This window comes from Mustela nigripes, chromosome 18 (genome assembly GCF_022355385.1).
Source record: "Mustela nigripes isolate SB6536 chromosome 18, MUSNIG.SB6536, whole genome shotgun sequence".
Classification (NCBI taxonomy): Eukaryota; Metazoa; Chordata; class Mammalia; order Carnivora; family Mustelidae; genus Mustela; species Mustela nigripes.
In genome coordinates, this window is record NC_081574.1 from 8098892 (window position 1) to 8243070 (window position 144179).

Genomic DNA, 144179 nt, shown 5'->3' on the forward strand with positions numbered 1-144179 from the left:
CTCTAGAGAGCGTGTTTCATGTATTTCTTCCTTTTTACCCAGAATGTCATTGAGCCTCAGTGGTGAGAACAGTGGCGCTGTGGGAAGCGGGTTTGTTCAGTTTTCATTGGAATTTGAGCAGTCTCGATAAGCAGTTTGTCTAAAAGCTGTTCATATAAAAACACACAACTCCGCAGTAGCTATTTTTCCATGGCTGTGAGACATGGCGGCAGACTGACTATCAAAAACCAATGCGTAGACTACTAACAAATGTTCTCCCAAGAGATTGTCTTTCTGAGATTTCCCCACACCTGCCTTTATATTAGAGCATCAGGAAAACAAAACAAAACAAAACACGGACAGTGAGTCAATTATCAATGCTTGAAATTAAAAAAAAAAAAAAAACACTTGGGTCTATGATGTAGAAAAATCAGGTAAAATGTAGAGCAGGATGATACTTGGATTTGAGTTGGCAGGAAAACCCCGAGGTCATTACTGATCAGTCATTGATACGGAGTCCTGGAGGGCTGGGGCTGTGCCTGGCTTCCCATCTGTCATTCTCAGTCCTTGATATTAGAAACGGGGGAATCAGATTTGACTCTTGTCACTTTCTCTCTACATCCTCAATCATCAATTCTAACTTCACCTTCCAACTATTTCTCACTTGTGATCCCCCCGCCCCCCCGGATCTCTGAATGCTATATTTGCTCAGGCACCATCATCAGGTAACTGAACTACTGCAACGGTCTTGTACCCCTCTTTCTGTCTAGAATCTTGTTCCTCTCAATTTCATCTTCCAAACAGGCACTACATGACAAATAAAATGCAAATGTCACACTATCAGCGTATCCTTGGCTGAGACTCTTGCTTAAGGGCACATACGCTGGTCTCTGTCTTTGTCTCTTGCTACTCTGCCTCCCAAACATCAACCAAGCCCAAGTCAAAATCTTGTCTGGTTACTGTAACTGCTTCTTCACTCTTCTTGCATCACTCACCTCTCACCCAGTTCCCACCTGCTATGACCAGAAGGATCTTTCATTTTATTTTATTTATTTTTTAAAGATTTTATTTATTTATCTGACAGAGCAAGAGATCACAAGTAGGCAGAGAGGCAGGCAGAGAGAGGGGGGGAAACAGACTCCCCACTGAGCAGAGAGCCTGTTGCGGGGCTCAATCCCAGGACCCTGAGATTATGACCTGAGCCAAAGGCAGAGACTTAACCCACTGAGCCACCCAGGTGCCCCCAGAAGGATCTTTTAAAACTGCAAATCTAATCATGTCATTCCCAAAATCTAGAATTTAGCACAAGTTTCTGAGCAAATCTAGGGTGAAGGGAAAACTCCTGACCTGGCTCTTGAGACACTGTGGCAGTCTGTCCCCTTCTCCCTCTCTGCATTCCCACCCTGCAGAATATTCTGTTTGCCCCCTGGCCGGCCCCTACTTCCTCTCTGTTGTTAAATGCTCCTTATCCCTCAGGGCTCGACTTCAACATCGATTTCTTAGAGTGGCAGTCCCTGACCCTCATAACTAGGTGAGATTATTTCCCCTGCATGACCGTAGCATCGCTCCTAGCACACATCTCACTTGTAATTACTTGTTTAATGTCTGTGACTTCCTCAGAAAAGCTCTCCCTAATGCCCTGAACAAGGGGAAGTGTCGGTATTCAACGTTCTCTCAGGCCCTCGCACTTCTCCTTAGCATGCAACACAGTTCAGTAATTATTTGTCGAGTTGAATGAAAAACACATCTCTAGTCCTCAAGGAACAATAAGGTTTGGCTCCAGCAGTACCTACATCCTCCTAGAGAACGTGCTCTCGTGTTTGGAGTCCCAGCTCACCCGTGAGCAACTCTTGGAGCCTTTGCTGACCAAACTGTACACCGCTCCCCAGCTAGATTAGAGCCCTGTTCTCTGTCCTCACACAGTACCTAGTGAGCATTTCTGTCACTGTACTCACTAGGAACGTGGTACAGTTTCACACAGTAGTTTCTCTGAAATGAGGGATGATGCCTTATTCCTGGTGTGTGTTTCAGGGGTATTGGGGCCCACACACATGCTCACTCCATGAATATTTATCAAGTGACTGGATGGACAGTTACATGGGACATAGGAATTAGATGACCGCTTGTTTTTACGGAGCGTAGGAATGAGCAGGAATCAGAGGCATCTCAGCAGCAAACGTGTGTGGACTAAAGGGTGAGGGCCGTCTTGGGTGCCCCCCCGCAATTTCCACCCTGGGCTTTGACATTTTATGGGCACAACCCTGACTTGACAGAAACTGTTCTGGAGATCCTTATAAAATCAATGATCAAAAGATAAATTAAACTGATTTATTAAAAAAATCAGCAACATTATATCTCTTTTAGTCCCAAATTTGTACACTGAGAATTATAGCCACAAGACACATATACTTGTGTGGGAGTGACATAGAATCATGGTCCCCCAAGGATGTCGTGCTGTATCTCCTGTGCCTCCCTTGCTGGATGAGCAAAAGGGACTTTGCAAATGTGATTACGGTGAGGATCTTGAGATGGGGAGATTATCCTGGATTATCTGGGCAGGCCTAGTGTAATCACGAGGATTCTTGTGAAGGGGAGGTAGGAGTGTGAGAGTCAGAGAGAGATTGGAAGGCTCAGTGCTGCTGGCTTTGAATATGGAGGAGGGGGCCTGGCTCCCAGAAAGGCGAGTGACTTCTTTGTTCTTGAAGAGAGAAGGAAATGAATTCTCCCTGCAAACTTCCGGAAAGAACACAGCCTTGCTAATTCTTTAATTATAGCCCAGAGAGACTTCTGACTTATAGGAATGTAAGTGTGCGTTGTTTTACGCAGGTAAATCAGTGGTCATTTGTTACAGCAGCAATAAGAAACGTGTGTGTGAGTCATATGTGTTTGTGTATACCTGTTGTCCAGAGCTCCAACGCTGTTGCTTTTGCCTCGCTTAAGAGTCTAAATGGGGTGGGTGCGCCTGGGTGGCTCGGCGGGTCGGCGGGTGAAGCATCTGCCTTCAGCTCAGGTCAGGATCCCAGGATTCTGGGATCAAACCCCGCATCGGGCTCTCTGCTCGGTCTGCTTCTCCCTCTCCCCCTGCAGCGCCCCCTGTACATGCGCGCGTGCACGCTCTCTCCCTCTCGCTCGCTCTCTCTCTCTCAAATAAGTAAATACAACCTTTAAGTAAAAAAAAAGTCTAAAGGAAGACACAGATAATAATGAACTATACACAGATGATTACATACTCACAACAACGGGGGATTAAGGAGAAGGGCGTCCACTTAACCCTTAACACCCATGTTTTCCTTGTCAAGGATGAAGGACTTGACCTACACACACGCCCTTTTTCCAGTGGGTCCAGAATTATACAGACATAGTGATCTGCCTGTATTTCAGGAGATTTGATTCTGTATCATGTATATAAATTCAAAAAATAACTCTCTGGAAGAGAAGTAAGATCCTGGGAGTTTCTAAACACCCCCTGATTTCTGACTACATCTTCCTTACGTCTATATTAGCAGCGCGCAAGTGGAGAGGATTCAGACATGTTTTATTAAAGCAAAAAAAGTTACTGATAGAGATGTCAAAATTAAACTTCTAAACCTAGCAAAATCTTAGGAGATTTTAGTAATTTGGACTATTTCAGTCTCAAAGATAGAACAGCACCCGAATCCCTACATCTTTTCCCCCTATTTTAGAATCCTGTGCTGATGGATACAATTAATCTCCTTTCAGTCCAAGATGTTTTACTTTTAAGTAGTCAAAATGTTTGCGCTTATGTCTTTTACAAGACTTTGAAAATACACTCCTTCCCTCCTTTACTCATTTCAACCGAACTGTTTCAAAAACAATAATTACATTGGTTAAGCGTTTCCCCATTATATCTAAATCATCATGATTGCTTTTGTTGTCAAAAATAAAACCACCTCCCTCACTGCCAACCAGTATATTCTTCCAGGAAAAGATCACCCCCAAATTCTGCTAATAAGATAGTGCATATTAAAGATAACAAAACAATATTGATATAGCCATCAGTTGGCATACTCAAAAAAAATTGAAATTATACATAAAATCACAACCAATCTGTACTACTTAATCACGGGTTGTAGGTTGTTGTTGTTTTTCCTGGCACAATTGATTCTTTGTTGCATAACAAGAAATGTGCGGAAAATTCATTTGAACCATTTATCATAGCTTCCCTCAAGTATTATTTTTTAATATGCTCTTCCAGGAGAATATGTGGTGAAGACCACAGAAGACAAATATTCAAAGTGGGGTTTTTAAAATAGTTTTCTTGAAAAAGGGATTAGCATTGGAAATATGCATCTTTTAAAAATATGTTGATATTTTAGGTCAGAAAGTCTGAGGTTAATCTTATTTTACCCCAAGAGTTTATGATAAAAAGATAACTATCTTGATAATTTTTCTGGTTTGACAAGAATTGGATTTACATTCCAAAATTATGTTAAGGAAGAAATGCCCTTTAAAGAATTTAATCTAGAGAAATAAATGAAAAAATTGAAACTCAAACAGTTGATTTAGTTCAAGATAGGTACATATAATCTTCCTTCTCTTAAGGATAGGACCACTTAATAGATCTCAGATGTCTTATAATACCCATTTATAATGACTATATTCAGTAGTAGTATTAAGATTTCAGTTATGCCCATGGTATTCTAAAGAAAGTCTAAAAATTTTAACATTTCATAGATGAAGAATATTTCAGCATTCCCTAAAGGTTTTAAATGCATTCTGTACCAAATATACCTGAGAAATTCTTAATATAAAATAGCGATTAGATATTTTTACTACAGGACTTATCAGAGCCTTAAAAATGTTAATGAGTATAGTACACTTCCCAGAAAAGTTAAGATGTAGCATGCAGTGTGCTTCCTCATCTAGGACAATCAGTCCTGGTTCTCTTCACCCTATAATCCTGACCTCTTGCTGCACGTAAGGGGTCTAAGTTGAAATGAAGTGACTCCTAAGTATACCCAAATTCTCTAGGAGAAACTGTTAGTTTTGTTCTCTCTTCTTACCAAGAACCCTAGAAGCTGAGGATATTCATTGAATTGAATTTTGGATTTAACTGAAATTAACTTTGATGATTTATGGACTTACCAGGATTCATTCATCCTTATGAGGATTGAATCCCTATTTTTAGAGGTACACTTCTGCTCTAATCACCTTATTCACCCTACCAGGGAGAGAGGATTCCCACCCTTGGGTTATGGAGATGGCTGAAGACATGACACACAACACTGGACAGAGGAGCTTGGCATTTCTTTTTTTTTTTTTTTAAGATTTATTTATTTGACAGAGAGAAATCACAAGTAGACAGAGAGGCAGCCAGAGAGAGAGAGAGAGGGAAGCAGGCTCCCTGCTGAGCAGAGAGCCCGATGCGGGACTCGATCCCAAGACCCTGAGATCATGACCTGAGCCAAAGGCAGCGGCTTAATCCACTGAGCCACCCAGGCGCCCCAGCTTGGCATTTCTTAGTCACATATCGTCACAGCCGTCTGGAGAAGGACATGGCCAGCCACATAGGGCCACATGGAGGTTGCACAGAAACCAAGTGCCCAGAGACAAGAGGAGGCAGGCTTTGTAGCCTCAAGGGAGTAGTGTGCCCTTTCATTTCTTGCAGGGGGATGTGATTAGTTCATTTGAATAATTCCACAGGCTGGTAGGGATCTAAAATCCACCCCGGGGGATAAGCAAGAACTGTGTTCGGTCCCCTTGAAAAGAAGTGTTGATTGGCTGGGGGCCTTCCCTACACAAGACCCCAGGGAAGGGGTCTTGTGGGGTCAGCTATTCCAGGCCCACCCGGTTTCAGACGTCAGGGCGCACATCGTATCACATGCTATTTTAGACTTTGCACCCCTCCCTCTTTCACCCCCACTGGGTGCATGTGGTTTAGGTAAGTCCTATCCAAGCCCTAGTAGCAGACCTAGGTTTGCGTTTACATGGCCCCATCCACAGAGATTAATGAGGATTGAGTCTATTGCCCAACTCATGCCAATGTAAGCCAAGTAAGGAGTTTTGAATGGGGAGGAAAGAAATGTGCTGTCTTCTATGCAGCCGCTAGCAGTGAGAGTGATGGGAGCGGGTTGCTCTCAGGGGCCACGGTGCAGGGTCTGATAAGCAAGCCAACAGGGACAGAACAGGGCCGAGAAATGGCAACAGATAGTCTTTCCACCTCACCTGATCTGGATCCAGTCATGCCTGATGCCTTTCTTTCTCTGGTCTTTCTCGGTATGTGAAACATCCCTTCTCCATTTTATGATTGAGGTGATTTGAGTTGAATTTTGTCACTTACATTTTTAATAGCTCTGATTGATACATGAACTATATTGAATAATGCCTGTCAGCCATGCTGAATGATTTTGGTAAGGACCACTTCTGTGAAGTTACCTCAGGCAGTATTCTGGAACTTGGCAATTTCTTCCTTCATGACCTAAACGAAATCACGGCTCTCTTTCAAAGTCACTTCAGTGGATAACTCTTCATGTACTGTTATTGTTATCCAAGATGGATCAGCGTTTCTGCTACTATATGGTAAGCGATCTTTGATGGCCATGTGCACAAAAATAAGAACACAATGAAAAAGAAATGAAGGATAATTATCATCATGGCATGAGTCTATTTTAGAAGACAGAAATTGATTTGGTCAATTCAAAGTCAATCTATCTCAATCTATTTATAATTTGAATAAATATTACAAAACCTTTTAAAGAACCCTCATCTCAATGATAGGAAATTAGAAATTAATTTTTAAACTCAGAGCAAGCAGTCGGCACGTTTTGTTAATAAAGAAGAAAGACATGCTCTAAGAGAGGAGGGCAAATAAATGTGATGATTATGGCTCAATGAGTATCTTTGAAACATAAGGAAATCAAATGGTAGAACTTGTGCCTCTTAACTTTTAATATTTTCTTAAGGAAAACGTTAGGGGAAATATCAATAGAATTTACACACTCTTTGATATTTTCATCCAGATAAATCCTGCAGCCCGTCGCCACTCAGCAGTGATTTGCAGCAGCCAAGCTGCTGTTAACATTTACACTTGCTTGATGAGAAAATGCTGAAATACTCAGAAGTACACTTATTAAGTAAGAGAAATGACAGTGCACACCGCCTGTCTCCAAATGTTGACAAGGGACACAGAAATAAAGGAAGCAATAGCTTTTGAAATGCTAAGTCACCCATGAAAAGAGAAGGAAGCCAGCTTTTTAATGTTTGTTGACTCATCCTCATCCATGGCTGTTGATCTGTCCCGACTGTGTTTTCTAAATATAAAAGGAAAAATATGCTATTGGAAAGCGATGGAGAGGAATTTGAATGTAGAGTCACATCATCTGTGATCTCTATGATTGGCCATTAAGACGCTTCAGCGTGTGAATTAGTCACGCATGCCCATTTGCCTCTGGTGACTGTGGGCACGGAGGCAGTCATGTAAGTAATGTATTTATCTGCTAATTTAGACACTTAGTTGATGGATATGAGAGAATTTTGCAGGAAGGCATCAAAGCTACTTGGAAATACTTTTTCAGTGCACTGGAATATTTGCAACAAATATAGCACATAAAACTTTCTACATACATTTGAAGTATCAGAAGACTAACTCGTTATAGCACTGTTAAGAGTGGGTCAAGGTGGAGAGGAGTGGGATTGCTTTCACGTGCTTCCTATGGGCACAAGTCGTACACTTCATGGGATCCCAAGAGCTGTAGTACAGGGGGAAAGACGGGAATGTTCCAAATGTGCTTTCGCTGAGCTGTGTTTGTGTTCTTTTCACTGGCTGCATTGGAGACCCAGAAGGTGGAGGTTTAACAGGCTGAAAGGGAAAAGACGCGGTGTATGGAATTCTTGCTAATGCCATGGGAAGTCCATCTCCCATCAACCAAGCTTCGAGTGGTGGTTTTGTCCCTTTACAAGCTAGAATTTCATAAAATATACTAACCCTATTTCCCATTGAGTACAGATGTTAGTCTGGTGTAGTATCCAGTAGACATATTCTTAAAAATCCTCTGGTTTCATGAGCTTTTAAGGCAGTATTTGTAAGATAATATGTGAAGATACACCTGCTGTATGAAGCATGGCTGGATTGTTTCAAGGGTAGAGCCAATGGGAAGATACCGTTTATGGGTTGGCTTGCTATGTTTTTATTACAACATACATGCAGTATAAAAAAGGCAACATTTAAGAGTAACACTGTTTTCTTCAGTCTCTCAGAAGACAATTTCATTTTATGTTTTTGTTGTGGATAAGATTGGCACATTTAATTTTTTATGTCAATATTTCTCTTGGATTAACTTTTATATTTTTCTCAAGTCAGGCTATTGTCAACTTGGAATCAGAGCCAAGAGTCTTTCCATGTTTAAGTGTAGATCAGTATTACCATGGTACAAATAGCTTCTACCAAGCTTAGTTATGTTGAAGCTGCAGATAAAGGCATATGCCAGATCTATGGATTTGCGAGGGCTCCCTCTGCCTAATCATCCGCGCGTTGCTTTTGTTTCTTAGGTCTCATAATATAGAAAACAGAGCCAAATTCTCTTCAAAATCAAAGGTAGGTAACTGAGACACGAGGCCAGTTACATGTCATACCATGATATTTCCTAACCACTCAGTACATTTGAAACGATAATAGTATTGGCAGTAGTAAATGAATTTTTAAGAAAACATCCACTGGTAGGCCACGATGAAAAAGTTATATGACAGTATTGGATATTGTGATTACAAATGAGAAAACACAGCAAAGTTACTAAACTCAAAACATGGAAAATAGCATTGGCTGTGCATTGTTCCTGCTACATTTTGGACCATCAAAGATAGAAAATGCAGGACGATACTGAAGATATTCTAAGAATCAGAAAGTCCATTAATTTCATCACCCACCAAGTGTCACCTCCAAATGGGTGACTTCTCTGAATGAATCACCCAGGAGTAAGCTCTCTGTGCACTCACTGTCAGCTTCAAAGGTGTATTTTCATTTTCATTTCTACAATCCATCCCTGGATTCTGCCTCAAGACTGCAGCATCCAGACCTGTTTAAGCTTCTAGCCTACCTCCTAACTCTGTGAGTTTCAAACTCAAGCCTGGGACATCAACCCTTGCCTTAGTTACCAGCCTATTTGGTCTGCTGGACATAATTCAGACTTGAAGGATCTCACAGTATCACATAAGCCAATTCCTAAATCAGTCCATCAACCAATCACTCACTCTCTCTCTCTCACTCAATCTGCTCTCACTATCATAACAAAATGTCTTAACTGGGTGGCTTAAACAACAGAAATTTACTTCCTACAGTTCCAGGGTCTGGGAAGTCCAAGATCAAGGTTCTAGAAAGGTTCTCCTGGGGAAGACTTTCTGGCTTGTAGATAGATGGTACCTACACTCAGTGCCCTCATTTGGAGAGAGGAAGAGAAAGCAAACTCTCAGGTGTCTCTTCTTTTAAGGGCACTAATCCCATCTTGAGGACCCTACCCTCCTGACCTCCCTAAAACCCAGTAAACTTCCCAAATCCCCATCTCCAAATATTATCATATTGGGGGTTAGGGCTTCATCATATGAATTTGGAAGGGACACAGTTCGTTCAATCCATAGTGTTTGTCAATCTCTTTATCATCTGTCAGTCTACAGATTCATACCCCATTGGTTCTGTGTCTCTGGAGAAAACTGATGGAGCATCCTGGCATCTAACGTCCAAATGGCTCCCTCTGACCAAACCCTATTTTCAGGTCCCTCACAGCTCACTGCCATTTCAGTTCTTCCTCATGTGCAGGGAGACCTCTAATCCTTGGGCCTCTTGATTCGTACAAACCAACAGGCCCCTCTTAGCTTCAGTTTCAACTCAGCTGAACACTTGATGCCACCTTTGTAATCTCCTCAGAAGCCATCTCTCCTGTAGAGGCACCTGGGAGGTGCAGTCGGTTGATCTTCCCACTCTTGGTTTCAGCTCAGGTCCTGATCTCAGGCTCCTGAGACTGAGCACCATGTTGGGCTCTGAGCTCAGTGTGGAGCCTGCTTCAGATTCCCTCTCCCTCTGTTCCTCCCACACATGCGCTCCTGCTCTCTCCTTCTCTCTCAAATAATATATAAATCTTTTTAAAAAGAAAGAAAGAACGGAAGGAAAGGAAGCCATCCCTTGTGTTACCTCAGTCTTTAATCATGGAGGTTATCAACGGCCTTCATTTGCCTTGCTGATCAATACTTTTCTCAACTAAGATCTTTGTGTCTTTTGACTCTACTAATTCGGTGGGTGACTCTGTGTACCTTGCCATCTTGTTTGCTGCACACATGAGGAATATGTCAGGATGACTTTTACCACGGGAAGGTCACAGGTCTCTCCATTTTATTTTACTTGGTATCTGGTCAGTAGTAAATTCTGACTGAACACATAAGCCCTCTCACAAAGAAAAATTCTCTGCTGGCTGATGGTGGCCATTAAATGATGGGAAGATATGGGTTATTGACATTAACATAGAAAATGGAGGACACATTGAGACAGAGGAATTGAGTTCACAGTAACAATCCTTTAATCTTCAATGAGTGGCAGCAAAAAGTTCAGTCAGCCCACAGGAATGATGGTGCAGAGATGCTGTCCCCTCCATTCTGTCCTGCAAATGAAGCAAAAGATCCGTGAGCTTTCCTGTAGAATAAATCTTGTAGTTAAAGTACCGTCTCATGGTCTTTAAAATACATTCTCAATGAACATGATGTCCAGAGACACAGGCCAGTCAGAGGAAAGCATCCCTGACAGGCACAGCAGGCCTCAGTTGGGCTTCTGATTCTAACTAATTTGCTGTGTTTTCTAAGGGAAGTTAGTTAACTTCCGTAAAATTCAATGTCATTACTTGTGAAGGGATTGGATATGATCATTTCTAAGGTCTCTGAGAGCTCTAAATTTCTATTCTAGTCTAATGAGATTTAAATTTTTAAAGGCCTTACTTCTTACTTTTTTAAAAATGTAAAATTACCAGGCAGCACTTTCCCTTGCCAAAAAGAAGCTACTTTGTCAGCATTTCAGGATGCTTAGGCATAAACCTTTATGTCCTCTACCACAAAAAATTGGTAATTTTGCAGTCATTTTACTGCTTTTAGTCTTCCTAAAGTCTATGTCATACTATTTGTTATTTTAGTGAGACTAGTAATGAACAATATAAACTAAATCTTTAGAGTTGGAATATATTTTGCCTGGTTTTTTTTTCCTCGTAAATGGGATGTTACAGTATTTTATGCCAGATTATCGTATCAAACTCAAAACAATGCAACTGCAGTTATAGGACATATACTAATATCTTGTATTTATAAAAGCAATGTAAACTTATGCTGAGAATGATGTTCATTCACTTTACCATTTTAAGATTCTCAGATGAAGATTGACATACTAGCACTGTTAATATATGGTACATTTCAGCATTTCCTGTTCAATTTATAGCATAACATACTATAAAAAATTCTCAATACAAATAAGAGTATTTCCAATCCTTAATTAACAGTTATTACAAGCAATATTTAATGTGGTCGTATTAGGCAAGTATGTTGAAATTAACATTTTGCAAACCAGTAACCAGAGCAGAATATGAAATAACACATAAAATAAACTAAATTTAATTTTTCTTTTATTTTTTTCCCACCTGTCAAATAAAGGGATTAAGTTAGTTGACTCAAGATAGAACATTTTTTTACTCCATGAGGAGTCACTATCACGCATTAATTACCCTGGGTAATTAATGCATGATAGTGGGGTTTAAGAAATTCCCTGAAAGTGTCACAGGTGAAGAAATAGACAGGAAGTACAGCTTAGATATGTCCTGATTCATGTTTTGTTTAAATTATAGAGTTAAAATGAAAATTAAAACTACATTTATAGTCCTGTGTTTTAACTACTAGCTAAAGGTGGCTATTAAAATTTAATTTTAAATAGATTTAAATTAGATAAAATTTAAAATTCATCTCCTTAGTCTCACTAAACACATTTCAAGTGCCCAATAGCCATATGTGGCTACTGCATTAAATAGTTCAGATATGGAACATTTCTATCCTAACAGAAAATTCTGTTGATCAGCAGTGAGTCTGAATAATAATAAAAATGGGGACAGAGAAATTCAATGCCCATTTGATTGTAATATGGACTGCATCTTGCTTACGATAGAAATCACTTTTGATAAAGATATAATGAAATATGTTTGCCAAAGAAATAAGAATAAGATCTGTATTCTTCTCCATGCATGCAGAGAAAAAAAGAAGGCAGTGTGGAGAATTATCACCCCAAATAAAAGTCGCAGAAGGAGAAAAATTATAGGAGAAAGGGTGTACATGTTAAAATTGGATTCTGCTACAAGAAACATGCACGCACACAAACAACACTACACATACTGATTTACATAAGGAAGGTGTTTATTTTGTGCTCATGTTAATCACATAAATGTCCAAAAAAGTCCAGAACTGGTATGGTCACACGATTCGATGCTATCCTGAGAGACTATCCAACTCCCCATTCAGCCATCTCTAGGGTATGGTCTTCATCCTCATGGTCCAAGGAGGCATCCATATACTGGGCACAGTGATGATGGAAGGGACAGAGAAGAAGAAAGGGCATCCCCAACTGTATTCTAAGGGAGACTGGATATACATTATATCCCATGGCCAAAATTTAGTCACATACTCACACTTATCTCCAGAATGACTAAGACACATAATATTTATTCCAGTCAGCCTTGTGCCCTGCAAGAAGTCCATTCACTCAGAAGAAAGGGAGAAGAGATACTTAACATTGACATGCTTAATCAACACAAAATTAATGTTTTTTATAAAGCCTAAGATATATCAGTAATTAGAATAAATATTAATGGATTAAATTTTTGTATGAAAAGATAAAAACTGTGACTATATTTTCTAATCTAACTATAAGTTCCTTGCAAGAAATATGCATAGAACAAAAACATACAGAAAAGGTGAAAATGAACAAATGGGAAAACTATACTTTGCAAATAATGATTAAAAGAAAGATAATCTAGTAATATGAAAATTAGACAAAATAATATTAAAGGCAAAAGGCATTAATGGGGATCAAAGTAACACAGAATCCTCCATGACACAGAAAAAATATGGGCTTGCCTGTCCCTAAGCACACAGCCTCAAAATCCATAAATAAAAACAAAGATTTATTAACAGAATTTATAATCCCACAGTAAGAGTGGATAATTTTCATACAACTGTAGCAGAAACTGATTAAACAAAAAAAAAAGGTTTATGTTCAAAAATAAGTCTGTTCTGTACATGTATAGACATCCTGCGTACAAGAAACATTAAATATGTCTTCTTTCATTTGACCAGTTTTCCCACCGATGTCCTTATTCTGTGTAGTGTCCAGTTCAGGAGACCACACTTAGTCATCGTTGCTCCACAGTCTTCAGTCTGTGCTGGTTTCTCAGGCTTTCCTTGTCTTTCATGAACACCACACTATGGGAGAGTGCCCGTTAGTTATTTTATAGCATATCTCTCAGTATCGTCTGATATTTTCTCATAATCAGATAGAGTTTATGCATTTTTGGCAAGAACGCCAGCTACATTGTGCCCCTTTCAGTAGTACATCCTGTCAGGGAGAACATAATGCCCATATGTCTTATTACTGTGGGTGTTAACTTCAATCACTTGCTTACTCTGCTGCCTGCTTTATCCCCCATAAAAACCATAACCAAAAAAAAAAAAAATTAGTTTTATAGAAAGCTGTTCTCAAGTCCTCAAAAAGCAAATAATCTGTACTCACTTGAAATTCAGAGTAGACAAAGACAATACAAAAACAGGGATCATTTTAGATAAAGCTCCTTTGTGAATATAGAGAAATTCTAAATAAAATATTATTAAGTTGAATTCAGTATTTTATATCTATATACATATATATTTTTTAATATCTATTTAAGTAATATCTGCATCTAGTGTGGGCTCAAACTCACTGATAACCCCAAGATCAAAAGTCACATGTTCCACCAGCCACCCAGGTACCCAGTATGTATATATTTTTAAATATGTGACAACTAATAGTCTACTTCCCATAATTTTAAGGATGTTTCAACATAAAAAATGGGTTAATTGAATAAACTATATTAATTGATTAAAGGAGAGATCTTTTTACTTCAGTAGATAATGAAATAGTATGCGCCAAAATCAATGCACATTCATGACAAAAGCAAACTCAGAATAAAAGAGTACTCTACCTGAGCTGATAAAAGTCATTATCTCAAAATCACCACAGATACGGGCAAAAAAAAATTTAGATTTCCATTGGGATAGGAACAGGGCAAAGATATTCTCTACTGTCATTTCTCCAACTGGATATGGAAAATAAACCATGCGTATGAAACTTAAAAAGAAAGAGACAAATCTGCCTTTAATTGCAGGCAATATTATTTTTCACACTGAAAAATCAAGAATCTGCATACTACTTGAATTAATGAGCTCATCAAATTTCCTAGATAAAAAAAATCAGCATATGACTCAATAATATCCTGATAACAAGCAATTAGAAATAAAAAGAAGTAAGATTACATGAGCCATGACAGCCACTATATCTATTAGATGCTGTTCAATGCTATTTCTGGTATCTTGGAAAGGTGCATCAAATGCATATTTTGGTCAAAGAGCAAGTGCCCTAATGTTAAAATCAATATATTACCACAGTGGAGACAAAGCCAAATACGACCACCGCAGATGAACTCCTAGAATACAAGAATAAATCTGAAACTTGATGAAAAATAAAAATTTTACTACAGTTTTATTATTTAAAAGGTGTGTTGTCAGAATTATTTTTTTAAATTTCATAGCGCAGGAAATATTATTTCTTGATAATTTCATCTGCTAGAATATTTGGGCATTCTAGCTAATCTGATCATAGTTGATTCAGGAGAAAAAGTCCTTAAAGTGAGTTAAATACCTAAAATTTATTCTTTGTTTCCTTCCTTCAATTTTTGGATATTGTACACTGAACAATTGCACAAAGATTAGAATTATCACATAATTTCTAACATTCTGCTTTGTGTTATTTAAATTGTATAAACCACTCAGTTCAAAAAGTATTGAATACTATTTCTTATGTAGCTAACAAACTGTTAATATTCAGATTTCATTATCAGATTCTAGTTTAATTCTCAAATTTATTGTTTTGCATATTTAACTATTCAAAAGTTTATAACAGTGTTTTCATGATATTATTATTTTAGTCATTATTAGTTGCTGCAGCATTCTACTTTTGCAATAATAAACATTTTCATTTCAAAATAACAGATTTTCACCACAAAAACAACATAAGGAGAATTTTTGCTCTGAATAGCATCTAGAATATTTACACATATTTGTAAATGAACATTCAGATATTCACAGTAAATCCAAATAACATGTCTTCTTTGTATTACTGATGTTGAAACTTTGTTTAAATATGAAAAAAACCCTGGGATCACAAAATTACTGGTCGTACTCAAGTTCAGGGATGCTAGGAATTACACTGAAGTTGGACTGCAGCTACTTAATGTTCTAAAGACCAAGGTTGAAGCCACACTAAATATCTGGTTTGGTCCAAATATCAAAGCCAAACAAAATCTCCGTACAACTCTAACAGCTAGGAATAAATCTAGCAGAAATTATAATACTGTGCTGAATAATATAAATAAAGACTTGTGTAAATGGCACTAAATCATGCTCGTGGTTGAAAGTTACAATATTATAAAAATAAAATTCTTTCAAAATAATTACTAATTTCAACTCAATTCCAGTGAAATTCCAATTTTTTTCATAAAACTTGACAGTCTTATCCTGAAATTCACATGGAAGGGCAATGAAACAGAATTAAACTTAAAAAAGAACAATGGGGGCATCTGGGTGGCTCAGTGGGTTAAAGCCTCTGCCTTCGGCTCAGGTCATGATCCCGGGTCCTTGAATGGAGCCCCACATCGGGCTCTCTGCTCAGCGGGGAGCCTGCTTCCCCCTCTCTCTTTGCCTGCCTCTCTGCCTACTTGTGATCTCCGTCTGTCAAATAAATAAATAAAATCTTTTAAAAAAATAAAAATAAAAAAGAACAATTGAGAAGACAAAACAGACCTATGTATGTTTAAAAACTTGATAACATGACTGAAGGGGTATTAAAAATAAATGAAGAGGGTGTTCATCAATAAATTTACTGTGAGAACAAATTTTGTCATACATAATTAAAATAAGAGATATACCTAACGTTTCATTCTAAATGAATCAAAGACCAACTCCAAAAAGCTTTTCAAAGAAGGCATACTAGAATACCTTTACGGCAACAAGGGTAGGAAAAGAGTTCTTAAACAGGATTCAAAAGTTTGGGGCACTTGGGTGGCTCAGTTGGTTAAGCATCTGACTATTCATTTTGGCTGAGGTCATGATCTCAGGGTTGTGAGATTGAGCCCCAAGACGGGCTCTGCACTGGGTGTGGAACATGCTTAAGATTCTCTCTCCCTCTGCCTCTCTCCCCCACCTCTCTCTCTCTAAAAATATAAAATATAAAATAAAAAAACCCGCATGATTCAGAAGTTTAAAACATAAAAGGGAATATCAATGAATTTGAATACATTAAATTTTTAACCCTTCAACTATTGAGACCATACAGGAATGAAAAAAAAAAAAAAACAGTTACCATTTGGGAAAGACTGTTGCAAGCTGTGTATGTAACTGACAGTGATGAGTTGTGAGAATATGTCAAGGGCTCCTACTAATTAATAAGAAAATAGTCGAACAGCCAAAAAAGTGAGAAAAGGATACAAATATATAATCCAGTGACAAACTAATGTCCAAAAAATGTATGAAAAGATACTGCAACTCATTTCTAAGTAGGGGAATAAAAAAACAGTAGTAAAATATTACTTCATACCCATCAGACTGACAAGTCAAATATTTGATATCAACCATTAATGAGGTAGTGAGAAAGTGGAGAACTTTTATACACTGCCCAAAGCATAGTTATACAGATAACCAGGAGGGCGGCGGGGAAGTATCCTGGTCAAGTTGTAGTTCTGCACAACAATTCAATGTTTTCTTCTAGAGAAACCTTAGCACATGTGGCAAGCAGACATATGGTGGGACATTCATGTTCATAAAAAATCAGACACGGGCCTAAATGCTCATCAAATAAAATGTGATATCTCCCTCAAAAGCATAATATACTGTCCTTAAAAATGAATGAACTAGAGATACATGTGTTAACATGGTGAAAAGTCAAAAATAGAATAGTGAAAAATAAAGGCAAGCTAAATAGTGATAGTCACTGTCTTAGACTATTTGTATAAATAACTGGAGATACACAAAACATTCCTTAGTGCTCATGCATAAATCCCTGAGCAGTGATAGTTTAAGTGTGTACATGAAGTTTACAAACATCTACTTGGGGGATATGAATGGCGGGAAAGGAAGCCATCTCGAAAGAGTAGCCAAAACACGCCAGTTCTTTCCCTAACCTTTTTTTTTAAATGTAAATCTATCAAATTGTTAAAGATTTGATAGAGCTCAGCAATATATTCTTATGGGATGATTTTATTGTTTCCATACCTTTCTATGTATCTCAAAAAATTTGCTGATAGAAATGGAGGTTGTACCATGTTCCTTGAACAAAAAAAAAATAACTGATCCAGAACTAATGTAGCTGTTATGGAAAACACAGATGCAAGACAAAATATGTAAGATAAAAAAGTAAAATAAGATAAAAGGAACTGTAGCAAGCATTGCACAGTTTCCCTTCAATACAGCTATAAAATGCCACCCTCGATTAATAAGGAAGGACACACGGGAGTGACGTACAGCTCGTTGCGTTATGATCCTATCAGCAAAGAGGAGGTAAAGTCATTTCTGTTGTATGTTCAGGAAAAAAAAAATCCTATCAAAAATAAAGGCCTCTTGCCCCAAATTAAAATAACAAGACCATGGTGTGGCTAACAGCAAAGATGAGAAAGCGATTCCTCTGAAATTTGCAAACTGCCAAAATTATGTATGATGATAGAGTCGTATGCACTTAAGACACATAGACTTTATTTTTTAAGAGTAGAAATTAGAAGTTAAAATTGATTTATTCTGCGAAGAGCATGATGTTTTAGATAAATAATCTTGAGTCATTGAAATGGCTGATCACGAAGATTTTCATTTACCAAAGTCATTTGTTTTGCAGGTAACTATGATCGTTTTCTCCAGACTTTCAATGGCGTAAGTTCCAAGATGAGCTTGTGCCAACCTCTCCTCTATTTATAAATCTCATGTACCCTTTTGCTACTTATCATCACGAATACCTATTTGTAAATAAAATGGTGATACATGATGATAGCCAAAGGGCAGAGCTTTACCTGGACAGAGATTCATCATTTTTTAATGTAGCACAGCTTGAAGCATGCAGTGCCATCAAGCACTCAGAAAGGTTCTTGCCAGAGATTGATGACCTGAACAATTACTGAAACTTAATATATAGCATCAACAGCTCAGGCAGATATCGCACACAACAGACGTACGGCTTTCGTTCCTGCTCACACTTATCTTTGCCCAGGTTATATCAATAGTTTGAGCAGAGAACATGTTAGAGAGAACTGCTGTCTTATTCTGTATTCCTAGTTACCTGCTCTTATGATTTGGTATTAGCAAATGCCGCTGCAAAAATAATTCCCTTGAACAGACACCCAGAAGCAGGATTGCTGGATCATGCGGTAGTTCTGTTTTTAATGTCTTGAGGAACCTCCATACTGTTTTCCGAAGCGCTGCGCTGTTTTACATTCCTCGCCAATAGTGTTGCAAGGGTTCCAATTTCTCCACATCGTCCAGTTGAGATCAGGTTCTCAGAGAGGTACCTGCACTGCCATGTTCATTGCAGCATTATTTGCAATAACCAAGGCAGGGAAACAACCTCAATGGCCATTGACAGATGGCTGGTAAGTAAAACGTGGCATATACATGCAATGCAGTATCAGTTAGTCTGAAACAAGGAAATCCTGCAGTATGCAACAGCATGGATGAAACTAGACGACCTGAAGCTAAATGAGATAGGCCAGTCATGGCAGGACAGACAGGGCACAATTCAACTTCTATGAGATGCTAGAATACTCAGGTTCATAGAAGCAGAAGACTGGTTGCTGGTTAAGGAGAATGTGGAGCTGTTCAGCTATTATGATGTTTATTTGTGTTGGGTACTTCAGAATTTGTGAGGAGGGTAGGTCTCGTTTTCTTATCGCAATTTCAAAAATCATTCACCTGTAAATCAACTATAAAATATTATGTAAAAAATATGTGGGTATATTGGGACGATATTTTATTGACTATATGACACTGGAACATCCCAAATGGAAATCTAGGAAGAAAATAACATGATCCTGGTCATGTATGTATTTAATGTCAAACATATCCCCCAAAACCCATGATATATTTAATTTAGGTCACCTATAATATACATCTATGCGACAAATGTGTCAAAGAACATCATTTTCTGGGTTTCCTCTGTTTTTTCCCCTCCAGAAAATTCTTTGTTTCCTAAAACTAATATTTTATTAGTTTGTTTGATGAAAATATATTTTGCCAGAACGTGCCTCTATTTGGAGTAAAAAAGATTTTTCTATGTGTACAATTTAGCCAACTTCAATAATTTCACTGAGAAGTATTAGAAGTGATGGCACGATCCTTGTGAACACAGCGTTATAAAGACACAGTTTCTGTAATACTTCGGAAGTGGCCGAGTTGTCAGTGTGAACACCATGGTTGATTCGCACTCATTTCATAACTTACTATTTACATCGTTTTTAAAGCTCCTTGACTGTACATAAAATTCAAAACTACAGTTGAATAAAGTACAAATCAGTGAGTGATTTTCTAAATTTAAGTTTTGTTGTGAACATTACCAGCCATGGCAGGCCATTAACAAGGTTCTTTCTTTATTAGTGAATTAATGATAGAAGGACAACCAGTGTAAACTATTCCGCAGGCAGGCCGATAATGAAAACATAGTTAAAGCAGTAAAGCTTGCCAACTACTGATGGGACTCAGGAGAAATTCCTTAACAGATGTTTCCCTGAGCAAATATATACTTTGCCTACTCTGATTATGATGGTCTTGAGAATTCGTGATTTGATTCAACATTCAGCAGCTCTTCAGCAGGCTCATAAAAATATGATTTTTACAAAGAGTATATTCTATTTTTTTCCCCAAGAACCAACACATAACATATTTATGGTCCTCAGTCCCATATGGTGAAGCGGTGGTCCAACAGCACTGTTTATAACCTATAATTAAGATTGTGTCAGTATTTTATTATGAAGGAAAGGAGGCAAAGCCTTTTTGTTTTGTTTTGTTTGTTTTCCTTTTATAAGCTTCTTTTAGCTGAGCACCCACTGGCTGCATTGGGGGGGTTCTTATCCACCAAGAATCTGTTCCAAGACCCCCAGGGGAAGCCTGAAATGGCAGACAGGACCCAAACCTGTATATACCCATGTTTTTTCCTGTCCATGCATACCTGTGATAAAATTGCTTATAAATAAGCACAGTAAGAGATTGACAACAATAATAATATAATAGAATGATGACAGTATACTTTAATAAAATCTATGTCAATGTGGTCTCTCTCGCTCTCTCAAAATATCTCGTACTCACCCTTCAACTTGTGATGACGCGAGATGATAAAATGCCAGGTGATGAGATGCGGTGAAGGTGAATAATGTAGGCGCTGTGACTTGACATTAGGTTTCTTTTTGACCTTCTTGATGCTAAGTCAGGAGGATGGTCTGTTTCTGGACCATGGTTGACCACAGGCAAAGGAAACTGCGGGAAACAGAGAGGAGGAGCCCTGACCAGGACCGTCATCTCTGACCTCTGTTTGCCGCCCCATAAGAATTTCTGATGTGGGGACGCCTGGGTGGCTCAGTTGATTAAGCGGCTCCCTTCAGCTCAGGTCATGATCCCAGTGTCCTGGGATCGAGTCCCACATTGAGCTCCTTGCTTGGCGGGGAGCCTGCTTCTCCCTCTGCCTCTGCCTGCCACTCTGCCTGCCTGTGCGCTCTCTCTCTCTCTCTCTCTCTGGCAAATAAATAAATAAAATCTTATAAAAAAAAAAAAAGAATTTCTGATGTGTTGCTCTTGACTGACTGATTTGTGAATGAACAGTTTTAAGAGGGTTCTTTTTTTGTTTTGGTTGTTTATTGTTGTTGTTTGGCTTTTTTTTTTGAAAACTGGGAGACTGCTCCTGACAGACAGTCCAAACTTTCAGGTGCATGCCTACCTTATAATATTCTGGAGACTTCTTTCTGGAATGAGCAATAGCAGGAGAAGGTGGTGGTTCCTAATAGCAAAAAACCCCAAAGCATACAGGGAGGGGGGGTCACAATTCTTGGATCCCATTATGATGCCTGTCACTGGCATCTCTGTGGTTTTAATAGTATCTAGTTGTGTGTATCAAAGCCCTAACTATTTTAACTTCTCCTTTTAAAATATCTTCCATTTTCTCGTTCTTCTGTAGTTGGGTGGGAAATACAAAAATCTGCACTTACTTGTTGTGTGACCTTGGGCGGTCCATTTAATTGCCCCTCAACTTTAAACCTCCTGAGTATCCTCATGTGAAAAATCTCGATTTCATCAGCCTGTGCGAGGATCCAGCTGGATTACCCACGCCAGCATTAAACACGGTGCCGGGGGCACAACAGTCACACCCTCCACCCTTCCCTTCTATGGTTCCAACTCAGTTTTTACCGTCAGCTCCCTTTTCTCTCATTGCCTGAAATAATCCTTAGGTGTCTAACTTTCTACCCCAAACTAATATTTTTTAAACATTCTACACACTTTTTTATTCAAACACAAGTGACAAATTAACCAAATCAATGATGACTGCTGTAGTGGTTTAATTGGTAGTAATAATTAATAATAAAGTAGTAGATTAATGCTAATAATAAAATATTATTAAAATACTTTAAATAAAATAAATTTAAAAAATAAAATAAAAAAGCTAATACTAATAATAAAGTAGTAGATTAATAAAATACCCTCTAGGCTCCATGAAGGGGAAAGTCCATGTCTGTTTTATTAACAGAGTGCCTTGTGCCCAGTGTAAAGATATGTGCTTCATTAAAATACTGGTCTTTAGAGCTATTAGTTATGCTATTATGTGCAGTTACACAGAGACTTAAGTGAAAGTATTTGCAAAGCTGTGAATTTGATTTCGGCTGTGGTTGGTAAGTGAAAAGGACAAACTTGCTCTGGAATTATTTTATTTTAACAGCTTTTACATAACTGATTATTAAAAGTAGCATTAACCCACAGTCTCAACATAAGGTTTTAAGCTAACACCAGAAAACATGCGTCATTGCTGTACACTAAGCAAGATGCCGGGACACAGTGAATGGAAAGGAACCAAAAACCCATAGAAATCCAGAGACAAGGAAGAGTTCAGTACACCTCTCTATACCCTCTCTCCCTGGCCTGAAAATAGTAATTACATTTAATGCCTCTTATGCACTTGTTCCCACCACCCTTAATTTATATTTGCAGAATTTCTGGTACTTGAGGAATATCTCCTATCCAGCTCCATTTAAAAGAAGTATCGTGGTTCCTCTTCCACTCAGCGGCCTGGGGTGACCTCTGAAAATGGTTCGCTATTCACTTGACCCGGAAAACCCTACGAAATCATGCAAGTCAAGAGGTTCAAATCTCCGTGTTCACTTTAAGAACACACGTGAAACTGCCCAGGCCATCAAGGGTATGCATATCCGAAAAGCCACCAAGTATCTGAAAGACGTCACTTTGCAGAAGCAGTGTGTGCCATTCTGTCGCTACAATGGTGGAGTTGGTAGGTGTGCCCAGGCCAAACAGTGGGGCTGGACACAAGGTCGGTGGCCCAAGAAGAGTGCTGAATTTTTACTGCACATGCTTTTAAAAACGCAGAGAGTAATGCTGAACTTAAGGGTTTAGATGTCGATTCTCTGGTCATTGAGCACTTTCAGGTGAACAAAGCCCCCAAGATGCGGCATAGGACTTACAGGGCTCATGGTCGCCTTAACCCATACATGAGCTCTCCCTGCCACATTGAGATGATCCTTACTGAAAAAGAGCAGATTGTTCCTAAGCCAGAAGAGGAGGTTGCACAGAAGAAAAAGATATCCCAGAAGAAACTGAAGAAACAAAAACTTATGGCCCGGGAGTAAATTTGCACAGAATAAATGCAAAAAAAAAAAAAAAAGAAGTATCGTGTCTGTGCATAATAAAAAAAAACAAAAAAACAAAAAACAAAAAACAAAACCTGGTAGCTGGTTCTAATATTAGTTCCCACTTATCTTTGAACTATTCTGTATTTTTTAGGTCACCTTAAAAAATGAATGAACTGGGGCACCTGGTGGCTCAGTTGTTAAGCATCTTCCTTGGGCTCAGGTCATGATCCCATGGTCCTGGGATCCAGCCCTGAGTCAGGGTTCCTGCTTCTCCTTCTCACATTCCCCCTGCTTGTGTTCCCTCTTGCTGTATCTCTTTCTGTCAAGTAAATAAATAAAATTTTTTTAAAAAGTGAATGAACAATCCCCTGTATAATTTGGTCAGAGCCCAGTGATCATTTGGCTGTATCAAAAATTTACCAGGGCACCTGGGTGGCTCAGTGGGTTAAAGCCTCTGCCTTCGGCTCAGGTCATGATCCCAGGGTCCTTGGGATCGAGTCCCGCATCAGGCTCTCTGCTCAGCGGGGAGCCTGCTTCCTCCTCTCTCTCTGCCTGCGTCCCTGCCTGCTTGTGATCTCTGTCTGTCAAATAAATAAATAAAATATTTGAAAAAAATTTACCAATGGTAAATTAACTAGCAAGACTGCTTTTCGATAGAATCGCTAGCACATATTCTAGACTGTATCTGTAGGGTTCTTTTCATTTGCATTCTCAAATCTGGCAGGTGGCAATTCAATAATACAGACTTTAAAAAATAATAAAAGGCACTTATGACGTGCCTTTTTTTTTTTTTTTTTTTTTAACCACAACCTAAATATTTTTGAATGTCCTGATAGGGAAGAACATTCAAATCTTTGAAGGATTTCCCTGACTTATCAAGAGGTAATTCCCAGGTGCCATCCTCCGTTACCAACTGTAACATTCTCAGCGTTTGAAAGCTGCTGGAATCATTAACTGACTCTGCATTGTGCCATTTCTCTTGCTGTCTAACCTGTCACCCCCCTACTCTTGCAGTAATTCCCTGCTTTAGCGGCTCCTTCTCAGAAATGCCTGTCAGATCTCCCTCCTGCTGCCGGACAGGCTGCTATTTCCCCATCTCCCTCCAGGGGGCGCTGGCGGACCGTGAGCCTGCCATGGATGCTAAGCGCTGAGCTCCCCTCCCGCCGGTCTCCCCACAGCCCGGGGAAGAGAAATACTCTTTGTTAGACCAAGAGCCCCTGCTTTTAACCAGTGTTACAGGCCATGGTGTTTACTCCTGTTTCGAAAAGACAACCTGTTTATACGAATGAGCTACAAACACTGAGCAACCTAAAAGTAGCTGTGTTCTTTCCCTAGGTGGTGGTTTTGCGAAGAATACGCATTATCTGGGCAAACCTGTTGGTTTCAGCAGTTCACTATACAGGTCAGTGTAAGTACTTTTTAAAATGCTAGCATTTTTGCCTTTTAATTCATTGCATTTAAAATATGGGTGAAATAGTAAGCCTTAATCTGTCTGTTAATGTATTAATGTAGTAATGTATGTATTAATACTTATAATAGTTACATTTTGTCTATCATTGCAATCAGGACTCCTTATAACAAATATCATCTAAATATCTAAGTATACTAATGTTACTTAATTCACACATAACCTCCAATGAGCACTGGATGGCTTTGGAAAAGTTACATGTGGTAACTTTTATCAACAACAGAGTGAAGCACTTAACAGTATCTCTGCCACATATCTTCTCCTTTATTTCATAATAACATGCAAAGATCTCATAAATTTGCTTTTTGTACATATTGTATTTATGTTAAAATATACTTTATTTCAAAAATGGTTGTAAATAGGTGTCCTGCATTCAGAAGCATTTTCCACATGGTGTCTGCGATACAAGTGAGCTAGCTCAAATAACGGAGAAAACATCTGTTAAATGGAATAAATAATCCTGTCAAAAAATGTGCTACTAATCATCATGGCTATTTATTGCTGTGAAAGTATAAAAAGCACAATGAGTGATATTTATAAAACATAGATAGGATCATGTCACATCCCTGCTAGAAACTTCCATTGGCTTCCTCGTGTAATGAAGATGGCATGCAAATGTTTGCACAGTCTAAGAGACCCAGCAAGATGTGCCCTCCCTGTCCAACCTCCCAGTGGAATGTTCTACTTACCTTTTCCCTGTCCTGCTCCCAGCTCCTAAGGGCACAGCACAATGCCTTTCTCTCACTTTGGTAAATAGCAGACAGTGGGCCTGCCCCGCACTGGACCTCGCACACGGCTCCCCTTAGCCTTCCTGGCTCTTAGCCTGGCTGACTGCTCAGCTGCTTTCAGAAATCAGCCTAGGTTTCATTTTCTCAGAGTCCTACCCTGGCTCTTCTTCCAGTTCACTCTTTCATACATGCCCTCTGCTGTTCTTCCACAGCACTTGTCATATTTGTAAGTGGTTTTTTTTTCCATTTTATTTTATTTTCTTTATCTTCAGTGTTCCATAATTCATTGTTGAGGCACTACATCCAGTGCTCCATCTAATATATACCCTCCATAATACCCACCACCAGGCTCACCTAACCCTCCACCTCCCTCCCCTCCAAAACCCTCAGTTTGTTTCTCAGAGTCCACAGTCTCTCATGATTTGTCTCCCCCTCCGATTTCCCCCAGCTCACTTCTCCTCTCCATCTCACAATGTCCTCCATGTTATTCCTTATGCTCCTCAAGTAAATGAAACCATATGATAATTGACTCTCTCTGCTTGACTTATTTCACTCAGCATAATCTCCTCCAGTCCTGTCCGTGTTGATACAAAAGTTGGGTATTCATCCTTTCTGATGGAGGCATCATACTCCATAGTGTATATGGACCACATCTTCCTTATCCTTTTGTCCGTTGAAGGGCATCTAGGTTCTTTCCACAGTTTAGTGACCGTGGCCATTGCTGCTATGAACATTGGGGTATAGATGGCCCTTCTTTTCACTACATCAGTATCTTTGGGGTAAATGTCTAGTAGTGCAATTGCAGGGTCATAGGGTAGCTCTTTTTTTTTAATTTCTTAAGGAATCTCCACACTGTTTTCCAAAGTGGCTGCACCAACTTGCATTCCCACCAACAGTGTGACGGTTCCCCTTTCTCCACATCCTCTCCAACACACGTTGTTTACTGTCTTGTTAATTTTGGCCATTCTAACTGGTGTAAGGTGGTATCTCAATGTGGTTTTAATTTGAATCTCCTTGATGGCTAATGATGATGAACATTTTTTCATGAGTCTGTTACCCATTTGTATGTCTTCTTTGGAGACATGTCTGTTCATGTCTCCTGCCTATTTTTTGACGTGATTATCTGTTTCATGTGTGTTGAGTTTGAGGAGTTCTTTATAGATCTTGGACATCAGCCCTTTGTCTGTAGTGTCATTTGCAAATACCTTCTCCCACTCTGTGGGTTGCTTCTTTGTTTTGTTGATTGTTTCCTTTACTGTGCAGATGATGAAGTCCCAGAAGTTCATTTTTACTTTTGTTTCCTTTGCCTTTGGAGACATGTCTTGAAAGAAGTTGCTGTGACCGATGTCAAATAGATTACTGCCTATGTTCTCCTCTAGGATTTTGATAGATTCCTGGCTCATGTTGAGGTCTTTTATCCATTTCAAGTTTATTTTGTGTACGGTAAGAAAATGGTCGAGTTTCATTCTTCTACATGTAGCCATCCAATTCATATTTGTAAATTTTGATAAGCATTGTGTGATTATGTGTCTTTCATTTCAACTAAAGTTGGAGTAAGGACCATAGCTTACGGGTTAATAACATGGCTTCTAAAGAACGTCTTTGTAGGTTCTTGATCCAAGCTGTGCCAGTTACAGCTTTGGCTTTGCAGACTTCATTTTATCATATGTAAATGTATAGAAGGTTCAGTAAGTATATGTTTGTGTGTGTGTGTGTGTGTGTGTGTGTGTGTGTGTGAAATATATGTGTATATATCAAGTACAAAAAGTGCACAGTAATTACTATGTAAGTATTACATGGTCTTTCTTTGTTATTGTGTATCTAATAGCTACCAAATAATAAGCCCTCAAAAAATATTCACTACTGGGGTGTCTGGGTAGTTCAGTTGGTTAAGTGTCCAACTCTTGGTTTGGGCTTGGGTCATGATCTCAGGGTTGTGTGATGGAGCCCCTCATTGGGCTCCCCCCACAGTTGGGAGTCTGCTTGAGATTCTCTCTCTCCCTCTGCCCCCCCCCCCCACTTGCAGGCTCTCTCTCTTTCTCAAATAAATAACTCTTTTGAAAAAATATTCACTATCTAAATTAATTAATGAAAATCTTTTCCTTGTCCTTGTAGAAAACTGTATGCCAAATGAAAGAACTGTTCTAGCTGTGTGGAGCATGGATCTTAATTTTCCTGAGCATTGTTGAGTAACAGTGAGGATGAGAGCTAAGAGGGACAGGGGACTCCTGTGATGGACATTTGACATCACTTTCCATTCTACTTTGCTGGTCTCTTCTGTACTCCAGAGTTTAGGAAAAAATCTGGTACACAGTAAAGTTATGATCTGTGGTAGTTATTTAATTCATTTATTCATCTTCTTTTGGGTACCTGCTATGGTCTAGGCATTATGCTAACTCTCGGGGATAAAGAAGAGAACAACATAAGCAAACCTTCCTGCCTTTATGGAACATGTTATTAGTTTGAATGAGAATTCAGGGGGCTTATCTTGAACTCTTGGCAGATTTCTAAAGTAAATGTGATGAGATATCTTGAACCCTATCCCTTACCCTGGAAACCTTCAAACCTGTTCATTCGAGGTCCCCTGAGCAAGTCTGCAACTTGAGAGCATCGCTGGGATCTGCAGGTACCACGTAGAGAGCCTCACCAAATCAAATGAATCATTTCCCAAAGTGTACACCATTGTAATGGTGTTATGTTAACATCCATGTTAATGGATATTATTCATAAGGCACATTCCATGAACAAATGTATATAGAGAACCACGGTTTAAGAACTTTTAAAATCATTGTTACTGTGGCTTTTCTTGCTTTGTTTCATCTTGTGTGAACTCTGGGATCTCACCAATATATCTGCCTAAATATCAGTTCACACTTTTCCTACTGTGTGCAATTTGGAAAATTACTAACCCTTTCTATGCTTTAGTTTCCACATCTGTAAAATGGTGATAACAACAGTTATTATCTCATAAAACTGTTAAGGGTTGAAATAAGTAAGTTATATAGTTGATGCCTTTGACACATGGTGAGTACTCAGTGTTAATTTTGTTATTGTTCTTCTTGTCTTATGCCTCCTGATGAACCAAGAAAGTCTTTATTCCCAGAATTGATCTCTATAGAAAACACTTGGGAGATACTGAACCTCATCAGGACATCAGGCAAAATGAAAATGCCAACTATGTTCTTCCTGGCAACTTTGAGAAACACCATCAGTCAACAGGCACAGTCAAATCAGCTTTTGTGAGACAGGCAAGTAGATGAGAACCAACCATACATGCCATAGGGGAGTGTTAAGGGCCAGTCATGAGAAAATCTTGTTGCAACCCAGGTGACCTTCATGACATTACGATGAAATGTAATTACACGTGTTCTGTGTGGCACGTGGTGGACAGACTAGCTCTATTTTAAGTTAAGAGCTCTTATATTACCAATAACATCTCTTAGGTTTTCTCAAGTAATGTAAATATAAAAATAAGAAATACAGATAGAATATTGTCACTACGAATGCCATGTAACCCAAAGCTATTCTCATGTATGACTGATAAATTTACAATGAATGCCCTACGTATAAATACTATATAAGGCAATTTATTCTATTGCCTCCATCCCAAATAAGTCATTTAAATTCTTTACCCAGAAAGTCCCATCCTCTCAACTTAAACCTTCAAATGTATCACCAAACACTGTAATATAAAAGACAATCTTCCAGTCAGAAAAGATGTAGATAGTTTAATGTCTTTAATCTTCTTACTTTCTCTTCCAAATCGCTGCACTAGGGCAATCGCCAGGAGGAGAAAAGGGTCAGGGGAATAAACAATTTTGAGAATGACAGTCAGATGAGGAATCAGGAATCCAGAAACACAGATACATTGCAAATCAGGGCAACAGATGTAAAAATTCAAAAATAGTAGAGGTGGGGGCTTGGTTATGTGTGTCCGTACAGTTTGCAAAGTGCGCACAGATGGATAATTGCACCTGGTTTAACCGCTATCCACCCTACTTCGCCTGTATGATGCAGGCCTATGAAAGTCCTTTGGTACACTTGAGCTTGGACTCTCCAGACACCAAAATACCTCACATGTATCAAGGTGCTTTGTATCCGGAGAGGAAGTACATCTTCTGTGGCTGAGGAAAGATCTTGATGGACTGTGCCTAGAGATGTGTGAGCCTTGTCATGATTCGTGATTGCCTGTGATTTCTTTCTGCTCTTCCACATCCTTTATGCTTGTTAAAGCCTTGCATGAGTGTTTCCTCTGGATACTTGTCCTTTCGAATATGCAACCCAGCAGCATCTTTGCACCACCTTAACTGAAGCATTGGTTTTCAATGCTAATATCAAGATTCAAATAATCACGTTTGGTTCTCGTGATTCTGTAGCTTCATCTTATTAGAAGCACAGGTTGTAGTTCTCTGCTCTGTAGACCTGCATTCTAGTATAACAACAATCAGATATCTCTTCTGCTTTGCTTCAGTGATATTTGTGTATGTGTCATATTCTGAACCGGTGTATAGTCGGGTCATATTCTGATTGCGGTGATATCAGAAATAGGTATTTTCAGTCAATTAGAAAAATACCATGTGAAATGACATTTAAAATTTTGTGCCATCTATCTCTTAAGGTTATCCCTTCCACCAAAGATTAATCTACATCATTCAGAGAAATGTGGAGAATGGAGTGAAACTTCTAGATTTACTTGATAAGAAGGGAACATGTTATATTGGCCCCTGAACAGAAGCTGACGACTTCAGAGCAGCCGGAGAGTTTTGCCTTGGGAAGGCGTTCTTAAGCGTCAGCTTCTCCTAAACAAAATTCCAGCTAATAATTGGAAACTTGGCTCTTACATACCGCCTTATTTTCTCTATTCCCTGATGGAGGAGATCCTTCTCATATCAAAGTTTGGAGAACACATATGCTTAGTCCAGAATTACAAAGGTTACTCTGTTAACTAGTAAAAGTTTGCAAGCATAAGTTAAAATGTGAAATGCAACAAAATAATTTACCACAAAATGGAAACCTTCAAAGAAGATCTCAAATAAAAAGAAAGGTATTTTTTAAGAAGTTCTTTTCTCTCATCTTCGTCTTTTTTCCCCTTTCATTGAATTTCAAGTAATGAGTAAGTCCTGGCCTCGAAGAGCTAAACAAGTATAAATAAAACAAACACAAGGAAAGTTGGCTTATGTATATGCACCTCTTAATCAGACAGCATCGCAAGCCGGCTGAGCTTTCTCCTGTGGTTACCGTGTGGTCAATACTTTTCATGCTGTGCACCAGCATTTGCCTTTCAGTGGACTCTTCCACAATAAAATGAATCCCCAAAGCTTCAAAGCCAATTAGCCTACAGTTATAGTTTTCATTTCTTTTTCCTATGATTTTCTACTTCAGTTAAAAACGCAGTCACGGATAACAGCAACAACATAAAAAGGTATGCTCACAACTGTATCAACAAATACACTTAACTCGACATTCTGTTAGTTAGCAGCTAAGACTATGACATACGCTTAACACACTCCATTTAACCCCGTCACCTCAGTGAGAAGGTAAGACTCTCCTTTACTCGGGGTGGGGGTGGACTGGATCTTCCATACCATTTTGTTAAAAAATCAGCTTGTTCTTGCTGCGCCCAAGCTGTGGATATGTTAATGAGTCATATGCAATTACTGTTTAATTAACTTTAATATATCAAAGCTTTATTAGGAAAGAAAAATGCATTAAATATAAGACTAAATATCAAAATCACTACAGTCAGAAGCTAGATGCTATTTATTTTCATGATTTAAGAATATTAAATAAAGGCGGAAAATAAGTGTCATAGACTTCAGCCCAAGGAAGCCAGAATCATCCATTTTATGAGTTTCGTGAAGTATGATTTATAAGTACACAGTGTGAGATCTGAGTCAAGTATTTACTGCTTACAGCTCTCATTAAAAATAGATAAATGGGGTTGATTGCACCTGAGTCTAAGTGCGGCAGTTCTCACCGGTGAACCACGCTAAATCTCGTGGGTGTCTTGTTCAAACTAGATTTCACCGTTTCATTGAGAATTGGAAAAGCTGAAAATAGCATTTACCCGTCGCAGCGCTGGTTCTGGATGCAAAGAAGGCGCCTCGGATTAAAGGCTCTGGAATGGGGTTTGCGGAGTGCAAACGAGGCAGAGGACATTTTCTCGTTCCTTTTGATGTTTTCCTGGCTAACGAGGTCATGGAAATTTGGAGATTTTCTGCCTTGTTAACTGTCCTATTTCCTATTGGATTCGTTTTGATGGGGAGTCCGATCAGAGGCAGCAGTGGCATTGACCCTTAGTACAGTACGGAAGCCCGGATCCTGCGCCGCGCTCACTTCCGGTGACGTCAGCGCAGGGCGCCCTGCGGAGCTGGTCTCCTCGGAGACGTCATTTCCGGCGCTGGACTGGCATCCATCCCTCCAGTTTTCCTTAATGGAAGCCTGTGAGTCTGTCTTTCATCTCTTCCTCTTAAAAAAAAAAAAAAATTAGACTAAATCCTGCGTTTACATTGAGTCCTTCTAGTCTACTACTAGAAGTAGCCAGGCCTGTCTGGGAGTGAAGAAGGAGAGTTCCCGAAAGCTCCCCCCAAACTGGAAACCACCGGCGCATGCGCAGTGACTTATTTAGCCTCTTGAAATAAAGTGCCTACTAAGGGGGCGTCTGGGCAGATCAGGTGATTGCTGTGATGGACGATGGTGGCGATAAGGAAGAATACAGACCTCTAGCTGTTTCTCGTGCCACTGGAGAGTTTCAAGGAGAGCGGAAAAAATAGGACCTCTGGGTTTTAAGTTCTCAGCAGGAGACATGGTTAGGAAATTAAGGAACCTCTAGCATGATCTCTTGCAGCCGCAACACTGACATGTCAAGCCAGAAAGCAGTCAGTTCCTTTAATTGTCTAAATCAAACATAAATTGAATGGAAATCTTCGTGTCTCTTGTGTCAAAGCTTGAGTGTTTATTAAGAGAAGGTAGAATTCTGAAGACAGTTTGGTGAATTCAGATGAACCCAACTACTCTATATCCCCAAAGACCAGAGACTATCTCTTTACCAGCGGAAACAGTTCTTCCTTCCGTCTGATGAGACAAACCAGAGTTGTTTGGGGACCCTGCGATACCTTCCTCTCTCAAAGGATGGCAGTACCCTTCCCCAGCCCTGCCTGTACTGGGCCTCGTAGACAGTATCCATTTGACAGGAGTTGGCTTGCAGCTTGTCCCAGGGAGACAAATACAGAGGCTAACATGGAAGGCATTATATTACATATCAAAATAGATCCAAGATTTGGCTCATATGTAAGTAGCAGAAAGCTAAGGAATTTGTATGAGAATGGTTCTAAGACAGGCTAACAAGGGAAAAAGAAATATAACAATAGATCAAGCCAACTATATCAATATGATCATTATACCAAGTATAATCATCAATGGATGCTAGAACTAGGGGGATAGATTCCGATAAGGTGCAAAATATTAGTCTGATCTTCAATTATCCTTCTAATCATTTCTTAAATGCAAAGGGCAAAATAGTTAACTACTCAATGGAGAAATGACAATACTTTGACAGGGTGATAAAGATGTGGATAGACCTTGTGTTCTAACACCTATTATCCATTTAATACCCTGAGGGGGACATCATCACAGTATCCTGTGTGTCATACTCTGGCTGGGAATACGTAACCTCAGTCTAAAAATGAGGAATCAAACAAACTGAAAGAGAGGAACACTGTATTCTGTTTTTTGAAAAGGGGGTTAGGATTGTATTCTGCGTAAAGTCTAATGTAACAAAAGACAAAAGTCTTAGAAATGTACCAGATTAAATGAGCCTAAAAAGACTTAACCACTAAGTGCCATACCGAATCCTAGAGTATTTATACTGGAGAACAAGCAAATTCAGTAAAGGGCATTATTGGGTTGGTGTGACGAGATTAGAATATGGATGGCAGATGAAACAAAATTATCGAATTAATGTTGAATTTACTAAAGGTAAGAACCATACAGCTGTTACATGAGAATACGTCTTTCTTCTTAGAAAATAAGTCATTTAGCAGTAAAGGACCAAGGGATATGCAACGTACTCCCAAATGTTGAGACCAAATCCAAATGAGAGAGCAAATAGGGCACATTGTTCACGACAAAGGAACCCGGGGAGGGGCATATTGTTGATCTCTGCAGATGCTCGCTTTTGTGCCTTTGCTGTAAATTGGAAATTATTTCCAAATGAAGTATTTTTAAATATGGATTTTTATTAAAAGGTTTTCACCGCACCTTGAAAGATGCTATAATGATGGCTGTTTCTAGTAGGAGGCTAGGCAAGAAGGTGGAAAATCTTATCGCAGAAATAAGTTCCCTGATTTCCATGTGGATGGTTGTGTCCCACACTGGGAAAGACTAAGCAGTGAACTGCAGGAAACAAGGTGCTCGTGGTTTTAAAAACAGGCAGCCGGGACAGAAAGGTCATCAGAATAAATCGCCCTAGAGGGAGCTGTAGTAGTTGTTAATTAACCATGGTATCTCTTGGACTAAAGTCAGGCTGACTATGAGAGTTTAACTTGATTGAGACAAACAAACACATGCTAGTGTTATCAGCAGAAGCCTGACTGTGACATTATAGAGCCCGCAGAAGACCACTCCATGTAATTCCTTGACATAAATCATTTCTCAAGACCAAGGGTCCCTCAAATAAGGAGTAAGAATCTCTGAAGAAAAGAGACTGAGATTGCTAATCTTTTCCAAAAAGGGCTAGGGCCACTTCGCATGAGACTGGAAAAGGAAATTCACAGACCTTTTAGGTCTGAGCATGGATGGACTTATTTCTGAGTTTGGACTGATATATGGGGTTTTAAGGTCCCCAGTGCACTGTACCTTTATCTTTCCTGCCTACACTCAGAGTCACTGGAGATTTAGACAATCAAAGGAAATTAAATATATTTGCAATACTGGTAAATATATTGGAGAAGTTTTGTCAGATACAGTCAAGTAGGTCTGATAATACCTCAATCTCCAGGTTCCTAACCATGGACCTAGCCAGGTCCCCATTTGGTGCATAACATAACCTCCACTCTAACATACACCTTATGACATCAGAGTGGCCTAATGAACAGCCTCTTTGAAGACCCTTACCTTAGTGTCTTCAAGTCTGAGACTAAACCATGTCGCCAATTTTATGACCTGCTTGGCCATTCAACCCTTCATCTGCGAGCCACTAAGAGGATAACTTGTCCCAGTTTGGCAATTTAACCATTGGAATGTGCACTGAATTAAGAAACAAGCTATAGAATCGATAGTAGGACAACAAATATGCAATATTTACCTGTGGAAGGTTTCAAATTCTATTTCATTTTCAGACCAGGGAATATGTGAGAAGTTATGAATCATGTCAAAGACATAAAGGGATTACTGATAATGCAAATTTTGTTCCAGCCTAACAGCTGTGCAGAAAATTTTTCATAATAATGATTGCATTTAATTATATAAAGAGCAGTAAAGTCTCCTCATTTTATCTCCTATTTTATCTCAATAATGAAGCCATGATTCTAAGATAATCCTGGCCTTTCTCTGCCAAGGCCAGCATGTGAGTAACAGAGAATTCAATTCCCAGTCGTAGCTGTCCTCAGAGGATAAAAAGAATAATTTTTCACATACATTGTAGAGATGAAAAATATTACCTTAAGACATATTTTTAACACATTCTAAAATATATAGATTTATCGACAAGTGTACAAAATGAATTAGCCCCTGAGACATCTCTAGAATTAACTATAACACCTTCAACAAAAATTTAATATGGACAAGTGTCTCTTTTTTTAATTAAAAACCAGTGATTTGTTATATTTTCTAGTACCCATGCCTGTTTGTGTGAGAGTCAGCCATGGTTCTAACACCTCATATCTTCTCTCTTCCTTTGTTTCTGGGCACATCAGTAGTTTTGTGAAAATAATTAGGGAGCCCAGCTCTGCCATGTAAACTGGAGTCTTGAGGTTAATTTAAAGGAATGAACGGTGCACATTTGTGGCCCACCAATAAAGGCTGATGCTATCACTGACTTTATGAGCAGAATTCTGTCATCTGGTGAGAACACAAGCCAAAGAAGATCGCATCGTAAATTGACTGGGGACCTTCACGCTCAGTCTTCAACTGACATTGACATTTGTCACGTTATACCCATGGAGTCTGTAGCTGTATGTACTACACTAACCTGATACACAGTATTCAAACATTTCCAAATTATTTCTGTTCATTCCTAATATGTGGTGAACTACTTTTCCTCTGTTTTTAAAAGAGAAATTGATAGACGCATTTTTAAATAGGCTCGCTCAGTTCACTGAGAATGTTAGATGTCAGCCAGCCTAATTAATGGGCTACCTCTGACAAAATTGCAATTTCAAAATGTAATTATTTCCAAAAGCAATTCAAAAAAATGGTGGTGATGCCAGAACTAAACAAACAAAAACCAAAAAACGGTTAGAATGGCCTCCTTCTGGGAGAGAGTAGAATTAGGAGATCTGGGTTTAGAGTCAGAATCCATTTCTTTGCAGGACAGTGACGTGAGCAAATCTCTTAAACTTTATGAGCCTCTGTTTTTTAACTATCAGATGGGCACAAAAAACAATACCTTGACTTCTTGGAGTTTTTATGAGGATACCGTAACTAATATGAGGGCACTTTATACTGTAAAGCACTATTACATTAGAATTTTATTGTAGGAAATGTACCCCTTTCTTCTTTTAGATAAGTAGGTTTTCCATTCTCAATTTGTTTTATGAAAGCAGCTTAGTGGGGAGCAACTTTGTAAAGTTGTGTCTTTACAAATTCAGAAAGTATGGACCCCTACCAGGTAGTTAGAATTTTGCAATAATGGACAGAAATAGAAATAATAATAATAGAATTTTGCAAAAATGGACAGAAATAGCATAAAATTTTATAGGTGATCTAACCAGTACCAGAAGGTAATACAAGCCAGAGATGGAATGCCCATCCAAAGTATTATTCATAGATACATACGCAGATATAATAGATAAATAAGATATGCAACAACTGAGAAAAAAATCTCAATCGAAAGTTAATTGAAAAGTTTCAGGAAACTAAATGAATGTTAGTTTGTCGCAGGATTACAGTAATTAACAGAGCTAATGCAGAGCTTCTAGAAGTCTGAAAAGCATTACTCTGTGCCTGTGATCCCCACGAGAATTCCTTCGTGGCCTCAAAATGCAGTTGCCAAGTTGGGATGTCAGAACAAAGAAATAGGGTAAGATTATTATCTTAACATTGTTATTATCATAATGTATTTTTATCCATTTTATCCATTCTTAAACAGGCATTGAGGGGAGAACTTGGGGGTTCTTAATGAAATTCAAGAGCGTGAACTTCACCTCATGGATTTGTAACATCTTTATTGAGAGGTCAATGGCTTTTCCCCTCTGAATCCCTAGTCTGTTGTCTTCTGAACCATAGCTGATAGAGTGTGGTGCATGCATTCTGTCTTCACACAGAACATGCACAAAAACACATAAACACTCACAAACTTCTTTACACACATAGCTACTTCTTAATCGGATGGGAAAATTAAATTATTTTCCACTGTTGAATCTACTCTGCTCTCCAAATGGCTACATTTCTCATACAAATCTAGGATTAAATGGTTACTTCCAAGATTATGCAATACCAGGTTACATCAGTCCTTGTCTGGATAATATCATCATTTCATTCATGACTCCAAGTCATTTGAAAAAGCTCCTCATGCCAAACAAACTTAATAACTTAATCTAGCTCATTATCATAACAGATTTAAAACTTGAAGGGGATCAGTTAGGATATTTTGGCAGCAGGAAGCAGAGTGCACAGTTAACAATGGCTAAACCATAAAGCCACGATCTTATACCATGTGAGAAGACTGAACGTAGGTGGTTCAGAGGTCAGTCCAGCAGCCCGGCGGTGATAACATCTTAGTTAGCACTGACGTCAGTGATAGCATCAGCACTCTGTTATCACTTAGCCCGTCAGTGATAACATCAGCACAGCTATCAACGGTTTGGTCTTCCCTTCGTGGTGAAAAGAAGACTGCCAAAGATCCAGAATATGTCTGCACATAACCAAGTTCCCAAGGAACAAAGTGGGAACACACTTGTATATTCCTTTCTATATGTTTCCTTTTAAAAGAGGAATAAAACCCTCCCCAGATAGCTTTCTGGACTTTCCCCTTCAGTTTCATCTTCCAAGACTTATTTATATGTCTATGCAGACAAGTCACTGGTAAAAACAAATGGAATGGCTGAGACAGGCTTCGACCTACCACATTTCATCCCTAGAGGTAGGTACAATGTAAGCCAAACAGAATAGGAGTTCTGTTAACAAGAGTAAAGGAGAATGACTTTGAATAGGCAGTTTCCAGGGTCTACCTCCCTGGGTAGCCTCACTCTACAAATTGGTCTGAGTTCTGACCAAAGAATATATATATTTTTAAAAAGTATATATTTAAAAGTAAAGATGGGTCTGCAAATAGTAAATATTTTAGGCTTTGTGGGTCATATAGTCTCTGTCACATATGCTTCATTGTTATTTTTACAAGACCTTTAAAAATGTGAAAAAGCATTCTTAGCTTGTAGGGCATACAAGAACAGGCCACAGGCCAGATTTGACTCTAGTGTGCTGACCCCTGGATGGACACATGGTGTGCATGGTTTAATTGTCTTTCATTCAGTTAGTTAACAGAATTTACCAAGGGTTTGATATTGTCAGTCATCAACTAAGTTTTGAGGATACAATTATAAATGATAGACTGTAGCCATTAATAAAGTTCCTAATCTAGTAAGATGTCCCAGATAAACAAACCTCAAATTTAAACCTATCTTCATTTCCCTAAAGTGAATATTCTTTAGAATATAAATTTTACATAGATAAAAATAATCTCAAAATCAGTTATGAACTTATTAATTAAACTGGGGAAATCGTACTTCCTAAGGAATTACCCATATTTGAAGCATTTATGTCCTACCTACAAGGAATATAGGAAAGACGCAAAGCAGGTAAAGTGTAGCAGAATATATCACCCCAAAATGTGCCACGTTGGCATATTGATTATTTTGAGCTGAAAGCAGTGAGAAGCAACAAAACAGGGAGAGGCTTTCTCTGAACTCCTTTATCTGCCTTAATACAGATCCTCCAGAGAGAACCACGTGTCATAAATCCCTCTGCTGGGAGCATCATCAACCAGGGAAGAGTGATTCTTGTCACAGGAGAGGAGCCTAGAAGTCAACCCCACACCCAGATACACTTTGTCACAAACTATCACACCCCCCATCTGTTCTTCCAAGGGCCCATTCATCTTTCCTAAAAACCATTTCCTGCCCCCTGAGAGGCCTGCTTCCGCTTCCCTTTCTCTCTTAGTATGGTGCCGAAGGCTGATTTCCAAACCACCTCAGAACATTGCTCATTTTCCTTGGCAGCTCCCGTGCGTATTTGAGGTGTACGTGTCAATCAGATGCCTATTTGTTTTACTTTTGTTAAGGCATCTTTTATGATGGGGAAGTCTCAGCTAAGAACTCTAAAGGGTAGAGGGAAAATTCTTTTTCCTCTCCTCCATGATCAAAACAGTAAACAAATGTCCAGAAATACTGATTGAGTTGCTGGTCCTGGTGCTAAATTCCTATTAATTTTCTCTCTAAAAAAATAAACACACACGCACACACACACACACGCATACTGAGGGCTGATAGCACAGATTTAGGAAGTGTGGAATCAGTAATTTTAATAATTACCTTAGTAATTACCTTTTGACAAATTAAAATAATAATTTGTCAAAAGAAAAAAGTTCATATGCTGAATGTAATAGAAGCCAAGATTGGCCACTGTAAGTAAATGTAAGCCAGTTCTTAATGTAAGATATTAACATCTTATTACTGAGATTTCAGAACTTCTAGAGGGATTTCTTAAAAATACTACAGAAAATAAACATCTCTTAGGAAAGAAAAAAAAAAGAAAAGAAAACATTTAATCTGAGTCAATCTGACTGGGGCTGCGTTTGGAGAGTTTTTTAGCCTGATTTGAAATGTCTTCACCAGTGTCACCTAGAGTACCTGTTTGTATTTGAGAGACATTCTCCATCCACTGCCTCGAGGCCACCAGAGGATCATTGGGTTGCTTGTTCTTTTCTTTCCTTTTCATGTTGACTAAAGAGGAGCATCTAAGCGGTGCTTCTAAGCAAAACGGAACAAAACAACAACAACAAAAAATCACCAAGGCATTTCTGAAAAGAATAAAATTGTCCTTTGGAAAACTGAAATTGCATTTGGGAACCGCGCTTTCTATCTTTAAATGTAGTCAACAAAATTGTTGCTTTCTTAGAAATGGTTTGTTTGGGATGAAAGAGCATGCTTTCTACCCAACAAAGCCCCCAGAGGAAGTTTCCACGACCATTTCTTTTCCTTGGACCTTAGAAATTAGAGCCTGTGGATAACATACTTGCCTAAGCAGCACAAAAATGTTGCTAACTTCTTGGAACTTCTGAACAGTTGTGGGAAATCGTAGCCCGCCAAACTCCCTGGGGAGCGCCCCAGAATGTTTACGGGGACCCTAATTCTCTACAGATGCACAGTAAAAGTTTGTGGCAAGTTTCTCAGTTGGCCTTCCTGGTGTTTTTGTGCTGAGGAAGTTTATGGCTGTTTTACGATCCTAAACATCATAAAACTGCTAGAGACAGTGTATGAAGTATTCATAATACAATCTTCTGAAAGAAACGTGACAAGACAGGTCAGCTCGAAAAACCTGCACAGCTTTAATGATTTGTGAATAGAGGCAGCCTGGAGTAATTGAAAAGATAATGGCTCTTCAGTCAGAAGATAGGGTTTTAGTCTTAGCGCTACCACTTTATCTTTCCGGTGACCTTGTAAAATATTCCTTAATTAACCTGTCTGATCCTTTCTTTCCTCATCTGTCTAATGGGGATAATGCCATGAGCTTCAAACGTGATCATGCTTTCATCCATGCTCTCATTTATTTGAGTCAGGCATTATGTGTCAGGCTCTAAGCTAGGGGCTGGGAACACCACAGGAAGAAGACAATCTACCCATAGTCCTGCCTTAGGAAAGCAGAAGTCCTGGAAAACTAAAGCAATTGCTACATGCTGGTTACTGTCATCAGAAGAAAGATGGAAGTTGCAGGTGTATAGCAAAACCGAGTCCATTTCCAGTGATAAATATCAAAATTACTCAACATTGAGCTCATGAAGAGAAAAATGCATATATGAACCCAATGAGAGGTGTTTTTTTTTTTTTTTTTTTTTTTTTTTTTAAATATATGAGGTCTCTCAGATAAAGCAAATACCTAGGAGGTGATAGAGAAATTAGCTTGGTTTCTCCCGCCGGGCCTGATCAGTCCTTTTCAGTTTGGGTTACTGATATTAGTATAAAGCCACAGTTAAGATGCTGGTTTATTGAATAAAATTATTGATGCTGGTTATGTTTGAATATGGCTTTAAAAAACCAATGCAGAATTTCAGGTATGCATCAAGTTAGACTGCTGTTATGGTGTATTAAAAATAAATTCAAGGAGACTTAACAAAAGTTAGTCATCATATGCCAAATATGTTTTCTTTAAGTATTTCTACCAAAAAATAAAAGGATGCCATTCATCTCCTAAAACAATGTAGAGCTGAGGCATTGTTAAGTCCTCATTTAAATCCTAGAAGTTATTTTTCAAAAAAAAAATGTATAATACAGAACCCATTACCAACGTTAAACTTCCTGTTTTAAAAAACTATTATGGAATTTCAAAATTAAATTTGATCCTAAAGATAGCTTTTAGATCAGAAAATGAACAGAGAAGTGAAATTTTTGCATAAATTTACATAGCTTTTGAATGGTGAATTTGTGATCTGAACAGGAACACATGTCAATCTGTGTGTTCTTTCCATAAAAGGTCTCTTTTAGTTTATAAATAAATATCATAATATAGAAAAGAATGTGAAAATAGTGAGCACAATGAAAGAAATGACCGAAGGGTGCTGTTCTTCATGAAGAATAATAATGAAACACCACATTTTTATAACAATCTTCATTCATTCATTTGCTACATGAATGTAGCATCTCTGTACATTCAGTAATCATCTCTATACATTCAGAAATAAAGAAGGCACACCTCCAATTTTTTAGGATCAGGAGATAGGCACACAGTTGGGTCATATATAAAGACTTGTAAAACCTTTAAAGTCTGTTCCAAGGTCCAAGGAAAAGCAAAAGCCATGCTCTGCTCTCTACCTGTGGTTACTCTGGAAAAAGGTAGAACACGTTGAGTCAGGACACAGCACAGAACTGGGGAAGCTGAATTTGTTGATCATGGCCAAGGAGGAGAAGCGGAACTTCCTTGTCTGTAAAGTGGTATGAATACTATCTCGTAAGGTGCTAAAAGAACTTGAAAAGAGATGATCATGATGGCAATAGTCATAAAGCATTTGCAGTCATTCTAATACAGCAAAATGCCTCAGTAATAACCAGAATGCAGATGGAAGATGGTCGGTGATGGGCACATATCCTCCCCAGTGGGCTGGCACGGGTCCGTCTCCTTGGCTTGCCCCCTGCCTGCTCTGCCCCGCCTCATCTTACATGGCTGAATCTTTGATCCGTTTATACCATTATGGGAAGTTTCTATTTTACTATTGAAAACTACTTACTAATTGTTTATACATTATTCCACGCCCTCCCTTTGTTTCATCCTTTCAACTCTATGAAGTGGGGAATTCTTACCCTCTCCTAGAGCGTCAGAGACATCATGTAATTAGCCCCAAATCATGGAGGTCCTAAGTGAGTATGGCCAGAATTCAAATCTAGGGAGTCAGACTCCAGAGGTTCTATTGGTGTAGTTCAGAGCTTGCAAACCAAGGCCCCTGACCGAATCCCCTCCACTGCCTCTTTCTTTCTTTCTTTCTTTCTTTCTTTCTTTCTTTCTTTCTTTCTTTCTTTCTTTCTTTTTTTTAAAGATTTTATTAATTTACCTGACAGAGATCTACAAGTAGCCAGAGAGGCAGGGCAGAGAGAGAGGAGGAAGCAGGCTCCCTGCTGAGCAGAGAGCCCGATGCAGGGCTCGATCCCAGGACACTGGGATCATGACCCGAGCTGAAGGCAGAGGCTTTAACCCATTGAGCCACCCAGGCGCCCCGTCACTGCCTGTTTCTGTAGAGCCCACAGGCCAAGCGTGGCTTTTATATTTTCAAGTGGTTGCAAGTACTACCCTTAACTACCGCTAAAATTAGCTTTTAGTGCCGACTTAGTAACTTTTCTTAATGAATTCAACACAAAATTACAAGGTAAAAGTGGATTTAGATGCAACACTTTCACTACAGTAAAGTCATTTCTATGACAACTAATATTGTTTGAAACAGAATAGTGGGAAACCTCCCTTGTATGTGTCATGTACTATTTAACATTAAAAACAAAACAAAACAAAACAAGATCTCCATTCCTACACAAATTTGCAGTAACTATATTTTCCAAGTTCAAACCATATATTTCCAGTAGCGCTTTTCAGACCTTCATCAAAATGCAGGGGGGGGGGGACCTTCGTATTTCAAAATTCAATTAACTGTGTGATTGACGGGTTTCCACCTAATCTTCCTTTGGTAGTTACTAATATGCCATGTAATGACATATGGAAATCAAATATCAAGGGGATAATAGAATGTTATATTTTCTATATGCCTCCCAGCTGATAAATATACTCCTAAACGAACACTGGTGTCTGGCCATACCTCCCTGTGTGAAAAGATATCTTCAAAGATGAAATACTTCAAGTTTAATTATGGATCAAATTTAAGGGTGAATCTGCAATTGATTTTGATGATTGCAAAAACTAAGTGTGAACCTCAGTTAAGCAAAATATTATCCCCCAAAAGATAATTCCATTCTTCTCATTAGTAGATCTATATTTTTATTTATTTATTTTATTTTATTTTTTAAGATTTTTATTTATTTGTTAGAGAGAGAGAGAGAGATACAGAGCGCAAGCACAGGCAGACAGAGTGGCAGGCTAGAGGCAGAGGGAGAAGCAGGCTCCCTGCCGAGCAAGGAGCCCGATGTGGGACTCGATCCCAGGACGCTGGGATCATGACCTGAGCCGAAGGCAGCCGCTTAACCAACTGAGCCACCCAGGCGTCCCGTAGACCTGTATTTTTAAAAGTGATCTGAATTATCATTATTACATTTTGAATCTTATCAATATAAAATTTGTGGAAATTTGTTTTCTCTCATGTAAATACCTACTACTGTCCTCAGTTTTGCTTCAGAGCCTGCAAAATCTAAAATATTTACTATCCGAAACTTTACAGAAAAAGATTGCCAACTCCTATTTGAATGCCAATACATGTTCATTTCATATAATTTCTCCTCTGAGGTTGTCTGCTAAATATTTTACCTTGAAGATAGTAATTTCCAGTCCCATTTCAATTGTCTCCAAATGCTTTAGGTTCAAATTGCAGGGTCTTAAAAACAACAACAACAAAACCCTTCTTTATGAACTTTCTGTCTTTCTAAAACCTTTCACCTGTTTCACCAAGTTCTTCATTTCCTCTGCCACACTTCACCTCTGGAGAGTCCCAGTGTTTTCAAGGTGCCCACTCATTGTCCATTGTCCTCATCACCACTAGAGCCTTTCTTAGACCCTCAGGTTTCCTTTCTCTTTTCCTGACTCTGTGACACAACTTACTTTTGAGTGCCCAGCTGTCCTCAAGTCTACACCATTCAGCGTGACAGGGATTTGGGATCCCCAGGGAGTGAGGGTCCTGGCTTCCTCTAACTGCCATGCTATCTGAAGGAAGTTCTCAGGCTGTGTGACTGACGCTCACACACCCTGAGAGCAAACCCATCAATATCCTACCATATTTTCCCCAAGACCAGGAACAACTCTTCATGAGTGACTGGGCTATGGACAACCAGCTCCCGAGGTTTGAGGAGGGGAGGTCTTGGAGGGAGGCAAGATACAAGGCAAAGACTATGGAAAGTCCAACAAAATACATTCCAGGTATTGATGGGGTTCCCTGGAGAATGAGGGTCATGAGGCTATTTCTCTCAGAATGACTTCTGAACGGTTTCCCGTCAGGCAAGCTTCACAGGATCTCCATCCATTCAGGTTACCCTGTGTTCTAACTGGGAGAACAACAGGAAAAATCTGTGGGAGCCGGAGGGCCAGTAATGTTCTGATTAAAGGAATTTATACTGAGTACAAATATAATCAAATATTTTTAGAATTATTCTATTTTTAAAAGGAAGTATTTATGCACAAATGGATGTCTAACTGATAGCCTGTGTGAGGGATCTATTTCTGAGTAGAGGCTCTCCTCCCTTGAGACTCTTCTGCTTACGCAGAATGTGGCTGGTCCTTCCCACAGCCACTATTTGACATATAAAATCCTTGTTGATGGGAGGCTTTTTTTTTTTTTTTTTTTTTTTAGGAGATACTAGAAGGAGGCTTGAAGAATCAAAATGTGAAAGGAAAGGGAAATTTAATTGTCATTGAGTGTTTGGAGTGTCATGGAGTAGAATGAAAAGAAGTAAACAGATATTTATATTGATGGAAAAATAATACAAAAAGAAATAAACTTAAATCACAAAAGAAATTGATGTAAAATAGAAAAATAAACCTTCCTAATGCCAGTGCAAGAATTCCCCAAATTGTGAAGAAATGGGTTGATTGTCTTTACCTGATTATTTGGTTTTTTTAATAGATGTATTTATTTATTAGAGAGAAAGAGAAGGGGGAGCAGCAGAGGGAGAAGGAGAGAATCTCAAGCAGATTCCACTGAGTGCAGAGCCTAACGCAGGGCTCGATCTCACAACCCTGAGATCGTGATCTGAGCTGAAATCAAGAATTGATGCTTATCCATGAGCCACCCAAGCACCCTGTCTTTACCTGCCTTGTTTTGATTCACAAACGATCTTCTCTGCAACCCGCCATCAGTATATGAATTACACATATTTTGAGTGATAATAAGAGTATGTGATATAACATAATTTCCATGGCATGCTTTATTAATTACATTCATGTGACCAGAATCAACGGTGAATGGAATAGTTCTTCTTTTTTTCATAATATATTATATATCCATGGTCAGTTTTATATATTTATACTCAGCCTAAGCCCCTTCTTTCTTGTCCTCTTTTGATATCAACAGGTTTCTTCACTCAACCTGGGCCTCCGTCTCTGTCTTCTTCTGTGTCCAACTCAGGGGAGCCTTTCTGGGTCCTTCCCTTTCTTTTCATTTTGAGATGGGCAGTTTTGACTATCTCCGGCTACCTTGTTCAGGATCGACTCAGTCCTTCCTTGTGGTTAATTCTAATGCATGCTGATTTTCTTTCAAGTGGGTAAAAATGGTATGATTATATGATTTTAAAATATACAAAGAACGTGAAGTTTAATTTCCGTGTATATTATAGACAGCTGTTGATATTTTACTTTTTCTTTACATTTAGTTTTGTTTTCTTTCTTTTTTTTTTTTTTTTATGCAAGCCTCTTCTCCTCCACTTGGTCTTTATCTTTCAAAAATACATTTAAATCTGCTTTTATATTTTATTTTAGTCTCTGTTAGGTTTTATTACATAGCTGATCTTTTTTTTTTCCTACTAACCATGTAATTATAGGGGGAAGTACAGGCAGCAAAATAGTACATTACTAAATAATTGTCCTTGTCATCAGTGCCTGAATATCAAGACAGTGGGAGGCTAATGGAAAATGCTTTGCAAAGTTACGAACATGTTGTGTATCTCAAGGTACCAGGTGGAAATGTGGGTTAAAGGCCAGAGAGCATCGTATAGGAAACTGGAGATGAGTGCTACATCTGTGGGCTTTGGTCTGTGACAGAAACATTTTTCATTGCTAAAGAACAGTTCGAAGGTTGAGTAACTCTTTGCAATAAATACTGTAAAGAAGAAAACATGCAAAAAAGATTTTCAAGATTCCTTTTCAAAGTTATAATGAAGCTTAAAATCATTACAGGCAGAATTATTAGGAATAAAGAAATTCACGGCACCTATGAACCAGAAGGCACAGTAAGATTCTGTAGCAGTCACAATGTGCAAACATTCAGGTTCTTACTGAATTGTCATTGAAGCGAGCTGGAGAATCAGGCTTGAGTATAGACTCAGAGAAGATAAACACACTACAGAAAAGCCTTCTGCAATCGTGAAATGCCGAGGGGAAATGCAGGATTCTGAAACCTACTCAGGAAATAGATGTGCAGGTAGCGGCCCTCCAAAATAATGCCAGAGGACAACAAGGCTGAAAATCTCAAAAGCCCTTGAACAACAGGAAGAAAGCACATGTCCAATGTAGCGTCACACTAGAAAATGCCAAAAGAAAAAAGAAGCGTTCTGAGCGAGGATAGACCATTAGAAGATCTGTCATGACGATGGAGAACTCGCTTCTAGAGTAAGGAAGCAAAATAGTGACATAAGTATGTATGGAGAAATAAACCACATTAAACGAGAATATCATGTAATTTTAGTTCCTCTACATTAAAAGAGCATGGTATGTAATATACCTTGAAGAAAATAATAAACCTTAATCCTAAACCCTGATGCATTTAAGTACCTTCTCTTGCCTTAGGAAAGCATCTGCTCTTCCTCACGCACGGTGCCCACTCATGTCTCTGGCAGGTGTGGGTCCTTTAGGTGAAACTGAATTCACCAATGAGGGTTGGGTTTCGGGACCTCTCGGTGAAATACGATGACAGTTCTCAAAGGACAGTACGCTTACTGTAGCTGAAAGATAATTAAGGAAGGACCCACATGCAAGTTTAGTTTCGATCTTTTACCAGCTCTTTGGACTTTGGACAGCTAACCTAAATTTTTTCAGCATCCCTGACTTCCTCTACAAAGTATGTGTGCTAATTATCCCTCTGGCAGGATAACTTAAGAATGCAATATCAAACACAGACTGCTGTCCCCAAAACTGGTAAATAGGAGCCTTTTCTTTTTCCTCCAAATCTTGAAGTTTCTGGCAAACCTTGAACTCAGCGATGTCCTTGCGGAGTCTCATGATCAAGAAAACAGTACCTACTAATGGGCATGTTGAGGAAATCCATTAATGATGAAAAAACAGACCGAAAAAGTGGTGGTGTCACTTTCTCACCAGATTCCTCTGGGGAACACGCACAGTATAAAAAGCTGTAGGTAGTCGGCAGCAGCGGACAGTGGTGCTTGTAATCGGAGATGAGCTAAGTGTGAACGAAATCTCGCTAACAATTTGGAAGCAGAAATAGGACAGTAAACATTATGCACAGTACAATGTCATACCCCCATGGACACTCAAAAATATGGGATGTTGATTATGACAATGATGAATGGGACCAGGCCCCGCAAGCAGTGTCTGGAGCCATTAGCGAAAAGTCGTGCACTTAGGACAGGGAAGCTGTTGCCTCCTCGGCCCTGATGGCGTTCCTCTTCACACACCGGGTTACAGGGCAGTGTTTTAAGAAGGGGAGGCCTTCAAGAAGACAGGAAATTGCATGTTTTGTGACCCCAATAAAATGCTGACTGCCTGTCATGAAACAAACTTTCAATTTCTGCCCTCAAAGCTGATTTCCATTTTTTGTTCCTCTTCAGTGCTCTATCTTTGGGATACTCGATTTCCCCAAGGTGGGGGGAAATGGTTGTTGAGCTATTTGTGTCAGAAAGCCATCAGCTTACGGATGTAGCTTGGACGTTGCTTTAACTCACTATCTGAGGTAAGGTCGAGAGAGTCTTTATTTTCAAATAAGGTATTGATTAGGAGAAAATAGGGGAAAGGCTACAGAAATAAACGGGACAAGAAGAATGGAGGTGCACGTCCCTGTTTTTCTGTCATCTTTTCTACAAGAGGCTCATGGCAGAAAGCGCTCATCACTTGCCACTACCTTTTCTCCCTTCCCTCCTTAAAACATCAATGTCTCCAGTTTATTATGTAAATATCTTCACTTCCCCCAAGTACCTTTGGAGCTTGGGAAAGGCTAGGTTACCCAGTTCCGGCCAATGAGATACTATAGGCAGATTTATCTGGGGGAAAGCACCCTTTCTCAGTACAAGACAAAGCCTTGTGGGAAAGGTGTCTGGACCTTTCCCTTTCTTCTTGCAGGGGATCAGAATGTGATGGCTTCTCCTCTCCTTCTCCTAATGCCTTCTGTGTTATTCCTTATGGCCACAAGTAAGTGAAACCATATGATAATTGACTCTCTCTGCTTGACTTATTTCACTCAGAAGAATCTCCTCCAGTCCTGTCCATGTTGCTACAAAAGTTGGGTATTCATCCTTTCTGATGGAGGCATAATATTCCATTGATTACATGGACCACATCTTCTTTATCCATTCATCTGTTGAAGGGCATCTTGGTTCTTTCCACAGTTTGGTGATTGTGGCCATTGCTGCTATGATCATTGGGGTACATATGGCCCTTCTTTTCACTACATCTGTATCTTTGGGTAAATAGCCAATAGTACAATTACAAGGTCAAAGGATAGTTCTAGTTTTAATTTTTTGAGGAACTCCACACTGTTTTCCAAAGTGGCTACACTAACTTGCATTCCCACCAACAGTGTAAGAGGGTTCACTATGTATCTTTTGACTTCCCCAAAACTTAACTACTAATAGCCTACTGTTGATGAGAAACCTTAAATATCATAAATAGTTGATTAACACATATTTTGTATATTCTCTGTATTATATGCTGTATTCTTTTTTTTTCTTTTTGACAGAGAGAGATCACAAGTAGGCAGAGAGGCAGTCAGAGAGAGACAGAGAAGCAGGCTCCCTGCTGAGCAGAGAGCTTGATGTGGGACTCGATCCCAGGACCCTGGGATCATGACCTGAGCCGAAGGCAGAGGCTTTAACCCACTGAGCCACCCAGGCGCCCTATATGCTGTATTCTTAAAGTAAGTTAGAGCAAAGAAAATATTATTAAGAAAATCATAAGGAAGAGAAGATACATTTTTAGTACTGTACTGTAGTTATCAAACAAATAATCTGCATGTAAGTGGGACCCAGTCCAAAACCCAGTCCAAAACCACATTTTTCAAGGCATCAGGAGATATTTTTAAATGGACATGAAAAGAGTATTCAGAGAAGCACAAATTTGAAACCTTAAATAGAAATGTTGCAAAGTTATAGATCCCTCGCTAATTTATGAATCATAGGATGGTGCCATTGATGTTTTCAGGCCAGAACCTGACCAAAGGAACTTGCCATGTCTTTAACTTTATACTCCTAACTCTATTACAGAAAATACTTTGAGGCTAACATTTTCAACCCTCTTTAGTTCATGGACATAGTCAGTTACAATTAAAGAGTTGGAAGGGTCCTGAGAGATCACCTTGTCCAAATCCTCAGGTTTTATGGGTAGTAAGAGCAGGATTCCAAAACATAGGTGATTTGTCCTGTGCTACGAATATGCCGATAGCTGAGCTAAACCCAGAACGAGTTTTCCTGATTTTTTACTCAGGGCCTGATCACCAGACAGACACAGGACAGTAAATTCTCCAGCCTCAGAATCCCTCCTCTGCCGTGTAGTTGACTGCATGTACAGGCATCCACTTAGACCTTCTGTGTCACCTCAGGGGTCCTCAAGAAAAGGGGTCAGACTCAAACATAATGATGCTCATTCTGCTGCTGTCTGTGAGTAATAAAGTCATTTCTCTCTGATCCAGGAGTCTCCCATCTTCTGCCAGAACCTATGAAATAGTAATAGGTTAATTTATTAGCTTGCAAGGAGGGGAAAATTGAATGCAGGCCTCCTCGAAGCCTCCTAGTCAACGCGGGCAATTGTTGCCTCCTCTTCTGTTTTAAGTGGAACTATGTAGGATTTGCATTCTTTCTTTCTTAAATGTTTGCCAAAATTCACCAAGAGAGCCATTTAAGACTCAAGTTTTTGTAGTGAGGAGATTTTGACGACAAATTCAACTCTGCTATTATGGGGCTACTCGGATTTTCTGTCGTATCAGTTTTGAAACCTGTGTTTTTCAAGGAATTTGTCCATTTCAGCTAAATTGTCATGTACATTGTCATAAAGTTGTTCAAAATATTGCTTTCTTATTCCTCTAATATCTAGAGTATTTTAAAAAGCCCTCTCATGTATTCCTGAAAATAGATTTCGTTTTCTTTTTAACATTTTTTTTCCTTATCAATCTAGCTATAGTTTGATGGATTTTATTTATCTTTTCAGATACTTTTGGTTTTGTTGATTTTCTACATTGTTCTTTTGTTATTTCTTGATTTATACTCATATTTACTATTTTTGTTCTTTTGTATATTTGGGTTTCAATTGCTTATCTTTTTCTAGCTTTTTGAGGTAGGAATTTAGAGTACCCCAAAATCTTTTTTTTTTTTTAATCTTTAAAATCTTTTTTTCTTTCCTAATTTAAGAATTTTCTTTTTAGGAACTGCTTTAGCAGCATCCCACAAATGCTCACAGGTTATATTTTCATAATAATTTTAAAAGATTTAATTAATTTATTTACTTGTCAGATGGGGGTGGTGCGCACAAGCAGGCAGAGTGGTAGGCAGAGGCAGAGAGAAAAGCAGGCTCCCTGCTGAGCAAGGAGCCCAATGCGGTACTCGATCCCAGGACCCTGGGATCATGACCTGAGCTGAAGGCAGCGGCCTAATCAACTGAGCCATCCAGGAGTCCCTTCATTATAATTTTAGTCAAATTAAGTTTTTATTTCCCTTGTGATTTTTTTTATCTTTGATCTCTTGACATTAAGGAGTTCTTTAATTTTCAAATGTTTGGGCTTATCTAGATATCTTATGCTATGATGTCTACATTAAGTCTATCATTATCAGTTAACACACTTTAAAACATCAAGCCTTTTAAAGTTATTGAATAAGTTTAATTTCCCAACATATGGTTTACCTTGTAGATTTTACTACGGCATTTGATAGAGGGTGGTAAAAATCTCCATTGGATTTGTCTATATATCCTGTTCTACCAGTGTTTGCTTTGGGGTTTTAGTATCAACATAGTTTATCCTTCAGGTTTCAACTCTCAGGGCCACTATGTGAAGAGTGATGGCAGATTTGCTTTTGACTTTGTCTCCGGTGTTGCCGACCTAGCACACCTCCCTAGCCTTCCTACATGTATGAGTAATCGGGTGGTTGGTGGTATTCTTTTGGAACACTGTGGAGGAATGAATTTGAGCAACAACCTCTTAAGATGCCATTACTCCTTGAGAGCATCGGCTCTGTTCACTAATGCTATATTAAATGAAATCCTCTTCTAATCAAGCAAAATAAGGATAAGAAGGCATGGTGTACAAAATAAGAATCAGAATGTCACAGGCATCACTAAAGCAGAATGGATACGGGTAAATATCTTGAAGCAACATGTGATAGAATGTGCTGCTTGCCTACCCGGTATCCATCCCCTCCTTGGTTTTTACCAAAAGAACCCCCATTTACTTTTTATTGGCAGTACAGCCAAAAAGGAGAAAAGAAGAGAAACAAAGCAAAGAGAAGGAAAAAGGAAGGAGGAAAAAAAAAAGAACATAAAAAATATCTACACCATTTCTCAGACTCTATTCCGGAATATGACATTGTTTGGTCAATGATATAAGCTGAAACTTACCAGGAATTTCTACATAGTTTTGCTTTCCTGATGTGGGTGCCAGCTCTTCCTCCTCAGAGCTTTCTTAGCCTTCCTGCCAGGAATGCAGAAGGAGGTTCTACAGAGGTGGAGAATGCTATCTTGGAACCATGAAGTAACCATGAGACTGAAGGAACAGAAAGACAAAATAAGGCCAGGATGAGGCCAGGATGTTGACGATACCATGCCACAACACCAACTTTGCCTGCCTATGTCCAGACTTAAGATATGAGAAGAAGATACCCTTGTCTGTTATATGCAGCTGAATATATATCATCCCTAACTAACACCAAAAGAGAAATTCTTAAGAAATCACAAATCAGTCAGAAGCCAAATTCAAACTTCTGCTGGAGGCTTATGCCTCTACATTTTCTACTCTTCTAGAAGAGTTTCCATAAAGAAAACTCCTTAAAACTTTCTGTGTTCGTGCAAGGATGCTGCACAGACTTTCTCCCATCAGGCATCATTGTGGTAATCAGAAATCTTCCAAGTAGTGTTTTTCTGTCTTTGAAATATCACTCCTTTTTCTCAAATGAAGCACTAAATCCAAGTGATACTGAGGAAGATTATTGACTGCCCTGCTGTTAAAAAAAAAAAAAAATCCACTTCCTAGTCAGTTCGAAAGACTCTGAGGTGAGATTTGTGCAAAATGATTTTATCTGGAACCCTTGCAAATGTTTCCGTAACTGGCTTCACCACTTCTTTCTGAGTTGTCATGCTTACCCCTTCCCTTCTGGGGAGTTGTGAATTCCCCATGTGTTGCGCTAAGCCGTCCCTTTCACAGTAACACTCAACCCTGGAAGCAAGTCCTGATGTGCGTGCACCAAGGGATTAATCACACCATTGATAATCAAGCTGTCACAAAAACGTCTGCTGAAGCAAACCTCCACATAGGAGCTAGAGCGTAATTCCAATAGGCATTTAGGATATGGCTCTGGATGCCTTCACCAAATTAGTGCAGGAAGGGAATGCAGAGTTTCTCAGCTTTGCTAATCTAAAGTAGAATATTTTGTGAAGATGGATGCTAATACTGAAAGACTATGAAATGTGTATGTGTACATGGGTATGTACACGCGTGCGCGCGTGCATACACACACACACATCCCTTAGCATTTTCCAATTGCTTCGCATATGAAAACAGCGGAACAGAAAAATCTCAGGAGTCAGTATTTAGCAAGTATGCAAAAAACCCAGAATTTTAAATGTCTAATTGCTTTGGGTCTGATAAACCTTTCAAGTCCAAGAGATTAATAATGGAAAATAGAGCCTGTTGTGGCTTAATCACTAGCTCAAATTGAGTCCAAGCCAACCATAATTAGATGAGAAATGCCAAAGAATCCTTCTGGAGGCTTAACAGATAAACTCTGAACTCTGTCCACATAAAATGAACAATATCAAAATATTGTTATTCATTTTTTTAATGGGTTTCAACACATCTACAAATAAGACTGAGTTTTTCTTTTTGTTGTTGACCTTGGTAGCTAATTAAAAGTATATGCTAAAAGTTAGGGTAAGAGGTGATCTTGCATTTGGCTGTTGAAATGGACCCCTCTGTTCTGTTAGAAATATGAGTCCATTTTACTATATTCTAATTGGTGTGTTCTCATTAAGATGTCAAACACAATGGATTGGACTCAGGCACCTCCTGAGATTTCTACTTGTTTTATTACATAGGAAGAGACGGATACGCATCTAGCTGTCAAGTTATCCCCCAGGTACATAAATATGATTGAGAATGATAGTGCATACCCAACTGTCTTAAACAAGCTCACTGTATTTATATCTGACCTTTAGCTAATGATATAACCTGCTTCTATATGGTCTGTCAAGCTCAGGATTGAGTATTTTTGCTCAGACTTTGCACACCTTCGATTGCTTCATGCTAGCAAGGTCCATCTGTTGCTGTCATTCCCCAGCTCTCAATTTCAGTGTTGCCTGAACTTCAAATCATGCCTCTACACCATCCAGGTGAGTCCGCAAAGTGGATGACAAGGCATAATGGCATAATTGAAGCATTTCTGTTTTAAACTCCAGGTTCATTGTATCAGACAGGTCTGACCCAAACAATAAATAAATAAATAAATAAACAGAAAAACAAACTCCATGTTCATTCTCAGGCTCAAGACCTTCCCCTGTGTCTTCTCTATAGTGGCCGGAAGGATTTGGCGTAGGATCTGCTTTCCTTGTCAGCTGCCACATCCTTTGCTTTCATTTTTCCAAATGCTTTGCTGTCCCTACAAACAAGCACCCAGACTGGGTTGTTAACTTTGTCAGAGTTTTCCAGTTCATTGTGTAAAACCAGAAACCATTAAAAATAATAATGAATGTGCCTTCCGCTCAAGTAGTGATCCTCGGGTTATGGGATCGAGCCCCACATTGGGCTCCCCACTGAGCAGGGAGTCTGCTTCTCCCTCTCCCTCTGACCCTCTCCAGGCTTGTGCACTCGCGTTCTCTCTCTCTCTCTCTCTCTGTCTCTCAAATAAATAGATGAAATATTTTAAAGAATGCCAGTAAGACTTCTGTTTCTCAGCTCTTATTTCTTAAGGGGAGCTCCTCACTAAACCCATCCCCACATTCTGACCCAGGCAAGGCAGATAACAGTTGCCCCTTTGCCTTCCCTGTAGTGGGAATCTTGCATGTTGGAAGAATGATTACCTTGATGTATCTTCTCATTGGAACAAACATGGTCCCCAGCAGAATTTTTTGATAGTAATCACCTTCTGGGACCTGATCTCTTTTTTGTCTTTCCGTTTGACCAATAAAACATCGTTTATGTTGACATAGTTATTTTGATTCTATTAATAATCTGGCAGGAGTCGTGGGGGAAATGGTCTTCAAAAGCGGTTGGACATGTGAAACAAATATACATAAGTGTTTTCCAAACTGCCAGATGCTATGAATTTCAAAATTCTGCTATGAAACTTTAAAGTTCACTTATCTTATGATGGATTGCAGAAAATATCTAACCAAATAAGTCAGCTTCCTCTAGAAAATGCCATAACACACCTTTGGTATCCCTCTTTGCTAACTAAATACCTCAGAGTTAGTTGAAATAGGGTCCTTTAAAGATTGATAAGTGAATGTTTGAAAGGCAGATAGTTTTATCTTGTGAAAGCTCTTCCAGAAAAAACAAAGATGGCACAAGTCACTTTATAATATTAATATCTTGGTATAAAAATTGAATAAGGACAATACAAAGGAAAAAGAGTAAGCTGTCTTAGTTCACTTCTGAACACAGATAAGAAAACATGAAATAAAACAGTAGCCAAGTAAATTCATAATCGGTTAAGAATGATAGGGTGTGAATTGGAAGGGATTATTTTGGGAATGCTATAATGGTTTACTGATCAAAATTCTATCAATGTAGTTCATCATAATAATGGACTAAACAAGAAAAATAAATGATCTCAGTAGATACAGAAAGCATTTAATAAGTTCTGAGGTTAAATACTGATAAAACAGAAGAAAAACTAAGAAAACTGAGAACAAATATGATGTCTTTAACTTGATAAAAGTATTTACATAAAAGGCTCAGCTAGGTAGTGCTTACTGAAAAAATTTTAACATCAACAAAGTAAGGATATCTCTTATCACCACTACTATTCAATATAATACTGAAGGCCCCAGCCAACACAATAAGACAAGGAAAATAATTAGAAATGATAAGAATTGGAAAGGAAGAGATAAGACTGTCATTATTTGGAAATGATAAGATTTTCTACTTAGAAAACCCAACAGAATGAACAAATTAGGACATCTAATAAAAAAGTTAAGTGAATTGCCAGATACAATATAAACTTCAAAGATTAACAGCATTTTTCTGCTAGTCTTAAAATATTGGTTCCCCTAAAAGTTGATAGATAACACCTAAAAAAATAACAATCTTTAAAAAGCAAGCCCACTGATCCTTCGAGTCTAGCATGACCCCAATATTTATTCATAAATTGCAGTTACACAGTTTACATACAAAGTGGTGTATATATCATAAACAAGATTTTCTCGCTTTCAAATCTTGGTTCTATTACTTACTGGTTGTGTGAATTTAAGCAAACTACATAATCACTCTCTGCCTCACTCCTCTTGTCTGTGAAGTGAGAATAGTAATAATAATAGTAATAATAATAACAGTGACACTTACCCACCTCGGATATGGTGAGGATTAAGTAATTTCATGTTTGGAAAGCATTTGTGGTACCTAGCACAAAGTTAATGCTCCTAAAAATTAGCTCTTCTTATTATTATATAACTATTATATTAATACACTAGATACTCTTTGCCTAAACATAAAAATGTTAAAGTAAAATTAAAAAATAAGCATACAGAGAAGTGCTAGTATTTTCCTCTCTTCCCCAGTTGGGTGTTTCCATTTCACACTGGAGTCTAGAGCCTCCATGGAAATGGAAATTCAACAACAGCAACTAAAACTGTAATAGAGAATAACATGCCACTTAAAATACCAACCCAAACAAGGAAACAACTAGGAATCAAACCAAGGAAGAAAACATAGTATCTTTACCTAGAGACTTGTAAAATTCCTAAAAATTGAATAAATGAGACCTTAATAAAAGCAGACAAAACATGGTAAAACTATTAATGGTTTCCTAAGCTTATCTACATATTTAATGTATTTATAGTCAATATTTCGAGCAGAATTTGGGGGAGAACAGGAAACATTGTCTAAATATAACTTGAAAACTTGACCATTCCTACAAAGCTAGTATAATTTTGAGAAGGAAAACTGAAAAGCAGGAACTCACAGGACATTAAGATACAGTAAAATAGAACAGTCATAAAAATAGCATAGAATTGTGCAGGATCAGATGGATCCCTGAACCACAATAGAGGAAACAAACATATTTGTATATTAAGGACAAGTTTCCATATGACAGTGATGGCATCATAGTTAAAAGACTTAAGTGTAAACATAAGTGTTTCAATCACATTTCCCTATGTTATGCTTCATAACGAACCATTCCAAAATTTCACTGGTTTCCAACAATAAACATTGTATTTCTCCTTCGCAAGTTTATGACCAGACAAGAGAATTCACACTCCGTTGAGCAAAGGTAGTCACACAGCTGGTCCTGACAATGGTGTGAGAAGTCTATTCCTCTACAGGAACATGGCAAGGGTAGGGTTAATGACATTTCTTTGAAAAAGTGAGTAATACCTGGCAGCAATAATTAATTGATCATAAGAAAACTATAAATAAAGTTAATAGAAAAAAATGTAGAGAGATGTTTTATGACACTGAGATGACCTTGGATGGGGAGGAGAGTATGAATCATAATGTGAAATACTGATAAATTTGAATTTGTCAAAAATAAAACTTTCGACTCAAAATAGAAAGTTAGCTGACGTATAAAGGACAGGGGAAAGGAAATTAGCATTGTACAAGGGATTATTTTCTGGAGTGTAACAAGAACTCATATAAATCCCTAATTTATAAACTTCAAGAGAGCAGGAATTTTGTTCATTTCCTGCCTTGCTCACCGTGGTAGTGTTCAGTTAAGTCCCTGGCATTATTGAAAGCTCCTTACTGTTCGTTCTGCCTCAAGATTTGCTTCCCATCGATCCCATTCTCCAAAACAGATGTATTAATTGCCTACTGCTTCTATAACAAACTACAAGTTAAGTGGCCTAACACAACACAGATTTATTCTGACTATTCTGAAGTCAAAACTCGAAGAGCAGTCTTTCTGGCCTGATATCAAAGGTCAGCACGGCTGGCTCCTTTTGGAGGCTCTCAGGGAGCCTCTGTCCTGGCCCCTTCCAGCTGCTAGAGGCCCCTGCATTCTTTGGCCCATGGCTCCTCCTTCTATTTCAAAGGCAACAGCCTGGTGCCACCATGTCTCCTTCACTGACTGCTTCTGTGCTCACCTTACCTTTTCTGTTTCTGTCTCTACTGCTTCCCTTTCATCGGCACTTAGGATTACCTTGAGCCCACCTGGGGAATCCACACTATTCACCTCATCCAACAATCCGAGGTCACATCACAGCCCTTTTGCTGTACAAGGAAACATAGTCACAAGTCCCAGGGACTGGTGCGTGAACTTGGGGAGTGGGGCGTGAGGCGGCATAGCATACCAGGGGTTCTCAACGCCAGCACTCTGGACATTTTTGGCTGGATGCTTCTTCGTTGTGGTGACAGGTCTCGTGCATTATAAGCTGTTTTTCAGCATCTCTACCCTCTGCCCATTAGATGCCGATAGCACTCCCTTCCCCCTAGATGTGACCAACGGTCTCCAAACAGGCAAAATTCACCTCTGTTGAGAATCACTGCTTTACACTGTTCTGGTGACCATTAAGTAAAGCTTATGGAATCGTGTTACTCTGTTGCATAGGATTCTTTATTGCTCCCCATTACTCTAAAAATAATATCCATACTTCTTTGCATATCATTTTAGATTTTTCTTTTTTTTTTTTTTTAAACATTTTATTTATTTGACAGAGAGAGATAGACTGTGAGAAAGGAAACACAAGCACAGGGAGTGATAGAGAGAGAAGCAGGCTTCCAGCAGACCAGGCAGCCTGATGAGGGGCTCAATCCCAGGACTCCGGGATCATGACCTGAGCAGAAGGCAGACGCTTAATGACTGAACGACCCAGGCGCCCCAATCTTAGATCTTTCATAACCTTGGTTTGTTGTCTTCTCTGGCCACCATCAGCTCTCACTTCCTGACCTCTTGTCTTCTGGGCATTCTAGCAGTTCCCCTAATATGACGTTCTCTCGCACCTCCTGGCTTCAGAAATTCTTTCTCCCCCACCTGCCTGAAAACCCCCTCCTCTGACTCTGATGCAATTCTCCCTCTTCTTCCTCAAAAGGGAGCTGGGGTGTCTGGAATCCCAGGGCTCCCTTCCACATCTGCTTGTGGAGCTCAGAGCTTACCTGTTAGAGAACTGGCACTCTTTTGCTCTTCTCCCTGCACTAGTCTGTGAGCTGCCTAGATCTCTGACCTTTATTTGTATCCACGGGTTTAGCCCCCTTCCTGCAACACAGGAGGAGCCCATGATGGTTTTTTGAATGAATGAGTCAATGGAGCATTTCATGACTCATCCGTAATACATCCTCTGGATGCGGAGACTGATGAGGAATGTTGCCCCAAGATATTAACAAAAAATAACTCACTGGTCTATTACAAAATAGGAAAGAAATCAATTCTCCTATTTTCTCTCAAGGGGGAAAACCCTCACGAAGGGATTATTTTGCTCCTCTGTGAGTGCTTGATAGCTTTTAGGTATTGACTTCTCCCAAATCAAGTTCATGCTCAGAAACTACTTTTACTTCCTTAATATGCCTAAGTTACAAAACAAACGAGAAAAATCCCTTCTGCGGAGAATTGTCCAAAACAAAGCTAGAATTAAAGCAGCACAGTCCTGGATTCCACAACACTCTGAACAGTCTCCCTATGTCAGACTGGCTTCGTGCATCACCTAGGAGGCCCAGCTTGGTTTTGCGATTTCGACTGTGACTGTGCTGGCAGAAAACTGTTACCTGGCACTTCCAGGCTTTGCAGTGGAACGAAATCCACTGCTCTGTAAAGTCTCAACATTTGTTACCTGCCTCAAACAATAAAACTGTCAAAATGGCTTCTGTTGCTGTGCGTTTTATTATTCTTCTGGTAGTCTACTGTTAAAAGTTTCTCTTAATGGGTAGAAACTGGAGACTCTTTAGTAAATATCACCAAAAACACCTGCACCTCATGTTCACTAATGACTGTTTCCTCTATCCAGAGCTCAGAGTAAGAGGATGTAGAGAGAGGATGGATGTTATCTCTCTACTTGTTAAATATATTCAGGTAATTTATGTAAAACACAGAGATTAAAGAAATTTCCCCCAGTTACATTTTTATCATTCCACCTAAAAAAGCTGCCCACAGACTTTGTAAAGAGAGGGCTGAAAACGAAGTTTCACTAACCAAAGTATGTCAAAACTTAATACACGATGGGAAGGTTTTTTCGTTGACTTTAATTCCTATTTAAGGGTGACTAAAAGGTTGCTTTTCCTCTAAACCAGCATTTCTTAAGCTCATTGCGAAAAATGTCTGGTTGAAGGCCAGTGTACTATAATTGATGTGGCTGAAAATATTTGGCGAAGGCCATGACTTGCCTGGTTGGATCCCAACGCTGTGGCCTTGAACAAATTGCCTAACCTCTCTGTGCCAGTTCCTTCATTTGTAAAATGAAGATAAGAATCGTGTAAACCTCAGAGGATTATTGCAAGGATCAAAAGAGTCTGTATTTGCAGAATGCTTTGAACGCTGCCTGGGATTTAGAAACATTAAATAAGTATCTGGGATCATTGTTAGTGAAAACGGAGGAATTTTGAACTAAGGACTCTTTAAAGTGTTATGAACTCAGCATTATGTAAACAGCTATGCTCACCTACTATGAGCCTCTGTGACCCATCTGTTTTTTGTTTTTTTTTTTTTTTTTTTTTTTTAAGATTTTATTCTTTTTATTTGGCAGAGACGCAGTGAGAGAGGGAACACAGACGGGGAGAGGGAGAAGCCGGCTCCCAATGAGCAAGGATCCCGATGCGGGACTCGGTCCCAGCAACCCACAGATCATGATCTGAGCCAAAGGCAGACACTTAACTGACTGAGCCACCCAGGCATCCCCATCTATTTCTTAGTGAAGAATTAACAAATAAGGGATCCAAACTGCAGAGTGGGTTCCTCTTCAAAGTTTGAACGGAGTTCTGGATTCAGTTTTAGTAGATAAGTCTAGTGAATTTGTGGGCATCTGCTCAAATGTTTCATGGTTGCCCATTGTCCAGGAAGATGGATTTTGCTGTTCCTTCTCCTGGGCTCTCCACACAGCAGTCCCTACGAATCTTTCCAGGGTTATCTACCCGTACGCCCCTGCCTGACAAGTCTTTGATCACTGTGTCTCAAATACATCACATATTTGCCTGTATTCCTCTTTCTTAGAATGCTCTTAATTGACCTTTTTACTTGCCGAGGGCCTTCCTTCTTAAAGGACTAGCTCAGACCTCATCTTGTCTCTGAGCATCTCCCAGACATGTTTCTGAGTGATGTGTCCCTACAGTGAATTCTCTCAGTCTTCAAATCCTTTTTGGTATATAACATGGGCTCTCTTTTCCTCTTGTATCTTTTCATGTCAGCATCCCTACCTACATTGTAATCTTTGGTGTGCAGCCTGACTCAGTGCCTCACACAGAGCAAGCATAAGTATGTTTTTATTAATGCAAATCTTTGGAAGTAAAACTCAGGTTTATGTTTAGCTCCTCTCCATCTCCTTTTGGTGATTTCTTACCCTGTCCAACACGTTTTCCATTAGTGCTTAGGAACTGTATATTAGAGACCTGAGGTCCTGGAGAAAGCTATCTTTTCCAGTGTTTTAGACATCTTTATTTCATCTACACTTACCTGTGCTGCTAGTGAAAAGAATATTGGCCTCAGAGTCAGAAAATTTGGGCTTCATTTCTGTATCTTTGTTGGTGCCTACATGTGATTATGGAAAATAACCAGTGGTTTGAAACACAATTTATTTATTCATGTAGTACAAATATGTATCCTGACCATCATACATAATATTTGTGGTTATTGTGAAGATAAATAGGTAAAAATGAATGTACACAAATGATTGTACATGTGGTTGATCTGATTTCCTCAAGGATACATCGAGATTCTTAGCTTGTTGATCTAATAAAGAAAGTATACTGTAGGGTAACTTAATGTATTACCTATTTTTGTTGATGTTTATTTTAGCAAGGACTTTTTTTTTTTAAAGATTCTATCTATTTATTTGACAGACAGAGATCACAAGTAGGCAGAGAGGCAGGCAGAGAGAGAGAGGAAGGAAGCAGGCTCCCTGCTGAGCAGAGAGCCCGATGTGGGGCTCGATCCCAGGACCCTGGGATCATGACCTGAGCTGAAGGCAGAAGCTTAACCCACCGAGCCACCCGGGCTCCACTAGCAAGGACTTCTGAGAACATAAAATCTCAATTCATAAAAATAACACTAAAAATATAAGAAAAGGTATTTGGGGACACAAAGTTGCAATAATTTCATTCATAAGTTAATAATCATAATTGAATTCAACAAATAGTCACTGAAAGTTTGTTATGTGTAAAAGAGCACCCTGGGTCCTATGGGAAGTCTAAAGATAAACAGGACAGTTCCTCTACTGTTTTCAAGGAATGACTCTAGTGGGAGACCAGTATGCACCCAATTAACTCTAACACGAGGTAGGTTTGGAAAACCAACTTCAGAAAACAGGAGATTAATTTTGACCATACTTGGAAGGTTTTTTAGAGGATATGCATTCAACTAGGATTTTAAGTGAGAAAATTTCAGTAAGCGAGGCTGAAGAGGAAGTAAAAAGAAAAAAAGGTAAGAATAACAGCATGAGCCAAGAAACAAAACACAGAAAAAATTCTAAGAGTATCAAACAGAATGCATCTTAATTCCTTGAATTTGTAGAGCCTTTTACATTTCTCAAAGAGCTTTCACGTATATTCTGGTATTTGGAAATTAGAACAGTCCTGTGGAGGTTAACAGGAAAAATATATTTGATCTTACATATGAAGACAGGGAGTTTTAGAGAAAACAAATGACTTATACAAAGTCATCAGGGAATACACTGTGCTTCAGAAGACTTGTGAAAAGCTAAGGGCAGGAAGGATGGCAGTTAGGAGAAATCTGACACAGTCTGAGAAGAGCACCGAGAGTCTGCCTCTGGGGTAGGCTTGCTTGCAGGGGTGTGAGGTGGCTCTTTTCGAGGCGCCGCAGATGCGTAACTCATGTGATTTTACTTGTAACTGGATGCAAGGAAAAGTAACAGAGAGAAGTATCAACAGACCCAAAGGCGAGTCACATATAAACAAAACCCGGCTTGGCTCTTCAGGATGCATCCATGAAGTCTCAGTATCTGCAGTGTTCCTCCCCAGCTCACTGAGCTCTGTGGGGAACAGCACACCTGATTCTGGCTAAAGATGATATTTGATGCAGACGTGCACACTGCGCAAGCTGAAGAGAAACGAGAAGTCCGTGATGAATTAATGAGGACCATGATGGCTTTAAAATATGGCCACCAATTACCGGATACTCTTCTCTACTAGAGACAAAGCTTCACCCCTCATCTCTGCCCCCTGTAGGCTCCGCTGACTGACTGGATTCTAACAGATGGAAGGGGAGAAGGCCTGGCTGTGTCACCTCAGGGACCAGGTAATAAAGATCATTACAGCTTTCTCCCTGCCTTCTCTTTCAGATCACACCTCCGGGGGGCCTCAGCTGCCCTGTCAGGAGAAGATTCAGAGGATGACACACCAAGACCACCTGTCCACAGCCGTGCCATGGAGCCCCTTAGAAGTGGATCTTCTGGCTAAAATCCAGCCTTTTTGTGACCGCAGCCCTGGCCAACATCTTCATGGCAACTTCTTGAGAAACGCTGCCCCGGAACCACCCAGCCAGTCCACTGCCACGTTCCTGACCCGCAGGAACTCCAAAAGACAAAACGGGATAATTTACTAGGTACCGACAAATAATTAATGCAAAGGTAGAAGCACTAAGGTGTATAGCACTTCCCTCCAGCAAAGGGCAAAGATTATAACTGAATTTAGGATTCTTTCTCGATTATTTAGCAATTTGACCTAGAAAAGTAAACAACCATTCAACAAGGGAGTAAAGTACAAAGAGTCCTGAGTGTGATCCCGCTACCTCCATCACGGATTGCTCCCCACAGAGAGGTATGTAATGCTTCTTAAATGTTTGAGATCAGGTTTAACTACTATTCTTCTGGTCAAACGACAGCACGGTGATAGACTGATCACATCACAGAGTAACATTCTGTTTTAATGTGCTGTATTTTATTTTTCAAAAAAAGGGTAGGTTTTTTATTATTTAAAAATTGTATGGAGTCATTAGCTTCATGTATTTATATGTATGCGTCTGTGTGTAAATTTGAAAAGCTACGCATTGCCTTCATATTTGTATAGAGCCCTGCCTTTTACAAAGCAATTTCAAATAGCATTCATCTGGGGCATCCCATAAAAGAATGGTTGATGAATTCGCGTAGAGCTCACTTAGCTCAGCTGTCTCAAAAAATGAAAGGGTTTTTAATACAGAGACTAAAGTATATGTGGCATATAAAGCCACATTTACGAAAATATGCTAACTCCACAGGAGAAAACATACGTTGCTTGTTCTAAGCGCCCTTTCCTGAGTCCCTCGCTTCCTTACCCACTTCTGAATAGGGCATACAAGAACCAAAGCCTGCCCAGACTGAGACGACTTTGCATTTTAGGGCAGAACAAGAGGACAACATCACAAAATGGACGTGTGCTGAGTAGTTCAAGGACAAGAGCAAAACCTCAAAGCCAAAGGTTAGAGTTTCTGAGGTCCCAATTGCCTGGGCCCTTCGAGTTCAGCCGGGTTCGGTGGGCTCCAGGCACTGTGGGCGGGTTGGGGCGGGGCCAGGCGGACCTCACCGGGAGGGGCTGGGGCGGGGCCAGGCGGGCCCGGGCTGGGCGGGGCTGGGCGGGGCTGGGCGGGGCTCGGGGGCGGGGCGGGGCGTCCGAGGCGGTGCAGGAAGCGCGGGAGATTTGAACTTCCTCTCCGCGCCGATACCCACACAGCGGCTTTCTCCGCGGGGTCTGCAACCAGCGAGCCACAGCCCCGGCCGGGAGATGGTGGAAGGACCCGGCTGTACTCTAAATGGAGAGAAAATTCGGGCGCGCGTGCGCCCGGGCCAGGCGGTGACGGACGTGCGGGGAAGCGCCCTGCAGAGCCTGGGAGGCCAGGTCTCGCCTGGCGCAGCCTCGCTGGCCGTGGTCTCCGCCCAGGTGAGCCCTTCATGTAATGTGCTCTGGGGTCAGCAGGGGACAGACCCCGTTGGGTTTCCAGGGCCCAAAAGGTCATCTCTTTGCTCTGGAACAGGCTCGCTGGGGCATAGCGTTTCCCTACCTTCAGTTTTGTAAGAGGGACGAGTCCGTGCCCACGCGCCTGGGTAGTTAGACGGGACTGGACGGCTGCGCAAAGGCTGCCGGCGAGAGATGCCCGGGCAAGAACTGGTCGAAGGTGTCTTATTACAAATCACTTCGCTTAACTTGCAATGACCCAGCAAAAGATGGTCTCCTCGCATCTATAGGTGCATTTTCTGCTGTTAATATTGTCAGAGCTCCCCATTTCTTTCTTCACATTTCTAAGTGAGCTTTTAGCATGAAGTTTCAGCTTCTCGCCTGCCTGCTATTCTGCATTTGATAAGTGTAGCACAACGAATAATTCCAAAACTGCACACAGAAAATTCAGCACTGACCTTCCCACTCAGCTTAATATTGCCATCTAATGAAGGGGCTATGGAACCCAGCTCTGCTTCCCTTAAGTGAATTTCTTTTTTCTTAAAATATATTGTATCACAGCTTCTGACCACTCAAGGCATTCATTGCAGATGGTGTGATTTGCATTTGTTAAGAATTTAGGACTTGTACTAAAAATACTCTGATTAAGCCATCATGCCTTAAAAGCCCTTTAGATGTGTGGATGATTGTATTTCATGGATGTATGCAATATTGTGCTGTACTTAATTTCCCCTGCAAAACTCGCTCCTAGCCTTTGGTCCAGGAAGAAAAAGCGGCTTGCTATGAAATTAGCATATGCTTACAACTTGAAAGAAATGAGAGTCTGAGAAAGTAATATTTTTCAAACTTGGAAGAGAATTAAGTTTTGCATCTTCTTCCAACTTGTTGTGTTTTCTTTATTTTAACTCTCTATGTCGTTAAGTGCTCTGCACCTATTCTTTTACTGTGGTGTTTCTCAAAATCAGGGCACGGTACCACTGGGCTGGATCTTGAGTGTTCTCTTAGAATATGAATGTTTATTAAAAATCACGTATTCCACAAAATTTTGAATACTCAAGTTGCCTAAGGAGCAAAAACGGACACTTCCCCTGTGGAGCCTGCATTGGAGTTGGGAAGGTACACATACAACCATTGAGAACATAAATTCAAATTGATAAATTCTCTGAAGGCTCTGCTACATGGTTCTGTAAGGACTCAGGGAGGTGAGGAGAGGCTTGGCTGACAATTAAACTGAGGTATGAAGGAGGAAGAAGGAATGAGCAACCCCTGGGGGTGGTTGTTGGCGGGCAGAACGCGTTAGGCAGAGCGTTCGCAAAGGAGGAAAGCTTCGAATGTTCGAGAGACTGAAAGAAAAGCAGTGTGACTGGAAAACAGAGAATGGGCTAGAAGGTAGGTTGTTTGAGGTTGCTGGGCTGGAGCCAGACCGTGGAGGTCTTTGTAGACCTGGTTAGGGACTTTGTATTTATCTTACAAGGAATGGAGGAGAGGGCTCTTTAAAGTGTGGTGAGATCCACGCACACTTTGGAAAGGTCACTCTATCTTGAAAAATAAAAGACTGGGGGAAAGCCAAAGTAGATACTGCACCCTCACTTAGGAGAGGGCTGCAGGAATCCAGGGGGGAGGGCTGGCTGCGGAGGTAAAGAGGGGACCAAGTTGCTATTTCCGAAGCAAAGGCAGCCAAGGCTCAGAAATGGATAGGGCCTGGGGCGCCTGGGCGGGTCAGTGCGTTAAGCCTCTGCCTTCAGCTCAGGTCATGATCCCAGAGTCCTGGGATCGAGCCCCACATCGGGCTCTCTGCTCAGCGGAGTACCTGCTTCCCTCCCTCTCTCTCTGCCTGCCTCTCTGACTACTTGTGATCTCTCTCTGTCAAATAAATAAATAAAATCTTAAAATAAAAAGAAAGAAATGGATAGGGCCTGAATATGTGTATGTATATCATGATTTACATCATTGAACAGTCCTGAGTTTTGTGTCAGGTTTTATGCTAGCTCCTGGGGATGCACAGATGAATGAGATAAACTTTCTCCTGTGAGAATTCAGCTTCATGTTTTAAATAAATACCACCTTGGTATTCAGGCCAAAAGAGCGGGAATGTTTCCTTGAAGTTCGTTGTGGTTATCTCTGGTGGCAAAGCATTAACAGCATTTGAAAAACCTTTACACTTCATGTAGCTGGGAAAAAGATAACCCTATGATTCCACAGATGAGGAATGGGAGGTCCAGAGGGAGTTTAATTAAGTTGTCCAAGATCACAGGACTAGGAAGGAGTAGAACCAGGGGTAAAGAGGGGGGGGTCCCTCTTTTGGAATCCAAAGCCTATTCTCTTAACTATGGCTTTTCTCATTTTTAAAAGATTCAGTGGGGAAGTGGATAATTCAGAAGCAGAAACGCCACATTGCCAAAGAGATAGTAGTGATTATTAACTAGGAAAGTGAGACCTTGGGTTTTTGGTTATATCTACCCACCATTTGTATTTTTGTTCAGTTATCAGTTGCCTTTCACTGAGAATTCTCTTCTAAGGACTTAAAATCCTCTGTTCAGATTGTACAAGAGAGTACAACCTGATAATAGAATGCAAATGCTTCATTAATTCTTGGGCAATTGTTAACATCTCTCGGAAGCAGTACTAAGTAAGCTATACCCCTTAAATAAAAAAGCCTGCCCTTAAAACTGTTCTATTTAATAACTTGACATAGAGGTATTAAAAATTGGAATACGTCTTTAGGCTTGGATCAGGAATCTGATTTTATGGGAACTGGATTTGAAAATCAATATGGAATTGATAGTAATCTCTTTGTGGTTATTGAGAATATAGTAAATATTTTGCCATGGTTTCACTTGCTGGGCTTTTGATCAAATAACAATAATAATGACAATAATAATAATCTTCATAAACAGAAAGGGCCTTTTGCATTTTAGAGGGTTGCTGGATCTATAGTAAATTTAATCAAAATGTGGTAGGTTGTCCCTGATCTCCAACATGGTCATTACTGTAACAGATGATCCCGTGTTTCCCAGGCATTTATGGTAGGGAGTTAAAGCTGTTTAAATGTTTCTGCTGCTGGCTTGAAGTCACTAGTTTCCACAAGGCAGAGTTTAAAAATAAGTTAACAACTGCATTCTTTATTCTTTACATTGCACTGACCATGAAAAACATACAAAGGAGAGTTAAAGAAATAGCGAGTGGGCATTTAAAATAACTCAGGTAACCCTGTACTGAAAAACCAACCAGAAACCCCCTCCCCACCTACGTAGCTGGTGCCTTTAATGAACCTGTTAGTGTATCAGATAGTGTTCCTTACTTTTGGCTTCAGTTTGGAGTTCAGAGAGAACACGCTTTAATGTGGATCTCCTTGTGACAACTGATCCTCGTTTTGAAGAAGCCTGCCCGTCCGAGATCTCCGCATCTGCTAGTCATGCATGCATTATATTCTTTTTCTGAATTTTGATCCACCGTCTTGTCAGCATAAAATTATGCCACTGTGTAAGCACATTGCATAAAACTCTGCTGGAGTTCGTGGAACCTTATGGTAAGAAACAGTATCGGAATATCAATGAACATTTCTGGTTGATGAGCTGCTAAGAGCCAATCCTCCGATTTTAATTGTTGGGTGGATACAATGTTTCGGGGAAGTCCGGTGTGTAATCTGCATATGTTTTCAATCTCCTTTTCACCAAACGAGATATGAAACAGTTTATTTATAAGCATTCCTTTCATTTGAAACATGAGGCTCCCGCTGTTCTATACCTCCTTAAGGTTTGATACATGTATTCAATATAACAATGCTTTCTCATCTTTTTATGTCCTTCACAGTGTCCTGAAGAGAGTAGGTACTTAATAAATGTTTTAAATGGATGGAGAACAGAAGAGTTTTGAATAGCCCAAAATGATAAAGGATTTAAAACTAAATTCAGTCAGGACTGTTTCGTTATGAGTGTGTGTATTTTGTTATGTATGTTATGTGACAGTTCCTACCACCAGAAAATAGTGAAGCCACACAATAAAAGATTTCCTCCTTTCTTCCTCTTGTTCATAGTGGGGAAGAAAGAAATCATTGCTCATTTTAGTGCCATTGTATGAAGGGATGAGCTAATCCACGGAGATTCATTTTCTAGCTAAAGGAAGGTTATGCCTTTCAATACAAAGGGGTTTTATAATTTTATAGGACGTGCAATATGATACTAACCTGGCAGGGGAGATACCGTGATCGAGAACATGCATTATATGATCCCTTACCTTTTTAAACGCAGACTGATAATGGATTCACCTTAGCGACTGTGGGACATTATTATCAGCATTCAGCCTTACATGGAGTCGTGGAACAAAGGATAATGGAGAACGGGTAACAATCTTACAGATGAGGAGACTAAGGAAGGTGATTTTTTTCATGGCCACTGTAGCTTTTGATCCAACAGCAAAGTATTTGGTTTGATATAGAAAAAAGAGCACCTGACCATCTTGATTTTGAATTCTAGCTCTTTTGTTACTTTCTCCCATAGAGGTGATACACTCACATCTTTGCTGATTTGGTCAGGATTAGATTAGAAGATGCATGAAACTCTTAGCTTAGTGTCTAGCAAAGTAAGTGTCCTGGTAATTATTTGCTCTGTTTTCTCCCAGATAGGGCTTTCTTGCCAGACCCATATAATGGAGGAACGCTCTTGTCCTTAATGAAGGGTTTGCGATCATTTGGTGCCCTCAAATTATGTGCAAAGCATTTAGCCTCTGGGTAAATGCTTGAAGGCTCTGCTCTTTAAAAAATTGTACAATATGTTTTGATGTATGAACCTAAAGACCTCTCTTTGGGTGCTTAGAGACCGTTTTAAAATTAGGTTCTTTGATGGTTTAAATTGGTAGGTAAGTGACCTCTGATTAGCAAAGTGTTGTTGTATTAGGGGAGAAAGAGGCATGTGGCAAAAAAGGAGGAGGGGCTATGAAAGTAAATGTGGTATTTTCTTTTCTCTGTGGGGAAAATAGACAGTTGCACTAGAAGTGGAGCATTTATCTATAGAAAAGTCTTGGTCTGTTCTGAAAAGTTCACCCATGGATAGGCAGGATAAATGGTGATCAGCACAATAACTCGTGTGCTGTCTCTGAAGATCTATGTTTTGACAATTTCATATTATTAAGCCACTTGAAAATGGGAAGGTGAACCCTTCTCAATCATACTTAAAATTGTGGCATAGAAGATTTTCATGTCTGTTTCGGGGTGGAGAGGAGGAAATGTTCAAATCACACAATAACAGAATTGTAAGGGTCAGTGTGAGCAAGTCAAGCATATATTGGGCATTTGTGTATCGTTATAACAAAGATAATAGGCTTGTGGAAATTAATTTTTGAATTTGTCTAGGCAGCTGGAGCTCATACAAAGAGGTGATAACCCCAGATTCTACCATAGGACAAGTGAATATCTTGCAAATCTTAGATTTATTTCAAAAGCCTTGGCCAGTTCATACACAGTAGCTCTCAAAATAAGTGGAACAGACCATCATGGGTATACAAAAATTTCCTTCTAAAATGGAATTTTTAAAAAAGACTAAAAATATAAGCAAGTGCTTGAGATGGTCAGTCATAAGTCAAAAATTTTATTATGTCCTAAGTATATTTTCCAAAGCTGATTATTTTAAAAACGATAGTGTGCCGGGAATCAGGTAACTTGAGTCTAGTGCCCAAATGATAGACAACTGAATTAAAAGATCTTCATGTATCATTACCCTCAAAACTCAAGCGAAGCATTAGAATCCGTGTTTTAAAGCAACCATTCAAATGCTGAGTAAACATCTCAAACCGAAACCAGCGCTTGCTAGCACTGGTTGCTGAAAATACATCAGTCCTTTCCTAAATCCCTTCCCCTGAAGAATTCCTAAACAGAATTCCTAAACCTTTTCATAAAGCTTACTTTATGGGATAATCTGGTTAATATGGTATTTTACTCCCATCTAGCTTCTGGTCCTTATGAGAAAGTGGCCCTCGAATATGTAAGCCTCACTCCTTTGCAGGTCATTAGAAAACAAGATACTGGGGGTGCCTGGGTGGCTCTGTTAGTTGAGCATCTGACTCTTGATTTCAGCTCAGATTGTGGTTTTGGGATGATGAGATCGAGCCCCCGTTGGGCTTCCAAGAGTCTGCTTGGGATTCTCTCTCCCTCTGCCCCTCCCCCTGATCGCATGATCTTTCTCTCATACTCTCTCTCAAGTAATAAATCTTAAAGAAAGAAAGAGACTGGGTTGTTAATAATTTTCAGAGGAGATGAAACAGATGGTAGAGTAGAAATTTTTGCCAAGAGATCCTGGGAAAGGTTAAGTAAGGATGGAATGGTAGGTGGGGAGACAGCCTGTATTTTTTTTTTTAATGATTAAATTATAGTTGATACACAGTGTTGCATTAGTTTTAGGTGTACAGCGTGGTGACTGGACACGTATATACATTATGCTGTGAGTGAGCCTATGTTTTAAAGCCACGGGGAGTTTTCGGAGGGGAAGGAGGAGGGATTAATTAACCCCACACACCTTCACTCTGCTCCAGGCATTGTCTGAAGCTCTCAACAGTATTAGTTAAACACCATAGTCGCTGTCCCCATGGAGCTTAGAGGCAGTCAGAGGAGAAACGTAAGTCACAGTCAAACACTCGTTCCGTGTGGAAAGTGCCATGACAGTGGTTGCTGGATCTGGCAGGGGAAAGCCTCAAGATTGCCGGGCCTCCCAGCTGGGGAGCTCCTAATACTAGAGAGAAATGCGATCTATACGTGTGTGCAAGGAAGAGATTATGCTAACATTTCATTTTAATTCCCAAACACCTCATCAAGTATTCAAAAACTAATTCCGAAATGTATTCCAGCCAAGGTCACGCAGCATCTGCAGCTGGACCGGTTTCAGCGGCGCTGAAGTCCTCTGACAGTTGCGGGTCTGTCTGTTTCCTCGGCGGCTTCTGCCGCGCCTGCTGTCCTTCCTGCTCTTCCCTTCTGCCGGCCTCTGTGTCGTCCTGGGCACTGTCGCTGGGCCACAACATGTTCCTTTTCAGTATGTGGAGAGGTGTTCGTTTCATGACCTCTTCAACATGTCTTTTTTTTTTTTCTTTTTTTCTTTTTTTGTCATATCGTGTGTTATTTTCAGTCATGGAGAAGAGGGTAAACCACCAGTAAAATAAGACCTAGAGTACACCTTTAAGGGTTTGGTTTGTGGTTCTCTTTGAGGCCCCCTCAGCCAGAAGGACATAGTTCACTTTTCACTGATGGCTGTGCTAAGAGATCTAATGGTCTCGTGCATTTTAAGTATATCGGCCTTTATATTTTTGGATTCATCCTCCTAAGCACAACAGAATTTATTTACAAGGGCATGTACTCCCTTTTGGTCTTTTAAATATGTGGTCCTGTAACCATAAAGTTTTGGAAGGCCATCCACTGAGACTTTCTTTTGCTAAATAGCCAAACTTCCCATGGTTGGATCTCTTAGACAGTCTAAAAACTCTGATCATTGACAGTAATGTGTCTACAACAGGACAGCCTCTGATGCCTTGAGGAATTAATCCTGGGTATAAAAACTTTTTTTAACCTACCCCTTAGCATTGGTAACAAAGAATGTTTCAGCTGTGCTCTCCATAAGCTGTCTATGGAACCAAATTCCCCACAGTAAAGTTCCAGACAGTCCTGGGGCAGGACCTTATAGACCCCTTTCGTGAATTGTTCAACATTCCCTGGGAGGGAAATCTCAGATAGAAATCAGGATAAGCTAGGTTTGAATTTCTTCTTGATAGACATTAGTTGGAGCTCTGGGGCATCTGACTACCTGGATTTTTTTTTTTTTTAAAGGCAGTGGTTTTTATTAAAACCCATATGTTTTTTTTAACCTGGTTTTTACTGTTTCTTTTGATGGCTCTCTTTTGAACTGTATATTGTAGAGTGGTTCAAAGAATGGGTGGCACAGAAAAGGTGATATGAATTGTGCACTTAAATATTTTTTTAGCCAATTACAATAAAACCCCATGAGCTATTACTGCTGAATTAAATTCGGATGTTTTGATAATGGGACAGCTGGTCTAGTCTAGCCCCTAACGGTGACCACTAGTCCTTATGGAGTGGAAAACCTCCCAGAAAACAATCTGGGTTTTCAGAAGGCAGAGAATAAAGTAAAAAATCAGGGAATGTTATGATCCTAATAAGCCCGATTATGTAGACAAATACAAATAAATACTTCCTGGGCTCCTGGGTGGCTCAGTGGGATAAGCCGCTGCCTTCGGCTCAGGTCATGATCTCAGGGTCCTGGGATCGAGTCCCGCATCGGGCTCTCTGCTCGGCAGGGAGCCTGCTTCCTCCTCTCTCTCTGCCTGCCTCTCTGCCTGCTTGTGATCTCTCTCTGTCAAGTAAATAAATAAAATCTTTTAAAAAAAAAACAAATAAATACTTCCTTATAATAAGATTAAAAACATGCACTGACGAGCATTAAGTCAATGTAAGCAAGGAAGGACAGATACCCAATGTGGTCTTAAACGACGTTTTAAGAGGTTTTAACGACGTTTCCACATAGATGTCTCGGGATGGAAGGACAGACACCATTTATGTCAAGCCATTGGCCTCTACTTGTGAATGAGTATTGGGAATCACGTCAGAATCTGGCAAAAATGAATCTTATTATTAGGCGCTACATGTATCTATAGAGGAGGCAGGGTCCTGGGGTCTTCCTCTTAGCTGATAGTTTGATTCCCATTTTACTGAGAAAACGTATCAACCACAAGAGAATTTGCACAAGCACATCTACCTACGAGCGGCTGTAGCCATATAAGCTGCCTTCTTCCTGATGCTGCAGGGGGACTGTCCATGTTCCTGTCAAGACCAACATAGCCCACGTGTCCTTGAGCTTGTCTCTCGCCTAGTGAAGACATCGCTTCGGCCATCGTCTCCCCTGCGCGACAGTTCTTCTCTCTCCCGGGCTGTCCCGTCTTAAAGCAAACAAACCTTCCTGCCTCTACGTCCCCTCAGCCATCACCGCGTCCCTGTGTTAGCCTGGACAGCATCTCGTGTTCACACCGCCTCAGTGCCTCTGGTGCTCTTCTCTCGTAGCCTCCTAAACCCACTTCAGCCAGGCTCTTGCTTTCTGTCCCTTCTCCAAAAACTCTTGTCATTCAGATCACCTCTGCACGGCTAAATCCAGTGGTCAGGTCTCCGTCTTCATCTGACGTTGAGGTATTAACGGTACCAGACACGAGTTTTCCTCAGAACTTTCCTTCCTTAGCTGGTAGGACCGCGCCCTTGCTGGCTTTTGTTCCTTCCTGGCCGGCTGCCTTCTCCGCTGTGCGTTCTCCTCCTCCTTCCCCTGACGGTTTCCCATTCCTCCCCCCCCCCCCCCCCCCCCGGCAGGCCACGGCGGTGTCCTAGCCCACCCTTCCTAGCCCCTTCTCTTGGTGTTCTGTACTCCCTCTCCGTTGACGTCGTCCAGTCTCGAAGCTTTAGAAGCCATTAGAATGCTGATGACTAGATACCTTGACAGCTGCAGCCTAGACCTCTTTCCTGACTCCAGATCCCATGCCCAACGGCCTGCTCGAGGTCTCGCCTCAACTTACCTGAAAACTAGCCTCACTTTCCTCCCCCTCCAGTTCCACCCAGATCTTCCTCTCCGTTGCCACCGCTACTGTCTTTGCCATAATTCAGGCCCAAACTCTCCCACATGCAGTGTGCGCCGGCACATGCTCTTTGCTCCCCTTCAGAATCCGCCCAGCAATCCGGCCACTTCTCACCGCCTCTGCCGCTCCAGTATTGGCCCCGAGCTCCTTCCTCTCTTGTCTGGATCTTTGCAGTGGTTCTTCTGAGTTCCTGGACCACTTGCCCCCTGATCTCCTGAGCCAGAATCCAACCCAGCATTTTCAGAGAGAGCATTTTAAAAGGTAATGGAGATCGTATTTTAATTCGTCTTCATTCGTGTCAGAGAAGCAACCAGTCTGTTGAGTGGACCTTGGGGGCCACACGGTCTGGTTCTCATCTGTCTACACCTTCCCTTGTGGGCCATCCTGATATGCTTGCTGTTATCAGAAACACTTTCCTGGAGGGCCTTTGCACCCCTGTTCCCTACGTGTGGATCATGGCTCACTCAAAACCCCCTTGAGACCTGCTCAGATACCATTTCCTTCATGAGATTCTGAGTGCCTCACTTAGAATTATAACCTGCTACTCCCTCCCCTAATCGTGGTCTCTCTTTCTCGTCTTGATTTCTTTCCCAAATGGTTCAGCACACTGTCACAATGTTTATTAACCTACTCTCTCCTGCTTGGAAGGCTGTACTCTCCATGAAGGTTCCTGGACCAGGAGGCTTTTGTTCTTGTTTTCTCACTAATGCATCCCCAGCATCTAGAACAAGCCTCATACACCGTGGAAGGTCAGTCGACCTTTCTAAAATGAATGAATCCAATGAACAGTCATGAACGGTGCATTTTCAATGGCGAGGGACTTCTTTGCAGATGTCACATCCCACCGTTGTTGTCAGGGGGCTTCACATGACAGACCCAGCCCCGTGAAGAGTGAGGAACTTGAACTGTGGCTGCTGTTGACGGTGAGTTTAGCCTGAGTGGAGCAAGTGCTCTTCGAAGCTGTTCATGTGGCAACGTGAGCAGACTTCACGGGAGACAACTGGGACTTGTGTCCTGTTTTATTGTGCCAGCCTGCCTAGTTCAAGGTTACCTTGTCTGTCTCTTTGCCAGGAGCCCTGATAACACCCGGTAAAGCTGGGTAAAGTGGAGGAAAGGAGGTGTGAGCAGGGGACAGAGAAGTGGTCCGTTGAGCGCCGCTCATTCCCGCACTTTCCTATTGGGTGAACTAGTGGGGGGCAAGGTTAGCTTCAGGGCCGTACTGGGAGAAACCATCACTGTTCCCTGGGAGTCCGGCTGTGTGGAAGGCTAGACTCCAACAAGACAGTGGCCAAGGCTAAAAGGCACCTAAGTGCCACTGGAAGAAGCCAGCGCCTGATCCTGGTTCCAAGTTACTGGGAAACCATGCACAGCAGATTCCGGCGGTCCAGTGTGTGCTTCGGGCCCGACGTGAGAGAGAGCACAGATCCAGCCCCTCCCAAGGCGTGGGTCCCCACGGCCAGTAGATCCCGGTTGCAGGAGACATGGACAGTGTGACGGCACTCCCCCCGCTTGGTGTGGGGGTGGAAGGAGGCCGAGCCCTCCGCCGGGGTCTGCCATACAGAAAGCTGGGGGCGCGCCTGAGAGCCCCTGGCTCACCTGGGCATGTGCATCAAGCCTGGAAGAGGGAACGATACTTCCTCCCAAGGCAACAGACTTTGAAGGCTCTATGTCTCTAGATGGGCAATGTTCCAGGCCCCAGGCCCCTTCTCATGCATCCAGGGGGGTGGACACATGGCAGACTGCGTGTGATTGCCTTCCCAGCACTCTGGAGACAGGCTGAGTTTTAGATGAACCTGTAAAACTTGGAGGACTAAAGGAGATGAAAGCACCGTGGCGGCAGTGGTCACAGATTCCCTCTCAGGGAAGTAACAGCGTGGGACCGTGGGTATGAAACGGGATCAGATGGCTCGGCGAGTGCCGGGAGCTCTGCCGGCCACTGAAGGACTTTGCAGGGCGTGGCTGAGACCGCTCGCTAGGAAACAGTATGGGGAGAGGGTAAGAGATTGCTGACACAGGAGTGGTGGGGAAAACAATTTAGAAATGAAGGTTTTTAAAATGTCACTAGGACCTTAAATCTAAGATCCAGAAATGTATCAAACCTAGTCTATGCTGAGGCAAAGGAAACTCACAACAGATCTGTGTCTGCTCTGTATATCATCATCCTCAAAGCGTCCTGGCTGGTTTAGAAGAACTCTGTACCTACTACTTGGCTGTCAACCAACTTGGTTTTCCAACCAACTACTTGGTTGGAAACCGGCACTGAAACCCACCCTCTTAATCTACACTTGGCTCTGTGGCCAGGTGAAGTCTTCTGTTAGGCAGGAAAACATCAAGACTCCTGGTGCTTCTCAATTCAGGCCTCTCACAGATTCATTTAGGAAAACAAGGCACGTGTGCAAGTGTGTTCCTCCTTCCCTGGATCCTCCAACCTGTTGTGAGAGGGCTTGCTGATCACTGCTAGGCCGCGGGGGTTCAACCAAGAAAGAGGAAAGGAATCAGAGGCAGATGTTCTGAGCACATGGTGGCCTGTATGTCTGGAGGGCCTCTTGCTAGAATCTCCCACAGGTTCTTCTCATGGTTTGGGCAGAACTGGAAGGCTGTCATCTGTAACCTCTCCCATGCGTTGGTTCCTTGGTCCCTCCAAGCACGGGACTGATCCCCAGTTCTTATTATGTGGAGGAAGGTTGTGAGGCTGGCCCCCTGAACGTCGGGCAGCTGGGAGATTCTAGCATCAGAGTAGCCATAACTGAACGTGGGTTTCGTGGAAGAATGGTGTCTGCTCTGGCCTTGGCCTGCCTGGGCTGCCACGACAAGTGCCATCGCCCGGGAGGCTTACAGAGATTTATTTTCTCCCTGTTCTGGAGGCCAGAAGTCCAAGGTCAAGGCTCAGGCCAGTTTGGTTTCTGGTGCGAGCTGACTTCTGGCTTGCAGACGCCACTTCGGTCTCCTGTGGCACAGCCTCTGAGGACACAGGACAGAGAGAGGGAGCTCTCTTCAGGCTCTTACGAGGACGCTGATCCTGCTGGATTGACCCCACCCTATGACGTCACGAAAACTTCAGTACTTCCCGAAGGCTCTGTTTTCAAACACAGTCCCATTGGAGGTTAGCCCTTCAATGCATGAGTGTTGGAAGGGACAAAATTCAGTCCTTAGCTGTTTGCAATCTTTTGTTTTGGGGGTTTTTTTTTGGGAGAGGGGTGTTTAAAGAAAATCTTTTATCCTTCTGTTCCTTTGAACTAAATAGTATAATGTCTTTTTTTTTTATCCTTAACAAGGGCCAATTTACGAAACTAAAGAATAGAGTGGACATATCATCTTGAATATTTAGAATGATAGATGTCTGTGATCCAAATGTTTGAGAATCGCTGAATATCATTCTACCATAAGGGGAAGGGAAGCTATGATTTGCTTCTAGACAATGTCTAAAGTTGTTTTATAATTATCTCCCTGTCACCATCACTGCTACCTGCATCCCCAGTGCCACTAAGATTTTGTCCTGGATCTTCTGGGAATGTATAGGTCCGTTTGAGAAAAAGGAAAGAAAGGTTAAAAGTATGTGAGGATATTCCCTTAGATTAAGAATTAATGTGTAAATATAATTATATATACCTATTATATCTTATAGAATAGCTAGGCATTAATGACAGTTTAAAATTTTTTTATTATATTTTGATTACAAATCAAAGAATATTTATAACACTTCTCAAGAATGAAAAATAATGATGCAGAGAACACCAGTGTACCCACTGCCCATCCAGAAAAAGAGCCTTACCAAGATCTAAACCCAGTCCCGTTTCATTCCCTGCCCCACAAAAAGACTGATATTTTGTTTATAACTTCCTCTATCTTTACGGTGTTAGTACCTATACTGTAATCCTCACAATATATTGTTTTTGCACGGTGATGGGAGGAAGAAGTAATGGGTCTCTTTTTCCTTTATTCTTGCCATTGTGGTTTGAGGAGGGACAGAAGAGCAGGTTGTGCATTGGATCCCATCGCCCAGGGGAGCCCTGTCTTTACCACTGATGCCCTACACCCCCCAAGACCATGAAAACTGAAACCCCCCTTCCTTGGGGCCCAGAGATACCTTTCTGACAGAAGCCTGCTTCAGAGAGCTGCTTCTCTTTGGTGTTCTTGCCCTCTTTGACTTGCTTTCCAACCTCTTACTGTTCCTTTTTTGCTTTTGAGTTCATCATTATAGGTAAAACTATTTTGTTTTCATTTTTTCCACTATTTTTTAGCTGTTTCGATCAGAATGCACTTTCAGGGAACTCAGCTATGCTTCTAGAAATGGAAGATCCTACTTTTTTGGTTTTAAACCCGTTACAACGTTTTTCTGTATTTTCTTTTCATATGTGCAGAGCTCTAGGGTCCTGGAAGAAACTCATTTTGATGGTGAGCCAATTACTTTCTTTTCCACTTAATTTTTTTGGCCTCTCTCTTTAAATGACTCCATAGTAATTTGACAAAGTGTATGTAAACAGCTGATTCCGTGACTTGACTTGCTGGAGATTAGTCTTCTCATTGGGATGCACCTGCAAATGAAGTAATAGAAATACATTTAAGAATGAAATTATCATTTTGTTTAGAGACAGCATGTGTGTTTACGTGGGTGTGTGTGTATTTTCTCCTAGGCTGCTGCACTGAATAATAAGAAAGATCCCAGCCAGAATCCCTTGAGACTGTTTAATGGATACATTTACAGTGGTGTCCAGACTTTGGGGAAGGAGCTCTTTATGTACTTTGGGCCCAAAGCTTTACGGTAAGATAAACCTGCACAACACATCTTACTGCCCTGTTGAGGGATGTGTAGGCTTTTCTTGCAACTCACCTGGTGTCACACACAATCACGTAGAAAGTACTCCAATTCTAAGTTCTAATATAAGAGGCTGAGATCCTATCTGATGCGGAAGATGAGTAAGTTGTGATGTCACCGTTACTTGGAGGGCTAGTCCGTGTATTGTTTTTACGAAAAACTAAAATCGGCTAGACGGGCTTCCAAGAGATGGCGGAGCAACACAGCTTGGCTTGGCTCTTCATAACTCCCCCACACTCTCTTCTCCCGGCCCTTCTCCCCTGCTGCTTTCTCTCGTGTTTCCCCCCAAGCATTTATTGTATTAGCAGCATTAGTTTCTTTAAATGTATGACCTCTCCCAGTTCGGTTTCAGCCTGTCTCTAGACATTTAGAGTTCTCTGTCTTCCTTCTTTTTCTGAAGCCTTGTATGGAATTGGAAACTTCTGTACAGAATTCTAGAACTTTTCCCAGAAGTCCCAAGTTCTCCATTCTTCCACAGCCGTATGGAAAGTCATCGCTAATGTGTCCGCAATGAAAGACGTGCAATCTCTTACCTCGGTTGACTTACTGATAAGAATGTCAAAATGTGTGGACTTGCCAGATCATGATCCCCTCCCTCTTCAGTTTTTGCAGGAAAATGAGGAAGGCCGTGGATTAGCATGTCCACCTAATCCTTGTCTTCTCTGAATTTAGCCCAAGGTGTTGCCACCCATGAAGAACAGTAGTGCTCCCTTAAATCTCGCTTAATGTTTCTGGAAGCTGTTGAACAATTTCACCATGAAGGAGAAGCCCTGGTACTAGGCCTTGTGCCTCTAACTGAAGGTGACTGATGGGCACAGGTTGCTGATATGACTGTATGATGGTTACTTTCCGCCCCTCACCTACCGCCCAGTTCCAGAACGTTGAGTTTATGTAATTGCTTTCTCTCTCAGATGTTCTCTTTGTTGTCAGCGGCTGCTGTCCTTGGACCACAGTATCACTGGGTGGGTTTTTTTCTCAGTCTGGAAAGGGTCACACAAGCATGTGCTGCCTGGCTCACGCAGCAGTGATCTCCTGCCGTTGCGCTGTTGTGGTGCTGGATGGAGGTGATGGAAGACTCCGCTCGGACTGGAGGAGGAAGCGGTGGCGTCCGTGGAAGGTGGCTGGAAACACTGATACGCTGTTGCTTCTCTGGTGTTAGGTGCGGATTCATGTCTGTTGGAGGAGCTGGAGGTTTTTATCAATTGTTCTCCACCAGACTGGCAAAGGAGGACTCGTTTCTCAGTTCAGGGCTCTCCGTAAACGTTCCCCGAAGTTCTAAACCAGGGCAATCACTTCCTTAAACGCACTGAACTAGGACCCTCCGTGGGCAGTGTGTGTCTCGGTGTACGCGTGGGGACAAGCGCCGTGGCTGACTTCCCTTCCATTTCCCACAGCCCTGATGACTATTTGAGGTGATAATTCCAGGGCCGTGGCCGATCAGCTGTTTGAATACAAACTGAGCAACCTAAAATCAACTGCATCCCCTTCCACAATTGAATTGCAGGTAAAAATACACATTCACACACTCTCCCAACCTACGCTTCTTAAGGGAATGGATGACTCTGTCACAGAATGTGATCATTGTGTGACGTTACAGGTCTGCGAGCATGAGACAGAAATTTAGTTTTCATCCCTCACCGCTTCTTGCTACCCACCAGGCTGGTCTGCATTTTAAAGAGCACATAGCAGGAGACACGCTTAGTGCTCGCTTATATTTACCCCGTAATGTGCAGCTTTTTACAGTTAAAATTGCCCTGGATTTTAATGCCTCTTACAGGGCAGGCCATGAATCTTCCTGGGATTCATTTGTCATGGAACAGGACACAGACCAAGCCCTCGGTGAGGGAATCCGCCATGCAAAATGCACACTTCAGAGAGATACAAATTAGAGCAACTCTTTCTGTTACGAAAAGATTTATCAAAGTGCTCAAGTGATCCTAACAGTGCCAGAGAACACGAAAAATTATTTGATATGCAGTGATTTTTGGCGCACGGTAGTGGTGTTATGTGTGACTAAGACGGGTGCTCCTTCTGAACACTTTAAAGAAGCTTGTCATCGATAGCAAAACAGAAACCATTTTTAATTTTTTGGCTGTATATGTAACAAATACTTATTAGCGATAACTGAGACATAAGAAGCAAGAATAAATTTATACATGCATAATCTCACTCCCAAATATAACCTCTATTAACTACATATGTGTATATATACATATTGGCTATATGTATAACTATATGTATGTGTATATATTACCAGTATGGCATGGGGATGTATCTACCCGTCTACTTACCCAGACACACCCACCCTGGAAGCTGCCATTTTCCATCAGAAAGAACCCAGCTGTTACGTCTCGGACTCACATTTAAAAGATATATTTTTTTAATGAGTCTCTCTTTCCAAAACACTTTGCTATTTCCAGTTTACGATTTATATGACTCTGATGGTTTGCAATGATCATATTCTGAAAGTATATCTGAAATATTTTACAGGCTTTGTCATTTTAGTGAAGCCTTGTACATTATCAGTTTTTTAATTTGTTGGGGTGTAAGTGATCTGATCCTCTAAACGGCTATGCATGAGGTAATGTGACAGTTCTTCGTAGTTTGTGAGACAATCTTTAAGGAATCTGTTTTACGCTACTTGTAAAGGGTTTTACAGCTTAGACGTAGTTTTTGTGATCTGCCACATTGCCATTTAGAAAAATGGAAGCCTGATAAAGGTTCTAAATGAAATCGGATACTTGAAGAATAGTCAGTCCTGCTAATCTGTCTGCCCACCACGCTCACATGTCTTTTGGGAACAGCATTCCTTCTAGAAAGTGAGTCATCGGGCCAAACTGACCACAGAGTTCGAGTTGACTCTAGCATGATCTTATGGGACCTTCTGTCTCATACAGAGTCGGTTGGGACAGTGTGGGTTCTTCCGTGAGACTTCCTCACCTGGAGCTGAGGACAGTCAGGCCCTATAATGAGGGGCAGCCAGGAGGTGAGGCCTTAGAACTTGTAGGTGGCTGCGTTCCTTGGCTTGTGAGATGGTAGAAAATAAAGCCAGCCTACACAAAGCCGAGAATCCGACAAACCTTCTAGCCCCTCCTTCCATCTGTTCCTGGTCCTAGCTGCTTTCCTTCCTGTCCTGCAGCTGGATTCGCCAGCCCTCCCTCAGATCCTGTGAGCTACGGAGTACTCCTTAGTGCCGAAACCTGTTGAGTTGGGTTTCTGTCCCCTGCAATTGAAGGAAACTGACCATGATCAGAAAGCAAAAACTTCCAGATAGGAGATAAGTAAGTCGTGGGGATGTAACTCCAGCACGGGGGCCGCCATGTTTCACAGTACTGTGCCACAGAGTTGAAAATTGCAGAGAGAATAGAACCTATAGGTTCTCATCACGAGAAAAAATGAGCGTAACTGTGTTCGGTGACAGATGTTAACTAGACTTATTGTGGTGATCCTTTCACAATGTCTACAAATACTGAATCGTGTTGTGCACATGAAACTCATGTTATATGTCAAGGATACCTCAGTTTAAATGAAGGAGAGGAGTAAGGAAGGAAGGAGGAGAGAAAGAGAGAGAAAGTAAGAAAACTAACCATTACAAGTAATCCACAAGCCAAGAATTAAACATCTTTAGTTTTTAAAATGGTAGATTTTGAAATTTTTATTTTCTGTTTCAGTTACCGTGATGCTTTTATGTGTAACTGGAGAAGATCTAGAAATCTTTAGCTTTTTCATTGGCTTTCCCTTCTGCACCTGATAGTTCCCAAGAGTCTAAGGGCAAAAATAAATACCACCCGTAATTATTACCACCAAAAGAGGGCACGCTTAACAGTTTTTGTAAATATCATAGATAAAATATAAATTGTGTATATACCATATATTCATACATAATTTTTATTACATATGCACAGATTGTGCTATCATCACTACTAATTAGCATTTTCCCCCATTTTTCACTCTAATGAAAAACTCTGAAGGACGTTACATCCTTGAGTGTGTATCTTTCACCACTTTGATGTTTTCTTAGGGTAAATTCCTAGATGTAGATTTGCTGGATCTTGGTTACCGACACTTTCTTATATCCCTTTTGAAGGCATATAGAAAACTATCATGAACGGGAAGCATCTGCAACTGGCCATACCATAGAGAATGTCCCGTGCATGGTCTGCCTTGGCTCTGATTGGGTAGATTTATCCACACCTGTGTGCAAGGTTATAAAAGTTTGGAAATATGTTAGCATAAAATGCATGTGCAGCACTCTAGTGATTGTGGAGGGTTACAGACCTTATCATAGCAGATTGACCTGGCATGGTATTCTCAACTGACAATCATAATTTTACTTAAGTTGACTTTAGGTTATCTGCCTCATAGTTCCACGTCTGGCACATCTTCGGGTCTGACTCTGTTGACTCCTTTATCTTTTGACATCAAGTCCCTTTGTTGTTGTTTAATTTTTATCTTATTTTTCTGGGTCGTAACTTTTTAAAATTCCAGGTAATTGTGTTCACAGGAACGGTAGAGACCAAATTAAGTAATATTTAACCTCAAAAATATTAATGCCTCTTCTATCAGGGCATTAGGGCAGGGGATTGAGCAATCGAGATTGGTTCGGATTTCGTTGTGTTGTAGTCGGCTTCAGAAACCAGCAACATCAGAAATTCAGTGGCTCCGATTGTTTTGTGCCTTAAGTGTGGCCTGGTGTGGCTGGGACTGGTTCTCTGTGTTTCTGTCCTCTACTCTCAGCTGTTAGCAGACCCTGCGTTTGTGTACCATGAGGGGATTTCTCCACACGCTTCGCTCCCCATCCCCACTCCCACCCCAGTGGGATACTGCTCTTGCTTGCTATTCAGTGAGAAGTCCATGATGGGCAAAAGGATTCTTCTAGGCTAGCCTCTATCTTGGGCCCTGTGCACGTGGACCTGAGGGTTGCACTTTTCTGAGAGCCACTGACCCTTTTCCTCCCCAAGGCAGTCAAATTCTTCCTTCCATGTGTGGGTGGGTCCCAGTGCAAGAGCGTTTCCTTCCTCTGTCTCAGCGGGAACAGATGTCCCCGCATATCACTGCAGGACAAAGCTGATGGCCTGCCTCACCCCTAAAGACGGATGGTTTTGCTTACATAACCTCAGCAGCTGTGCATTTGGCCTGAGCCTGGTGGCAAAGACTTTCCTGCCCTCCCCCGTGGCCGCCTGCTTCTGTTTGCTGGTGCAAGACGGTGTGGGCACGAGGCTTCCCGTTATTCCTGCCAGGACACAGGGCTTTCTGTTTGTACCTCTCCCTTGGCTACAGCCCGGCACCATGCCACCGAGGGTGGCTCTGTCAGTCCCCTCTTATGACACATCTTTCTCATGCACAGGGGTGCACACCCATGCAAAAGGGCTTACAAGGGCTTACATGGGAGCCTGTCCTTGTGTCTGGGCCTCCAGGGATTCTAAATGGTTATATTAGCCACACTCCATTTTTAGAAGTTTGTGGAAAATTTGAGCTATTTCCTTCTTACCTGTTTTTACAGGCTCTTCTGCCTATACTCTGTCACAGGTAAAATAATTTGGGAGTCTGCCTTTACACATGAAGGGGGGAGGAGGTTGTTACCGTCTGGAATTTAGCTCACCTTGCTGCCTGCAGCCTCACGTCTCTGACAGGTTCAAGAGAATTTACGATTCTGTAAATAATAGGACTTTTCTCTTCATGTTGGGAGAGGAGCTCTATGTCCTTCGCTCTTCTGTACCTAAGGAGATGCAGAACTCCCTGTTAACTTTTTAACACGGTTCATTCCATATTGTTTTATAACTTTTTTCTTTGAATTTCTGACATAAGCTTTAGAATAATCACATTCAACTGTTTTATACTATTACGTCACTTTTGACCACTTGATGATTTTCATAAACAGTTGCCATGTTAGCAGTGTATGTTTAGTCATCCCTGAGATGAACCTTGACAGCACCATTATCTGTGCCATATGTGTTTGTTTTAGGATGTTTTGATTGCTCTGGTCATTCTTACAGTGATAACCTGGAAGCCCGTGGCTGGTGTTTAAAATAGTATCAGGTCTTGTTTATTGATTTGTTTTAGGAAATTATTTCGAACTAGAGGCAGTTTCTTAATATCACTTCAGTGCTTAGTTTGGCCATAATTTTTATATTAGAACTTTGGTTGCAAGCAACAGAAGCCCAACTCAAATGAGCTCAGTAATTATTTCTTACAAGAATATGGGGTATCTTACCTGAAGGTAATGCAGACGGATTTCAGGCAGAATTGGAAGCAAAGGCCATTTTCTGTGAGGACGCTGCATTTTTCGATTCTGTCCCTCATTGACATCTGCTGAACTCTTCCCTCCTGTAGACAGGCCTCCCTTGGCTTCTCTGTTGCCCACCATGCTGGGTAACATTCCCAAAGACTGTTCCCAGGTGGGATCTCCTAGTATTAATGGGAAACTGATTTGTCTGTAGCCAGAATCCATAAATTCATCAGGGGAAAGCAGATGAATCCAGGTACTGGATACTGATGGGTCTAGCTTGACTCAGGTGTCCATTTCCAGTTCACCTGTGCCAAGGCACAAGAGCTGAGGAAGGGACAAGACACCAACTCCAACTCAGAGTTGGGCCTAATGCCCGTTATTGACAGGGAGTCATGCTATGCAGAGGAGATGATCTTAGGTGACCGGTTGGGCTGGGGATGGAAGGGATTTGATAAGGTAAAGAGTTAGGAATAAGGAGCTAATAAAATTTTCTTAAACTAAGTTGATTATAATGAGGAATCTTGAAAAGCAAATCAAACTCTTGAATGTAAAAGTGATATAAACCTATGTCCCAGTCTATGAAGGATCAGTACGGCAGTTGTTACAAGAGTACAGATGTTACTGTGCCCCAAAATTTCCACGATACTGGTGTATTTTTCTTAGTTTAATATGAAAGTTACTTAACAATAAACCCAACATTTGTCGGTATATTGGGGCTCAGTTATCACAACGTTTTGCTATTTGATAAAAATAAAATAAGTAAGAATAAACTAAAAATTGTGGGTTTTATGCACGTTTTCTTCTAAATTGAATAGATTTACTAAGGCCAGAAAAAGCATACTTGATTTGAGTCCGCGTTCTCATTGGGGCTACCCCTGCATTTCATTTGGGTCTTAACCTTTGAGAATTTTTTATGTGGACGCAGTTTCATTATAGAAAGTGATTTAGAATCCACTTTATGAGCCATGCAGCTGACAAGATTTTAGATATGATGGCTTCTGGGCATGCCAGTTGTACACCTTTCACTGGGGTTGAACTTCCATAAGCTAAATTATGGAGTACTTACAGGCACACATTTTTCCTGTCAAGAACTATGGGGCATGTAAAATGCATTTATGATTGATAGTAGGGCACACAGAGTTTAAAACCCACATTTTTAAAGTTAGACTGGTTAACCTTGTACAATACTATAACATGGTGCTTTGGAATTAGAAGCACAGTGCAGTAACATTTGCTGCCAAAAGAGCCATATTTATTAACTCAACAAAGCTAGAAGGAGAAGGATTTGAAAGGCGGAACACAGTATTTCATCTCAAGAATCATTTTTGATCTTCATCATCAGAGGTCCACAAAACCACTTTCTCTCACTCTCTCTCTCTCTCTCTCTTTCTTTGTTTTTACTGGACATGCTAATCAATCCTATAAAAACTGAAAGGTTATCAATTTTTCATCACTGCATTGTGGCTTTCAAGCTAACCGTAAATATTTATAAATCCCATCTTCCCGATACATATAAAGGTAAAAGAAAACTAAAAGAAGTGAAGACAATATCATTTTGACTTGTTCTCTTCTCTTTTGATGCATAAGATTTTGCAAAAAAATTGTTTCATTGTGTATCCCAGAACAAGGGGGAGGGAAACAGGGTCTTAAACTGTAGAAATCATTTCAGAGTAGGTAAACAGTTCCCATCCATTGTGGCTAGAAATACAGAATTTGAATGTTAGTGGCTTTGTAGAATTTATATTTAAAAACAAAACTGTAGGCAATTGAAATTTAGCCTCATCTCATCCAAAGCCTTTGAATCTGAGAGAAAGCTGAAATGTTAGACTGTTCCATGAATAAAAGTACTGCATCTGACAAGAAAAGAAGAACAGGGTATGTTTTCTTGGGCTTATTGTCAGGCCCTATTATTTCTCTAGGAATTTATTTTATTTGTGGTTTGAAAAACTGAATTGTTACATCTTCTAGTTTTACGAGGATACAAAGCCATAATAGAAAAAGATATAATATTGGCTACATTTTTCCCCCCTAAAAGTGCCTATCTTGATTAACCTTTGTTTGCTTATAACCCAAAAAGTGAAATGAACGAAAAAAAAATTAGATACATATTATACTTTCTGCCACTCAGAACTGGATTTGATTTTGTTTCAGGATTCATTTTGGAATGAAAGGCTCCATCATGATTAATCCACTTGAGCATAAAAATAAAAATGGAGTTTCTCCTGTTTTTGAACTACAGCTCACCAAAGATCTGATTTGTTTCTTTGACTCCTCAGTAGAATTCAGGTAAAACAGAAAAGAAATGTACCGCAGCTGAAAAACTGAAGAGATGGGTCTACGGTTTGAAATGTGGAGATAGATAGATGTTTTAAAAAGGATCTGTAATTGGTAAAGCCTCACTCTGAACACACCTTTAAATAATCTGTATGGTCTTCATTGTTGGGTGGTATAACTCACACTCCAATTAACAGAAAGTGTTTATATCAGAGCTCCTTCTAAATGACACTTTGCGAAATTGTAACTCGACTTATGATTAATGTGTTTTCTATTCCTTGCTACAGAAACTCCACCGAAAGCCAACAGAGAGTACGAATGATGGAAGAATTAGATGTATGTTCCCCTAAATTTAGTTTCTCAAGAGCAGAAAGTGAAGTGAAGAAGCAGAAAGGACGGATGTTGTGTGATGTGTTAATGGACCAGAAAGTGTTGCCTGGGGTGGGGAACATCATCAGAAACGAAGCTCTCTTTGACAGTGGCCTCCACCCAGCTGTTAAAGTAGGTCATGAGCATTTTTTAAAATGATTTCTGTATTTTTAAATGCTGTTGAGGGACCAACGTGGAACACGTAAATCTTGTTGCCGTAAAACATTCTCCCCAAAGAGAAACTTTCGGGGTCTTTGCTTCTGTTCGCATCTCAACGCGGCCAGCGCTGACCACTTCTTTTACAGCTGCTGTGTGCTTCCCCCCGTCCACCTCCCGATCCCTGTCCTCTATAACTTGCTTTGCTTTGTATTGTCCCCTTACCATTGATCACTTTCGAACATAACCTCATTTGGACTTGTTAGATTTATGACTTAAGATCTCTCTCTTCCTGCTCCAACACAGTCTCTCACGAGGAAGCTGTCTGTTTTGTTCATGGAGGGATTCAAGCATCTAGAACGTGGGGAAAGCATTCGGGAATTATCTGTCGGGTGTATGAATGAAGTTAGCTCACAACTTGCTCTTTGTAAGTGGCATATTAAATTCACACTCTAGACACACTCCCGTATTCCTATTTATGGCTACTTGACATTCGCGGATGCTGTTTGGGGGGAATGAGGTTGGCAGGCGGATAGCAAGGACTGAGGAATAAGGGACTAGTAGGGAGATGGAAACAATCTGGAGGACTTGTAAAAACTCTGCTGGAAGAAGGGGAAAACACAGACCATCTGGTGGGAGGGGGGTGGTCAGGACGAGGACCGGGTTTTGTTGTGTTTTCCTTATTCTCCAACTGCAGAGGCATAAACTAATTTATATGAGGGCAAAAAAATAGTCAAGAGGGAGAGATTAAAATTGTAGGAAAGAGAATGGGGATTAATAGGGCAAAGTTGTAAGAAAGTCAGAGAGATTAGAACCCAAAGCCAGGTAGAAGGCTAAGCATATTTTAGTTTCTAAGGGAGGAACTCTATGGCTTTAATCTACACCCAGCTGGTCTCTTTAAACAAAATGATTTTTTTACAAGAGTCCAAAGATACCTTTTGATTTTCTGTAATTATTTCCTAGATAGTTTTCTTTAAATCCAAATCAATAAGAAATAAGTTTTCAAAGAAACTGGTTAATGATTTTTCTAGATTAGATTCTGCTTTTTGACTCTTGGAACAAGTTGGTTAAATTTCTGTAACATCAGAGTGATGAAACGGAATTTTAATGAGAAGCAAGCTTTTTAAAATCACGTAGGCCTCTGTGGAAAATGTTTTAGAAAAAAAGAAACTGGAGTACTGTTACTTAGAATATTGTCATTATCTATGATAAACTGAGAATTTACTTTTTATCTGTATGTCCAACAGGCCATTCGTCTAGGAAAAGATCATTTGCCCACATGTCTGGGAGCTGAAAAATTAATGATCGTTCTCAAGCTTAGCTATTAGCCCCCTAAAATCACATGCACAATTATTAAAAAAGTTTAGTTTAACATTTCAAGGTTTGACTAAATATGGTATATAAGATATGGTAAGAAAAAACTCAGTTTCAAAGTGTTTATGTTTTAAACTTTAAATAAATGAAAAATAGACCTAATATTTTTGTAATGATTATGTTGAGTCAGTGATTTTAGGTTTTTATAGTCATTGATAAATTAGTTTCTGTTGTATATAGATGTTTGTATATATTCACATACATAAACAAAGTTAAGTCATCAGACAAGCTATTTTCTGGCATCACCATTGAAAGCACATGCTGGGGCGCCTGGGGTGCTCAGTGGGTTAAGCCTCTCTGCCTTCGGCTCAGGGCATGATCTCAGGGTTCTGGGATCGAGCCCCGAGTCAGGCTATTTGCTCAGTGGGGAGCCTGCTTCCCCCTCTCTGTCTGCCTGCCTCTTTGCCTACAACAAAAAAAATAATAAAATAAAATAAAAGCACATGCTAAATGGTAATTAATTCTACGAGGGTAACACTGAGATTTATGCCAGACCATGACACACAAAATTCTTCCATAAGTGCTATTTCTGAGTGCTTCCGGGTATTAACAAGTACCCTGATATTAATGGGTGTATATAAATTCATATCATTTTAAAGCTCGATAGTCATTCATCCTCGATCCTTGATGGTCATTCATTCCTGTGCTGATTTATCCCTTTCCCTCCCTCCGTTCTTTCTAGTTATTTTGTTGTTGTTGTTGTTTTTGTTTTTGCTTTTTTTTTTTTTTTTTTCAAATTCCGTGGCCAAAACACATTGCTGGGACTTTGAAGATGTCTCATACAGAAGAGATACTTATTTAGAATTATTTGTATTTAAAATAGAAATTTAGGGGCACCTGGGTAGCTCGTGGGTTAAGCCTCTGCCTTTGGCCCAGGTCATGATCTCAGGGTCCTAAGATCGAGCCCCACATCAGGCTCCCTACTTGGCGGGTAGCCTGCTTCCCCCTCTCTCTCTGGCTGCCTCTCTGCCTACTTGCAATCTCTCTCTCTGTCAAATAAATAAATAAAATCTTTAAATAAATTTAAAATAGAAATTTATAAACAAGAATGGTATTTTTTTAATCTGTGCTATCATTTGAAGCCATTGTTAATGACATTAAATAGATGTGTGAGAAACAGAAGATATGCATATATTTTAAATATGCATTTAGTTTTCTTAGAACTCGCAACTGGTATTATTTTTGGAGAGTAACAAATTATGACACTGTCTTCAACGGTTTTTCTGTTTTAAGGTTTGTCAGTTGACAGATGAACAGACCCATTACCTTGTGAAAATGATACGTGACTTCAGCATTCTTTTCTACCGGGTAAGAGGAAAAATGTTTCCATTATGTAAAATGTCAACTATTTCCCTTTGGATTGCACCAAAAATGTTAAGGCTGTTTGTAGCCATCTAGTGGTCAGTGTGTAGAGGTACAGGAAGGCAGAGGGACCTGTGGGCAGCATAATTCACTTCTAGAAATTGGGTGTCATGGGTCAGTCCAAACTTGTCTACCAATAATTATATTAAATTATCTTTACATGATGTTCGGGAACACCTGTGTTAGCATTTTACTTAGACTCTTGTTCTTTTTTTGGACATATGAAAGTAAAATGTAGGAGCTCCAGAGAGAGAGAGAGAGAGAGAGAGAGACTCAATTCTTTGGAATAAATATATCTCAACTCAGTCAGATTTTGCCTCTTGCTACCTGTGTGGTTTAGATTATTTAGATAATTTTGGTATAGTTTCTTCATCTGTAAAATGGGATAATAGTATTTTTCTATCTACCACAAAGACTATTTTGAGAATGAAGTAAGTACTTGCTAACCTATAAATTTTGGAGAGTTGTATATATGCTTATACCTCTGGATGGGCAGTTTAGAAAACACAGTTTCTCTTTTCAGTAGAGCATAAACATGTCTGTTTTCTTTTCCCCCATAGTCCATTTTCTATTCAAAATTTTTAATTTTACTATGTTCAGAGAGCAGGTATGATAGGAGTCTTCATGTATTGGCCTCATGTAGTGAACCTCTTGTTTTACAAGTCTGCCTTGAATATTATGGCAATTTTAATATTCTGTATGCTTGCTTAATCTTTCAGGGAAAGATGATTATAGACCACTACCCATTTTTGAGGCAGATTAAGTTTTGGATATTTTAATACTTGGCTTAAATCAATGGAAGTTGTTTGTGTAATTTTCAATTTATATATGGCAAGTCATATTTCTGGGCCTTGGGATTTTTCCTGTGCTGATATAAACCCAAAACATTGTCTTTTTAGAAGCTTTAAATATATACAAGTAGAATAAAACTGTGATAGAATATCAAAATGTCTTTTTTTTTTTTTTTAAAGATTTTATTTATTTATTTGACAGAGAGAAATCACAAGTAGGCAGAGAGAGAGAGAGGAGGAAGCAGGCTCCCTGCTGAGCAGAGAGCCCGATGCGGGGCTCGATCCCAGGACCCTGAGATCATGACCTGAGCCGAAGGCAGCGGCTTAACCCACTGAGCCACCCAGGCGCCCTCAAAATGTCTTTTGAATTAGAATATTCCAAATGGGACATATTCTTTGCAAGGAAGGCTTTCGAATTTTTATTTTCTTTTTTAGTGAATTTGTGAGATTAAAAATGAAAAGATGGTCTCGAGTTTTTCACTGTAGCAATAAATTTTTTTGCTTTTGTCTGTTGAAAGAAAATGAGCAGCTTAGTATTCTAAAAATAATCAGATTTCTAGCTAATCTAGTCTTTTAACCACATAATTACGTTTAATTAAAAAAAAACTTAAAAGCATGAGCGACGTTTTAAATTGTAGAACTTGTACATCCCATTTAGATAAAAAGATAATGCTATGCAAAGAACAATTTGAATACTAATAAGTTATAAAATAATGGCTTAATTATTTCGCACAAATCTTGTTTGACAAATATTGCTGAGTCTTGTCAATAACTTTTCTCAGATGAGAGAAAAGATTATACAGATGTATGTACAAACATGTAAATTTTCAACAAATTATTTTCAGAAATGACTTTCTGGAATGTATCTTTGGATCCTTAGCAACACTGTTTTATAGATAATCTTATAATGTTGTTTGTTTGTTTATAGTGCCATAAAACGGGATCTGTTATCTCTAAACACTATAAGGTCTATAAGCGTCCTCACTGTTGTCAGTGCTGCTGCAAAATAACTGTGTGTCGCTTAGGAGAGAATAATAGAATGACATATTTCTGCCCTCGCTGTCAAAAAGAAAATCCTCAACATGTTGACATTTGGTGAGTTATCTAATTTAAAGGTATACTATTTGCCCTAATCACTAACTCAAAGGCTATTAATAAGAACATAATTCAAAGTTATTTGAACCCTTGGAAGGAATTAATAAATAACATCATCAAAAAAACCTGGGTAAACTATAGATGATGTATGGACCACTTCTGGATTCAGTAGAAAATCCCCAGCTCATATGTTAATATCCAGCATTTCACTTTAATCCCATTTGTAAAGTAATCACAAGGAGGTGTAGAAGGTCAATGATTGGAAAAATGCAACTATCTTCAAAAGTTCTTGCTTTATTTGGAAGTAATACTATAAAACCTAAGCAAGATGTCTTTACAAAATTCATGTCTTTTGGGTGAAGCCGTCGACTGCTTACTACACACATATGTGGTGATTCTTCCAGCTGCTGATTATGTCTGTTCCAGTTACACCTTCCAGAACTAGACAGAGAACCAGAGAATAGGTTCAGGGACCCGCTGAGATGGATCTGAGCTACAACTGCATTGGTCACCTGACTTCCATAAGCCCCAGCACTGACTGGTGGAGCACAGTGATATTTTGAGTCCCTTGGAATTAGTATCTGCTTGGAACCAGTGTACAGTGTTCCCAAGCAGTCCAATTACTTCCTTTTCACGGATGCACAGTTACTCTGATAAAAGTCCCTACTTCCCTTTAGGAAAGACCAGGACAAATATGAGTAATCTAAAGGAATATGTGATTATAGGCCAAAATAACCAGATCAGACATGAACCCCATTAAGTGTTACCAGAGTTCAGGAACGTTAGAGGTATATATATACACACAAAGTGGGAAAGATCTAGAAAGAGTGTGATTTTCAAGTTTACTTTAAAAAGATAGAATTTTGGCTAAATAAATGAGAAAACAAACATTAGTTAATTGGAAAGACATAGCACAGCCACAAACCCTAACCATTCATTAGCATGGCATGTTGGAGGATGACGGGAACACTCACCAAGCCCCAGGGAGTCCCTCAGGTGTTGGATCGCAAAAGCTCGTTTTCCAGATAGACTGGGATCAAATAATAGGACTCATTGGTCCTTCTGGGAATGGTTGATGTCTTGCGGAAATCAGTAGATTAAGGACTTTTCAGTGAGTGGGAAATGGTGAGACTAAACCTCACAGGTAGAGAAGCTATTGCAGTGTAAGAATGAGAGAGTGTTCTCGGGCCTGAGGTCAGGGCCCTGGAAACAGGAAAGAAAATAGGTACTTCAATTAAAGAATTTTAAAAGTCAGCAAGAATTGGGACGGATTTGGTATGTAGAACAATGTAAAAAGTTTCAGACTAATAGAAATGTTCACTGTATGGGTCTGGGAAAGTTGGGATAGAACAGCACAGAAGAGCTTTGTGTCGTGAAGCAACAGTAGATGGAGGAGATGCATCGTGGGCCACATCCCAGGTGGCAGGTAATGGCTTCGTGGTGGTTAAGTGAAGTATTCAAGAGATCCGTTCACAGGGAAAGTGGAGAGGAAGGAACCAAGGTCTGAGCTTCAGGGAATACCCAGAGGAGGAGGAAAAGAGTGAGCCAAGAAAGCACAGTGGTGTGGTTAGGAATAAGGCAGGGTAGGATGCCCCCATGGAACCTGGGGCGGGAGACACCATCTTGCCACGGTGGATCCTGGGACGGGAGGCGCCATCTTGCCGCTATGGATCCTGGGCCGGGAGGCGCCATCTTGCCCTTGGCAAGCTCTGTGATGGGCCGGAGGAGGTTTGCGGGGAGGGCCCCACCTGCACCTTCAAGTGTGTCTGTGGCTTTCTTCCTGCCCTCCCTCCCTTTGCGACTTCCTTTCCATCTCTCCTTCTCTTGTTCTCAGCTCCTTTTCTCAGAATCTCTCACAGCTTCTTCCTCACCCCACTGTACTATCATAGATATCTGTGATGTATTTCGCTATAAATATATTTATTGTGCAGATTTGTGGTTTCTTATTTATTACAGGTGTACATTTCTCTGACCAAAAGTCTTTGACACAGTGTCTGGCAGATAGAGGACGCTGGATTCATGTTTACTGAACAGATGGTTAATGTTCTATATTTGTTTTCTTTGAATTGATAACTTTTGAGTCTTTAAGAAAGGTATTCTTGGGGCGCCTGGATGGCTCAGTCGGTTAAGTGTTTGCTTTCTGCTCGGGCCATGATCCCAGGCTCTGGGATCAAGCCCCACCTTGGGCTGCCTGCTCAGTGGGGGATCTGCTTCTCCCTTTGCCCCTCCCCCCTTGTCCCCACTCTTGTTCTTTCTCGCTCTCTCCTCTCTCTCCCTCAAATAAATAAATCTTAAAAAAAAAACCCAAAAACAAAAAAAAAGTATTCTTCCAAATTGTTAAAGAAATGTGTTATTTACCATATAAATAATTGTCCATTCCAAAGGTTTTTTGAAGTTAGGTTGTAAAAGCTCAGGGGTTCCTTGCAAGAGACATGGGGGCACCTATGAATTAGGGGAGCCGCGACTTGCTCTACTGAGAATATTCCGAGCGCTGCCATCCCTCTTCCTCCTCAGCCACTTGTGATTCATGTCTCGGCATTCAGCTTCAGACATCATTTGGAAAAGCAACTAAAAATGTGTACATAATGAAACATTTGAAAACCAGTAGTATTTGCCTTATTCTTAGAGATTTCTATCATGAAGTATAATCTGTTCATTTTCTCCATGAGTTTTTGAAAAATTTTTTTATGTTGACTACATTTTCTCATTTATCTGTCTGCTCTACGTCAGGTACTGGAACTCCAAAGACCAAATACAGTGCAGCCTCTCAGAATGCTCAAAGTCTAAGGTGGGGAGTCAGTGAGTAAATAGTTCTTTAAAACCCCACTGAGCTTGGAATGGAAGTTCTGCAGAGGGCAAGGTTCTACTAATGGTAGTGGAAGATGAGAGGAGGAAACACTTAAATCTATGTGGGAAGAACAAGGAAGTCTTTCTGGAGAAGGTGACCTTTGAGATCCCTGTGGAAGGAAATAGAGTTTCATCGAAAACAAAAGGCAGGAATGTGCATTTGCAGAGCCACACGAAGGGGAGGGCATTTTGTTCCTATAACAAGATATATTCAGTGGGGCCCCTGGGTAGCTCAGTTGGTTGATCTCAGGGTCGTGGGATGGAGCCTTGTGTGGGGCTCCCTGCTCAGCGGGGAGTCTGCTTCTCCCTCTCTCTCTGCCTTCTGCTCCCCCTGATTGTGCTCTCTCTTTGTCTGTGTCAAATAAATAAAATCTTAAAAAAAACAAAGGCGTCTGAAAGCCATCTAGTTTGGAAAGTTATTGAGAACTGCTTGCTAGTGAAGGAAAAGTTACTGATGTTTGCAAGGCAGTTGTTAAGGCAGGTCTGAGCTCATCGAGATTCTTGAGGGGGATGGAGCAATTCCAGAGCGCTCGGGAGACATGAATTGAACAAAATCTGTCATGGGTTAACCTGGATAGGGTAGGCTTGTTCTGGCAAGAGAGTTTGATGACACCGTTGTCATGTATAAAAACATAATTTAAAAGGGATTTTTTTGAGGACAATGACAGAAGCCCTGCTCAAATTCTCTTAAACAAAAATGGGAATCTGTGGGTCATGTAACCAAAATGAATATTGGTGGAATTCACAGCATTAATAGAAAACTATCAAAACTTGAGTCCTGGGGCCTGGAGCCCGGGAAGGCGACCTCGCCTGGGCTCTCCATGGCTAGAACAGGGAGAAAGAATGAAGGAGAATGTAAGCGGCTGCCTGCTCAAGCCTCACGGTGGTAAACTTCCAGTTTCTGCCGAAGAAACACATTCTGGAGGGGCTCCCAGAAAGTATTGACGCTCGGTGAGCGAGGGATCAGATTAAACTGGAGTCGCAGTCGATTCCCCCTAAAAGAGCAGCTGCGCAGCCACTTGGTCATTCTCTTTATTCCAACCTTCTTAAAATGCTACTTGATTTTGTGTACCTTTCTCTTTGTTTTATTAACATTTACTTTGCTGCCCTTAAAAAAACAATCTGTTTCGTGTAGATAAAGAGAAATCAGTTGCTTCCCATGCTGGTGGTTGGTCTCCACTGAGAAGTGCAAACACTCCTCGGAGACATGGTTCTCCTCCACCTGTTTTGTAAGCGTCTGACTTTTGAGAACAGAGCCCCTCCCCGCGACTGGCCTTGGGATCACGGGAGATGAGAGTGGAATCTGGTGGTGATCGCACTCACGGAGAGATGTGCGAAGACAAGCCAGGAAGGTCCAAGGGGAGCCTTGAGGTTACCTTGACTTTGCTGATCGAAAGACGAGAACGTGGCCGTGGAAGAGCCGTGGGGAGTGTTTCAGAGTGACATCCAGTGAGTTCAGCTGGTGGTGCCTGAGGGATGGCCACTGCCTTCAGCAACGTGGAAATGATGATCTTCCAGCAGGGCAAAATGGATTCATTCCACCTGTATTTGTGACCTAGTCACGGGACTCTCTATTCCAGCGGGAGGAGGTCTTAGGAAGAAGCTCTGTGTCCTTGGATAATGTATGAGATTATCACATGTATGAGATACATAAAGTCTCTGAGGAGACTTGAAAGGATCTGATGCCTTGTCAAGGTGGAGGGGCAGGTAACTGGAAAAGCGTGAAGAAGTCTCTGACTTGTTTATGGGGAGACAGAGGCAGGTGTGGCTCTGAGTGGAGCAGAATGAATGCGGGCGGAGGGTCTGGCCCACCACGACAAGAAGTTCTGGGTGTCTTCGGAGTGTGATGAGCTGCCTTCAGAGATTTTGAATGGGAGAGAAGATATCGAAAGGTCGCTCTGGGTAGCAGGGGGTTTGCTGACTTTGAGTGGGCTGGGAAGCCGCTGGAACGTGGTGAGCAGAGGGGTGGCATACACTGCTGGTGTTTTATGAGGATGGTGAGGTCGCCATGTGGAGAAGTGACTAAGTGTGACCAGAGTGAAGAGATGGCGTCCGGGTGCCTCAACAGTAGGACCCTTGGTAAATCACGGCAACTTGTAGTGGGGGAGTGGGGGTAAAAAAAAATGCCTGAATTTAGGATCATTTTAGAAGTTGAGGTAGTAAAGTTTAAGGGCTGAAATGCAATTTAGGGGGCTTTTATGAAAAAAAAATATTTAAAAGTTTGAATGCTAAGTTTGGTCCTACTCTGAATATTTAGAATAAGAAACAACAAATTATAATTTATAAACACCACAGATACGAGACAAATAAGATACTCATTACTTGCAAGCCACAACTGTGTGTAATCACTTAAAAAAAAAAAAAAAAGATTATTTATTTATTTATTTGAGAGCGGGAGTGAGAGAGAGAGCGTGAGAGGGGAGAAGGTCAGAGGGAGAAGCAGACTCCCCATGGAGCTGGGAGCCCAATGCGGGACTCGATCCCAGGACTCCAGGATCATGACCTGAGCTGAAGGCAGTTGCTTAACCAACTGAGCTATCCAGGTGCCCTGTGTGTAATCACTTTTTTCTACATTTTGGCCTCATGCTTCTTTACTTTGCTGGGGGGTGCATGTGTCAAATGGCCTTGCAGCCTGGGTCATACAGGCCCCCGAGCAAAGAATGCAGCAGACCTTTTCAGGTCCTTCTGAAAGTAGAGACACTGGGGCACCTCGTCCGGGGCACTGAGCAGATGCGAGATGGTGCTGGTGGTGCATGGGCCTTGCCTGACCAGAACCCCAGCACGGACGCCACAGAACTCGTGGCTGGGGTTGCTGCTTGCGTTCTCCACGCTCCCCACTCTGGTCCGTGGAAGAGAACACAGCAAGCTATGGAAGCTTTGGTAGCTTCAGAGTGCATTTGCCTCTGGAGCAGAGTGGACAGGACTCGCTGGTGGACCGAACGTGGGACGTGAGGGTAAGAAGCATTAAGAGTCGCTCCCAAGTTTTTGGCCTGATCAGTGGGTCAGGCACAGTGCCTGACCCATCCATCCCTCACGGGCACAGAGATGCCCTTTACTGAGATGAGACGAGCTAGCAGACTTGCAAGGTATTATGTGTGTGTATGGGGTGGGGATGATCGTGAATTTTATTCACACTAGTTTCCTGTGGCTGCACATGACAGATGACCACAAGCTTGGTAGCTTAAAGCAGCAGAAAGTTACTCTCGCAGCTCTGGATGCCAGAAGGTCAACATCCGTTTCATGGGGCCGGAGGTGTGGACAGGGCTGTGCTCCCTCCAGAGGCTTTAGAGGAGAACCTGTTGCCTTTTGCAGCCTCCGGTGGTAGCTGGGGCTCCTTCCTTTGTGGTTTGCCTCACTCCAGTCTGCCTCTGGGGTCACATCTCCTTCTCTTGCCTGGGTATCAAGCCTCCCTCTGCCTCTCTTCCAAGGACACTGGGGTTTGGATGAAGGGGCCACCCAGATGATCCAGGATAATCTCCCCATGTCAAGATTGTTAATTACATCTGCAAAGGTCCTCTTTCTTTATAAAGTAATGTTTGCAGGGTCCTGGTAGTATGACCCATTATCTTTGGGAGACCATTACTCAGTCCAGGACAGATGTATGTTAACTTTGAAATTCCTGTTGCACTTCCAAGTGGGGATTGGAGAGAATTTCTTAGTAGGTCATTGAGAAGTGGAACAGTAAGGGGAAGAAATGCTTCCACAGCTTCTACAGGTAACAGTGAACATGTGCTTACGATTAGTGAACTCTGTAGGATAGAAGATGAAATGGTGAAAAATGGTAGCATACAAAAAATCTGAAGATTATTTAAACTGTGTATATTTAATTATGAATAAATGCATTTTGTTGCCTTTCACAGTCAGTTGGTAGGAGGGCAGGAGTTCGGCCAAGCACACAAATTCTATGGGAGGTCGGTGGTTCCGAAGAAACAAATACTGAGTAGCATTAAAAGTCAGTAAAGATAAAAGAACCATAATGAGATGTGTCTCATTTTCAGATTTTCTTATGCTATTTGTTATTTCACCAGAGAAGCTTGAATTTAAAAACTGCTGTAATTATATGTAAGGAGCAAACTGTGCCAGGGGTCAGGGTACTGCTGCAAGTCAAAGAACTCATGCTCTGAGATGGGAGGTCCCATAGCCTTTACCAGAAAGCTTTTCTCCGTGTGGATGTTTGGAATCCTGAAAGGAATCCGTGGGTCTGCCATGTTGCTTACCCACGTGATGTGCGATAAAGAACTACGTATTTAAGAGTAGGGTTTCAGCAGAGCCTTTAGCGGTATTTTGCGTAACAATAGTCAAATAAGAATTACCAGAGGGGGGCCCGCCTGGGCTGCTCAGTGGGTTAAGCATCTGCCTTCAGCTCAGGTCCTGATCCCAGGGTCCTGGAATCAGTTCCCGCATTGGGCTCCCTGCTCAGTGGGGAGCCTGCTTCTTCCTCTCCCACTTTCCCTGCTTGTGCACTTTTCGTGTCAGGTGAATAAATAAAATCTTAAAAAAAAAAAAAAATTCCAAATGGGGAATCGTGATTTACGTTTGAGTCCAAAAATCAGGGTTGGTTTTACTCTTTTCTTATGAATCTATTAGCTATCTAACAGGAAGCAGTTTTACCTAAGGGGAAGTAATATGAGGCCAGCAATCGTTTTCTTCATTATTGATCAGGTAGTTGATCTAGTGCTTAGTAGACCCTGTTGAGGAATTCTGGAGAGACATGCACATGAAATAACTAAAATTTTGTCTCATTTTACTCTCCATGTTCTAATTTCTGCCCAAGTCTTTTCTTCCCCCACCACCCCACTCCTCCCCACCTCCTGAATTTGGTTGTATAAAGTTATCTCAGTTTGGCTTGGGGAAGAAGACCGAGAAATGCTTCCTAGGAGTTCTTGTCAACTATTTTTAGTGTTGTTGCAAACAACACTAAACATTTTTGTTTAATGTTTTAAACATTTAGTGTTGTTTAAAAACAACAACAACAACAAAAACCCCACAACTCTGATTTAAGTAAAAACGTTTTTTATTTCTGTCTTCAATAGCAATCAGCAGGGCACAAGAGGGAACATTTCATTCCAAGAGAATTAGAGCCAGTACACACTTGGGTATTAGTGGTTATAAGAATTTCTAAAATACCCAGAATGGATAAGAACAACAGCAACAGTGTTCGTGATTAACGTCAAAAATCCTTTTGCAGCAAGTTGCCCACGAGAAACACGACAATCAGGTGGCCGTGTAGCAGAGGGGAGCACGTGGCCCGGAAATGGGAGGAGCAATGGGCGTGTGTGGTCTGTACGCTAATAAATAGCCCGTCTTCGAAGACCTGTGCCGCTTGCCTGACTTCAAGGCCTCCGGGTAAGCCTGGATTCTGGTTCTGAGTTCCTTCTGCTTCAAAGAGGGCTAATTATGCAAAGGTATATATCTTGTTCCACCTTGATACTGCATAACTAAGTCAAATGCTTTCTTTCCGAAAGATTGAAAGGAATTGCCAGCCTTTGCACGTAAACCACGCTAATATTCTGTTGAGCACTTTTTTTTTTTTTTAAACAGGGAGGGGAAACAGGCTTGTGCTAAAAGAGTATGTGCCTTTGTATCTCAAAAAACGGAGATGATCACATCTGTTCTCTACTATTTCTAATGAATTATTCAATAAAGCTTTGTTTTATGCAGATTTCAGCAACTTTGGAGTTTGTTATTCAGTCCAAGTGCTTCGTAAACTGAAAGGGAGGATTTCTGTAAGAATATCGTTGCAGGTGGAATAGAAAAATGCTGAATTTTTTCTCTTCTTTATCCTTCCTACCCCCTTGTTATTAAAATCTTTACCCAGACAATTGTACTGATTTCATTGAAATCCTTCAAAATAACTCTTTACAGCTCACAATTTCATGTGTTCAGAGAAAGTTAAACCTCAGAGAGAGCCCGTGATTAAGAACCCGCTCATTGATGTGGCTCCTATTGTGTTCTCAAAGCCTTCTTTCTTCCTTCAATTAGCGATGAGAAAGTTCGTTCTTGACTTGTGGACCCCACGTTGTGCCTGCTGTCACACGGCGTTTCGTTCTCTGGGCCAGAACGGCGGGCCTCGCCGGGTGCTCACAGCTTTGCTGGAAGGGACAGCGCCTCCTGTTCTGGGATCTTTCAGCAGAGAGCCCTCAGGAAACCACAGTCTTAGGGCTCCTCGTTCATTTCAACCGAAATGCCGCTTTGCATCTCATTAACTATTTTCTTGTTATTTCTCTGAATACGAAAGACTGTGGTTTATTCCAGTCCCGACTCCAAAATCCGGGGATGCTTTGCTGAAACATTTTTAATTAATGTTTAGTCTTTGTAATTCATCTTTGCTTAATTTTACTAAGCCATTCCCTTTCCTGTGTCATTCACTGAAACATTCCTGGTAATCCAGAGACAGGTGTCTCGCTGCTGATCTAAAGCCTCATGGTAGACCTGCCTCTTAATTACCCTGCTTTACTATGTTGCCACATAGTAACGGAATTGATAGCTCCATGACCTTGAAATGGTAGACCTAATAGGAAGCAAATATAAATCTTTGTTAAACCACCTTGGGGCCTCTATGGGTGGTTGAAATTTTGTTCTTTATGTAATACTTCATTTCCTAGCAAGATGGCTAATCCTTAATTGTCCAAAGTAACTTTGTGTTATTCATTCAACGTATTCACTGTCATAGGTGAATAAGTTTTAGTCCTGTTAAAAGATGTTTCAGACAGTCAATATATTACAAATATATAGGTTTATGTGTATTTCATGTAGTCTGTATATTATAGGGACACTGCAGAATTACCTCTCTCTCCTCCCAGATTCAGTAATCGAGAACGAAGAACATTCTATTGCCTTTACCGACTTAGTGAGGTATCCTTGTAACAGCTTTGGAAAACCAAGTAAGGAAGTGAAGATTAACAGGAAAACAGCATTTGGAACTACAACCCTTGTCTTGGCCGATTTCAGCAATAAATCCAGTGCTTTGGAAAGAAAAACGAGCCAAAACCAGACCCTAGATGGAGAATTTCAGAACCGTTCACCGACTCACGTTTGTTTTAATGACCCACTGCACCGTTCCGAGGACAGAGCGAACCACGGATCTCAACCATCTGACAAAGCAAACGTATCGCCTTCGCTCTGCCCTCAGTCTGAATTATTTAGTCCAGCATATAAAAAATTGAAAACAACCCACTCCTCATCACCAGACCTCCGAAGTGGTAAGCCTGGATTTCCTGCCAGGTATGATACTTCTAACCTTGATCTTGAAGGTATTTGCATGAAGTTTTAAGAGGTCGGGGAAGTCATCCCCTGCTAAAGCAGTTTATGTTGATTTTGGAAGGTAAATCAAACCTGGAAAGATGATTATGGTAATTTACTTCCCTTGCTGTCTCTAGCTCATAATGTTAAAGAAAGGAAGAGAATGAAAACAGAACCTTCTATATCTGTTTGTAAAAAGTTACTTTATCCTGACTGTAATTGTCTACAGTTCAATACAGAATATTTGGGAACAAATTGGGCGTATAAAGAAAACTGTTTAAATCCCCCATCATCCCACCTGGTATCAATCACCACTGTTAACAATTTTGTTTAATATATTTCCTTCCAAAGAAAGATAGTTCTTCTAAAGGAAAGCTCACTCAGGACAGTTTACGAAGTGTCTTCTAAAGAGAGGGGCTCGGAGTTACTTTCAGTAATTTTCCTCCTAGAGAAAGTGGCTTATCTCCGTAGCCGAGGGGAGGGGGTGGTGGTGGTTTCAGCCAATAAAGGCCAAAGAACACGTGTGCGACTTTTGTATCTGAACTCAAAAAGCTGTCATTTTGATTAGTAAATACTAGAGACCAGATACGTTTTGAGACGATGAACTTCACATCTAGGAGAAGCTCTTTCCCACACCCGATGGCAGTCACCAGAGATACAGCAATGTTAACAATGTCATCCCCTCTCTTAGGATTCTTGGTAGCGCCTAAAACTACCTGTCCACACGACCTCGCTGACACCCTGTATCTGGGCTTCCTTCCTCTCACAACCTGGTGTAAGGCTCCCCTCACAGAGAAACATTTCTCCACAGTTTTTTTCCCAGCCGTGTTTTTTTTTCCCCCCTTCAGGAAGCAGGTGCTGTCCATCCTGCATTTCTACAGTGAAGTGAAGGTGGACAGTCTTCTTTGCGGGAGTCTTTCAGGGCCCGTGGAGATGGGCAGGAAACCGTTGGTGTGTGTGGGATTTAAAATGACTGTGGGGGGGAGGGTTGCATTATTAGCTTCTCCCCAGATGGACTGTATCTTTGCTGAGGGAAAGATTCTTCCCTCAGGCAGAAAGACAGGGGACCGGCTTGGGGTACCGTCCCAGACTAGCCTCTGGGAACCCTTGGAGCTTATTTCATAATTCTGAGGCAGTATTTGGTCAATAGATGCTTTTGTCTCGAGTCTACTATCCCAACTCGAGATTTACCATCAAGTTAGTCTTGATGATTTATCCTTGGCTGGTTTCTTCAAAAAATCTTGTTCATAATCACTTGTAATAACTGCTTTAACTTTTGTCACTGATACTGAGGAATGACAAACATTTGAATTAAGTTGTGGAGGCCCGGCATGTAACTGACTGGATCAGGACACTCCCTCTACACTTTCATCCATATTAATGTCTAATGAACCCCAATCAGAGGTCGTGAAGGAGCTAAGGTCTGGAAGGTGTGAGTTGGGAGGCTGTCCTCTAAGAAAATCACTGCTGAAGTCTTTCCTGGGCTGTAGCTTCAGCAGAAAGAAGGAGAGGCAAGCATTTGAAAGTGGTGTGGCCTTCCTTGGACCCTGATGGAACATCTCGGCATATTTTTATTTCCTTAGTGCTTTGTAGAAAATCTCAGACAATTTAACTAATGAATTAGGGATTTAAAAAAACATTAATGTAACCTTAAATTTAAATGATTTCTTCATAAGCCATTAGTAAGAGGGTCGTATGATTAATCACAGCACACAGCATTACTTAGAAACGCCGCAGCCTGCGTTGAATAGAAGAACCCCAGGACCGAGACTCTAAAATCAATCAAGATCAACTAGCAGAATAAATGTCAAGTGATGAAATACATTCACCCAGCAGCCCTTCTGCACCCAGCTACTTTACAAGGAATAAATTGCAAATTACTGTCATTTATTTCATTTTTCTCCTTGTCTGGCAGCTACAGTGTTCATCTTGCAGACAAGATGCAGAGCAGAAGCTCACAACATAATACGATTAAAGCAGGTGGTCCACTCAGAGAATTTATAGCCAGTTTATTTTTTTCTTTAATAATTATATGGTAATTAATTCGTCTTTTGTTCTCTTAATGACTGGGCTCCTCACCACATGATGCGTGCTATGTTGATGAGGCATATTTCCAGATTGGTCTTTGGATATACTTGAATTTTATCCAGCTACTGGATTATAAATTGGGTGGTCAAACCGGTTTTTAAGCACTTCAGAATAACTGCTAGAAAAGGCTTTAAGTCTTTGATCCAATTACTATAAATGCAGAGCAAAACACTGGAGTACTTAGTCAAAGAACACGTGTTTTCGTGCTTTCAGTTAAGGTTTTTCCTGAGCTGAGCAGAGGCTCCCTTGGAGGAGAAGTAAAGATGGCGGCGTCGCTCACATTTTCTCTTGTCTGCCAGTCAGCATCGGCAGAGCTCCACCTCTCACACCGGGAAGCATGGACCCCTTAGACGCGCTTCCTGTCTCCTTTGCAGGTTCCAGTCCCCAAAGGATTTTAGAATCGCCGGGGAACCCCTAGGATGAGTCACTGAACCTCTCTTTTATTTCGTGAAATACCACTGAGCTCCAAAATCTACCTTCAACAACGCTGATTAGTTCAAAACATTTTAGGCAGTGTTTTCATTATAATGAGTCACCCTATCCGTAAGAGAAGTTAGACCTTGATAAATCGAGCCTTGAGAACTACCCACTTTAAAATTACAGAGTTGTGCATGGTCATGTCCTCGTTCTTGATAAGTCTTTTCTGATCTCTGTTCAGTGTTATTTATTAATTAACAAGTATTTATTGAGAACCTATTACGCATCAAGCGTTGCTCACTTCTAATGACTTTCACTTTACCATGACAGGGCCAAACCCGGCCCACCGCCTGTTTTGATCAATAAAGTTTTATTGGAACACCTTCCATTCCCATTGGCTGACATATTTTCTGTGGCTGCTTTTTATGCAACAGCAGCAGAGTTCAGTAGTCGCAGCAGAGACTGTTACGACCCACAGCCGAAAATATGTGCCATCTGAAAAGATTTGTCAACCCCGGATCTATTATATAAACAGGCCACTTATAATCCACTATGAATATTCAAAGTGATGGTTCTAGTTATCAAAGCAAGTTAAACTATTTTGTATGCTAAGTTTACCTAAGAAAATGATCTGCTACATTTTAGAAGGTTTTTAAGTAATGATGGAAACAAAGAGGAACCAAGATGTCCTCAATTAATCAGAACATTTAATTATCCTGGATAATGTTTTCTATCATAAAATTAAGATTAGTTATGCATATTTAGAGTTGATATGATCACAGGTGGCATCAATATCTCGGTTACATTAACTCAGTGCCTCACAAGTTAATGTGCATAAGAATCATCGGGGAATCTTGTTAACATCCGGATTCCAACTCTGTGGGCAATCGCGAGCGGGGTGGGTAAGGCTCTCCCAGGTAATGCTGAGGCTTCTGGTCAGCGGTCTCCCCTCCAAGTACTGGGGATAAGATAGCATGTGGATATTTTTGTCTTTAACTTATACCAAGGAGGAAATGGAATGAAAGCCAGAAAATGGGGAACTCAAGGGGGTCACTGGGGCCTTTCTCCCTCCACCTTAATCCGCCCTTCCACCATGCCCTTCCCCTTAAAGCTCTACTAGTAAGAGAAATGGAAACCTTTCCTGGGTATTTGGAGCTCTGCAGATGTCTAGGTTGAAGCAAATGGGTTAGAAAATGTTCAACTCATTGTTACCTAAGGTAGTGACCTTCAAAATAATGTAGAAAACTGTGTTGGCCTGTGTGCATGTTTTCTGTAAGAAAGCATCATTTCGCTCCTTTCTATTAATGTTCTTTACCTTTTTACATTCTCTCTTAACAGTTTTTTTAAAAGCACGTTTATGATTCCCTTTGGTTTTGACATGTCTTGGCTACAACCACCTACAGATGTAGCTTCCCTGGAAGTCAAAGTTTTAATATCCCCTCTCTTGGAAGGGCCATTGGTAAAAATGGAGGGAGTGTGGAAAAAGAAAGGCCTGTTGTCCTCAGGCTTTGCGATTTCAGGACGGTATTACCTCTGATTCTAAAATACTGGCTAGTGTCCCCCACCCTGAAGAAGGTAGCCACGAAAAAGTTGCTGGCAAAATATTTAACTGTAATGATTTCCTTAGCAACGCCTACTCCATGACCAGCTTCAGCAACGTATTTAAACATCTGTTTTATAAATGATTTCTTTTTTTTTTTTTTTAAGATTTTATTTATTTGTCAGAGAAAGAGAGCGAGCACAAGCACGGGGAGCAGCAGGCAGAGAGGGAGAAGCAGGCTCCCCGATGAGCATGGAGCCAGATGTGGGCCTTGATCCTGGGACCCTGGGATCATGACCAGAGCCGAAGTCAGTTGGTTAACCAACTGAGCCACCCAGGCATCCTTTATAAGTGATTTTAAAACAATTTCACTGCAAATAAAAGACCTCATATGTCAGTTATATCTCAGTAAAACTGGAAAGAAAAAAAAAACACCTCACACTTTGAACATTTCAATTGAATATGATACCTTGAAGCATCATTACAGGAGCAAGCATACGAAGAATGTAGTTTAGGAAGAAAGAAAAAGGGAAAACATTTATGATTTTTAAGTATTTTCTAAAAATTATTTAAGAGTGATTTTTATCCTGCCCTAGAAACTATTTAATAATGATATTTTAACCAAAACAAATGAGAGAGGATGAATTTTTTATCATTAAAAAGTTTTAAAATAGCCATATTAAGGGGGAGGACTTCTGGTTTTAATTAATGTAAGCTCTTCTCTTCAGCTGGTTTATTAAAAAGACTAGTTCTTATAAAGGTATTATTAAAAATATGCAAAATATTTTTTAAAAATTTAAAATAAATTTTAATGAAGCTCCTTTTCCAAGAGAAAATTCCGCTTCTCCAGCTCACAGTAGAGGTCGGGCTTCTGACCTTTGTCCACGGTATGTGGGACTAACCTGCAGATACTCTTGATCCTAATTGTGGGGGAAAACAAAGCTTCCCTAGTAGCTTTACAGAACACACATTTCTGCTCTGCCAGGCAGCCCGTGCCTTGCTCTAATACGATTGCAACTATTATAGTAGCCTTGATCAAAAGAAAACATAGAAAATTGTCTTTAAAGTGGACAACAGAAAGGGTGACCTCGTTGGCTCTTGTTGGAGCCACTGAAGCGAGTTTGCTACAGGTGAGAAAATAATTAGAGGAGACTGACATTCTAGTTATTCGGTGGGGGGCGGGTGCGGGGAGCAGCGGACTTGAGAATATTTTAGGGGAAATCAAAGGGGCCACACTATAATCCTGAATGAGGGAAGAACTGGTATCACAAGTGAAACGTAAGTAAGGCGGCTATACTTCGTGCACACGTAAGGTGTTTTTGTACTTTAGAAATTCTAATTGCGTGCGTCGGGTGCACAGGTAGCTTTGGAAGTAAATTGGTTTTACCTGGGAAAACCAAGAATTCAAAAGGTGTCCCAGCATGTGTCATGACCTCCAGTGGACCATGGTCCACTTTTTGGTCCCGTGTCTTGGTACCAACAGAATTCTGACGCCGGGGGGGAGGTGGTGGGAACGGTCCCTTTAGCGCTGTTAACACTGTAGTAACTTTGTAACCTGTCATTTCAGTGAACTTGGAATTAAGCTGACAGATGGTACTTGGGCATTACATGCCGATCGGCCTCGCTGCAGTAAACACAGCCGCCGCTGCGTTCTCCGAGTCGTGCGGAAGGACGGCGAAAACAAGAACAGGCAGTTTTATGCTTGTCCTTTACCTAGAGAAGAGCAGTGTGGGTTTTTCCAAGTACGCGTAAGAGTTTTTTAAGCTCACGCTAGTGTAATTGAATACTTCCGTTATCAAAATGTAATGAGTAGTGGGGCCCCTGGGTGGCTCCGTCAGTTAAGTGTCTGACTCTTGGTTTCAGCTCAGGTCATGATCTCAGAATTGGGAGACCAAGCCCCAGATCAGGGCTTAAGATTCTTCTGCCCCTCCTCCCAGCTTCTCCAAAAAAAAAAAAAAAAAAAAAAAAATGCAATCTTTTTCCCAGTTTCATCTTGAAATTTTATTTTCTTTTTCACCTTTAAATTTCAAATAGGCACACTGACACTTCAGTCGGAAGCCTGAATGTTGAAGAACTTAAATTCAAAGAGCTTCATCAAAAGAAAGAAAGAAAACATAATCAAATAATAGCCATTCGATGATTCTAGTATGTCACATATGAGCCACGAGTGTAGATGTGTTGCCCTTGGTTTATAAAGATAGAAGGGTTTGAGTGATTTATGCAAGTGGCAAATAATCAAGATACAAACATGCTCTTCCTAACTTCTGCTACAAAACCCTGGGTTTGTGCACTGGATGGAAGTACACAGGAAAAATAGTTAACGTTCCTTGGGTTTACAGTGATCTTAGTAAGTCCTATTACACAAGCTTACACAGTAACAATGTAAGTGGAGAGCAGTTCGTCCCCCCTCCCCCGCTTGTGGATCTGCACGTGTCCCTGGAAATGAAGGTGGGAGAGAACACTAAAATCTGGGGTCCTTCTCCTTCCTCAGGCTCATCTTCTGTGTTTCTCAGGGTGTGAGCCTCTCATGTGCTGAGTATGATTCTAATGTTGAAAGATAGGTATTTTTCCAGTTGCATCTGGTGTGTAACTGAAAAAAAGAAAATACTGATCTGTTTCAGTGCTGGAGTAAAACATTGGGGGGTTGGGCTCATTGAGAAAGAAAATCTCTGTCTTCAGTGTGGTACCTTACTAAGGAATTTTCCAGCTTTAAATCCCTGCACAAGATGTAACTCTGCCCTCCTGAACTGTCACATATCCTCTTCAAGGAGATTTTGTGGATGTAATGAAAAAAAAATTAGGTAACAAGTTAATAATATCACAGCTGGCCCCCAAGCTCCCTTGAGGCCAAAATTTATAAGACTAGTACAAGGGAATCTGACTAAATTCATCCACATAATTCTGCATTGGATTCTTTCTTTTCCTAAGAGATGAAGGAAATTTAGTGTCAAATGTGTAACAAATCTTTGATCTTCATTGTTTGAACTGAAACAGACTGATAACAGAAATATGATGGCTTGACGGCAGGATTCTGATCGTTTTCAAATATTTTCCATAAAGAGGAAGGAACTCCTATAAGCACACCTTCAGACAAAGGGAACCTCAGTCATGGCAGTTTTCTGCGTAATTCAAGCAAATCTGTAGGAGATGCTTCTTACAGTCTATAAGCTTTTTTTAAGGGCCGGAACTAATGACCTGTGTCAATTTCACAATGCCTGATTAATAGTAGCAGGGAACGTGGGGTTCACTCATGATGTGCACCCAGGCTTAGTCTGTACGTATTTCTAACCTGCTCCTAAACTTGACAATCCTTCTGTTTTCACCCTGCAGTGGGCAGATTTGTCCTTCCCATTCTGCAACCATGGCAAACGCTCCATCATGAGAACCGTGCTAAAGATCGGACCTAATAACGGGAAGAATTTTTTTGTGTGTCCTCTTGGAAAGGCAAAACAGTGCAATTTTTTCCAGTGGGCAGAAAATGGACCAGGTGTAAAATTTATTCCAGGGTGCTAATATTTTCTCCTTCTGTAGAATATCTGGCATTTAATTTCTTCAAACCATATGTAACGTTTAGTCCCCTTTTGTTTAATAAGAAGGCTGTAGAATATCTGTGGCTCATTTTATAGTTGTTGCAATATTTGAGAGATTTTTTTTTTTAATGGGTGCCATGTTTCCATTCTATGGATGATTCTTTTACCCGGATGAAGACTGTGGGTGTTTCATCAGAAGTACTATATATTCTGTTTATCATGTATATATAGTGCAAGTAATGACAATAAAGTATTTTTAGTGTGCTGTTGGTCTCTTGTAACTTCTTTGGGGAAGGAGTGACTTTTTTTTTTTTTCTTTTTTAAGAAAAAGATTATTAGTCCAATGAAAGAGCTGAGTCTCCTATCTGTAATGAGTAATATTCCGGGTTATCACTGCTCTTCACAGCATATGATGAAAGTACTTCTTGTTTTCTTAAATGAAATTTAAGGAAATGAAGTCTCCTTTAAGGAAAACAACACTTGCTGGTTTTTATTCTATTCCACAGACTTCAGGTTCCCTGTTAGGTGCTAGAGATAAGCCAAACACTTGGGTAACTTCAAATGCATTTTCCTAAAAACCTGTGGGGATTCAGAATATAAAAATAACATTTAGGAACAGAAGAAGCTAGATCTTTGCTAGAAGAGTTGATTTCAGTTTTTCTGATCTCAATTTTAATATCTGAAATTAATTATTTAAAAACAAGTCCATTTAAAAAGCTTAATATGTTAATTTTTTCCTCATTTTATCTTCCTTCTTTTTTTTTTTTTTTTTTTCTTTTTTAAACCCCTCTCCCCCAGCCAACTTTAGTGCAGGTAACTGTATAATTATTTACCAAAAGAAAAGGAAAACTTAAGTCTTACATTACTTCTGCATGTTTGTGGAAAATTCCACTCAGAGCTGGTTCGGTCTATTAAAAAGATGTTTTAGAAAAGAAAAGGACTGCAGAGAAATGGCTTGACCCCTTTCCCATTCTGTCGCTACAATGTCCATACACAGCTCTCAAAGTCACCAGCATATGAAATTCTCCGCAAGGCCAGAGCATATGCTATATGGTCTTATCTGCATTTGAACTCTACGTTGAAGAGACGGACTTGGAACCAATCCAAGATCAGTGATCCCAACCCAAAGATCTCAACAGGACAATGACGACAAGGCAGACTCGGACTGGGCCGGACCACGGGTGAGCTCCGCTGACCTGGTGTGAAGTTCCCAGGTGTGCATTCAGAACAAAACTGCAGACTTCTTGTGCCCCAGGGTGGGGAAGCCCATTTCTAATGAGGCTTCCTTAAATGAGGAAAGTAACGCCAAGGAAATAGAGGCAAACGAAACAAAATCAATTTCAGCACGGTGCATATAGATACTTACCTGGTAAGAAACACGCAGGATTTGTACGAAGGAAATTTTCCTGAGGAGCATCAAAGAACCAGATGGACAGGCCAGACAGGATCTTTTTTAGAAAGAATGGGTGTTTGGAAAGTGACATTCATTCAGACCTACTTTGGAGTTTCAACTGCATCTCCCTTCAAAACCTCAAGGAGGTTTCTGTTTCCATGGTGGGGCAAGCTCTAACTGGACCCAACTCTAGTTTCTGGGCAACCGGATAACTAGGTTCCGCGGACACTCAACAACCATCTTGGTGAGTGAACCCCAGCTGGCAGATTCTGGAGAGGCAGAAGGTTTGGGAGACGCGACCAGCTGGCGGTAACTCGCCATGCACTACAGCTTTAATCCTGAGGGCAGAACAAAGCCAGCGCCAAGCGGAGCTGGCCAAAGTCTGCCAGAAAGGGGCCCGGAGATGCCACTGGAAAAGGGGGAATAGAGATCCCAGAGGAGGAGCCCCAAGTTCTGTGCTTAAACTGCCCTTGTCCTCGCCTGACCCCTGAGTCATCCCAGCCACCTGCGGGGACAGACTGCACACAGAGCAGCTAAGGACAAAAGAACCCAACTTGCCTGACACAATTTGCAGTTTGCATCCAACCCAGTTAATTGTCAGCGGAGACAAAAACAGCAACACTCTCTGGAGGAATGTCCCCAGTGCCGACGCACCTCCATGTGATAGGATGCCGTCCAAATTATGCAATGTAGGAGGAACCAGGATAATGTGACCTAGTTTCAGGGAAAAGACAAACAATGGAGACCGACTCCAAGATGATCGAGACATGGGAATTAGCACACAAGGGTTTTAAAGCATCTGTTCAAACGATGCCCACTGAGGTCCATGCCAAAGGAATTCGATGCCTGCCCGAAATGCAAATCGTTAAGAAGCATTACGGAAAAGCTGAAAAGGCAAATATCTGAATAGATATGAAATATTTCCTATTTTCTCTTAGTTTCTTTACAACACATGGGACTGTTGAAAGCAAAATAATATAACGTGATGAGATGCACGATACATGCAGGCATGCTGTGATGACTGTAGCGTAAGGACGGAGAGGTCGAAGGAGAAGATTCCAGGTTTCTACGTCTTACGCGAAGCGGTACCCTTTTATCTCAGTGGATGGAGGTTAAGTACGTAGACGTAATACACGCTCCTTTTCAACCACCCTTTCTTCCAACATTTTCTCAGCCCCACACACTGCCCGCATCCTTCTGAGATCCCAAGGATTCAAATGTTGGGTCCTCCAACTGCCGTGGTCCCTGAGTCTGCTATCACCACCGGGGAGACCCCCAGCAAGCTTGTTTATGTTGGTGACTGTGCTTCTCAGTCCTGTAATCTCCAGCCTGGTTCTTTTGCGTAATGTCTGTTTGCTAAGATCTTCCATTTTTTAAGTCGGTTTCTAGAGAATTTACAGTCGATCTTGGAAGCACTTGGAAAATCCTGGTCAGATAATCCAAACATCTCTTCCGTCTTATTAATCACCACTGGTGCAGCGTCTTGTCTTCTTCCCATCGCGGCTTTCCTGGTTTGGGGCACGAAGGGTGATTTTTTATTTGATCCTGGATATTTCGTTATGATGTTAGGAAACTCTCCAGCCTATTGAGGTCTTCTGCTTTAGCACCTTGTTCCGCTTAGATCGATGTGTAGGTTGTGACATAAACTGTGAGCTTCGGGCGCAGGGACAGTGGCAATCACAGAGCCCTGGTCATGTGGTTCTGCTTGGCTTCCTTTGCTCTTGCTGAGGTTCCTGCTCGGTGCTTCTGTGCTATCTTAGGCAAAGAGCCGACTCGCCAGGGTGCTGGGTGCTTCTAGGCCACCATCTGCAGAGGGAGGGGAGCGAGAGCAGAAACCATCGCCTCCATGCCTCCTGATGCTTGCAGCTGGAGGGAAGCAGGTATGCATCTTGTCCCACTTGGACAACATAGACACCCACAGCTGTGGGACCAGGACCTGGCCTCAGCCTTTCGGAGGTGGCTGTTCAACGCTGCCCCGCATTTCCAGGACTCACTATGTGGTCCGCTACTGTTCAGCTCTTTGGAATTAATCTGCCTGTTTCTTGGTATTTCAGACTCATACCGCATGAGTATGAAGGATTTCGGGGATGGGGGTGGACGGAGAATAAGGTAGGAGTACAGTGAGGGGATGGGGTGAGGAGCCCCTATTTCCTGGGCCTTTGTTTTGAGACAACAGCTGTCATTTCCCTGGAGCATTTCATTGGATTCTCTTGACCGCCCAGGGAATAGGCTTTATTATTGGTGTTGTTTCTTCTCATTTTCCAGTTTAGGAAACCTGGTTCCTGTAGGTGAAGTGGGAGAGGCGTCCGTGTCGCACAGGCTGTGGCTTGAATGAGGTCTGCGACATGGGAAAGTCTGCTCTGAAGTAAGCTTTTCTCTTTTCTGTGTATTCAAGTGCTGGTTTCAAAATAACACAAATAACTAGCAGGCAAAACAAAATAATTGTGGTGCGATGATAAGATTATGCTTTTCTCCCTAAAATTTATCATGTTGAATGGGCAATGTTAAAATGTCCATCGATTTGTTTTTAAATTTCCACTACCTTCTGTTCTTTTTTATTTATTTAATTTCTATTCATTTTTCTAAATCCATTATTTTCAGGTACTTTCTAAAGGCACCTGTCATCACATATTCCAAGCCGCCATCATTAGCAAGTTGGTGTGTGAAAGGGAAGAAGTGTTCTAATGAGTTTCCCAAAAGACGTAATCTCTTTTTTTCTTGCTGTGTTTTCTGGAGCTAATACTACGGTGTGTCTCCTGTTACATAACTTGTTCTATCTGCATTTCCTGATGTTCTCTCTTGAAGGGATTTTATATAAGTCTTCTTTGTTCTTCACAGAATCTTGCCCAGCATTGTGCCTTGCACACAGTAGAAACTTAGTGACCATCTGTTGGATTTCATAGATAAAATTTAATATAATGTCAGTGTACTGACCGTTTTTAACCTTGTTACCGCTACTCAAACATGAATGCACTAAAATGTCATTGAAGAGAGTGCTGCTGGTATATTATAAAAGAGAAAGAAATCCCTGTGTCTAAAAGCTGTTAAGTCTTTCTAGTAATTTAAATGAAAGTATCTCTCTTTCCCTCTATTTTTTTTTTTTTTTGGCATCCCATAGATATTTGCTTACAGATGGACAGTCTAGAACTAATCATATCAAACGGTATGCAATCACTGAAAAGGAAAAAAAAAAAAGAAAAGAAGAATGCTGCCTTACTGCTAAACTGCATTTAATAACACAGAGATGAAAACATGTACCTACAATTCCCGGTGCCCATGAATCTGAACCTTCTCATTTTACCAGAATCCAAATCAACTGGTTTAAATAACTTCTCAGTTTTGAATTCATTTAATCTCTATCAAGCACCTACTATGTGAAAAAAAAAAATCAACATTACATAGGTTTAAAGAAGAGGTTGGCAGTCTTTAAGGAAGTTTCAGGAAAGCGCAGCATCAATGGTCAGACAGGATTTGAATTTCACCAGAGATGCTTTCGCGAGTACCTGAAGAAGTACATGTTGAGTCTGGGGAACAGAAAGCCCAGAAGTTTGAAAAAGGAAGGTATGAGGAAGGAGATGCTGGGGTGATTATGTTTCCAGGGATACCTCAAAAATTTAGAATAGAAAACATGAAAGAACCACCAAGAACCTTAATTCGTGATGGAAAGCCAAAGTTTCAGAGAAATTCAGGTACATACTACATTCTAAATGGAAATCCTATAAATCCAATAAGGAATATAAATCACTATATATACAATTCTAGTTCTAGTCTCTCCTTGTTTCTTTGACAGCAGAAGAGACATAGCTTTGGGGGTGCCTGGGTGGCTCAGTCAGTTAAATGTCTGCCTCTAGCTTAGGTCATGATCTCGGGGTCCTGGGATCGAGCCCCGAATCGGGCTCCCTGCTCAGCGTGGAGTCTGCTTCTTTCTATCCCTCTGTTCCTTCCCCATTCATTCTCTCTCTCTAATAAAAAAATAAGATCTTGAAAAGAGAGAGAGAGAGACACGGCTTTAATTTCATAGAAGCACAATGTGTACAGTGTTTCTGGGAAAGCAGGTTATAGGATTGTACCGTGCCACCCAGAGCGATGGACCCAAACAATCCACAGGGTCCCCTTCTTTGAAGTCTGCTTTAAAAGGGGTCCATCCACGCTAACAAGGCCTGGGACAGGCAGAGGACAGAAGGACCCCTTTCTTGGAAGTTGCAGAAGGGAAGCCAAGAGTTTGGGGTTGGAACACTTTCTACTTACTGTCTGGATCCTACTGGCTCCTCTAATCACAGAGTACGAGACGGGGAAAAGACAGGAAGTTTAAAGGAGATGAAGAAATGAAACCCTGCTGATAGAAGGAAAAAATAGAGCTCGCGAACAGCAAGGAAAAGAGATGCCTAAAGGATCTGTATGGACACTTCGCCTCCGTTGCTGGCAATCAGAAACACAGATATATGGAGAGAGTTGACAAAAGAACAACCTGCTAAATGTTTAAAACTACACACTAGCATTTTGGACTAAACGCTGTCATAAAACGCAAAACTGCCGAGCAAATGAGCAGGATCATTACAATTCCTCGTCCACCTCGTGCGTTAACGCCTCTACATGGCTCCAACCGGCCGCGCACATCGGCATCTTGGCTCACGTGTTAATAAATACTTGTCTGCTTTTAATATGCATATATTTTTCTCATTATTGTGTTATTACATTCAGCTTGTTTGGCCGCATTTAAAGAGAATTTATTTTGCTATCAATGGCAGAAAACAATTTAGGAAGCCGAACAGAGCAAGAAGAATGTGAAATCTAAGTATTTGAGTTGGTTATTGACTCATTAGTTTAATAACGTGTGTTCTCCAAACTTGAATAATTTAAATGCATTAGAAATGATACAGCATTAAAAAGTACATTCTTAAAATGGTAAACACTGGATCTAGGATCTGAGTTTGTAGTTATTACTTATTTAAAATAAACAAGCAAATTCCATTGAGATACGGTCTCATTTTCAGGAATGGTCTATTAGCAGGCAGCGGTGAGCACAACAATTAACCATATCAGCGCATTAAAGCCTAATGTCTAAACTCAACATAGCAGCAAACACACATCCTACCATGGCCTATTAAGTAATCAGAAATGATTGCAGATAATTAGCTCATGAACAGCTGCATAAACTCAAGTATTCCATTTTTCATCAGACATGGAGACTTCAAGGGGAACGGAGGTTTATCAGCCCCGTCCTGAACTGGTGGGAGTGACACCGAGAAACGAAATTAGTGATGGGATTCTACCACTCGATGGCATGCAGCCATTTTACATTTTCTTTTGCTAATACTCCTTATGTTCACAGGAATAAAGTTCCATACGTGAAAAATACAGAAATAGGATATTACCAGTGACCAGAAAGTGCTTATGAAATAGGACGATAGGGAAATCCATTAGTAAAATTCCTATAATACGTATCATTCATATTTGTTTACATTTTTGGATCAAATTTGATTTGCATATGCCATATATCCCTTCTGGATGAGATTACTTTCAGATATATACCTCAATGATGATATCTTTACAGTAAATATATAGTTCCATTTGATTAATAAATGTACTTGATAAGCATTTCTTTCTTAAATTAGTATCCTTTTTTGTCTTTTTTTTTTTTTAACTAAAGAAAACGTGCTGAACAGAACGTGATAACTATTTTTAGAAATCTGAGGGACTGATACAACAAAGAAAGAAACGTGTTTTTTCATACTGGTCCAGAAAAACAGAACTAAGAGACATGAGATTATGGGTTTAATGGACAAAAATTCCAAAATTAGAATTCTTAAAACTGAACTGGGTACAGTGTGGGATGTTTAGGTTCCTTCCAGACGTCCTCAAATAATTTCAGTAATTGACCTCCATCAAGGGCAGATGTGGTTAGAAAGGACCTCAGGTTCCACCAAAGGCTTCTTCCCATCGTAAAATCCTAGGAATTAAACCTCTAAAGGAAGTGGTTTGGCACATAATGAATCATCATTGATGGTGCTAAACTTTTGGGTGGCACTTTCTGAATATTTGCATTGAAGATTTGTATCCTGTCGAATCATGTTTAGTACGTTCATTACTGTTTCTTGACAGAAGTTAGTTTTCATTTTATTTATAGATCTCCCAAGGGTAAGATAGATACATAGGTAGAGGGTAATAAGCAAAATTTAAAACCATGAATTTCACTCACAGAGAATTAGTGAAATTTAATTTAAATTTAATTTAAATTTAAAACCATGAATTTCACTCACAGAGAATTAGTTGTATTGTGTGTATTTTATATTTGTTTTCTCTGATTATCCTCATTTTTGTAATATTTTAACAAATATTTAAGGAGCTGTTGCTGGGACCAAGTTGTTTCCAGTCTTGGGGGAAGTAAACATTCAAAGCAACAATTGTAGTTAGATCCAATATGACAAGAGCTGTCATACGGAAACAGGGAGGACAAAGAGCTCCCATGGCAACCTGAGGGACACCAGGAAGGCTTCCTGTAGGAGGAAACACTGGAGGTGAGTTGGCCTGCCACAAACAGGTAGAGATTAGGAGGAGCTCGTAGGCACAGAAGTTTGTGTTTGAGGTGTTTGGCACAGAGAGAGGCTGTTTGTTGTATTAGGCCTATGGAAGATAACTAGAGCCCAAATCAGCCAACTTGGGCTGTGGTCATTATTTTCATGTCGTTGATTCGTTGCAGATTGTTGGTTACTCTCATGCAAACTTCCCGGAGTTGGACTGCTATAAATACTAGCCATTTCTGGGAGCCGGACCAGTAAAGTAATAAAAATGTGGGCCCGTCACATCAGCATCACCCCAAAGCTTGGGAGACTTTCCAGGATTAGGACCGGAGATGTTTGCCTTAGGAAGCCTTCGGGGAACGCTTATGCAAGCTTCAGTCTGTGAAGATCGCTTCTGGAATGCAGTATTTTTACATTTGTTTCAGAAAACGTTTGAATCTACTATACTAAAAACAGCATGTAATGCTTCTGTTTTTAAATGTGCTGTAATAATGACTCATTTTGAAATGGAATGGGAATGTGAGGTTGAGGAAAGAGCCACGGACGGTCAGGCGACCTGGTTTCTAGTGCCGGTCCTGCACGACCAAATAAAAATAATCGCCGCTAAATAACGTGCAGCCTGACGAGAGACGGAACTGCTCTTGGACCTCCGAGTCTTCAGACATAAAACAAGGAGGTGGTGCTCGAAGAATTCTGACATCCCTCTCAAAGTCTATAACACTGTGGCTCTGAATGGGTTTCAATGCCAATTATTTGCATAATTACGTAACATAATCACACCAGTCTCTCTGCTGAATCCCTTCCATCGTTCTTCCTGCTTCTAGTGTCTTTTGCGAGCCCTCTGGTCCTTGCCGTCACTTTGGACCTGCTTTTCTCTCTGTCTTCCCTCTCTGGGTCAGTGGTTGGTTCAGTTACGGGATTGTTGAGAATGAGACACTCTTCCTTGTATACATTTTAACTCTCAGGAAGACTCCTTGATTAAAACTCCCCAATAGACTTTTCGATGAAAACAAAACAAATAGCACTCATTTCAGAGTGTGAAACATCCTCTCTGGAATGTCGATGGAACAATTCACAGGGGATGGGAATGAGGGAGAAAACAAACATTCACTGCAGTTAAGTTTTCAGAAGCTCAGACACCCAGGGAAAATAGCTCAACTGTTCTGTTTGTACACAGTACCTTAGAAGGTACTTAGAAGTACCTTCTTATTTTTAATTTTTTTTCCTGCAGACTTTCTTTGGGTTGAATTGCTTTGTCACCAAATCTTGTGTATGGTAATCTTGGGTAAAATCTCCAAAAGGCAAAAGTTGGTAAAAACCCTCCCTAACATGAAGTCTAACACCCTAAACAAATGATTTCTCAATCAAAGCTTAAGGAATACATAAAGAATCCATTGCTTACTGCCTTATAATCTTAGCCACAGTCAGTAAAGCCATTTTCTTTACAGTCCCTGGAGCTTCTTTCCAAAATGTTACCTGTATTTTTGCAAGAAGATGCAGTGTCTCGATTTGCCTATTTGCTGCTTCATCAGCTCCTGCCTGCTTTCCGATCTGATCTGTGACTGGGGAGCTAGCATATGCCTGCACTTCCCTTCTATCTTACACAGAGCGGCGTTTCAGCACTCCATATTTTATGTCCTGGCACTCTACGCCTAACACGTTCCTGGGTAATGCAGCTTCTGCCTGAGTACCCTTGAGATCCACTTAGAGCATGTGCACGGTTGATCTAAAACTTTTCAATAGCCCTTCTCTGCCTCGGATAGGAAATTACAGGGGAGAGCTCTATTTGCCCATCGCTTTGCAATCATTCTACCTTTCTGTCTTATGGTCTTGCATCCCCAAATCGGTCTAATGGCCGTAGCCGATCGTCTGGTGCTTTGCAATGTGGGGCTACAATCCTACCACGTTTCCAGCAAGCACTCTCATGTTGTTTCCGGAGCCAACGTAGAGAGTGTGGATCCATCATCAACTCCGGTGGCGTAAAATCTCCCCGGCTCTTGCCAGGTCCAAAAATATCAAGGTAGTTCATTTCTAAATAGTAAAATCGTCTCTGGAATATGGATTGCTAGGTAAGCCTCCCCTGGTGGCCCCCTCAAGAGAATATTAGCAGTAGTCTTTCCAGTCTCTGTGTGGGCAATTGGTTTGTCACAGATCATTTCTGAGCTACTTATTGTCACCTGCTTTATTCACAGGGTTAGTCTAATCCTACTCCTCAACCTGTATTTATTCTTGTCTTTTTCATCTCTTTCCCCTTTGTAAGATGTGCCTCAATCCACCGCAGGGGTCCTCATGAAAGCGATCTCCAAACCTCCAGTCCGCTCAGGGGTCTCTGTAATTGTGCTCCCGTTCAAGTAAATTCTGTATGTTTTCGTCCTAGAAATAGTCACAATTATAACAAAACAATCCATCATCTAACTAGTTGTTTGATATCGGTTTTAGTTCTTACAATGAACGTTGCATGCGGGCAAGGGTGTTCTGGTTCGACACTGACCCCCAGCTCCCAGGCCAGTGGCTTGAGCACAGCAGCCATTCCATAAATGGTGGGGGAGCAAACAGGATCCAATTACTTTATTAATTTTCCTGACTGTTCTTTGGCTAAAACTGCAGTCCTTGGGTTTTTAACAGCAGTAAGGATTGCTGCTTTGCTGACAAGCGCACTCTCTCCTTGTAGGCAAATGGACCTGAGACTAAGCCTTCAGAATCCAAATTACCATGGAAACAGCCTTGAGGCCTACCAGTTCGCTGTGCTTCTCACACTGGAGGGAGCTGGAGGCCCAGACAAGTCCGGGGTCCTGCATTTCCTCCCAGCCGCCCTTCCTTCAGGTGGGTTGCTTTACAACTGATTGTGATTAGAGTACTTAATCTATTCACTATAACTGATTAAGTTACTGCTTGATTGTGTTACGGCTTCATCCATTTACTTTGATTAGATTGTTGCTGGAAATATATGGATACAATCAAGCTTCTGCCATTGTCAAATTCCTCAGGGTGTTTCTAAATTTCTCCACATAATCTTCTTGGAGACTCCTTAGGGTGCATCATTTCTACAGATAACTAATCTCATCCATTATGTTTTGAATCTCCCGATTTTATTCTTGGAGGGCAACTTCATCTCAAACTCCTGGGGTGACTTTCCCTGCCCTCTTCAGTACGAACCACACCCAAACTCCTGGGGCTTCTGGAAGCAGCAAACCAAGGCTCGATGTCCTCTTCCTTTTCTACTGACTGTTCCCTGTCTCTGAGGACTGGGGGCAGAGACGTACTCCTATATGACCTCACAGAGAGTAAGAGAGCTTTTCATGAGTTTTTCCCTGGGGGCCTAGGATGGAAGTTTCTGTCGTCGTCTTCCAGATATTAGAGGAGGAGAGCAGGCAGAAGCACAGTGTGTTAAAAATAATAGTAATAAAAAGCTTCTGATGGCTCAGTGTTACATGTTCTTGGAAAACACAACTTGGTTCATATCCAACGACTTCCATTCAGGTCCTTTTTGTGAGGCATAGTGGGTCAGACGAGAGTTCTACCCAGGCTGTCCAGCATCTCTCCTGGCTCTGGGGACTGCAAGTCAAAGCCAGGAGGACCCAGCAGAATACAGTTGGGAGCTATTCGGCTCTTTGTTCTGGAAGGAGGGCAAAGAGCAATGGAGTGGGCTGTGCTCTTTTATATATTTGACTTTCCAGAAATTTTTCCTTTAGAAGAGCAATGAAAAGACTTCTCTTGGTATTCAGGGAAACCAAATATCAGAGGCTTTCCTGTGGCTCCTCTAGAAATGTTAGAGTGTGGCTAGCCATTGTCTAAGTATTTTTTCCCCAAAAGATTCATTGGAGTGTGAAGGATCTCATGGTTAAAAATTAGTGGTTGAAATTATTTTAGTCTGTGAATAATGAGTGCGTTGGCTTTATCCTTGTATACTGTCAAATTATTTTGCTGCTTGGGAGTCCCAGTTCTCCAGAACTTCTGGTACCTTCCATTTGTGCAGTGAGGTCCACCCTCAGGTTCTGTCTCCAGGCCTACTTCTAATTGCTCTCAAGAGACATGAGGTACATATTTACAAAGTTTAATGTACACAAAATGCATTTTTGTTTTATTTCTTCAAATATCCCTAACCTCCAGGAAATGTAATCTCTTACATAGAGCCCAAAGAACTTGAAAGGGAAAAATAAAAGTACAAATAACTGGTTTTTGAAATTTCAAAAATAACTTTTTTGTTATAGAATATCGCCATTCCCAAAAGGCTTCAAGTTATTCTCTTGATGAAATGAGTGGGTTGTGCCTCTCAGAAGTTGAATAAAGTTTTAACATACCTTTAGATACCTCACTGACAGATCTAATAACCTCTTCATGTTGAACCCAGGTATCTAGCAGTCACCCCAACACTGTAGGTACAAAATGTGCTTTTGAGGAAATAAAATGTAAGTCCCTAAGTCCAGGCACCAAGTTTCTACAACTTATTTTCAGGATGGACGCCTAACACCCTAAGGGTGAGGGCTTGATCCTGAACCTATTTTGTTTTGTACCTTATTTTCCTAAAATTGGTTTTCTGGTGTTCCAGACCTCAGAAGACAAAGGCAGAAAAATGGGAGGGAGAAAGGGAAGAAGGAGGTAGCTTATCGGTTTGCACACTGATAAAAGCAAGACGACACAAAAGCTGGAAACAACAGATGGCAGAGATCAAGAACTCGAAATGTATGGGGGCATCCTGTCTTTCGGTGTGAGAGTCAGCCCTTTGTCATGCCATAGAATAGTAATTTCTGTTCGTAATGTTACCTTGGAGTCATCAACTCAGTAACAATTAATGGTAGATGTCTATATACAGTATACTAATTCTGTATGCGCTTTCCAATACATCTTTCTGGCATAGACTCAAGAGTTCAGCGGCTTTATGTTGAGTGATAGAGTGAGATAAACTTCACAGAAACAATGAAATTAGGTCCATTGTAGTGTGATTTTTTTTTTTTTTTAAATGGGACTATTTCAAGCAAAGAGCATGAGAAAGTTAAAAAGATATCAAGAATAAAGCAAGTGAGCTGATAACTGAGAATTTAGGGGAAAAAAATGGACAAAGAAGCCATCAGAGATTATAGGAAAAGGTCAAGAATATAGAGCTTTGAAAAATGCAGAGGTAACACAGTGTAGCAGCAGAAACGTGAATCTTCTGAAACTCACAGATTAAAGATTTAAGAAGGCTATAAATGAGGTAGAGGTAGTGTTTGATATAGAAAATGATTAAAATATAAAGGAGAGTCCCAGCGTAGGCACCTCCGGTGAGGGAATATATTGGAAATGCTCAGGAGTGGATGGAAGATGGGGAGACAGAGGAGGAAATGGCGAGTTCAAGTCAAGGATGACTTAACTATCTGCGGTCTTGGGAGCAATACAAAATGAGAAAATTTGGAGGAAAAAAGAACAAAATCAAATTACTGCCTAGCCTAACTAGGAGGGGGACTGCATTCTTCCTGAGAATGAAGAATGGATGGACATAGAAGTTCAGAAAGGAAACAGACTCAAACTAATGGAACGAAGAGGTAGACAGACTAGGTTTGACATCAGGACACCTGTTAAATAGGTCATCAGAGGAACACTGGGACATTCAAATACAGGCCTCATTGTCCCCCTCGAGAAAGTCTTTTGTGAACTAAGAATGAGAACGATTTTAAAAATTATGGAAAAATGCACCAACAAAGATGGTTCAGCTATGGCAAAAAGGACATGCTTAATCGATCCAAGTTCACTTCCCATTAAATATCTGGGACTCGGCTTCTAATAATTATTCTTCCACTGATCTTCTAATCAAAGTGTGTTCATGAAAGGGAGTTCCCCTCAGGACCATGACAAAATTACGAGACTACATCTCTATCATTCTTGATTTCGCCATTAGAATTCTTTTTCCAGATCTTCTTAATTATAAAAATGGAAATCATCGTACGTGGTGCTTTACAATAAATATTCAAGCGACCAACGCTGTGGAATATAACCTGGCCATTTAAGCGATTTATTGCAGCAGTATAATGCTTGAGATGTGCTTATTAACTGAAAACTTGAAATATTTTCAAGTAAAATATTTAAAGAAAAGGTATCTTTAGAGGAAATGAAAGCAAGACATAACTGAGAAGAGTGGCTCCTTGGCCATCCCCTTCTCACAGAAATCCCTTCAAAATGACCCTTGACTCTGTGTCATTGTATAAATAGCACAGCTGGGTATAATGCTATGTGTGACATGAGGAGGAAGAAGCCCCATGTGATTGCTCACCGGATTCCTTCTTGTCATGATGAGAATCGTAGCTGTAGTGCGTTCTATCATCCTAACTCTGGTATTTTATGATGTCTGAGTTTTTTATTAGACGGTGGTGCTTTTGTGTACAATATAATTCTAAGAAACGTAAATGAGCAAATTACAGTGGTGAGGTGAACATTTTTAAAATATGACTTCTGGGACCCCTGGCTGGCTCAGCCAGTAGAGCGTAGGACTCTTGATCTTGGGGGTTGTAAGTTCAAGCCCCACATGGAGTGTAGAGATTAATCAAAAATAAAATCTTAAAAACAAAGTATGGGTTTTTTTCCTCCAAAGAGATAATAAATTATAAATATCTTCCAATACATTAATATCTTCATGGTGTCCATTTAACTGGCTTAGAAATTATGGAGAAGGACTATGGCCCAAACAAGCACAGACTCTTTCAAAATTCATTTAAATTTTGTCTTTGTTATTGAAGGGGGATGTGGCTGATGTAATCATTCTCCTTAGTTAAAAGAAAACAAGGAAGCCAAACATAATTTTTCAGGAAGCTATCCTGTAAGTATTCTGGACCTTAGAGACATAATTTTGGCCAACCTCACAAAATATCAGGCACAGTTCTTGACTCCCGGGGAAGGTAACAATCCCGCCTCTGTACTGTACCTGGCGGAAAGGAGATCCATGAGGGTCCCCATATGAAGTGTGTGGTACAGATGTCGTGATACTGATTTAAACAGCATGGTCTTGACAAAGGAGGGGCTAGGTCAACCGGAACCCTAGAGTCACGCTGAGCCTATTCAGGACTCTGAATCGCGCACTTTTCTCTGAAGTGAATGGTGCAAATTTCAGCCTGCAGGCAGCTGCATGGGGTCCGCCGACTTCTGTAGAGCTCCGTATTACATCCTTTGCCGGCACTGAGAGTCAGAAGCTGTGACCTGAAAGTCTAGATGTATGCATTGTCTTTTAATAAACTGTGTCATAACCAGGGCTCCGCATTCCCATGGGCTGCCTCTGTCTTGGAGGGGCTCGCTCTCCTCTGTCCTGGCCCCCGCCCTGCTCCAACATTTCACCACCTCCCAGCCCTTCCCCTTCAGGATGTGGCCGCCGTCCGCCTGGCAATACATCTGGGTTTGAAGCCCATCTTGAGAGCCTGGAGGGCTAATCCTTCATCTCTTATCTCCCCAAATACCATCCCTAATGCTTGGGGTAGCCTCAGACGTGTCTCTGCCCTCTGGGGCATGTCTTTCCTCTGTCCCGTTTCCGGACTGGCTGTCTCTTCGTTCGGCTGCTTTTGCGTTAGTGTGGGCTCTGGGTGCAACATCTTCATAGAGCTCAGCTCCTCTTCCGTTACCATTTCATTTATTCCCTCTTTAATTCGACCCACTCCCAGAGTTTCCATGTATCTTTAGATTTTGTTCCAAAGTCTATGTTTTCTTCCCCAAAAATGTTTAGTTGCTTTTCCCTAACCATTTGTGATGTCACCTGCGGGTGCTGTTTCGAGATTTCTTGTTCTTTGTTCTTTCTTATCCGTCATCAAGTGTCCTAAACATGCTTATTTTAATGCAACGTTCCAAGTGTTCTGTTACTTTCTTTTTTTTTTTTTTTTTTTTTTTTTTCTGGTGTGAATGAATCTCCTGATTGTTTTGTCTTTTAGTTTACTGGTTGTCTTTCCAAGCTTTATCTTTTTCCTCACATTTTTGCAGTTCTGACTTGCATGGCTCACCCAGGCTGCGGGTTCATTCTTTTGTTCCCGTCATGTCTCCTTCCTCCTCCTTCTCCTCTGTCTCTCCCCTTCTTTTGCTTCCCCGGCCCCCGTCCCATTCACTGACAGTCCCTCTTCAAATAACGGTTCTCAAGGGCTGTGGCTTACTTCTCCCGCCATCCGGACTCCCCCGTCCGGGATGAACTCTCCTTAGGATGGTTCAGGGCTCCTGCTCCAATGCCGCTGGGATCACTGCAGCCCTAGTCATCGAAACACACGGTCCACGTCCTGGCTGCGAAGTCGTTTCTCTGCCTTCCTCTATCAAGTCTATAAACATAGCAGTCTGATCGTCTGTGGTCGTTTTTCCTAATATTTATATTACAAGCAGAGCAATTCCAAACAAGCACATGGCTTCAAGCGGTGCACGAGGTTTGGCCCCTGATTTCATGAGACATTTCTTCTTGCTCGTTGCTCTGGAGCCATAACCAATCTCCGTACTGTCCGCCTGCTGCTGCCGCTGCTGCTGCCGCTGCTCCTGCGCTCACTTCCGACTCCCATGTTGTGTCTGTGTTCCAGATCCGATCCATGGCAATGATGATCTCGTGTAGGGCTTGGTGAGACCTGACGGTGTTCATTCTGAAACATATCGTTGCTGTGCCTGAAACAGAAGGGTTGTCCCTACGAGAGTGTGTCACACACCCTCTTAGCTGGAGATTTCCCTCTACTTCCGCCCTCACTCCCTAAGCGGCCTCCACCATTTGTCTCACTTGCCTCCATCCCCCTCTTTGTATCTATGGACTCTTCACAGCCCGAACCAAGAAAACCTGCTCTGTCTCCAGCTTCTGCCCTACATGTTTCATTTACCTTTGGTCTTAGCTGCAACTTTGATGATTCATGAAACACTGTTTTTTTTTGTTTTGTTTTGTTTTTTTGCATCCCCTTTAAATGAAGACCTTTATTTTTTTCCTTGGCATCGCAACTAACTCAGAATAAAGAATCCGACCTCTTTGCTCTCTATCACCACATCTAATGTATTTCTTTTCTTTCCTCCTGAAATACTTCCATCCCCTTTGCAACCATCTGACCCTGTTCTTCCTTGTCATTGTCATACAATGTCTCCTCGGTAGCTGTCATCACCTCCTCCCCCAAGTCACGGAGATACCCTTCCTTATTTCATCTGTCAGCAGCTTGCAGATTAGATGCTTAAAACAGTTTGAGCATGCTGGATATACCCCCTAGAAATGCTGGATAATGTAAGAAATGTACTTTTAAATGATTTGCTGAGTTTACAAAAACCCAGGGAGACTTCAGTGACCAAACTCAGAATGAGTAGAAAAGGCAGAGGGATTAAGCAGATCCCAAAAGCCTGAGGAATTTTTGAGATTTTTAACTTTTAACCTGGATAATTGGATTCAGAGGCTGACCAGGGGACAAAAATTTGTAGAAGTGAAAATATAACCAATTAAATGTAAAATGTAATGTATAAGCTCAATAGCATGATAGATAGGACTGAAGGGGGGACGACAAACTGGAAGACCCATCAAAATAAATCACTCAGGGCACCTGGGTGGCTCAGTGGGTTAAAGCCTCTACCTTCAGCTTCCGTCATGATCCTGGGGTCCTGGGATTGAGCCCTGCATCGGGCTCTCTGCTCAGCAGGGAGCCTGCCTCCCTCTCTCTCTCTGCCTGCCTCTGCCTACTTGTGATCTCTGTCTGTCAAATAAATAAATAAAATCTTAAAAAAAAAAAAAAAGAAGAAATCACTCAAAATACAGCACAATCGTTATGGCCACAGTGTATGGAAAATATGAAATAAAGTTTGAGACATTCAAGGTAGACAAAACATGAAAGACATTGCCAAATTATAGAATGCTGCTGATAATAATCTACAATCCCATTTAGAAATGTTTCGATATGAAAAAAGTTAACCTTAGTATTTTGTCAGTTGGCAAAATAAAGCAATATATATATGAAAAGAGAGAAAATAGCAGAGAAGAAATATTTTGAAAAGTGATGAGAATTGCAAATATATGTTGAAAAATATGAATCATTGGATTTAACAGCACAGTGAATTCCAAGCAAAATAAATAAATAAAAATAAACTCATATATACACACATATTTGGACAATTAATGACATGATGATAAAGAGATATGGAAATTATTCAGACAAAACAGACTCCCTACAGAAACAGGAAATTTATTTGTAGGGCTGACTCTCAACAGCACCCACTATAGCCAGAAGATGGTGTAAATAACTCCTCTAAGTTCAGAGAGGAAATAACTATCAATTAACAATTGTGTGCCTAATAAAATTAACTTTCGAGAATGAGAACAAAATTGAAGACATTTTCAGACAAAATCTGAGAGAGGTATTGAACATAGATCTTCATCAAAGGGATATCATCTCTTGTCTCCTCTCTGTTTTTATATTTATTTGAGAGCAAGAGCATGAGATGGCATGGGAGGCAGAGGGAGAGGAAGAATCTCGAGCAGACTCTTCACTGAGCCCAGAGCGTGTTGTGGAGCTCAAATCACAACCCTGAGATCATGAGTCAGATGTTTAACACCCAGGCACCCCAAATATATTACATATTTTAAGAAATAAAGAGGTCCGTGGCAGGGGGGCTCAGTCTGCATTCTAGTGTTGATTTTGGCTCAGGTGATGATCTCATAGGACATGGAATTGAACCGCATGTTGGGTTCTATGCTTAGTGGGGAGTCTCTTTGAGATTCTCTACCTCTGCCCCCCAGTAGGTCGTGTGCCCTCTATCACATAAATAGATAAATCTTTGAAAATAAACAAATATATAAATAAATATGTAATATATTCATGTGGTTCAAAATTCTAAAATACTAAGGAATGTATAATTGGAAATCTTCATTGATTTCCAGAAAACCATTCCCTCTTCCAGAGACAATTAGCATGTACTGGGGACATGTATGTATGTCTTGTATGTATATCCTTTAAAGGAATGTTGTAAATATATAGACTCATATACATATATTCTTCTGTTCCTTCATTTTTATGCAACTATAGAATATTCCATGATAAGAGATTTGTATAGTCCACTTATTAATGTATTTGAAAGCTGTAGTTAATCACCTTTAATATCAGCATAAGTGATAATAAATATAAGATAAATTTCTTTAAGTAGAATTGTTACATCTAAGGTATGTATCTTCTTAACTTAGATATTGCAATATAGCCTTCTTTAAAGCTTACACCAGTTTACCCTCCTACCAGCAAAAATAAAATGACAACTTTTCTTGCATTGTCACAAAAGTAGTAGGTTTTCACACAGTTTGATCTTTGCCAGTCTGATAGAAGAGATGTGGAAATTCAGTTTGCATTTTTCATATGATCTGTAGTGCTCAGCTTACTTTCATTCTTAAAATTCATATTTTATTTAGGTGATTTTTTAATATCCCCTTGTATGTTTTTTTTTTTTTTTTGACATTTCCTTTTGACTTAAGGGCACTCTTTATGTCAGCTTAATTACTTCGTGATGTTATTATAGGTTTGGGGAAAAGTTTTCCAATTTTTTAAGTGTCTTGTCATTGTAGATAATGCTTTTGCATATGCAGGCATTTTTTTAAAAATGTATGTGAATATAACGCTTTTTAGTTACATGGCCTTTGTTTTTATGTCATATTTAGAAAAGCTTTGACCTTTTAGATGACTTATAACAATATTATTTTATTACTTATATCAGTAGTTTATCAGTTTGGAATCTGTTCATATCTGCTCAGTCAGTATGATGATCTTTAATAGTTACCATTTACTTATTATTCTTCTTTTCCTTAAGTGAAATGCCACTGTTACTTCATAATACATTTCTATGTATTTTGGCATATTTCTAGAGTTATTATGCTATTCCTCTGAACTCAGTGTTTATTCATGCTTTAATATAAAAATGTTAATTGTTTTAACATTGACACATTTTTATTCTCCCAATAAAACTTTAGATTCAATATCTTAGTTCTAAAAAGGTTTTATTTTTATAGGAAGCATATTAAATATTTCCTATTAAAAAATCTCAATCTCTTAAAGTTATTACATTTTGGTTCTTCTAGGTTATTACAGAATTATTTTATTATTTTTTCTTTTTTTCCATAAAGCCTTTAGAATTTTGACTGTGTCACATTGACATCCTAGGTTAATTTAGAAATAATTGACAATTTTACAATTTGGAGATTTTCCAAGAACTTGGTATTTGTTGTGTCTCTCTGATTGAATTTACATTTTTTCTTCAATTGCATATTATAGTTTATTCATAAGCACTCAGTAATAAAATTTGCTACATTAACTTCAGACACTTCTGACCACATAATAAAAGGTCTAAACACTCTCCTCCTTTTCTCAAAATATATGCCATTTTATTCTCTTGTAAAAACATTTAGGATGTCTTCAAATGGAAGAAAAAGGAGAACTGAAGGAGGAATTATCCACTTGGATAAAAAACTCTGAACCCCTTTTCTACACCTCATGCCAAATCAAATTCCCAATGGAGCAAAGATTTTCAATATTGAGAAACAAAGGTATCAAACTAGATTTTAAAATATGCCCCATTGGGGCGCCTGGGTGGCTCAGTGGGTTAAGCCTCTGCCTTCAGCTCAGGTCATGATCTCAGGGTCCTGGGATCGAGCCCCACATCGGGCTCTCTGCTCAGCAGGGAGCCTGCTTCCCACTCTCTCTCTGCCTGCCTCTCTGCCTACTGTGATCTCTCTCTCTCTGTCAAGTAAATAAAATCTTTAAAAAAAATTTAAAAAAATAAAATATGCCCTATCATTTTTTTAAAAAGATATTATTTATTTATTTGACAGACAGAGATCACAAGTAGACAGAGAAACAGGCAGAGAGAGACAGAGGAGGAAGCAGGCTCCCGGCCGAGCAGAGAGCCCAATGCAGGGCTTGATCCCAGGACCCTGGGAACATGACCTGAGCCACTCAGGAGCCCCATGCCCCATCATTTTAATAAACTTGGTATGGAGAGACCTAATTATCATAAAAAACCAAAACAAAGAAAAAGAAGGATTTAGTTTACATAATACATATCTAATCTTTATCCAAGTCCATCCTAAGACAGCAAAGACCAATGGCACCTTGAGAAAAAATTCCAAGACTCCCTGTTAGGCCAGATGAGTCCCTTCCATTCTTCGATTCCGACAATGTTTTTAGCCAAGAAAGACCTAAAATTAAACGGACCTACTACAACACTCTCACCCACCACCTGTTCTCATACTGCTCTTCTTTGCCAGTTGAAGTTCATGGTTAACCCTCCATCCCGCTGCTTGGCTAACCCGTAACCCTGGTTACATCAAGCTCTCTTGTGCGCCAGCGTCTCTGAATCCTCCCACGGTGGAATTTCAATCACCACTGTGGGCCTCACTCATGTACGTTGACTGCTACCAGCTCCGGATGCCTCCCAGCAGCCAGGATCCAATCTCCTGCGACTCTTTCACATTATTTCGGCTCTCCCTCAGACACCAAATACCCACCTCCTCCTACACGCTCACTCTCATGGAATGACTTTCTTCCCGAGATCACTCAAGAAACACAGGAGTTTAGGAGAAAGTCCAGAAGCTTCCTTTGCCCCATCAGACTACCCACCTGCATTGAGCAGGTGAGATCTTAATCTTTTATGTCTCCCCCAGAGAACTTCTTCAATGCCAGTGAATGAACAGTCCCCTTCGACGATGCGGAGGAAACTTAACCAACAATCAGAGAAACTCTTACCTCAATAAGTTGGAAAAGAAACCTTTATTTTGATCATCTCATCAAGTTTTATTATTCCATTTTAAGTGCTATTAATTCAGCTATTTGAAACCACTGGTAAATTAAATCATTAAACAGCAGACTGTATCACCAACTGAGAGTGTTAGTAGCTCTCTGGGTCCTTGATATCACGTCTGCAACTGACCTTCTCAGAGGCGCACGTAATGCACTGGTATTGACTTCGCTGGTCTTGATATACTTCCAAAGGGATTTCTGGGCGCATCCGTCTGAGGCCGATCTCAAATTATCTTCCCCGACACGGGATCACAGCATGAACTCAATATTAAGAAATTCATGTCATTTAGCAAATTTCTTAAAAAACTGAATTTTCTCTGCATCCCTCAGGAAATGGATTGCATGTCCCCTCCCTCGTGCTCACACACGTCAGCCTGTGCACTTTGGAGGACACACCAATGTGGCACAAGGCTCCTGGCTGTAGACTGGAGGAACACAAAGAGTTTGGAAGCAAGGTTCAAAACGAGGAGGCAGGGGAATGTCGCCTTAGTTCTGAGACTACAGAGGGCACTCGGCCCCTGTCCCTGGACAACATGAATACTAAGTCTGAATAAAGAAGTATTTTGTCTGGGAGAGAGGTTTGGGGGTTTTGTAGGGTTTTCTTCATACTCTGCTGGGTCCAGACAGGCTCTCTTCTTTTCCACGAGGAGTGTCTGATAACTGGGCATCATCTCCATGAAAGCCAAACTTCAGTGGCAACATCATCCAGTTGCTAAACGCTCTCCTGTGACGCGCTTACCCTGACGGACCCGTTTCACAGGACGGCGCCCCCGGCAGGACGCGTAATGCAGGTGGAACGTGGCGATCTGCTCTGCAAGTGGCTCTTCGTAGTTCTTCGCGGCTCAGCGAGAGCAGCGCGCCCGTCCTCTCGTAGGTGTGTTCTGTCAACCCTCAAGTGTCACAGGGTAAAGTAGGCACTTGCACTTTCCGAGCCACAGATCCTATCCCCGGAATCGAACCTGTCTCGTTCTCTACAACCTTCAGCTCATGAGTGTGAGCCTACGCCCTGCCCTGAGCGTGGCTTGGTGCTCTCCGACTCTCCCAGAAGAGACAGCCCTTCCTTTCGGGCCCCTCGCGCCCCCCAAGAGCTCCCTGGTGGACTTTTCTCTCTCTCTCTCTCTCTCTCTCTCTCTCTCCCTCACTCGCTCTTCCTGACATCAAACCTGGAAATGTATGTTGGATGTCGCGTTTGTGACCCAGACGATCAACTGAACTAAATGTACGTATTTTGAGAAAAGACTAAATATGGGATCACCCGCTAAGTGACCACAGAGAATTTGGGGACAAGAAACAACCTTACCAGAGCAAAGTAGAGTTTCTTTTTTTTTTTTTTTTAAGTATTTTGCAAAGATTTTATTTATTTATTTATTTTACATGAGAATGAGAGAGAGAAAGCAGAGAGAGAGAGAGAGAAGGAGAAGCCGACCCCCTGCTCAGCAGAGAGCCCCATACGGGGCTCCATCCCAGGACCCTGGGATCATGACCCGAGCCGCAGGCAGACCCTTAACCGACTGAGCCCCCCGGGCGCCCCAGAGTTTAATTTCTAATGCTCCTCCTCAAGGCCTCACTTCCTCCCCACCGCTTGGATACCCTGGAGCATATGTACTCCTAGGAGTCCCCCAAAGACAGCCTCTTAGAGTAAACGCTCACTCCCTGCCTTAAAAATCAGAATAATTTCCTCTAGGGCTGGCAAAACCGTTGCATCTTCCTTTCTGCAGGTCAGAATCGAGTCTCTGTGTCAGGTCTCAGCCTTCTCGTGCCTGCACCTCATCATTTTCTCCACAGGACAGCGTCTCTCTCTGGATCGGCTCCCCTTGGCCATGTCACGTGGTTCCCCAAACTGTTCCTGGCTCCCCTTGGGCTTTGGTATCAAATTCCATCTCTGCTCCCTCAAAGCTGCCCTGACAGCCTTCATCTGGCCTGGCCCTGTCACCCGCACCCCTGATTTGGGGCAGCAGTTCCAGATGCTTTGGTCTCAGGACCCCTACACACTCTTAAAAATGACTGAGAACCACTAAGTTGATGTGTCTACATCTACCGATCTTTACCATCTTAAGAAGTAGGATGGAGGGGCGCCTGGGTGGCTCTGTGGGTTAAGCCTCTGCCTTTGGCTCAGGTTATGATCTCAGGGTCTTGGGATCAAGCCCCACATTGAGCTCTCAGATCAGTGGGGAGCCTGCTTCCCCCTCTCTCTCTGCCTGCTTCGCTGCCTACTTGTGATCTCTGTCTGTCATCTGTCAAATAAATAAATAAAATCTTAAAAAAAAAAAAAACAAGTAGGATGAAGTCATTTAAAAAACCTATTTCTTAATTTAAAAATAACAAACCCATGATGTGTCAACATGAAATATTTTTGTGAAAAATAACTGGTTTTCCAAGCAAAGTCAGGGAGATGAGGGATATTGCTTTGCATTTTTGCACATCTCTTTAATGCCTAGCTTGAAGAAAGAGGGCTGGATTCTTGCTTTTGTTTCTCCCTTCACTCTTACAATACATTCTTTTAACTAAAGTCCTAAAAGAAAATTTGGCCCTCACGCAGCTATGCAGTTAGAAAAGGGAAGAGTATTTTAATTACCTTTTCAGAAAATGGATTGTCTTCTTTGATAGGACCCCAAATCTTGACAAGTGGTAATTTCTTTAAGGGTGTATGCAATGTAGAAACTGAACAACTACCTTTTTTGTTTTTAACTGAACTTTTTTTGATAGTCATGATATGGTACGCAACATCCTAGCAATGAACTTCTTTTACTCTGTTACATTGAATTCCACTGGTTTCTCCTGTGCAAACCTGAGTCTTTTACCCACTCCTAAGATTGTAGCATCGTGCACTGGTCATTTGGAAAATACTGTGTAATCGATTTATGCGGCTCTTACAAATGATGATTTCATTATACAATATCAAGAAATACATTTATTATTGTAAATTCTGATTGCGTAACAGAAGTCTGTAAGTAATGGGAAGCTGTTAAGTCTCACAGTTGTGGACGTAAGTATTCCAAAATTTAATTTGCACGTGAAAACCCAACTTCATCATGGATAATACAGATTGGCAGTTGTTCTCCTTTGAAGCACTGGGCTTACTTCATGCATTTCCAATAAAATGCCTGCCAAATACCCAAATCCTTCTTATAACCATAGTTTGCCTGTTAGTCACTCTGTCGGATAAAATTGGTGTTTTACAAAGATGTTGGCTAATTTTAGCTCCCACCACAATCACACAAGTATTTTTCTTCCAGATAACGTTGTCCTTTAGGATACAGTGGACAGGACTTGTATGTAATTCCCATTTTGTTACATGGAGTATTAAACATACATATAGTCAAGATTTGACGTTTCATAAAATTAATATTTTTTCTACTTCATCGAGGTCATTCTTAAGAGAATCTTTTTTTTTTTTTTTTTTTTTAAGCGCAATGTCATACGGTAAAAAATATGTTGAGGATTCCTGTGGGTCATGGCCTCTATCTTGATTCATGCCGGTGCGCCCGCTCTTACCCGTCTTTCCTTGTATCCACCCCTGCGAATGTCAACACGGTAGGAAAGGCAGATGATGCTGTAGTATTATTATGACAAGTTTTATGACTTCATGGACCACGTGAAAATGTCTCAAGAGCCCCCAGGCATGGGCACCACTCCTGAGATGTTGGCCTGTTCCAGGCCACTCCCAGCCCTGGTCACACGCTGAGAGAGTGTGGAGCGCTTTTTTATAAATACCTGTGCTCCAGCCCCAAGCCTGACCCCTGAAATCAGAACCATTAAGACTAGAGCGAAGGCATCCTCATTACCCTTTGAAAGCCTCCTAAAGGGGCTCCTGGGTGGCTGAGTTGGTTAAGCCTCTGACTTTGTCTCGGGTCCTGATTCTAGGGTCCTGGGATCGAGTCCCGCATCTCATTTGTCTCCCTGCTCGGTGGGGAATCAGCTTCTCTCTCTCCCTCTTCTCTGGCTCATGCGTTCTCTCTCTCTTTTTCAATCTCTTTCTCTCCCATAAATAAATCTAAAAGTCTTAAATAAATAAATAAATAAATAAATAAATAGAAGCCTTCTAGAGGGTGCTGCGATCAGCAAGGTTGAGAAATTTGAGGCTGGTCTTTGAACCTGCTTTCAAACCCAGGTCCTCTCTTCCTTGTTTCGTTCCTCTCCCTCTTCCCAAGTCCTTCGCTGTGACAAGAGCACACCCTTGTCACGCCTCTCACTCCCACAGATCTTGCATTCTGTGAGAAAACTTTCCAGACTTCAGATGAAAGTGATAGAAACAAAACGTTCATAAGCTACCACCTAGCTCTGTCATCCAATGGTAATCAATTTTGTTTACTGTATTTATTGTTTTCTGCTAAAAGACACCTATCAAAACAAAAGGCTTCCCTCAATTTTTTTTTCTTTAAAATGAAATCAAAGGGCATCTATTGAGAGTATCATATGGTTCTTGTTCTTTCTTTTATTGATGTGTTGTATCACATTGACTGATTTGCGGATGTTGAACCAACCTTGCAGCCCTGGAATAAATCCCACTTGGTCGTGGTGAATAATCTTTTTAATGTACTGTTGAATCCTATTGGCTAGTATTTTGTTGAGTATTTTCGCATCTGTGTTCATCAAGGATATTGGTCTATAGCTCTCTTTTTTGGTGGGATCCTTGTCTGGTTTTGGGATCAAGGTGATGCTGGCCTCATAAAATGAGTTTGGAAGTTTTCCTTCCATTTCTATTTTTTGGAACAGTTTCAGGAGAATAGGAATTAGTTCTTCTTTAAATGTTTGTTAGAATTCCCCCGGGAAGCCGTCTGGCCCTGGGCTTTTGTTTGTTTGGAGATTTTTAATGACTGTTTCAATCTCCTTACTGGTTATGGGTCTGTTCAGGCTTTCTATTTCTTCCTCGTTCAGTTGTGGTAGTTTATATGTTTCTAGGAATGCATCCATTTCTTCCAGATTGTCAAATTTATTGCCGTAGAGTTGCTCATAGTATGTTCTTATAATAGTTTGTATTTCTTTGGTGTTAGTTGTGATCTCTCCTCTTTCATTCATGATTTTATTTATTTGGGTCCTTTCTCTTTTCTTTTTGATAAGTCGGGCCAGGGGTTTATCAATTTTATTAATTCTTTCAAAGAACCAGCTCCTAGTTTCGTTGATTTGTTCTATTGTTTTTTTGGTTTCTATTTCATTGATTTCTGCTCTGATCTTTATGATTTCTCTTCTCCTGCTGGGCTTAGGGTTTCTTTCTTGTTCTTTCTCCAGCTCCTTTAGGTGTAGGGTTAGGTTGTGTACCTGAGACCTTTCTTGTTTCTTGAGAAAGGCTTGTACCGCTATATATTTTCCTCTCAGGACTGCCTTTGTTGTGTCCCACAGATTTTGAACCGTTGTGTTTTCATTATCATTTGTTTCCATGATTTTTTTCAATTCTTCTTTAATTTCCCGGTTGACCCATTCATTCTTTAGAAGGATACTGTTTAGTCTCCATGTATTTGGGTTCTTTCCAAACTTCCTTTTGTGGTTGAGTTCTAGCTTTAGAGCATTGTGGTCTGAAAATATGCAGGGAATGATCCCAATCTTTTGATACCGGTTGAGTCCTGATTTAGGACCGAGGATGTGATCTATTCTGGAGAATGTTCCATGTGCACTAGAGAAGAATGTGTATTCTGTTGCTTTGGGATGAAATATTCTGAATATATCTGTGATGTCCATCTGGTCCAGTGTGTCATTTAAGGCCTTTATTTCCTTGCTGATCTTTTGCTTGGATGACCTGTCCATTTCAGTGAGGGGAGTGTTAAAGTCCCCTACTATCATTGTATTATTGTTGATGTGTTTCTTTGATTTTGTTATTAATTGGTTTATATAGTTGGCTGCTCCCACATTGGGGGCATAGATATTTAAAATTGTTAAATCTTCTTGTTGGACAGACCCTTTGAGTATGATATAGTGTCCTTCCTCATCTCTTATTATAGTCTTTGGCTTAAAATCTAATTGATCTGATATAAGGATTGCCACTCCTGCTTTCTTCTGATGTCCATTAGCATGGTAAATTCTTTTCCACCCCCTCACTTTAAATCTGGAGGTGTCTTCGGGCTTAAAATGTGTTTCTTGGAGGCAACATATAGATGGGTTTTGTTTTTTTATCCATTCTGATACCCTGTGTCTTTTGACAGGGGCATTTAGCCCATTCACAAAGCATTTGACAAAGTACAACATCCCTTCCTGATCAAAACTCTTCAAAGTGTAGGGATAGAGGGCACATACCTCAATATCATCAAAGCCATCTATGAAAAACCCACCGCAAATATCATTCTCAATGGAGAAAAACTGAAAGCTTTTCCGCTAAGGTCAGGAACACGGCAGGGATGTCCATTATCACCACTGCTATTCAACATCGTACTAGAGGTCCTAGCCTCAGCAATCAGACAACAAAAGGAAATTAAAGGCATCCAAATCGGCAAAGAAGAAGTCAAATTATCACTCTTCGCAGATGATATGATACTATATGTGGAAAACCCAAAAGACTCCACTCCAAAACTGCTAGAACTTATACAGGAATTCAGTAAAGTGTCAGGATATAAAATCAATGCACAGAAATCAGTTGCATTTCTCTACACCAACAGCAAGACAGAAGAAAGAGATATTAAGGAGTCAATCCCATTTACAATTGCATCCAAAACCATAAGATACCTAGGAATAAACCTAACCAAAGAGACACAGAATCTATACTCAGAAAACTATAAAGTACTCATGAAAGAAATTGAGGAAGACACAAAGAAATGGAAAAATGTTCCATGCTCCTGGATTGGAAGAATAAATATTGTGAAAATGTCTATGCTACCTAAAGCAATCTACACATTTAATGCAATTCCTATCAAAGTACCATCCATCTTTTTCAAAGAAATGGAACAAATAATTCTAAAATTTATATGGAACCAGAAAAGACCTCGAATAGCCAAAGGGATATTGAAAAAGAAAGCCAACGTTGGTGGCATCACAATTCCGGACTTCAAGCTCTATTACAAAGCTGTCATCATCAAGACAGCATGGTACTGGCACAAAAACAGACACATAGATCAATGGAACAGAATAGAGAGCCCAGAAATAGACCCTCAACTCTATGGTCAACTAATCTTCGACAAAGCAGGAAAGAATGTCCAATGGAAAAAAGACAGCCTTTTTAATAAATGGTGCTGGGAAAATTGGACAGCCACATGCAGAAAAATGAAATTGGACCATTTCCTTACACCACACACGAAAATAGACTCCAAATGGATGAAGGACCTCAATGTACGAAAGGAATCCATCAAAATCCTTGAGGAGAACACGGGCAGCAACCTCTTCGACCTCTGCCGCAGCAACATCTTCCTAGGAACAACGCAAAAGGCAAGGGAAGCAAGGGAAAAAATGAACTACTGGGATTTCATCAAGATCAAAAGCTTTTGCACAGCAAAGGAAACAGTTAACAAAATCAAAAGACAACTGACAGAATGGGAGAAGATATTTGCAAACGACATATCAGATAAAGGACTAGTGTCCAGAATCTATAAAGAACTTAGCAAACTCAACACCCAAAGAACAAATAATCCAATCAAGAAATGGGCAGAAGACATGAACAGACATTTCTGCAAAGAAGACATCCAGATGGCGAACAGACACATGAAAAAGTGCTCCATATCACTCGGCATCAGGGAAATACAAATCAAAACCACAATGAGATATCACCTCACACCAGTCAGAATGGCTAAAATCAACAAGTCAGGAAATGACAGATGCTGGCGAGGATGCGGAGAAAGGGGAACCCTCCTACACTGTTGGTGGGAATGCAAGCTGGTGCAGCCACTCTGGAAAACAGCATGGAGGTTCCTCAAAATGTTGAAAATAGAACTGCCCTATGACCCAGCAATTGCACTATTGGGTATTTACCCTAAAGATACAAATGTAGTGATCCAAAGGGACACATGCACCCGAATGTTTATAGCAGCAATGTCCACAATAGCCAAACTATGGAAAGAACCTAGATGTCCATCAACAGATGAATGGATCAAGGAGGTTTTGTTTTTTTTCCCCATTGGATTCTTTTGCGGCCTTCAAAGGAATGAAATCTTGCCATTTGCAACAACATGGATGGAACTAGAGCGTATCATGCTTAGCGAAATAAGTCAAGCAGAGAAAGACAACTATCATATGATCTCCCTGATATGAGGAAGTGGTGATGCAACATGGAGGCTTAAGTGGGTAGAAGAAGAATAAATAAAACAAGATGGGATTGGGAGGGAGACAAACCATAAGTGACTCTTAATCTCACAAAACAAACTGAGGGTTGCCGGGGGGAGGGGGTTTGGGAGAAGGGGGTGGGATTATGGACATTGGGGAGGGTATGTGATTTGGTGAGTGCTGTGAAGTGTGTAAACCTGGTGATTCACAGACCTGTACCCCTGGGGATAAAAATATATGTTTATAAAAAAAAAAAAAAATGAAATCAAAGGGCTATCTTGGTACAAGTATTGATGTAACTCTTTATCTTGTAATCATTCACGGAATGGGGGTGATATTCTAGAGTTTGGTCTCTCAGAGTAAAAGAAAATTAGGTATTGCTCTCTGTAGTGTACCCAAGCAGAAAAGGACTAGCACGATTTAAAATCATATCCAACAATGGATAAATGTCTTCTTAGTTCATGACAGTACTTTATGGTTTCAAGATAATTACCGGTTACTACATGATTTTGTTCTTAGGGAAAGAACCCACAGTGTTTTTAATTTGCTAATAAGCAAATAAAATCATCACAATGTATCAAAGTCCCTCTTATAGCACTTTGCTAGATTTTGAATTGCTGTGGTTGGGATAAATAAATCTGGCCTCATGGGCCCAAAGAGTTGGAAACTTACTGACACGAATTACGTCATAAATATCTATAAGTGACAGAATGTTCTAATACAAACTAGATCATAAAGAAAAACTTCACTGTTTTCTAAAAATAAAGTTTTCTGTTTAGGACATCTTTTCCTATGAAAAATGTCGAATGCTTTTAAAGATAACCTACTGTGTTTTAGGCTAACCCTCTCGCATCGGAGCCCACGCTTTCGTGCCTTCCTTAAAAAAACATGAAAGGCCGAGAGTCTCAGATGACGAAGGGCACTAAGGGAGCTGATGTCAAAACTCCTTGTTTCCAGCTTCTGGACACCGTGCACCAGCCCTCGCGCGTCGCTGATTCAACTATTCACAAGACAGCATTTGAACACTTTACTATGCGGAACTTAAGATGGGAATCGGGGGGAAAAAGTCTTTTTCTCCCTTCCTACAGATTGGAGTTCTGAGCTGTTATCAAGTTGTCTGATTTAACACCAAAGAGTGGCTGCTGCTCCGAGTCAGAAAGAGGAGGAAAGAATCCCTCCAGGTCAGAAGGAGAGGATAATGATTTTTTTAAGAATATATCAAGAGATTGATGACATGAAGGGGAATCGCAGGCAGGCAGAGGAAATGGCTGGAAATAAATGTCTCAAGCTTTACTGGTTTTCCACAGTTGTCTTTCAGAGGCGCTACAGGGAACAACTTCACAGCTTTATTGACCGGGAAGCAGTTAAAGTTTCCATTGAAATTTGCTAAATTAACTCTCTGGGTGCTTTTGGAGCGCTGGTCAGAGGTCAGGCCTGAGGTTTAACGGACTTCATAGTATCTGCTTTTCTCTTATTTATTATCGTTATTTTCACTCTTCTGTCTAAAGTTAGGTTTCGAGTGAATTATTTACACTATCAGTCCATCAAACCTTTATGAGCTGCGGAAGTCGGGCCCCCCAAGCCCAGTCCTGTGGCCCTTCTCAGACGTCCTCTTGGGCCTCATTGCCGGCCGTCTTCCGTTCTCGCTCCCGGACCGCAGCCTCCCAGACGAGCCCGTGAACTTGAGCTCACGGCGTGGTGGCTCTGAGGCTGCTGGGTGCCGCCTGGGAATTTCTCTGGGGGAAAAGTTGCAACGGCACGTAATTTTGCACTTTGCTGTCTTTTCTTCCTTGCCAACGGTTACCTAATGATTCGTTAACTTGTCGGATTATTTGGTAACTATCTGTTTCACTCATTTCTACTAATTTAATTTTTCACACGCGCCACTCATGTTAATGGAGCAATTTTGACGTTCAGCGTGTTTGACGTGGCTACAGAGTTCTCCTTTGAAATACCCAGGCTTATTTCTATTTTTTAAAAATCGCTTCTTTCCCTCCGTATTGCTTGTTCCTCTCTCTCTTCCTTCCTTCTCCCTTTCCTGCTTTCTTGTTTTCTTCCGTATTTAGAAGGGAAGAGGCATGGATTTCTAGCCATTACTCAGACTGACTGTGTCGTAGGAGTGGTGTCCAACGTGGATATCTTTCCTTCATTTTCACAATCACGCTCTGAGGGAGAAGTGTCCTTTCCCTCAATTTCCAGAGACTGACCTTCAAGCTTAGGAAAAACAATGGACCGAATTAGTGAGCAGCAGAGTCAGAGCTGGAACCGGGCTACGTGGCCTTTCCCTGCAGAGTGAGATGCTTAACCATTCCGTCTGTGACTCTGTCTCTCACCATCGCCGCAGAGTATCCTCTAAGAAAAAGGAGACTCACTGTCATCGGTGATCTTAGACTCGAAAGAAAGAAAGTGTAATCCAAAGAGCAGAAGTTTCCTTTATGCACAGGTTATTGTCTGTAAGTTATCCAAAGCCATCTTAAAGTCATTTATGTGTTTTATACTTAGCATCTCAGAGAGCAGAATTTTCCAGAAGTCTATTATTCATTCTCTTAAACTGCTCTTCCTGTCAGAGTTCTCCACACAACACTTCTTTCAGCTTCGTGAATTTTTCCGACTTGCTGCCTTTTTCTGAGTTCGCTCGCTTGGCCTCTGACATCGTTGGTGGCCAGCATCTCTTCTTGGCCTCGACTTCCCATAGTCCTAACTCACTTAGTCTGTTGTTATTACACTGTTGTCCCGCCTTTCTCTTGATTTCGTTAATTTCCTTTGGACCCTCTTCCCCATCCACTACAGTATTGTTCAGAAAATAAGATAAAACAGAGTTCACAACAGATTTGTGATCCAAAAGCGTTGTCTGGGAAAATTAGCTTGGAGCCGCTTGTGAATGTCATGTTGAAGGGAGATGAGTCAAAGTCTTCGAGCTCTGGAAGGGCGAGGGTGATGAGGCCATCTTGGGGGAGAAAATGGGTTATAATGAAGATGGGTTAAGATGATTCTTGGCACTTGCTAGCTCTGTGGCCTTAGGTGGATCTCTGGTAGTCTTTCAACCTTAGTAATGAGGGCTGTGCTGTCTACCTTACTGGAAGTTTGCAGGATTCAAGAAAATTTACTCATCAGGGTTTGTAGGGAGTGCTCCAAAGTCGTGGTTCTCACAGTCTCCATTTGGGGCAATTAGATAGAAGAAGGAGAGCTAGGGACTGGAGAATAAAAGAATTAAAAAGAACTCCAAGATGTTCCACCAGAGAGCTTGGGATAATATTAATATGCCTCAAATTATGTTTAGCCTTCGAGATTTCTAGTTCATCCCTAACCTTCCACAGTATATGGGCTTGGGGTTCTCATTTAGGAAAAAAAAAATGACCATCTTTGGAAAGATGTATTTTGACAATTCTAGCCTATTACTTGCCAGATGTTGTGCTGTCTGTGAGTTTCTGAATGTAGAAGGTTGGGGAAGAAGTGCCGGTGATGGATGGTTGAGAAACGAGACACAGGGAGGCCGCGGGAGGCCGGAGGAAGTTGGGAGTGGGAAGTGGGCGAGGCCGGAAGCGCCGGGTCTTTCTTTCTGCTTCACCCCACACACTTTTCCTAGGTTTGCTTTAGGGTGTTTCCAAATAGCATATGGATTTCCTGCTGATTATTGACGCTGCATTACAATACCTGTATTTTATCATGGTCTGTTTCTTCACCTTGAGTAACCAAGTGATAGATTTTTTTAAAAGGTATTCACTCTCCAAGAGGACATTGATTCTGTTTACACTGTGGCTTCACCCACAGAGACTTCCAGCCAGGATTTCTGTTCAATGCCCGGATTCAAGCCCACTGCCATTTATCCCGCCCCAATTATTCTTACCTAAAGGAAAGAGTTCGCCAGT

The 144179-nt window shown here is 40.8% G+C and overlaps 1 protein-coding gene, 1 long non-coding RNA gene and 1 pseudogene across 4 annotated transcripts; 2 read left to right on the forward strand and 1 right to left on the reverse strand.

The window, feature by feature from the left end:
• Window positions 1-10157: 10157 nt before the first annotated feature.
• On the reverse strand, window positions 10158-25477 carry LOC132006466 (uncharacterized). Of its 2 annotated transcripts, none has more exons than XR_009401105.1 (3): window positions 25299-25477; window positions 20599-20766; window positions 10158-10583 (listed from the first exon to the last, which is right to left on the reverse strand). It is a non-coding gene; the product is annotated as an uncharacterized LOC132006466 (long non-coding RNA). The 2 variants fall into 2 exon arrangements; XR_009401104.1 differs by lacking the exon at window positions 10158-10583 and adding an exon at window positions 12355-13431.
• LOC132006329 (large ribosomal subunit protein uL22-like) lies at window positions 22555-23176 on the forward strand (annotated as a pseudogene).
• Window positions 24435-110757, forward strand: NEIL3 (nei like DNA glycosylase 3). 2 transcript variants are annotated; one of them, XM_059384231.1, is made up of 14 exons: window positions 24435-24543; window positions 63156-63418; window positions 63529-63633; window positions 64191-64269; window positions 64522-64728; window positions 78993-79120; window positions 87555-87689; window positions 87965-88178; window positions 90810-90884; window positions 92658-92824; window positions 100860-101017; window positions 102475-102895; window positions 108526-108700; window positions 110289-110757. In XM_059384231.1, exons 5-14 carry the CDS (start codon window positions 64573-64575, stop codon window positions 110469-110471), a joined length of 1812 nt encoding a protein of 603 aa, XP_059240214.1. In that variant the 5' UTR covers window positions 24435-24543; window positions 63156-63418; window positions 63529-63633; window positions 64191-64269; window positions 64522-64572; the 3' UTR covers window positions 110472-110757. The 2 variants fall into 2 exon arrangements, with proteins under 2 accessions (XP_059240214.1, XP_059240216.1); XM_059384233.1 differs by lacking the exon at window positions 87555-87689.
• Window positions 110758-144179: the final 33422 nt, after the last annotated feature.

Bases quoted from the DNA above. Each gene is read 5' to 3' on its own strand.
- NEIL3 (XM_059384231.1), top strand. From the start codon at position 64,573: ATGGTGGAAGGACCCGGCTGTACTCTAAATGGAGAGAAAATTCGGGCG. The intron at 88,179-90,809 runs GTAGGTCATGAG...TTCTGTTTTAAG, and splicing joins GCCTCCACCCAGCTGTTAAA to GTTTGTCAGTTGACAGATGA. The intron at 90,885-92,657 runs GTAAGAGGAAAA...GTTTGTTTATAG, and splicing joins TCAGCATTCTTTTCTACCGG to TGCCATAAAACGGGATCTGT.